The sequence below is a fragment of the Gordionus sp. m RMFG-2023 genome, chromosome 5, assembly GCF_954871325.1.
Source record: "Gordionus sp. m RMFG-2023 chromosome 5, tfGorSpeb1-WG-v2, whole genome shotgun sequence".
NCBI lineage: Eukaryota > Metazoa > Nematomorpha > Gordioida > Chordodea > Parachordodidae > Gordionus > Gordionus sp. m RMFG-2023.
Window position 1 is genome coordinate 20,610,719 of NC_088779.1, and position 125,632 is coordinate 20,736,350.

General features: G+C 25.6%; 4 protein-coding genes across 9 annotated transcripts; 2 read left to right on the forward strand and 2 right to left on the reverse strand.

Moving 5' to 3' along the window:
• Positions 1 to 4,573: 4,573 nt before the first annotated feature.
• Positions 4,574 to 5,166, reverse strand: LOC135929275 (ubiquitin). Of its 2 annotated transcripts, none has more exons than XM_065465786.1 (4): positions 5,025 to 5,166; positions 4,898 to 4,984; positions 4,754 to 4,856; positions 4,574 to 4,699 (listed from the first exon to the last, which is right to left on the reverse strand). In XM_065465786.1, the coding sequence occupies exons 1-4, from the start codon at positions 5,125 to 5,127 to the stop codon at positions 4,618 to 4,620; spliced, it is 375 nt and encodes a 124-aa protein (XP_065321858.1). In that variant the 5' UTR covers positions 5,128 to 5,166; the 3' UTR covers positions 4,574 to 4,617. The 2 variants fall into 2 exon arrangements, with proteins under 2 accessions (XP_065321858.1, XP_065321857.1); XM_065465785.1 differs by having other exon boundaries at positions 4,574 to 4,711.
• A 5,648-nt stretch (positions 5,167 to 10,814) lies between these two features.
• On the reverse strand, positions 10,815 to 26,822 carry LOC135930238 (uncharacterized). Its single transcript, XM_065467020.1, has 11 exons — positions 26,782 to 26,822; positions 26,593 to 26,739; positions 26,478 to 26,554; positions 26,350 to 26,436; positions 21,527 to 21,654; positions 21,333 to 21,461; positions 20,869 to 20,976; positions 19,245 to 19,337; positions 16,998 to 17,358; positions 11,377 to 11,598; positions 10,815 to 11,059 (listed from the first exon to the last, which is right to left on the reverse strand). Exons 1-11 carry the CDS (start codon positions 26,820 to 26,822, stop codon positions 10,962 to 10,964), a joined length of 1,491 nt encoding a protein of 496 aa, XP_065323092.1. The 3' UTR covers positions 10,815 to 10,961.
• Positions 26,823 to 50,837: 24,015 nt separating this feature from the next.
• On the forward strand, positions 50,838 to 77,533 carry LOC135930498 (LIM/homeobox protein Lhx5-like). 5 transcript variants are annotated; one of them, XM_065467302.1, is made up of 4 exons: positions 50,838 to 50,853; positions 62,499 to 62,899; positions 68,430 to 68,555; positions 76,809 to 77,533. In XM_065467302.1, the coding sequence occupies exons 2-4, from the start codon at positions 62,595 to 62,597 to the stop codon at positions 77,350 to 77,352; spliced, it is 975 nt and encodes a 324-aa protein (XP_065323374.1). In that variant the 5' UTR covers positions 50,838 to 50,853; positions 62,499 to 62,594; the 3' UTR covers positions 77,353 to 77,533. The 5 variants fall into 5 exon arrangements, with proteins under 5 accessions (XP_065323374.1, XP_065323373.1, XP_065323372.1 ...); XM_065467301.1 differs by lacking the exon at positions 50,838 to 50,853 and adding an exon at positions 52,359 to 52,374; XM_065467300.1 differs by lacking the exon at positions 50,838 to 50,853 and adding an exon at positions 52,950 to 52,964.
• An 18,333-nt stretch (positions 77,534 to 95,866) lies between these two features.
• On the forward strand, positions 95,867 to 109,129 carry LOC135930410 (V-type proton ATPase catalytic subunit A-like). Its single transcript, XM_065467202.1, has 14 exons — positions 95,867 to 96,074; positions 96,117 to 96,245; positions 98,478 to 98,692; positions 99,539 to 99,676; positions 100,608 to 100,759; positions 100,996 to 101,158; positions 101,370 to 101,478; positions 103,424 to 103,546; positions 104,341 to 104,455; positions 104,877 to 104,940; positions 105,178 to 105,321; positions 105,858 to 105,917; positions 105,975 to 106,244; positions 108,513 to 109,129. Exons 1-14 carry the CDS (start codon positions 95,996 to 95,998, stop codon positions 108,603 to 108,605), a joined length of 1,854 nt encoding a protein of 617 aa, XP_065323274.1. The 5' UTR covers positions 95,867 to 95,995; the 3' UTR covers positions 108,606 to 109,129.
• Positions 109,130 to 125,632: the final 16,503 nt, after the last annotated feature.

Consider the following 125,632-nt stretch of genomic DNA (forward strand, 5'->3'; position numbering starts at 1 on the left):
TTTTTACGACTCTGAACTCAAATTGGAGTCGCAAAACTCATTTCAAATTGAGGGGCTCAATGAGGCATATGAGTTAGTTCGATGAGAGGGCTAAAGTTTATTTAGAATTGGCCTGCTATTATATTTACTCCACGATGAAAATATTAAAAATTTTTAACCACTTTGGTTAGGAAATTTAAATATTTTAAAATTCGAAATGACCTATGTGTATTATTTTAAGAATATGGCCATGCTATTATTAATATTACTTAAACCTCGACATTTCGCTGATAGTCCAAACTTTTGTGCCATCTATGAAATAGCTTTCCGGATAAAATTTTGAATTAGCCGTTTTTAAAAATTGGTTCAAATCGAGCCGTTTAACAATAATACCTTTTAATATACAATTATTAAGAATATTAAATATAAAAAAAGGATTTATTTTTTTAAAATAAATTTCAGGTCTGGGTAGGAATTTTTTAAATATATATTTATTTTAATATTTCTAACCAATAATGACATAAAATATTAAGTTTAAAAATATGGCCCGGCCCAGGTATTTAAAAAAAAAATTTAGACTCTGCCCTGGTTTATCAAAAAACGGCCCTGTCCGGGATTGATATATAGTAATAGAAATTATTTTTTAGTCATAATTCAGAAAGTGATTCCAACGCATCTATTGAAATCGATAGGAAAATTTCTAACTCGGCCCGTAAACTTTTGCACGGCCGGATATAATATTTTTTAATTGGGCGCGGCACATCAAAACTTTATGAAAGGTCTGCCTAGGTCAGTTTAGCATTTTTTTATTCAGTTTTCTGCCATCACAATTTTTATTAATATCTTTAAAATTATTTTTTCAGATAAAAAATTATATTTTTAATTACCCCTTTCTTCTTTTTTTCCAAAAATTAGATTATTTTATTACTATGGAAATTTAATAATTAAATAATAAATGGTGTCTTTTCATCATCCCCCATTGTAAAAATTTTAAAAGAAAATAGAAGATTATTTTTAATTGCATTAAAAAAGTTTGATTTTGTAGACTCTGATTTAAATCTTTATTCCAACTCGCAGGCTTATGATTTTGGCGAGGTAAATTTCTATTTATTGATTAAATATACTACATTGAAATGCTATTAATTTTTTTTAAATGTCTGTACGCAAATCTGGTGAAACAACTTTTCGATTAGATAGTTGTTAAATAAGTCAATAAAGTCGATTTAAAATTTTATTTTATTTAACACATTTCGGCGAAATTATTTTTAGTTTATATTAACGTTTTATTTTATCGTATTAACATTATTTTAAAATCAATTTATTATTGATATCAAGTTAAATTCAATTTTAAACAAACATTTTCTTTTATATAATTGATTATTTCATGATTTATTTATTGTTTAAAAAAGATATAAATGAAAATGTTCGATTAAAATTCAATAAAATTGAATTTAACAATTGAATTTAAAATAATGTTAATACGATAAAATACGTGATACGTGATAAAAGCGTTTTCGCCCTCTGGTTGTGGGTACAACAGAGCTACGCTAGGTTTTCCTCAAAATCCATCAAACTGGATAGTTAATTAGGGGAATAAAAATGAGGAGCCCTTCACACGTTTGTGGGCAAGCCGCACGTACTTGTAGGCGCAACATTTCGAAAAAAGTTGCTTAAACCTCTATAAGCTTAGTAAAAAGGAGTGGGGCAAAAAAAGAGCATATACCCGATAACTACACTATAATTTAATTACTTTAAAGGTGGGTGATGGCTGATTTTAAGTTTAAATTCTTTAGTGTAAGTTTTGATGATTACTATCACTATTGAGATTTAATGTTCAGAGAATCTGTAAATAAATATGATTTAAATAAAAAAATTTGCCTGAACAGTAGATAGTGTTATTTTTTTATTAATGATTCAACCCATACAATATAGTAATCATAGTCTATGTTCAATTTAATGTAACCATTTCAGCTTCAAAGGGAATTATGTGGAATAAAAATATTTAATATAAAAATGGATGATCTTTTGCTCCTTATTCTATATATCTAATTGTGTAAACTTATAAATTGCAAAAGGATATAGATATATACATTCAAGAGTGGAATGAAATGTTCAATAACCTAATTGTGTGATCTTTTGGTTCTTATATTTACAAGAAAAGGAATACAATATATCTAATTGTGTGACCCTTCTCTTAACTTTGGATCTGATATACTCAACAAATTAAAATAGATCAGATGTAACCATTCCAGTTTAGAAGGTATATGTGTAAGTAAACTTATTATTGCAAAAGGAAGTGTAGAATATTATAATAAATCTAATTGTATGGTTATTTTATACTTACTGAGTGGAATAAAAATATTCAATATAAAATTGCATGTCTTTTAATCCTTATATAGAATAAAGATATTCTATATATAATCAAGAGTGGAATGAAATGTTCAATAACAAAATTATGTGGTCTTTTAGATCTGTCTGATGTACACAATAAATTTAAAATAGAATCAAATGTAACCATTCCAGTTTAAAGTTAATAATTTCGCCGAAAGGTGTTAAATAAAATTTTAAATCAACTTTATTGACTATTTAACGAAGGTCGTGAGTTCGAGACTAGTCTTGGCCACCATGAAGAATTGTCATAAAATAACATCTTAATTCTTTATATAGTTAGATAAATCATGCAGAATTATGATACAACTTTTTTATTATTATGAATTACATTTTCTTTTTTTAAAAAAATGTTCCTTTTATATCTTTTTTAAACAATAAATATGAAATAACCAATTATATAAAATGAAAATGTTCGTTTAAAATTGAATTTAACTTGATAACAAAAAATATCAATAATAAATTGATTTTAAAATAATGTTAATACGATAAAATAAAACGTTAATATAAACTAAAAATAATTTCGCCAAAAGGTGTAAAATAAAATTTTAAATAACTTTATTGACTTATAAGTCCTTCAATTACTAAATCCAACTTTACAGATATGCCAAAAATACTTGGCGAAAATACAAACGTTACGATGTACATTATAAGTTAGTACTGCAACAAGTATAATATGCCTCAACAGATTTTTAATTTAAAAAACCACACGAAAAAGTGTATCCCAACATATTAGAAATGAAAATCCAAAGAAAACTGATAAATATTGAAAATGCTATTTCAATAAGCTAATTCTTAGATATTTCATAAATAACATCGATATTCAAGTGAATCCTTTGGAGATATATTTAAATGTTAACAAAAACATTAAGATTTGGTGTCAACAGACATCTTGTAAACACTTATCTAATATTTATAATTTGGTTAAAGAACAAATTATCTTAAATGTGAAAAGCCAATTGTCGATTACCACCGAATCTGCATTGGGTTAAATTTATCATCTTACCTCACAATAACTCTTCATTACATAGATAACTGGGTCATAAGTTTTTATTGGATCTGATTGAATTCCTTTAATGAAATTTTAATAACTTATATATTAGTCTAACATAAATGAAAGGGTTAAATAAAAATTATTTGAATTCATGTTTAATATAGCCTAATAAGAAACCATTTTAAATATTAAACAAGATTAATTTGGGCTTTAAAATACATAATTTGGAGTAACACCCAGCACGTGATGAACTAAAAATGTCATTTAAGCCTTATTACTCATTAGAAATAGGCAAAGCCTTATTAGAATCAGCTAACCTAATTTAGGTTTAGCCTAAAATACGGCTAAAACAAAATAGTCACCCACTAATTGTTTTAATAGAAATAATTTTTATAATATATAAATTTAAGGGTAGTATTTTATCATATACAATGTTGACAGATTGCAAAGCTTTTTAACCAATGTCTAATTATTTTAAGCCAATTTTCAGGCTTAGCATAATTAGGTTTAATTGATTTTGAGTATGCTAAAATTAGTAAATTATGCAACACTTCAGCAACAACAAAATTTGATATAAGTGTTATCAGTATGAAATATGAAGAGAAGCAAAAAGTTTCCATCTTGATTGCTTTTAAAAACTATTAAGTTTCTAGACATGGTGTTGCATGAATGCTAAAGTCCTAGAATGTATTTTCTTTATAAACAATACCATAATTATTTTAAATAATAATATCCCCAATAAATACTAATCCCATCAATTTATTTATTAGATTGGCCACCATTTTCTTTATATCCCATTCTTATTGAAACATTTGCAATGTAATCCAACAAGAGCTATGAAAGATATTTGGAGAATAAATTTAAGTTTATATGAAAATTGATATATCATAAATTCAATGCTAAAGAATAGACATATAAAAGCAAATGGAAATTTAACAAAAATTTTAAATACTTAGCAAATAATTAATGTTAATTTGTTTATTATGTGTTAATAAAATTTTTAAAATAGAATTTTAGTGCTATTAATTATATTAAAATTTATGAGCTTAAAAATAAAGTTTAGTGAATATCATTACAAAAAAGTAAGTAGAAATTATTATAAACAATCTCATTAGTGTCAAGTGTCAGTAAACAAAAGTTTTCAGATAATGTATTTTACCATATAAAATGTGCCAAACAATTTCTGTAAAAATCTCTATATATAGATTAGTCTAAATCGAAAATATTTATTGTTAGTATTATAGGTTTAATTAAGTTTATTTAAGTTTCTTCTTAGGCCTCAAATTGCTGCAATGACCACATTTTGTTTTCCTGCAATTAGTTGCTCTGGGTGGAAGCCTGGCATAACACCTAATTAATATATTTAAAAGATAAATAAAGTTAATTAAATACTTCCTGCATATCATTTTGTCGCAATTATATTTTTGAGCCAGCATTCTTAAACTTGGTTCAATAATACCACCTCTTAAACGCAGTACCAGATGCAAAGTTGATTCTAAAATTAATACTAGAAAAACTTGGTGTATTTTAATTAACCTTTTTGTATGTTATAATCAGATAAAGTTCGCCCATCTTCTAACTGTTTACCAGCAAAAATTAAACGTTGTTGATCAGGTGGGATTCCTTTTATATATATATAAATAATTAATAAATCATAAATTACCTTCTTTATCTTGAATTTTAGCCTTGATATTTTCTATACTATCAGACGGCTCAACCTCTAACGTTATGGTTTTTCCTGTTAAAGTTTTTACAAATATTTGCATTTTCCTTTTCAGATGGGAGGAAAAGAAATACTATAGCACAAGAAAAATATAAAAATATTTATACAAAATTCTTGGCTCACGATTTTTCTATACGATAGTATAAATATATTATACAATAAAAACCCACTATTGTAAATCTATGATTTATTAAAATCAAATTGGGATGTCTCCGTTTCCCAAGATATATGGAATTATCCTTAATTATAGAAGATTTCATAATATATATATTTTTTTCCAAAAAATTTTCCTACATTTATGCGCTTTACTCAAATTACGCCGAAACTCGCGACTCTCGAGTTAGAGACTTGTCTTGGCCTCCATAATGTTTTTGGGTGTTAGAGTATGTTTTTCATCTTCGAGTTAGAATTGATTTATCAAGCATATTTCTTTAAATTTTTATAGTATATTTTTTTTATTTAGGTTTATCAAAAACTATGCTACAATCTTAAAAATGTGTTTATTTGTATCAAATATTAATATTACAACATAAAATAGAAATTCGTAGGTTGCGAAATATAAAAGAAATAATTAAAAAAAGTAATTTTAGGTTATGCTGATATATATAAAAGGATGAAAATAATAAAAGTTAATTTAAGGAAAAATAACAGTTTACTTTAATTACGCCGTTAGATAAAATATGTTAAAAAAATATTAATATATAGCCAAAAAATAAATAAATCTATATAATCAAAAATGCTTAAACATTTAAGTTGTTCTTGTCTATTTGCCTTCAAAAATGAAAGGAATAATTAAGTATTCGTATTTGATTCTTAAATTTAAAATCAAGTAATTTTGTATTTGTCTTTGGGCTAATCGAATAAATGTATTTTTTATATTCGCAGCATTCGCAGGAATCAATAATTGTACTATTTGTATTCGTAATAGGAAACGATTAATGCATTATTCGTATTCTTAATACAGTAAATGATTCGATTTTTTAAAAAGTAACTTTGGATATTTATATATTTGTTTTGTTATAAATGGATATTATGGAAGTATTGTCATTCTCAGACTATCTGTTATTATATCAGTCTAATTATTTGTCTTTTTTTAAATTTATAATATTATTTAATAATAACTTAAATTTTGTAATTAATAACACTTTTGTTTTTATTACTTATTTTATATTGAGATTACGGCGTAACCTGAAATTTTATTATTCAATAAATCATATAATTTTGTTATATAAAATAAAGTATTTTGGAAATAATATAATTAAACAATTTTGGATAGAGTGCTTATAGAAATATAAAGGACCGTAGTCAAGAATTTTTAACAGAGGGGGGGGGGGGGGAATATTTTTTGAAATAAAACAAATAGCTAGGAACTTAGTTTCTGCTTGCTATTTTTATTTTCTTAACATAAATGAATTATAAGCTAAATTCTGTATTATTTATTTTCCATAAGCCATTTATACTAATTCATGTTTACGTCGATTTTTTATAGATTCTCTAGTGCTCGATAGAACATTCTTTAGTGTAGAGAATGAGCCTCACAAAAAGCCGTTATTACATGATTGATGGCTGTGGAGTAGCATGTATACAATTCTTTAAATGCAAGATGATAATTTTTTAATACATATTATTTAAGTTATTTTCAAAATTATCTTTCTTTAATACTGCAGCTAATAATCCTTTTGCTATATTTCATTTCATTTTGTTTAAGTTTGATAATGATTCTAATGGAGTCATTTTTTCTGATATAAAATAATTAGGGTCGGGGGGGGGGGCAATGTATTAAAACATGATATAAAATTATAATCATCTGTGTAAATCTATCCAAAAATTATCTTCAAAAATTTTATAAAAGATTTTTTAAAGAACTCCAATTGAAGTCCTTTTCACAATCAAATTGCAATTTGGTATCGACTAAGAAAATTTTGATTTATAGGGGTATTATATACCCATGGGGGGAGATTTAATTTTGAAGATTCTTAGCCTTAATTCTTCTCAGAAAGAATTATCCCTTCTTTTATTTTTTAATATATTAATTGTGGATTTAACAATTCTTGGCATCAGTTATATTACTACTGACTCTAGATACTTATTTAGTGGATCTATTGTTATAAATTAAAATGGCCAATATAATGTAATATATATTTACGCATTGAGGTAAAAGACCAGAGGCTTCTACTGAATCATGAGTGGAAACCTTTGAGTAAGAATTCTATTAGAAAAATAAATACCTCACCAATAGCCTTAAAATTCTTATCAATAATACGAGATGTTTCTAAATAACCGGTCCACCTCTAGAGGTCTCAGTGTTGCTTGGGATACGTTAAAGATCCATTAATTATGCAATGTATTAGATAAATTATATCAATTTTTAACCACAAGATGCAACTTGTGTTTGTATCAATGTAAATAAAGCACATTTTTACTAATTTTTTTTGAGGCAGGGATACTCCTCTATTTTGGCCAGATATGATATTTGCACATCATAACCTGGCTTATTATATGATAACTTAATATTTAATTCATTAAGTTGCTTTAAAATAAAATTAGTAATGCTTTCGTAGAAAGACATTGTAAATTAATGATTCCTATTAAATTTTCTTGGATATCTCTATAAAAAATATATTTCTGCTGTTTTTATAACTTGTTTATTAATTTGTATAAATTAAATAATATTTTTTTAAAATTTTATTGCATTTTTATTTAGATTTAATAGATAATGGTGGATTAAAATTTAATAACTAAATATTTCTTTTAAATTTGGGTTCCAAAAATTAGAAATGAAAGGTCGAGCCCATATACCATCAGGATAGTGTTTTTATATATTTTTCAATAACTTTAGAAAATTTTAAACTTTTAATTCTATATAATTTTATTTTGTAATTTTTTATTGCTTTAATTTTATGATTTTACTTTCAATTGAAGTAGTGAAGCAGAGGACAGTTAGATTTTATTTAATTTTTATTTTATTTCAAAATGTTATTTTAAGTAATAATTTTCAATATTTGGTTATAAGATAATTGAATAAGGTAGGTAAATTTTAGAAAAAAAAGTTAAAAAGCGAAGGTTAGGTTAAAAAAAAATAATTCTAATTCAATATGAATAACAAATTTAAAAAAAGGTATATTTAACAGTGTTATATGATATACTCTGGCTATGAATGGCTTGATTCCTACCCCAGTATCTTAAATAATAATACACTAGCAACAAATGTATTCAAATCACAGACTGTTTTGGATGCCATGCGCTCAATTGTAAATTCTTATCAAAAATTAATCGACATAACAAAGTAAGAAAACTTATTTTTACATTTCTCAATAAGCAGATCCCCCGTGCATTCATGAACTCCCATTCTCCATATATAAATGATCCCTATGACAAAACTAGTTTCCTTTGGTCTGGGATTTTAATTGCATGGCCCCTTGCCTCATCAAATAATATGACTCTCTTCTCAGGGCTGAGATATTAAAATGTTCCTACCTGATGGGTGATAACCACTTCGTCCCCTTCGTAGTTACATCCTCCTGCTCCTTTGTGCAAACTGCTTTCAATCTTTTTAAAAACGTTTTGAAATCTATAAAGAAAAAAAAACATATATCTCCCGATTTTATAAACTTAAACAAAATATGTCTTACAATTAGTGATCTTCATCGGGCCTAATTTCTCAAGGCCGACCCGGAATTTTTTTAAAAAAATTTACTTGCCAGGCCCGAATTTATTTAAATATAGTAATTATTTTATAATTACTCAAAATATGATATATATTATATGGCGTCTAATCAAATATTTTTATCATAAAACTGATAAATTAGATGTAATAAAATTTTTTTACAAAGCCCGACCTGGCCCGAATTTTAAAAAAATATTAGGCCCGGCCCAGCCCGATTTCTTTTTAAAAAAATAGGCCTAAACTTGGCCCGAAGCCTGTTTGGGCTGGGCCTACTTTTGCAGATCTCTAATTACAATAATTCGTTATCTAATGTTTAAAAATTCTTGGCCGCATTCACTTAGCTTTCTCCTTATCTTTTTATCATTATAACTTTTGATATTATTGTATACTTTATTTGTAAATTCTTTATACATAGTTTAATATTATCATGTTATGTCATATATTACTTTTTTTATAAATATAAATTCAAAAAAAAAACAATGTTACTGGATTGGGTAATAGCGACAACTTAAGAAATAAGCTCAAAAATGTTCCAATTCCAAATAAAATTATCGGTAACAAAAAGAGCAAGAAATCTATTTGCCTTCCGAACATCAAGTCCAGGTTGAAACTGACGCTGGCATTTTGGAAACGCAAAGAAGCTAGAATTTTCTAATTTAGCAATATTTGCTAGGAAAATACTTTCCACCCTAACCACCAGCACCCCGAGTGAATTATTTTCTCTGTTGCTGGTTTGATTTTAATTTTAAAAAGATCTTCATTATTTCCAGATAACTTGTATAAACTTATATATAGATAAAAACTACATCTATATATCTTCAAAAATTTTTTAATTATTTATGTATCCATTTTACTATTCCCTTTTTATAAATAATGTGTCTTCTCATGTAAAAATATTTTTTTAACATATAAATTTTTATAAAATTTTTTATTTTGTTTGGCCTATAATAAAGATGTACTCGTATTCTGATTTTTATGATTAATTTTGAAGTCAATAATATACAAGCAAATTTACATGTTTATCATAGTTGTTTTATAGGCGCGACGATTTTAAAATTTTTATTGGCGGCTGGTGCACCGCTGATATAAAAATGCAAAAGCCCCCCCCCTTCCTCCGAATAATATATCGGTGCAGAGGTCTATCTATAACTAGGCCTGTAACGTAGGGGAAATTTCCCCGGGAAGCTTCGAAATTTTCTCTATAGTATCCCCAATTTTTATTTTATGTTTTTTTTTGATCAAATAAATCAGGATTTCATATTTAAGAAAAATATCTTTTCCTCTTGGTTCATATATCATAACTATGTTATATTTTTGTATTCATTTTCGATAATATAATAGCTCAACTCTAGTAATATTCATCGGATGAAATTTTTTTTGACTGAAATATATTTAAAATTTTTAATAATAACTGAAATAAGGAGTATGATTAAAGATTGAAGAGATATAGGATAAGTCCAACGTCCTCTTCTAATTTAATTCAACTAATAATTTAATGAAATATATTTATAATTTCGCGCTAAATTCATTTTCTATAATGCAAAGTATTTGGAATATTTCAATCTTTAAAAACAGCCTTTAAAATGCTAACAAGATATTTACTCAGTAAAAATTTGTTAACCAGTGAATATGAGATTAAAAATAACCGAAAAATAAGATTACAAATCTGACCCTTATTAATGGAGTATTTATACAATTTTATAAAATTATTTCTACACAAATTGAGAAAGTCGAAGTGGAAATCAAACTTATTTGACGTTCCTCAAGCATTAATCAGAAAATTTATTACATATTACTCTGCTCATATACTTGACACAAAGTATTGCAGATTTTACAGACAATGAAGCTGTCGATAAAAGATTAGATATTATAAATCGATTTTCTGCATATATAGATTTAGATGTTGCCAGACAAATTGTTCGATTTTAAAGATCTGGAATCGTTTCAAACGAAGATTAAATAATTGAAATCATATTACACATACTAATATTCTATATGTTCTTTACAAAATATGAAAAAAAATTTAATATTGACCTGTAAATTTTTAAAAAAAATTCCCGTTGTTTCCCTATTTTCCCCAAATTCCCTCACATGACAATTATAAACATTTTATTTATCAAATAATTATATATACAATAAATATGTTACTATTTTACAATATACATAATAATTCCTTGATTAATCTTTTGCCAGTTATTCCGATGGTCATCTCATATTAAAGGTGAATTATTGTGTTTAAAATTACTGAGATTATCTTCGATGATGCTTTGCAATAATTTTTGATTTTTGTAGTTGAGTTTTAGATTTTCTAGATATATAAAATAAATTAATTGTTTTACAAGTAAGCAACTTAGACAAGGTTATATGAGCAAAATATTTCTTAAAAATTAAAGAATTTCAAGGTTATTTTCATATTAGAGGCCGCCCTAACTAGCTTTTCCCAGCAGATTTTTAGTCCTTTTACATAGGATTTTCAAAATTTTCCTTTTTTGAATCAAGCTGATATAAAAAATAGAGTTTTACTGCAACGTTAACAGCAATTTAAAAAATCTGCAATTAAAAACGGAGCTGGGATGCCCTTATAGAAAAAATATTAATATAAATTTATAATTAATTCTAAAAAACCAATTTCTTGCTGCAATTGTGTAGAACAATGATCTATATAACAAGATGTAATATTCGAGCCATTCTTCAATATCCATATTATGTAAAATTGGAGCTTTTTAATGCTTTTTTGAAAAGATAGGTAATCTAGACTATCCAATGCGAGAGAACCTTTGGCGTCAAATATTTTGGTGTGCGATTCGCTGAATTCAACTACTTTATGACATCGAGCTCTTAAGGAGTCTGTTTAAATACAAGTTTGGATTAAATGGTGTATATATAAGTAAATTAAATTCAAAATTTCTATTTAGTTATATTAAAGGCCTCTACTTGAAATCATCTAATAATCTTTTCATTTTCTCCTGTCTAGCATAAAATTTCATAAATATTTAACAAATTATTTTATCTTAGATATTTTTTTTATAATATATAAAATAAATCTAGTGTATATGTTAGCGGGAATGTGTTTTTCTGGCAATGTGTTATTTTTTCAATTTTAATCATTTTTTGAGTATGTTTTTTTAAATTTAAAAATATAATTTTACCGGAAATGTATTTCAGCATGTTTAGAATACCCATCTTATGAATTGTACATTCTTTTACCATTAACTTTTAAATAATTTATAATTTATATTAAGTTCAAATGTTATTGGCAAAATTATCTGAAATTCATAGGGTGATATTTTAAACATGATAAAATATTTCATGTAAAATCAGATTTTCTTTAAAAAAACGGGCTCAAAATGTAAAGTTGGAAACATAACACATTGCCGCTAACATATATATAATGAATTCCATGAGTAATCATTAAAAAAAAACACGATTTTTCAACCCAACCTCCTCACATTCTTCTAAAATTTTTAAGAGTTAATATCCCTTTCGCGCCCAGCGAGATCATTTGTCATAAAACTTTTAATCAATTAATTTTTATATTTAAAAAACTAATGGTTGCTACTTAGACACATGAATTTACAAAACAATATTTATTATTTCGTATTTTATCATTAACCTGTAAAAATCATTATTTTATTATATCAAAATACAAGTTCAAAGTTAGGTATTTTACGCGCCTAAATTTTTACACTTTTACATCGATAACCATTCTATATAAATATATATAAATCAAAGGTATATAATGTTTTTATAATATATTATTACTAGTATTTCATATTTAGTAAAAAATTTTTAACAATAACTATTATTTATATGATTTTTTGAAGGGAATCCAAATTGGTAACATTGGGATTTTATAATGTAATTTTTTACAATTAAATATTGGAAATATGATATAGTAAGAATTGAATATAGGTTATTTTCCACTTATAAAGCCACTATAATATTTGCAAAAAGTTAAGAAAGTGGAAATTTTTTTATAACACTTTTTTTAAAATTATTATAAATATTTTTTAGATGACCTCAATATATATTATACCAGAGGGAGATAAATTTACACAATATATTAGCCCAAAACCGCATAAATGGGGAATTAAAATTTTCGCTTTATGTGGATCATTTGGAATGCTATATGATTTAGAAATATATTTAGGAAAATCCACAAATATAAAAAAAACTTTGATGGGAATTAGCGGAGATATTGTTATACAACTATTAGAAACTGTTCCCCCACATAAAATTCATAAAATTTACATGGATAACTTTTTTTCTTCATATAATTTAGCAGCTGCGCTCAAAGATAATGGTTTATCATGTCGGGGACCCTTAAATCTAATCGATTATCGAAATGCCATCTGGTTGATGATAAAATCTTAAAGGAAAAAGAAAGAGGGTCTCATGATTATAAAGTGGATTCTAATAATATTATAATTTGCAAATGGTTTGATAACAAATCGGTTATCACCATATCATTATTTATGGTATACATCCCATATCACGAACGAGAAGATGGTCAAAATCTTTTATCAATGTCAAAATTCCGGCCATAATTCAAGACTATAACGGTGGTATGGGCGTGGTGGATTTCCATATGTTAATTGAACTCTACAGAACCGACATAAAATGGAAGCGTTTTTACATGCATGTTTCCTTTCATTTATTAGATTCCTGTGTAGTGAATTCATGGTTGCTCTATAGACGCCACATGAAACAGAAAAATAGTAAACATATATCCCTTTTAGTATTTAAAGCTCAGATAGCTAAAGGATTGATGATGGTTGGAAAGGAAAATGATGGAAAAGAAGGTAGACCTATGTTGAAGATTGAAGGAAGTTGAATAGTTTTCATCCAATCCCAGATATCAGATAATAAAACAGGGCATTGGCCATCAGCGGTTAGTAGACACAGATGCACAAGTACTGCCAAAATGGTTATTCAAGATTTGAATGTATAAAATGTAAAATATCTTTATGTTTAAATAAAAATCGCAATTGTTTTACTTCTTATCATTCAAAATAAATTGTATATTTTTTTATATATGAATATCCCAATGATGACAATTGGTAACATTTCATATTCTATATATATATACACTTTTTTTAAATAAAAAACGTTGAAAATGTGTTATTTGTGTCTTGTTTAACTCAGTTTTAGAAGAAAAAATTTTTTATGTTCACGGGAAATATTTCGGGCGCGAAAGGGGTATATATTATAACTAAGAAAAAAATAAAATTTTAACCTTCCAAACAGTGGCTGAGATATGGGGCTCCAAATGTCAAAAAGTGGGGCATTTTGGGGAAAATACTCTATCTTTAATTTTAAATATCATTGGATATAATTAAGCTAGAAGTGTCTTTGAAATTTATTTATATAGCCTAATGGTTGACCTTTTAAGTTATATAATGTTAAATTTTTTTATATAAATGTCAAAAAACGGAAATAGAAAATCGGAAATGATCATATTATCAAATCGATATTTATTTTTATGAATGGCTATAGGATTAATTAGTGTGGTTAGGTTGGATCGAATTAGCATAACTTTTGGTGGGGTTTTTAGTTGAAAAATGAACCAGAGCCATCCCTACAAAATGGGTAGATCTGGTAGAACAAATCCATAGATCCGAGCACCAACTTATTATATTTATAATATATTTTTATGCATAGAGTACGAGTATTACAATATTAGCATAGAAATAATTATCTTTAAGATTACTTTTTTTAAAATTGTTCTCTTCTTAAGCTGAAAATATTTGATAAATTTTTACACTAGAAACTCGAGTTTTCATAGATAAAAAAATTAGAGGACGAGTAGTTCAACTCAATATTTAGCATCGAATTCGAAATAATTATCTTTTAGGACCGGGCTAATTATTACAGGAATTTATCAGTTATTAAATATTTATAATTCATATATCATTAAAAAAATGCGGGTAATATATTGTTTAATTAATCAATAATTTTCGGGGTCTGACCTAAAGTCATAAAAATTGGCTTAGGCTTAAGCCGACTAGATGAGTTAGCTTTGGCTAGTGTTGGCTCAGGAGTTGGATTAATTGCCCTAATAATTGGCTGGCGTTTAATTTTGAGCCAAAATGTATTTATTTGTTATTTAACTCTAATTCGCTAATGGATATTACGACAAAAATTAATTGCTTAATATATAGCCAAAAATTGCCTTCCCATCAAAAATTTTATAATATTGGCTATCCAAAAAATTTCAAGTTGTATTATATAACCTCTAGCGAGTAGTTCAAGCTGATCCTTGCTCGCACGTATCGATGGAAAGATCCTTCAGTGGACTAATTAAGTAACCACATTAAGAACTAGATTGGACAAATGTACTTTAGAGATATTTTAATCATCAAACTTAATAAAAATTTGTTAAACAACTTTATCTTTTGAGTTTTGATATTTATTTTTATTTATACAGGATTTTGAATTGAATCCGTTATTATTTGAATAATTATATATTGTCTTAGATTAAATAAAATAATTTTTATGAAATTGTTACAAAGTTAAAGGATACTAATTTTGAGATGACATCTATAAAATATGGAATAGACATTTTTCGAACTCCTTAATTTAAATAATTTGTTTTTAATCAAATGAACTCGGATTTAGGTAATAATTATATTTTTTTCTTAAAACTAATAATATAGAGAACTAAAGAATGTCCATAATAATAAAATTTCAGAAATTATCGTACTTTTTAACACTCTAAAGAAATTTTTTAGGAATAGATCTATAAAAAAAACTTCTTTGACCCTGTAAAACGAAATATAAATTTTAAAAAATATTTTATATATAAAAATATAAAATTTATTATTAGTTATAACATTGTTATCCTATCCATATAAGAACACTAAACCTTTCCAAAATATTATAATTCTTGAGAATTTTGATGGAAGAGTAAATTAAAAATAAATAATTGATCTTATTACTTGACAAACCACGATATTTTTTTTAGCAAAACAATTATATATTTTTATAAAGATAATTTGAGATATTTATAAAATTTAAGCAGATTTATGTACCAAATACTAGTTCGATTTTCTGAAATTTATTTAATTCTTCTAAATTTATAATTAATTGTTTCAATTTAAATTATATATATTAAATTGTTCACCATGACTAGTAGAGTATTATCTTAAAAAATGGAGATTGGTCTTAAATAAGCTATTTAGTAAAACTCACTTTTATATCTCAATGTGTTTCTTTAAAATCAGTATATAACTACTTAAGAATGCATAAAATGAGTCATTTCTGCAATTGACACTCTCTCCTTTAACCTTTATTAATATAAAATGGTTTTTACCAGGGAATTATAATTTTTTTAATATATCTTTAATATTGTATTGAAAAACACTCCCGGAAGTACAGTACATTTCTTAGACCTTCACAAAGGATATGTTTATCTAAATTGTGCAAATTTTAGGAAAGAAGCAAATATATTACAAAAATTACCAATAGCCCCCATTTTTTCAAATCTTTTAAATACAATAAATAATAAAATATTTGAAAGCTTTAGATTTAACTATATTACAATAAATGATTTAGCAAATATTTATTAAGAAATTTCACAATTGGTTGATAATTAAAATTCTATACTCAGCCCAACTTGTAAATTTGCATATTTATTCTCCTATATTCATAAAAAAAATTAAGAAAAATAATACCGATTTGATTTTATGACCCTTTCCGGTTTTTGACATTTAAATTTTTTATATTTATCATTATATAACTTTAAAGGCCTATTGTTAGGCTATATAATGAAATTTAAATAACACTTCTAGCTCAATTATATCTAAAGATATTTAAAATTAAAGGGAAAGCATTTTACCCAAAATGCCCCATCTTTTTGATATTTAGAGCCCCATATCTCAGCCGTTGATTGGAGTTGGAAGCTAAAATTTTATTTTTTTCTTAGTTATGACATATGCAACAACATCTAGCAAAAAATTTAGAAAAATATGAGGGGGTCGAGTTGATACTCATGAATTGTCATGGAATTCACCATTATATATATATATATATATGAGAAAAACAATTCGTTAATATGGGAGCAAAAATTACAGGAGTAAAAACATAGAGAACGACACAAATTTATGGGCCATAAGAAACATTAATGAATGAATGATTTCAACATAAAAAACTTTATAAACACAATTAGTACTATATTTTAATATTTAAAACTAACATGTGTAAAATGCACAATTTGGGACTAATTCCCAAAAATAATATAAAAAAACCTTTAACATCATCAGATGCAGTATGGCGTAACAACTTCTTTCCATTTTTAAACAAATTTATAAGATCGGATAAAGCGGCTTCAAGATATAAAGTCACGGCATGTTTAGTTATATTTGATTCAGAATTAATTTCGGTAATTTTCCCAAATTTTTTCTTAAATGGTCCATTAATGATTGTTATGGTATCGGGTAGATACAGGGAAACAAAATTTTCGATAACATTATTATGGTTCGTGTTAGATTCATTTTTGCGTGGGGTGTCATCGGATTTAATTATCTTGAAGGAATCAGCGGAAGAATTTTTCGTTTGAATATGATCGAGCTGTTTTGATAGGTTTTTGTCAATTTCAAGTGATTCCGCCTTTATTAATTAATAGGAAGATAAAAAACTTTGTTAGATTATATTTTATGTAGTAAAGGTCATTTGTAACCGATCAAAATTAATCGGTCCAATTGAGTTTCTGAATTTGATCTTCACCTGGCTTATAGCTTTTTTAAAATAGGTCTGATCAAATTTACAAGGGGCAGACCTTTGCTATTTTAGCGTTTTTACAATTTGATCAATTTAATAGGAAAAACTGCAAAAAACATACTATTAAATTAATTTGAAGGTTTTTGTGTAAGAGGATGAGAGAAACCTCATATGGATAAGGTATTGACTTTTTAACATTCTTTCATTGATTGTGATTATTATATAGAAAGTATGTTGAAAAATTAAATAATGATATATGCTGTAATTTGATATATGCTGTAATTTGATATTTTTATCCAATAAAGAGCCGATCAATGCAATTAATATGACAAAAATGAGGGAAGTTTGAAAAGAAATAATGAAATTATATAATAACCTTAGATGTAGTGCTAATTTTTAAATCTACTATCAAAAGATTTGGAAAATAACAGTATCCTAGAACAAATAATTGAGGTGGTAAAGTATTTTAAAAATAATCAGTTTGCTAATTTCAATGTAACAAGAGGGAGGGATATCTTTTGTTATTTCACAAGATATTCGTTGGAACTCAGTTGTAGATAGTTTCTAAATAACTGAATGGGCAAAATTATTTAAAATAAAATAAAATTGACATTGCAATTAGAAAAAAGATTGAAAATATTACACTCAAAGAGCTGCTAAAGATATGATTGAAATCCTAAAACCAATTGCGAAATGTTTAAAATTTTAGAAAGAAATAAATCAAATATTCGGACACAGTATATTGTAGGAAGAATTCGCAAAAGTGTTTTTTTTACCACCTTACATGCTAATAAAAAAACAAGTAGTGATATCCTTTGCTAAAAGATACAATCAAGCTTTAACTCCTGCACACTTCTTTAAACCCGAAATATCATTCAAATTTAACAATCAATGAAATGGAAATAGAATGTGTGAGGTTTCTGATCCAAACACTGGCATTTTATTTATCTTGGTTCAAGATCAGAGCCATTTACAAAAAATAGATTTTCGGAATATATAATAAAGCTAACCCAATTGAATGAGTGGCCCAAGGAAATTTGATAAAGGATGTATAAATAAAACAACTATTTACTGCATCTTTATCATCCACTTTAGTCGAGAGTATTCTCATCGCTTGGAGTTGTTCACTTGAAGCTTAGGGAATTGATTAGGAACAGAAATGGCAGGAAAATTATTTTTTTTTATTTGCAATTATGTTCTAATACCAATGTCGACGATATAAATATTATCTGTGATTTTTAATATATGTTATTTCTTAGTCTACAAACTAATTATTATTTTTTTTATAAAGAAATATAAATTTTTTAAAAATATATGTGGATTTTTTATATTAGTTTCGTTTTATATTTAAAATATTTAATTTTTCATTATTGCGATTAGGATTAGCAGTTATTTTTCTACTATGTCGAAAATTGAAATAGAAAATAAACTTTTTTGTCTAACAAGTGGTGATTACCGGTGAAATTTGGTTAATCTAGACTTTGCTTATCTAAGTCCTTATCTTTCAGTATTTAAATTTTGATTTTTTATATATTTAAATTGGGAATCGTGATTTAAATCAAATTGATTTCAACAGACCAACCCTAATAAAAAGCTCGCATTTCATCCATTAGAATTTAAGCTCTGCTCTTATATTCTTATTTTTATTCATATTATATATCATTATCTGACTAAAGTTTGAACTCAGGATCTGATTTAAGCGCGATTATTAGTAAGTATAACTTAATTCTTAACAAATATAATAAAAATAAAAATTATATTTAAAAAAAATATACTTGTATTATTTGATCTAGTGAAAGATAAACAGATTCTGAAATGGACTGACAATTAATGTTGGCACATAATATTGGGCAAATGCTCAAAAAAGTCTAAAATATTTTTAAAAAATATATTAAAATCATTATAATTAATTATTATCCTTAATCTTTAAGTAAATTTAGCAAGAAATGTTAGATAATTCGGTAACTCACTGAATCACTGGGAAATTTTTAACATTATTTTTATTTATTTGTTTTAAATTAAAAAAAATTTTTTTTTAATGTTTGGTCTGGTAGAATGAAGTCATATTTTAATTTTAACAATTTATATTTAGCTATAAATTGTCTAATTTTGTATTTTAATAATTCGAGCGATACAATTTTATATAAAATAATAATAACTGAAAACAATATTATATATAAGAGTATCAATTAAATTATATTTAATTTTATGGGTCATTCAATTTCAACGATTTAAAACCCAACGATGCCCAAATTAAACAAGTGTTTACTTATAAATCTAAAAATAACTATTTCTTTTTTGATACTAACCTTTTTCCACAAAATTTTTTTTATTCTAATAAGTTGATTAATAATTTAATATTTGATTTAATAGTCCTAACTATTTTATTGTTTGTAATTTATGTGATACAATTTTAATAAAATTATAATAACTGAAAACAATATTATATAGATGAGTATCAATTAAATTATATTTAATTTTATGGGTCATTCAATTTCGTTTCAAACCCAACAATGCCCTAAATTAAACAAGTGCTTACTTTTAATTTATAAATCTAAAAATAACTATTTCCTCTCTGAAATATCAACCTTACTCACAAAAATTTTTTTATTAATAATTTAGTATTTGATTTAATAGTCCTAACTTAATAGCTTCATAGAACACGTCTTGTTTTTATTGTGAAATTAAAGAATTATGAAAATTTTCACAAGTTATTTTAAATTTTTAAATATACTCCGTTTTATTGTAAAATTAATGAATTATGATAAAAATTTCCACCAAAATGCAGATGATCATTTATTTATCATTTTATAAAAAAAATAATATTAAAAAAAAATAATATCAAAAATTTCTCCGTGATTTAGTGAGTAACCGATAATTCTTATCCAGGTCCGTGCTTAGGCTTTTAAGTAATGGCGACCCAGAACAAAAATATTTTATTAAAATTTAAAGCCTCGTTAACAATATATTATGACTTTTTTAAAGGTTATTTAAATAATATTAGTAAAATCAACAAAAATAGAAATGCACCAAATCAATATCTCAATTTTAGCCTAGCAAAATTAATACACTGATACCAAAAAATTATATGTAGTATTTATTGAAAAAGGCAAATGTAAATAATTATTAAAAGGTTAAAAAATAAGGAGAGGGGGAATAACAGCATCTCCTTTCTTTCTATCGTTTTAAAAGGTTGTAATAATTATTTTTTATAAATTCATATATAGAATCTAAAAAAATTAAAATTTGGGTTAATTATCATTTTTGAATATCGGTCACTAGTATTGGGTATTAAAAATTTCGGCCGAAACCAATACAGACCGATACCGTGGACATCTACAACTCCGAACATTTATATATATTTTAAAATTATCATTTTTTAAGTTTAAAAGTATTTACTTGAATAGCTTGCAAAGGGCATTCTGAATGGCAACCATTATATAAACGAGTCATGTAAGAATAATTGATAATAAGATTGACCATATTATTTATGATTAGAGGAGATGCCTTAAAATAAACATAATTGCTATTTATAAATAGTCTAGACAGATTTTCGCATATCAATCTTGAATCGGTATTTGATAAAATATAATTTACTTAAGTATAAAATATTACATCATTTTATTTAATATAATTTGCCAAAATTTAGAAAAAGTTTATACTTTTTTAAGTAAATTGATTGAAGAAGGAAGACAAACTAATAAGTTATCGAAATATCTCGAAAATAAAAAAAAACATTTTTTTTATTGATGAATAAACTACATAATAATAATAATTTTTCTAACACGATCCGTTAATTAATAACCCAATAATAATAATTATATTAAATAAAGCTAACAGATATCTAACTTTAAGAAAATTACTTTATTAATATTGGTCTCCATACGTTTTATAAATTGTAAAGTTGGCGACCATAAAAATGGAATGCTATAGGGTGCATCAAACAGATTATTTATATTCTCTTCCATATTTTTTACGAATTTTGGAGAAATCTTATGATTAAATAAAGATTGTTACGAAATGTAAAATTTATATATAATAATTGAGGTCTCTTTACCTTTTTATGCCACCAAGGTTGCCACATTGGTATTAAGGAAGTTAACCATGGTTCATTATTGATCAGGATCTTTTCAAAGTGTTGCTTTTCTTTCGTTGTTAAACAATTCCAAATTTGATCATAATTATCTTTTTAATAATAATATAATATTACATTGAATTAAAATGTCTGTGTAAGTTGCATCAATTTAAAGTATTGATATCAGAAGGGAGGGGCAAGGAGATGTTTAGCACCCTTAAAATATTTTATTTTTGATAAAAAGGTTGCCAAAACATTTAGGACTTATGCTTATGATAACAAATAAAATGCCAATTTTATTTTTTAAATCATTTTGCTCCAAAATAACAAAAATTACCCCTAAAAGCTAGCAACACCAGATTTAAACTAGTAGTATTATCAACGTGGTTAAAGATTGTGTAATGAATGGTATCGATGATACTTTTGAAATTTCAATGTATTGTTGTCCTACCTCGATAAATTTTGTTATTGACAAATTTTTTATTTTAAAATGATAGTTATCATCTATTAATATGAATAAATAAAAAAATGTATAGTGTTTATTTGATTAAAATTAAATTGATTATTCTAAATTATTTTAAATTTTATCTTATATTTTAGTTTATTCTCTATTTTAATCCAAATTTATTATAAATATTTATTAGATTTAAATTAAATTAGTTCTAAGTTATTTTACATTTTTTCTTAAATAAATATTAAATTAAAAATTATTTGATAAAAATAATCTATAAAAAAACCCTGATAATTTTTTTTAGTATAAAGTGTAAAGATTTAACCATTTTTAATAATTTCCCTAATATTAAACAATTATTTATTAAATACATCATTCCTTGCACACCTGTTGAATGCTTATTCAATACTCCTAAAAATGTTTTTACTGATAAAATTTTGAAAATATTTTTTTTATTAATATCAAATAATAATATTTAGTATTGATGTTTTTAGATATATTTGTTAGTTATTAATAAATTATTTCCCAAAATGTATTGAAAAAGAATAACTTATTTTATATATTGTATCAAATATATTTGATAAAAATCTATTATCAATATTATTGGACCAGTTTAGAATCTGTATAGGTATCAGTATGATTCATTTTAAAAGTATCATTAATAAGCCTATATATTTTCTAAAACTCAATGTTGGTTGTTTGCAGGGCAAATAGAAGTTTAAGGATCAGATTGTAAAATTCTACTTCAAAATAGCAAAAGTGGTATTAGATGTTTTGAGAAAAGGGGTAATTAAGGAAGGAATGGGGTGACTATTTTTATTAATTATTTTATCGGCTTGTCAAAAACGAATATGAATCAAATAATGAAATTATTCATACATATTCAATTTGTTTAAGAATTAATGTAATTATATGGATCATAGATATAAAGAGTAAACATTAATATTCATATTAATCTTTAAATAGGCCTTATCTAATTTAATTTTGTTATCTGTGCCAAATTTGGGTAGAATTAAGCTAAACTAAAAATTACATTAAATTTAAAGCTATTTTGTAAAATTTTTTACTTAGTTTGATGTAAGTCTTAAATTAAAAGATTTAAATATGGGCAAATGTAACTAGTCACAGTTATTTTTTTTATAAAAACTAATTAATTAGTCTAACAACACCAGTAAATATATATGAGATGGCTAGGATTAATGTTATATTTAATAAAAATTGTTTTAAAAAATTCAAATTAGAAGGTTTAATTTTTTGAACAGGCCAATTTTTACCAAAAAATTGTTTTAAAAAGATGAGGAAGTGGAAATAAAAAAAAAGTTATTTTTTTTATACATTACAAATAAAATGAGTTGAGCCTAGTGCTGTTAATTGGTTGGTTGTATAAAACCAGACCCGAGGTTTGGGTCTAAAAAATCGACCAAACCAGCTCTGAGCACAGACCTGGGGTCCAGATTCGGGATCGTGTCATGTAACGATTTAATAAACAAGTTAATAATTAAATATTTTTTTATTGCAATAATAATAATTAAATATTTTTTTATTGCAATAATAATAATTAAATATTTTTTTATTGCAATAATAATAATGATTGATAGAGGGCAGGGCGGGTCTAGGTCTTGGGGGGTCAGGAATAATTTATCAAAACAAAATATCGATATATGGGTAAAATATAATCTAAACTAAATATCTTTAGATTGAAAGTATTCATTTTTTATCTTGATGGGTATGACTTGGTTTTGGAGGTGGATGGGGTAGGGGGTGAAAGTGGGGGGAGGGGGTGAAAGTGGGGGGGGGGGGTGAAAAATAATATTTTTTGATATGGAAATAAAAATATTTTTTTGTAATAATAATAATAATAATGATCACTCATACAGGGCGGGTATAGGTCTTGGGGGGGGGGGGGTCAGGTATATTTTTATTAACACAAAATATCGATATGGGTGTTGTTTAATTGGTTGGTTGTGTAAATCCCAAACCCGAGGTGGGTCTAATAAAATCACTGCGATCTACATTAGCAATATTTATATAAGAAATAAGCCAGCATTAACTCGAACCCCATAAATAATGTTGTTTCAAATATTTTAATTAAAAATAATTTATCAATAATATCGAACTTAAATAGGAAAATCCTGCAAGCAACTCAGCTTATGACTAAAAAATTTTTAATCGGGGACACTTAGGGCTTGGAAATAATTAAAATGAATTATTATGTAAGTTTGCTTATAGATTATTTCTATACCATCCTGATCATAGTTCAGAATTAGATACGAACTTTCTGACCGGATTTATTTAATTTCATAAACTATGTAGCTAATTTTTTTAATAAAATCCCCTATTTTCTTATGTGATAAAAAAAGTAAATTATATATTTCTACATGATTTTAAAATCTAAAATAAAGATGTGATTGATATTAACGAGTGGCTGCGTCTCTAGTTTCTATACATTCTCGATGGAAACAGTTATAATTATAAATTTAATGAAAATTAATTTCCATTTTTTTAGATTTCGGAAGAAAAGGAAGTTTTTCAAAAAAATTTCTAAAACACATTTGTTTTCAATTATAATTTTATTCGTATTCGTAAATATTATCATCATCGTCATAGCTTTTCTTATTATGTATAATATAATTATAATAAGCATATTAAAACTGAAACAGAAAATAAAATATAAAAATAAAATCACATAATTAGTAATCACTATTTTCAAACTTCAAAGATATGTATTATATAGATCGAATTTCCTTTTTGATATATCATATCGTATGTGAGTTAAAGAGGCTGTGAAATATATTAAATCAAAATGAATCTTGTTTTGTTATTTGGTTTGAAAAACCATTTGAAAAATAATTATTTAAGTTAAATTACAGGAAGTTTTTAAAAAATAACAAAAATTTTCTCAACAATTTCTTTTAAGTTTTTAATAGTCATTTATTTTTATAAATAAAATCGAAATCTATATTTTTTTAATATTAATTAATTAATCATTCTGCTATATTGTTATTTTTTTGCACATTCTGTTTATAAAAGTGTGCGATAATCTCTTCAGAATCTGTTTTTAGTGAATTTGGTGATATTAACTTGACAGTTAACATCGCCGTAAACGTAAACTGATTTCTAATAAATAAGTAAATTTTGGTATTTCTAATAAGAAATCTTCGATTTATTAATGTTAAATATTGTTTAAAATATTTATTCAAATTTCATAATATATTTGTTTATTATTTATTATATATAGATTAATGTTACTTATTTATATAAAAGTTATTTAACAATAAAAATATATTATATACTTTTAGAATTTCAATAGAATTGAATATAAACTATAACTGATCATTATAATATATTTAAATAAATGACATAAAAATTAGATATGATATCGGATCGGTAATCGGTCGATATCAATTTAATATCGGGAATATCGGATCGGATAGGCCTCCAAAAAGTGATATCGGTATACATCTACTTAAAACCCAAATTTATTAATTATACCTTTAAAACCCGTGGTGATCCTGGATAGTTGACATCCCTTTAAAAATTATGACATATATAATATTGGGAATATAACTTTAATATAATAAAGAAAAACTTTTTATTGGCCATTATTTTATCACAAATTATAAATTTACATTTCTTTTTATTATTTATACATGCATGAATGACGTTGAATTTTTATATTGGTCTTCCACATTTAATTACAATATCAATATGTGTCAAAATAAAATTTTACTTTTTTATTTTTTTTCCGTCATGTGAATATTTATTACATATATTTTTATTTTACCATAAAATATTTTTATCAAAAGAAAGAAAATGGTAAGAAAATGAGAATAAAAAAAAAGCTTTATTAATTTAGAATGAATAAGATTTAATTTAAGATTAGAAAATGAAATTTTTTTTTTACTTTTCATTTATCCGAGCCCCAGGTGTAGGTCTGAACCCCGGGTTGGCCTGAGCACAAAATTTGGTCATAAATTTTATGACTAAGCAAATTAACAACACTTGAGCCATCCTTAAATTTTATTTTTCTCTTATCTGGGAAACAAAGCTATTTGGTATGCTTATCAAAAAAATAGGGTCTTAGCATAATTCGTGAGATCCAAATGGGGTGGGCCTAAAGCCAACATACTAAGAAGGTTAAATATTTACCTCATTCTTTCCTTAATCACTGAAAAATGAGTCTTAAAATATGATTCTCAGGCATGAAAAAAGGAATTATAGATGGGCAAATGTTTTACCAAAACAAAAAAAACTAAATTAGTTAGATTATTTAACAACTATGAAAATACTATAATCATTTATTCAATATAATAAAAATATAAGCTTAAAAAGTAATTATTATATCTATAAATACCTAAATTAATATTCTTCATTCTTTCTTCTAAATCAGGATCTTCAGGTGATACATTATCAACTTGTTCTTCAAGATCCCTATAATTTCCTATAAATGTTTTTTTTATTATTTAGTTACAGATTATTAACCTTCATCCCCTATTTCTGCAAACATTTCTTTAGAAAACAATTTATAATAATCCCATAAAACTTTTTCTTCTATTTCACTACAATAAATTTATTATACAAATATGTATAAAGTGACCTTTTATCATCAATAGAACACTCATCTAATACACATTTTTTGTAAAAACTCTCAGTACAATTTTGGTGACTAGAATGTTGATAGCATTTTATACTACAATAATCTATTTTGCATTTGGGGCAAACATATTTAGATTTCTCTCTACAACTATATATAAGATTATACCAAATTATTTTAAATATATCTTACATGAAACAATATTGGAGAGGATTTCTAAAATATTCGTCCATAAATTATTTAAAAATATACCGTGCTAATAAGAGTTCAAGCAATTTTTGGTAGGGAAGTATTAATTCCTGGTCGATATGATAATAAAGCGTATATATTGGAAAATTAATATCACATAAAAGATTTAAAAAATTTAATAATTATTATTTTGCATCTTACTGACATGGGTTTGAGTCAATGATGGTTTGAGTACCAACTACCAATTCTATTTTTTGCTAAAAGGAATTTAATGTGATTTGCTGGATTCCCTGTGATATATTAGGGTATACGGGCTTACTAGATTATGAGAAGATACAAGCCTCCTTGAAGTTTGTTTAAACATGATTTTCTTTGGGTAATTTTAGAAGATATTTGTTAATTTCGGAAATAAGAATTCTTCTTGGAAATAAGAATTCTTCTTGAAAAGTGAGAACCCATATCCCCAAGTTGAAGGATCTAACAATAGAGACGCTATTGTTGCTAAATAGATAAGATTGATTTCTAAAATATCAAAGACTTGGAACGTTTAATATAGAATGAAAATCAAGCAAAAACATTATTTGAAAATTATTGGCCATTTTTGAAACTTAGTCAGAATGAAAGTATATTTAATTTTTATGAAACTTTGATTGCTTAGGAAATGCACCTACCTGAGCAGATATTATATAAGAGATACATTACCACTCTACCCCCCCCCCCCCCCGTCTCACCACCAATTTATTTAACTCCCTACTTTTTATAATCCCTGAAAGATATTTGTAAGACATGTATTTTTATTTATACACTCTCATGAGCCAATTATGATATTACCTACCCCATACTACCAGCGTCTGCATAAGAGGGATGGGGTATGGGGGGGGGGGGGGGTAGGAGCATTTTGCCTTCAATATTTTGTAAGAAGGCAGAGAAAAGATATAGGGATGTAGACTAGAGTGATAAGGCAAATTTATTGGGTTGTTGTCAATTAAATTTTAGAATTGGTATAAAATTTATTTGATCCTTTTATTATAGATCTATTATTAATTAGTTATCGAATTACCCGTTTCAAAAATGAGAGATGTTTGACACATTTCAGAGATGTGGCAAGTGACACTTTTGCAAGTTTTTTTATTTTTTGGTATACAGTCATAATCGGATAATAGAGAAGCGTTGGGGCCGAAAAATTTATTCTTTCGCACTTATCCAATTTTTCGCATTTCTTGCTATTTGTGTCTAAGCTATGCAAAAAGGCCATATGAAGAATTTAAAAATTAAATAATGCTATAGTAATTGAACAACATAGTAAACATATCGTCGTTCGCTTGGAAGCAAAGCATAATCTCTCTAAACGCAGGGTACCTTAATAATAATATGTTTAGTCGGGTAAGGATAAACTAGTGGAGGATCCTATATTAGTAAGGAATTCTGAGAATAATATTTTAAATTAAAGAAATTCCTAAGAAGTAACTTTAACATGTCAGCTAAAATAATTCTTTAAATTATGTGAGTAAGCCCTGTAAAATAAATTAAAATCAATCAGTGATAAATAAATCCAACGAGTGAATAAAAGATAATCCAATACTTTGATTTACTCATTCCAAAATTAAAATATTTTTCTGAGGATTATGCTCTATATTGTATACACACATGACATTTTATTTTTCTCTTATTGGTTTGAATATATGATCAGATAAATAATTTTTTATAAAATTAATATTTGAAAATATTTGTAAATAATCATTAGACCTCATCATACCTAAATAATTGCTTTTCCACAATGGCTTCTAGCCTTCTTGGTCCTTCGAGTTTGCATATGCATACTGGTTAAGATTTTATATCCATTCATTTCATTGCTTTGCTTTGTTAGATAAATAACCAGGATCAGGTATCTCTTTATAACATTATTCACTAAACTATCTGCATTATATCCTTTTAGAAAATAAGATAAATTAAATTATTTGCAAAAAATGAGCAAAACTTTTTAAGTTATGATCTGTACTCCCTCTTTCATTGCAGATTGTGTGAAATTAATCTTTTATTTTTTCCTAAATCTCTGCAGCCAACTGGAATTTTAAAAATTGCAGATTAATTTAGAGATACCTTCATAATATGTTTTTTTGTAAATTCTAGTCTCATCTAAGTCATCATTTTTTGAATAAATATTGTTTCTGGACAATTTTCTCATATATTCTTAAATTTAAAAAGATAAATATTTCTCAGCAAGCTCATATTCATGCCAAACAATACTAATAACGCATTAATCGTAAATGAGAGGAATTAATTTAATCATATTCTAAAAAATAATGCTTTTTCACGCACCGTTTTTTTATATTTTATAGTAGAGTATTGATAATTTAAATTATTTTTTTTAAATAAATGAAAGGATACAATTAAAAATTTGTAATCAAAACGTAGATTTTTTTAGGAGGAGGGGGGAGGGTAGAGGTTTTTAAAGTTTGCTTCCAGTTAATATTTTGCCATATAGATGCTGTTTACACTCTTGCAAATAAAGGAATCAATATTAAAATTAGCATAAAAGATTGTCATAACAAAATTAGATTAACAAATAAATTGAAATTATAAATCCAAATCATATCTTCCCACTCCTACCCTCTAAATTTTTATGTAATTTTGCGGACATAGCTGATCCCTTATACAAAGTAGTTAATGAAGATAAATGGTTGTGGGATAGTACACATCAAGAAAGTTTCGGTGACCTAAAAAAACTGATAATTACTCCGCCTACGTTAAATTTTTATAACTCGGATCTACCAGTCGGCATTGCAACTGATGCGTCAAAGAAAGGTCTAGGCACAGTCTTTTTTCATATTGAGGGTGATGATAAAGAAAAACCCATTGCTTTCGCGTCAAGAGCATTATTAAAATCAGAGTTAAATTATACAAAGCTTTATCTGTTATATACGCGGTAAAAAAATTTCAAGAATATTTAATTGGTACGAAATTTACAATAATCACAGATCACAAGCCACTCGTTTATATATTTACGATGGAACTCAGGGACAGTTCTTCCATATCAATGCGACTCCAAAAGTGGAGTTTGGCTATGGGTGCTTATGACTTTACGATAATTCATAGACCCGGGGAACGAAATATAGTACCGGATTGTTTGTCAAGATTACCCCAAATCAACACAGAAGAGATGGTACAAAAGATAGATGGTGAAATAATTGATGACAAATTTTGGGACTTACCAATAAATTTTAAAAGAATAGTTGAAGAAACTAATATTGATATAGAATTAATGGAAGTAAATAACAATATAAAGAATCATGTACAGATAAAGAATAAAACATATAAAAATATGGAAATCGAACTGAGCTTAATTAAAGATTGTCTTTTTAAAGAAAATAGGATCATAATACCGAAAAATATGAGAAAGTATTGCAAGAATTACATAAAGGGCAAAGGGTGCTATGAAAATGAAATCTTGCGAGAGATTATTTGTGGTGGTCTGGTTTATATGCACAAATAGATCGGGAGGTTAAAAATTGTGATGCATGTAATAAATATGCAGACTATCCTCATAATATACAAAACCCTTGGGAAACAACAACAAAAGTATTCGAACGCGTGCACATCGACTTTGCGCAATTTGAAGATAGCAATTTTATGGTATGTGTTGACGCATTTAGCAAATTCCCTATTATTAGAAGAATGAGAAACATAACCTCTGAGTCAACAATTAAAGAATTGATGAATAATCAGCTTATTTGGTATATCTGAAAAAATCAGTGATAATGGAACTAACTTTACTAGTAACTTATTTAAGAAATTTTGCGAAGATTATGGAATTGAACACATACTCACCGCGCCTCACCACCAACAGTCCAATGGTCTGTGTGAGCGAATGATAAGGTCAATGAAAATAAGCATGAAAAGTAATATAGAAAGTAATAATAAAATAGATTTAGATATAGCTTTAGAAAAGTTCTTATTTAATTATCGTAACACACCAAACGCAACAACCAACAAGATACCAAATGAAGTGATGTTTAATAGAACTATAAGAACCAGATGGGATTTAATTAAACAACAAGAAGATAAAGTGAATGAATTTAATCGTAATATATCGTCAAATAGAAATATCGTGATGGGTGACAAAGTTTGGTATAAAACTTTCAAGAAAAGCAGACAAAGGTACGGTAACATGTAAAGATGGGAATTTATAATATGAAATAGATATTGGAAATAAAATTATAAAAAGACATTTGGACCAGATTAAAAAAAGGTCAACGAACATTATACCCCTTAATAATAGTAAAACAGATTTAAAAACAAATGTTAATAATACAATACCTTATACTAATTTTAGAAGGGGAAGAAGTGATGATGAACTAGTACGGAATCAAAGTATACAAGTACAAGATCAGAGTCTTAACAGTCAAGGACCATTCAGAAATATAATATTGCCTAAAAAATTCGAAAATTTCATTATGAATATAAAAAAAGGGTAAATATAAAATATTTTTCTTTTAAATAAACTTTCAATAGCTTATACTATATAAACAAGATTTTTTTTTGTAGATCAAAACTAATGAAATATACTAGTGATGACTAACGATAACTATCAAGATCGACAAAGGATAAACGGACAATAAATGATGAAGAAACCGGTAAGCAAGACAAACGATAAGATGTTAGACAGAGGGCGAAAACTTAAAAAAAAGAGTGAAATGTTAAGTAGTTGTAATTTATAATTCTCCTTTAAACTACTTGTTTTGTTTTGATAATAACATTAAAAATTTAAATTGTTTTATTTTTTACTTGTTTTGTTTTGGTAATGACATTCAAAATTTAAATTGTGAATGACATTAATTATATTAGTTATAAATTTTATTATAAATAGATGAAATTCGATTTTATATTTTTTTAGTATAAATTAAATCAAAAATAAAACACAAAAAAAATAATTCTCGCTATTTCGCAATTTTCAGAAGCACCAATTCTCTCAGAAGTCAACAGCATTCTATTAGGTTTTCTTTTATTTTGGTGTGTGGGATCATCTAATAAAATAATGATTTATAAAATGTTAATAAATAATTATAAATATATTTCATAACCTTTTTCGGGTAATGAATTGCTAAATAACAGCTAAAATAGGACTAATTTATATTTTAATTTATATTAATGGAATCAAAGGGTCACCTTCGGTATTCTATATATCATACCTCGTAGCTTAGAATCATCTAGTCTAGTTGGCTTCAGAAAAATCCATTTCTGGATTCGAACCCAACTGAACGATAGATAATATGCGCTCAACGACTAGGCCACCTACGCCACACGAGAAAATCAATTTTATTTGAACATAAGTAAAAATTAAGACGCTATCTTATTTTATAACATAAAAAATTATTAACGTTCAACGCTATCATCACCACCTTTTTTCATACATAATATATTTTAATTAATCATTTTGTTTTTAAGGTAATAGGAGAAAGTAAAATAATTATAATAAAATGATTTAATGTCACCAGAGATATAATTTATTTAAAATAAGTCCTAAAATTTCGTAGGATAGCTTTATAAAATATATTTTCAAAAGGGTGCTGATTATTTAAAAATTGGATGTTAATTTTTTAAAAATAAGGTGCTAATTGGTGCTCTAAAGTATCTAGCTAATGACGTCCCTGATAAATACCCCTTCTTTATTTACTTTTATTGTATAACAAAATCAAATGATCAGTAAATTTTGACTAATATTAAATCGAAAGCTATCTTTGTAATTGGCGACCTAAGGTTAACGCTAATAAGTCTAGGCTAATATTTAAAAAAAAAATTAAATTTGCATTTTTGTCACATCTTAATATTATTTATTATTAAAATTATCAATCAGTTATAGGATTATTGATGTAAACTTAAATTTTTTTTGTAAGAACATAGACCTTCTATATTATATATCAATTAGTTACTAAACAAAACTGAAAAATCACTAAAAATAAATATTTTATTTTTTTAAATATACCTAGGCTGGGCCTAAAAATATGTTTTTAAAACCGGGCTGGGTTGGGCCGATTATTTTAAATAGCTATTATTATATATAAAAATTAAAAATAAATATAATATATTTTAAAAATGCAGATCGTGCCGAAAACTTTTTTTTTAAAAAAATCCTGGCTGGGCCTAAAAATATATAACCCATGCCTGGAAAGGACAAAATAGCACTAAACCTACCCTCCTAACTCCCACCACAAATAGGTATAATTTGTCATTATAAATAATATTTCTTAAAAAATAAGTATAGGGGTAAAAAAATTTTTTTTTAAAAAGAAGTTAATACCAATTCGGCCAAAAGCCTTCAAAAGACTGACATTTAACCAGCCGACAAAATTTCCTTCGAAAATAGATACCCAAAGTTTGCCTCTTACAATATTTTGAATGCGATTATGAAGTGGCCTAAACACTTTCTGAACGATAAAAGCAGAATACTCCAGAAATTTACATCTGAAAATTTTTTTTTTAAATGGGGGAAGAGAAAGCGTAAGAATATATATATTCGTCAATATTTAATAATTTAAATAAATTTTGTTCCATGGGTAAAATGGTTAAATAATTTAGAAAAAGTTTGTTCATAGTATTACGAAGTATTCTTTTAATTAGTTTAATTTTACTCACTAACCTTTCGGTAGTATATGAGATATAGGTAATAAATATATATGGAAAATTGATTAAAAATTAGAAAGTAAACGAATAGTTTTTCTAGTCTGAATCATAAGTGTCAGAATTATTAGAAGAAGCTATGTATAAATATAAATATTTTAATAGAATAAATTTACAATCCTCAGAATCTAACAAATCTTTAGATTCTTTAACCTGCATGTCATGTGTGATAATTAAATCCCACTTTTAGGCATCATATAAATATTTCGAAATCTATACATTACTTCAAAAAACTTGATCGAATTGAAATAGTAAAATTAACAAATATCCTCGATATCATCTTAACAAATATCTTTCAGCATTCGCTTTGATGTAAAAAATGATATTTGATTTAAAAATTTCATTGATTCGTCATTAAATCTTAAATAAAATTTTATAATATTTAATAATGAACCTTTCCCTTATGAATTATAATGTTTGAAGCCTAGAACTTTCAAAATCAAAAGATAGATTTCTCCCTTTCATGAAACCTTGTGCCTCTGAAAAAACACTCCAAAAATTAGTGGCAATATCTAATAAGATTAACAATGATTTAAAATACTTTTCTATATCTTTGAAATACAAATATCATCTAAGATCCCTAACACTAGTTTTAACAATGATTTAATCGATGACAATAACCCCAAATAAAAGTTGGAGCTTCAACTCCAATTAAAGCCTTTACTTCATTGATCTTCCCCTTTAGGTTTGAAACACCATCATAGCTTTTCCCAACTAAAAATTCTAGGGGTAGATTCATGAATCTAAGTTTGCATATTATATATTTTTTTAAATCGAAACCAGTAGTGTTACCCTTACAATATATATCGATTAATCTTTCACCCGGCTAAGGCATTTTACCATTTTCAATATATTTTACAAACAAAGTTATTGCTTCTAGAATCATTATATGAACCTTCATAATTGAAAAGCATTAGTAGATTCTGTTTCTTTTTGATTTTTTTTCAAGCCACATTTTTCTTGGTTTCAAGAAGAGTATTTATATTATTATCCAACAATAGATTAGAATAAAATTTGGATTTTAATCTCTTTTATTTATTTTTTTCAAAAATGAAAAATTTTCAAAAAAGTATCTATTTTCATTTAAGAAGCAGTTACTTCGTACCAACGCCGTTGTAGAAGGCCACTGATTGTAAGAATAATTTGACAATAATTTACAATGTTTTAAAATCATAAATATAACGTAAAATTTAACTCTCTATGTCAAGATTTTCCATAATAATAAAATCTCAACTTTTTACAAGACGATTTAGACTATAAATAAATGAATTTCAATAATTTTTAGTATTCGTTTTAAAAAAATTTACTTCCTGATTAATAAATTATTTAACTAATCATAATATGTTATGTAGCCATAAACATTATATTTACATATAATACCAAATAAGATTATACAAAAAGGAATGAATGTGCTTTAAATTTTAACAAATTATAAATATTACCGTACAAAAACCAGTATCACCACACTAAGTATATACTTATAAAATTGTAATTAAATTGGAATTGGACTCAGTAACAAATACGTGTGATGAATTAAAAAAATATATATTTCTATATGTTCAGACAATTTCATATTTAAATTTATTAAAAAAATTAAATTAAATTTATTAATGATTTTTTTTAATGTATATATATATATATATGATATATTTAAAATTGATCTTATAATCATAATATTCATTATTTTGATATATATTCGATTTTTTTTGAAAAGACAATTTAATTAGTTTTTATTTTTGAGCTAGAAATTTTTTATAAAAGAATTTTTTAATATAATTAATAATTAAATTTTAATGAATTTTTTTCCCCCATTACATTAAAATAATAATTGTATAGTGAGTATATCAGAGATTTACAAACCCGTGCAAAAATCAAATCTATCTTTACTATGTCGTGAAAATGTTTGACCAGTTTAAAAATCTCACGATAGATCGTATAAATATTTATTGGCATCTCATATATCAAATTTTGTTAAAAATAATTTATAAAAATAAATATATTATTTAAAATGACCAAATTTTAAAAACCCGAAATAGAATATAAAAAACATTCCATTTAATAGAGTAAATGGAAATTGTATTAAAAAGAATCCAAACCAGCCCTGAAATATTTTGAAATATCACAGAAACGATACTTTGTAATATATAGTATATTTATCTTGTTACATTTTATATATCGGCATTGGATACATTTTTATAACTTTTATTTTAAATTATTTTCTATCTTTTATACAAATTAAAAATATAAAATAATATTTTTCGTCTACAGGTGTAATAAATTGCGATCTTTCCAGATTTATGCTATATATATTGATATCCACCATAAAATATACAATCTTTATAATGTTTAGTTTTCTTAAAAATATAAATTAATATATGTGAATTAAATAATATATACTTTAATTTCTAAATTTATAAGCTTTGATATTTGTTGTGATTTCTCTCTAACTTCTTGAATCTTCATAGTTACTTGAATTAACTAACAATATTTTTGGGAATCAATATTAAAATAATTTACAATATATTTAAAAATCTATAAAATTAACTAAATATATTTAAAATATTAAATAAACTTGTAATATATTTAAAAATTTTTAAAATTAACTTACTTAGAAATTTTGGGAATCAATATTAAAATAACTTTTATATTTAAAACATAAAATTAACTATAATTATATTTTAAATATAAAATTAACTATAAATATATTTAAAATATTAAATAAACTTATAATATATTTAAAAAATTTTAAAATTAACTTATTTAGAAATTTTGGGAATCAATATTTAAATAACCTATATTATATTTAAAATAAAAAATTAACTATAATTATATTTAAAATATAAAATTAACTATAAATATATTTAAAATATTAAATAAACTTATAATATATTTAAAAATTTATAATTAACTTACTTAGGAATTTTGGGAATCAATGGAAAAATTTAAGTTTTAGCAAAACGACAAAACACCTAATTAAAAAAAATAATACGAACTAGAGGGACGATACCAAATTTTGCACTAATATTTTCGAAAATTAATAAAATAATGGAAATTTTAAAAGTTTAGCAAATTCTAAGAATTAATACTTAATGTTATATAGTGTATAAAATAAAGTAATAATATATATTTGTTAAATTAATTTATATTTACATTTATTTTAATTTTACATTTGATAAAATGGAAAAGTCATGATGAAGTTTATATAAATAAAGTTGAAGTCTACCAACAATCCTCGGCATCGCTTACAATAATGAGAGTGGCGCCTTTGGACATGACAGTTAAACCTGAGACCGACAGCCGACAGATAATGTAATTCAACTGGTCAAGATTTCTACATTAAAAGGCTTTGAGAAATTTGCAACCGTTCCCTGCAAAGATGGAAAAGATTAGAGAATGGTCCTCGGTTCGCCTCGATTTAAAATATGCAACAGGTTGCCAACTATATGTTATTAACATGAAATAAAATTTTAAAATCTCTATATTTTTAGGATGCATTGAAACCGTATTGGTAAAAGATGTTTTATAATAATTATTTTTTAATAAGCTAAAGAGTTAACTAAATTTATATATATTTTTTGTTGAATTCTCGTTAAATATATTATTTTACACTTAATTGATCATACTATTATTGCTTATTAAGCCAACCCATTAAAATTTTAACGTTTTTTTTGAATTTCAAGCTAATATTTTGATTAATATTATTTGAAATTAAAGTACAATATGGTTATTTTTTTGTAGTATAAGAGCTGTCTAACTAAAATATGAAACTATAAATAATATAGTAAATTCACAAAAAAATTAAAAAGTTATTAATGATATAATTAAATTACAAACGACATATTTGATTTATAAAACGGTTATTTTAGGTATAGATACTCATACAGAGATATAAGCGCTCTTGTCATTGTGAAAAAAGTGAAAAAATTAGATATAGATAATGTAATGAAAATGTGAAGGCCGGAAAATTCGTATAAAAATTTTTTATCGGTGGGGTAGACCTGTAAAATTTTAGCGGGCCAGGAAACTTGTTCATAAATCTTAACAGGGGGCTGTAATTGCAGATCTCCAATTCTTACACATAAACCATTCGTTTTTAACAATTGAAAAATAGTGCTTTTTTTCGGCAGGGTTACACACTCTTTAATAATATAGGCTACTTTAACTTTCGGTGTATTGCTAAAAGCCTGAAAGAATCTCTTTACTTATGATAAAGACTTCTTACCGTAATTATTCGCTCTAACTATCTTAACTTTATATCTTCCAGCGTATAATCTATCATATTTCTTCCAAAATTACCAACCTCTCTTTCATAGATTCCCTTTGCTACTTTCATGATATTTTCATAAATTTAATTTTTTTTATTCTAAACATTGTTTACGTTCGACGCTTCTATTAATTTTATATTTAAAAAAAATATATGTTCTTCCTTTATAATGCTATAACATATAATACTCACAGCTTTATTTAATTCAAAAACGTCTATTAAAACCTCATGATTATCTATCTATATATATAGGGGTTGGGAGAAATTTAAAAAAAAACATATTCGAATATAAATACAAATATACCTCAAATAAAGTATACGATTTATAAAATAGACATATTCACGTAAATAAAGATGAATTGCGAGGAAAAAAAAATAAATATTAGTTTTACACTATAATAATTTCAAAAATAATCCTTAAGAAAAAATAAATATTAGTTTTACACTATAATATTTATTTCAAAAATATTCCTCAAGCAAATTTTTTAACTTATTTTTCTTCATTCCCCAAACACACACTTCAACTCCTAAATTTTAGAATTTTCTCATCATTCCTCTCGCACAAACTCCAGCCTCAGATGTAACTTTGATTCTCCCTTCTTCGATTACAAAAGCAGGGGTTTGATAAAAAGAAGGAAAAGGCTCTAATAGAGAAACCACCTTAGGGGTCGAACATCCCTCCAGAAAAATAGTAAGTCCCCTACCACGAGGCCTTTATCGCCTGATCCGACATCGTCTCAACTATTATCATACGAAGAAGTGAGATTGTCATTATCTTTATACTAAATACGACTGGATTATTATTTAAATCAGGCGGTTTCGGACAAAGATTCCCTCGGTGGTCAAACCCGGACATGCTATGAAATTTTTTTATTCAGACATCAGATTCTGACCTTCATAAATTTTAGGATCGGGTTGACAAAATTTAACAGGGCCGAATCTAAAAAAAATAGGCACAAAGCTATAGTTTCAATTTCAACTATATCACCTTCATCTCTTTATTCAATCCCTCATCTTTGTTATTTGCTATCTATTTTTCTTCCTTGCTATCATTATAATCTCAGAATGTTCAAAAAATTATTTTTTTTAAATTACCTGATTTAGTGGATTTAGGAAAATGACCTATTTTTATCTAATAATTTTTAAAATTACCTTTTTTAGTTAATTATATCATGATTTTTAGGTATTTTATAATAAAAATTCAAAATTTCAGGGGACTCTTCAAATTTTTTAGGGGGTTCAAGCCCCTATATTCCCCATACTGCTATAACCATGGGTTTATTGTTTTAGGAATAACTACAAGCAAAACAACATTTGAATATTTTTTTAAAACAATATTTTATAAATAAGATCATTTATTGTATTGAATATTGTATCTTCTTTCTATAAAAATATTTTCCTAAATAAAATATTGTTACGTAATAATAAAGTAAAATATTATAATATAATATTTATATAAATATAAACAACAAATAATAATTTCAATTATATTATAAATCTGGCTTTATTTATTTAAAATTGATTTATACAAATCAGAGTTGTTAAAGAAGCGCGCTATCTTTTTTGGTAGCTATAGCTAATAGTCGCTACTTTTTTTAAAATTATTTAATTTTTTAGCGCGCTACTTTTTTTAAAAGTAGCTAAAAAAATATAATGAATGTAAGTATAAACATGAAAATTTAAATATAATATCATAATTAATTATAATTTTTATAATTTAAATATATTTTCAATTTTTAATTTATATTTTCAATCTGTGTTAATAATCTAAAATGGCATCGCCCATGGATATCCAAATCCTTGAAAGTGATTCAGACATGGAAGATTCAATGGAAGAAAATGTACTTAATAGCTCTAATAACGATTTCCCATTCCCTAGATTTGAAAAATTTTTTAAAATAAATATTAAAACAAAATCTCGATTCAAATTCCTGTGAAAATGTAAAAAAAAATATATCATCAAATCAATCGAGTAGCTATAACCTGAAGAAACACCTAAAGGTAAATTGTTATTTTTACATTATAATATTATTTATTTTATTAGACTGTTCACGCCAATTGCTATAAGGAAATAGTGAAACATATAAAAAATTTTGGTATAGGAGAATCTTCATTCAAAAAGACAAATACTATCCAAACCAAATTAACTGATAATTAACATGCCAATATTTCACAAAAATTGGCTGATAAAGTAATTGTTGATTTTATTATTGACACAGTTCAGCCGTTGTCCTTGGTTGATAATCCATCATTTACTATGATGATTAAAACTTTATTCCCTGGCACAACAGTTTTATGTCGCCAGACACTTATGAATAAAATAGCCGACAACTTCAAAGTGATGAAAGATGCTCTAATAGTAGAGTTATCAGATGTATCTTATGTATGTACCACGGCAGATAGTTGGACACATAACAGAAGTTAAAAACTTATTTATATTTATAAATTGATCTGATTAAATATTTTTAGAGCCTATTTGGGAAGAAGAGGAAATAGGTGTTGATGCCAATGATATTAATGAGATCTTAGAAGAAGGTTTAAATTATTTTATAATACATGTTAATCTAATCAATATTCTATAGGATCTTCAAAACTCCACAATGTTACCCAGCCATCAGAGATGCTCCTGTCATAATTTAAATTTGATAGCAACAGTAGATGCTGAAGGAGCTTTAAATGATGAAGATTTTAAAAGGGTGTCAAGATCGACATTTTATAAATATCAAACTTTATGGAATAAGCAGAACAAATCTCCTAAAAGTTCTGACATGTTTAAAAAAAAATTAGGGAGGTAATTATTAACCCCTAATCGTACAAGATGGAATTCTGTATACCAAGCAATAAAACTAATCGCTTTTTTTCTGGAGGAAAGAAGATTAGAGATTAATTATCTCTGTGATCTTGTTGAAATTGAATATATTAACGATGAAGAGCATACTTTTATAAAAGAGTATACAGAAGTAATTCTAATTAATAATGATTCATTTCCATATCATTTTAATTTTTTAGGTTATGCAATATGTTGCTGTTTCCCTTGAAATTTTGGAAGGATAATATGGAGATGGGGTATTATGTTCCCACTTTAAGTATCCTAAATACCAAATTAAAGAGATTGAATAATCTAATCTTATGCCAGCCCCTAGTAGACTCTCTGTTAAAAGGCATTTAGAGAAGGTAAATAAAATTTATATTGATTTGATTTTGACTGAAGATTTATTCTAACTTAATGTTTAAAAGATATATTTAAATACTCTATTTTTGTAACTTTTAGATTCCCAAACTTATACAATGATGACAATGTCTTAGCGGCAATGGTTCATCCAAAGTTTAAATTAAACTGGCCATATATAAATTCCGATGATGCCAAACATCAACGCGATAGGCTAATGGCGAAGCTGAATAATCTTACTCCAACAAACATAGATTGCCGAGTATCTACCACGAAGACATCCTCAAATAATTTTTTTGAAATTAAAGATGATTTAATAGAAAATCTAATTGATCTTTTTTTTCAATCAAAAAATATTGAAATGAATATTTTTGATAATTTTTCATATATTAAAAATTTATATATAAAATTAAATACCCCCTTGCCCTCAAGTGCTAGTGTCGAGAGATTATTTGGTAAAGCAAAGCTTATACTTTCTGATCGTCGCTCTAGACATGGGGATGATAATATTGAAATGATATTATTAAAATGCAACAAATTAAAATAAATATTTATTTATATTGCTTATTTTTTTATAATATAAACTAACTATATTTTTATATTTATAAATGTTGATTTTTATATATTATTTATTATACATTTACATTATAAGCAAAAAAAAATAAAATCTAATTTTTTTTTTATAAAAAGTAGCTTAAAAGTAGCGCGCTACTTTTTTTGACAAATAGCTATAGCGGTAGCGCGCTACTTTGAAAATAGCGTTTAACAACTCTGATACAAATTATTGATAAAATAACACTTAAACATTTTTAAATATTATAAAAAGGTGGGTTGTTTCTTTTAAAAAGAAAGTTTTAATTAGTGATCTGCATCGGGCCTAATTTTTCAAGCCCTGCCCAGTCCGAATTTTTTTTTAAAAAACTTTTGCCGGCCCGGCCCGAACCCGTAATTTTTTAAAAATGTTTGCCGGCCCGGCCCGAACCCGTAATTTTTTTAAAAAATTTACCGACCCGGCCCGGCCCGAATTTATTTAAATATAGAAATTCATTTTTATAATTACTCAAAATAAAAGACATATGTTATATATCTTTTAGTTTCAATAAATAAAATCAAATATTATTATTTTACATAAAAAATTCAATATAAAATTAATAAATTTAGATATGTCTAAAAAAAGGTCCGACCAGACCCGGCCCGAATTTTTTTTAAAAATATTAGGCCCGGCCTGACCCGAACCCGATTATTTTAAATAGAATTAGCCCCGAGCCCGGTTCGAAGTCCGTTCGGGCCGGGCCGGACTCGGGCCGGGTACTGGCCTAACTTTGCAGATCTCTAGTTTTAATAAATGAATGAATATGTAAAGTATACTTTAGAGACCAGCAATCTCGATCCGGAATATGGCTCTCTCATAAACCAGTTCCGAAGCGAGCCATAAAAGGTTATAATTTAGAAAATCTAAGATGGGCTCCAAGTAAAAAATTTAAAAATCTGGCCTTATGCGTAAATATAAAAGTACAGTCAGGAAATAGCTCTGCGAATATACATCGATCTGTTGATCTTAATATATTCTTTTTATAGCAAAACTCTCGAGGGTAGCCTGAGATGGAGGTTTGTGGCCTAAAGTTTTAAATAAAAATAAAGTTTTTGAATTAAATCCACTACACCAACACACACTATAGTAATTAATGTAATGTTTATCGAAATTAAATATTTAGTGATTTTCGGCTTGGCCATGGAGGTAGAGATAACCAAAGGCGCAAAGCGATTAATACGCGTATAGTCCCAGGCTAGATGGATTACATTCTGATAAAATTTTAATTAAAAAATTATTAACTTATCATTTATGATTTATTACTTTTGCAATTTTTTGTTGTTAATTAACAAAAAAATCCTTATTAATTAATTAAATTGTTGGAATTGTTTTAGGGAAAGGAAAAGGTAACTATATCTTATTTTCTTAAACCTTGTACAGTTTTCAGATCGTTTCACTTTTTATGCGTTGTTATTAAAACTCGTTTGACAGATGCCAAACTTTTAGGATATCTTTATTTTTAAAAGATTTTAATTTGGTTTTTTTTTTAAAAAAAAAAATTTCCATCGGAGCGGATCATAAAATAAAAATAAGAAAGTTAAGGAAGATATAAAATATAATATAAATCAATTATAATATAAATTTGCTAGAAAAACTTTGTTATCCTTTTAATTAAATTTTATATATATTTTTTTAATAATATATTTTTTAATTATTTCATGTTATAATTGAATTTATATTGAGTATTAAATGTTACATTATATAATAAAAAGTAATACTATATAAAATGAATGAAAATCTTGAAAATAGTAAAAGGGAGGGAGGGGGGCAAGGATAAAATTATTAATAAGAATGATAATGTTTATTTTAAAGAAAATTATTTTTTATTTTAAATAATTATAAATTTTTGAATGTTTTTTATTCGCAAAGCTTTTATTTTTTAAAAATAGGTGATATTCTATTAAGTAAAATAGATATAATTTTATTTCATAGATGACGTTAAAGTTTTTAAATATATATTTAATAAATTAGGGCGATTTTTTTTTTACAAATTTTATTTTGCCTTTTAAAAAATGACATTTAATATTGCTACAATCTTGGTATTATTATTTTTTAAAAAGATAGATTGTATATTCTATTGAATAACTCTAATTTACCAGAATTGACAGGAATCAACACATAACTTTTTTGGTTATATTTTTGGGGGTTTATTTTAATTTTTTAGAAATGACACTTTTAAGAAATTCTTATCTCTTGCTTCTAGTTATTGATGTTTGTGCTGATTTTTTTTTATCCAAAATGGTTTATTTTCCAATGAATTCAATTTTAATTTTTTTTAAAATTTTATTTTACTAAAAGAATACTAAACCAATGAAAAAGAATTAAAAAGAAAATCGGAAGGATTAATTATTAATTAATATTTTTGAATAATATTTTAAATATTTATTTAACTAAGCTTTTTATAAAAGTAAAAAATTCAATCGAATCAAAAAATTACCAAACCAAAAGTCATTTTTTGAAGTTGCATGCCGAAAGATGGTTATGCTTTTATCGTGGTTAGATTTGGATTATAATATAATAAGCAATAAATACAACGATGCTGCAGCCATAACTAAAAAGTTAATTATCATAAATCAAAAACTTGCATTTTTATGTTATTTAATTTATTATTAAAAAAATAAAAAAATTTAAACTTATTTTTACATTTATATTTTTTAATGTGTTTTTATTTTTATATAATCTTTTCTTTATGAAATTGCTAAGCTAAATAATATTATATTTAAAAAAAATTAATTTAAAAAATATATAGTTATTTTTTATTATAATAAATCTAATTTAAAAAATTTTAATTTAAAATCTATGGATAAATTAAATTAAATACAACAAAAAAAATTTTTTTGATGTTATTAATATAATAACAAAAAAATTCAATTAAACCATTTATTCTTTTACTCATTTTGATATAAAATGTTAAAGTTCACAAAATTATGTTTTAATTAGTGTTGAGAAGTTGTAACGTTGCTTATTGATTTAGTAGTATTGTATTTATTCATTTTTAGATTCAACAGGTAGGCATATTACTGCTTCTGAAGAGGGTTCAAAGCGTTATTAGCATCAAAAATGACTGTAAAACCTGGTAGATTTTTATCGGGTCTAGGACCTTGATTTAAGCAAACATTAGAATTGAGAGCACCTAAATACAAAAAATATTTGGCCCCTAGGTCCTAAAATATTATAACTTTTTAACTATATTCCACTTTCCCTTAATTAATTTATAATAATATATTCCTATAAAATATTTATGATGAATATGATATGTAATCAAATTTATGTTACTTTTTTTTAGCTATATAATTATTAAACTACTTTTATGTATTATTGTAATTAGATGGTATAAAGTTACATCGCCAAATGATATTAAAATATCAAAGTTAAAAAGTACTATATATATTTATTTCCTAATTAAATTACACTATAATGTTTGTAACCATTTTAGATCAAATTTCAATTTTGTTATGGTCGATTTATAATTAATAAAATCTAAAAATAAAAATTGTATATTTTTATAAAAAAATTTTATAGTGGTTTTTTTACAAATATAAAGAAAGTATAAAAGAATTTTATCTCTGTACTATAAAAGATTTAACTATAGTAGAGGAGACCATCTATTACATTGCAGATACTCAAAATGCAGACATTCTAGTAATCGCACTGCCCTCGTTTCAATAATACTAGCACCGAGGACACCAAATTTTAGACAAACGCCCAGATGCAACAATAACCATTCATTGGGTTAGAGAACAACCTTTAGCTTGCGACTATACTTGTAAAGATTTGTCCGCTAGGTCAAATTAACATGTCTTTTCAATCACTATTTTGAATCGTTTTAAATATTTTTTCTAAAAATGTCATATTTTACACCAGGGACTTCGGAAATGAAACATCACTTTTCCTAAAAATTCTCTACTAACTCTAGTGACCAGAAAACTATTATCTCTGATAGAAAAGGTTCTAGATATATCAGATCTAATTGCATATCCATTTACATATTTATACCCTTATAATATTAGTTTTATTTTAAAATTGTAAATTTTTTGCATTAAGTTTTTTAGTATCATGTAAATTTTAATTAATATCAGGAAAAAAATGAAATAATATGTTAATTACATATAATTTCACATAAAAACCTGCCTATATAGAGCGATACCCATTAAATTAAATATTATTCCGTTTATCCATCAGAGTTCATTAATTATCGCCCGTTGCTATTAAGTTCAAGGCTCATATATTTTCTACCAATATTGAGCAAACAACCCATTAAACATGCTATTATTCCGTTTATGCATCATTATTCCTTAATTATAGCGCGATTTAATTTTCTAATATTCCTTCTAATCAATTAATTAAGTGTCGCAAAAACTTTGCTTAATTGTTTCATGCAAAATCAATATATTTTAAATCATCGCACTATTATACATTTTCTTATCTATTTGGCTTATCGTATGTAGGAAAATATGCCAATATTTAGCTTTATCTCGTTAAATTTGGAGTTATTCCGTTTTTGTATCAGAGTTCATATTATATTTCCTTATATAAAAACCGTTAATTATAAAAACCCAAAATAATTATATTATAAATCATGGCTCTATTATTCATTTTCTTATACATTCGTTTATCGTATGTATTAAAACTTGCCAATATTTAGCTTCATTCTTTAAATTTCGAGTTATTCCGTTTTGTATCAGAGTTCATTATTATTTTAAAATAAAAACGTTAGTTTTAAACGCCAATTTTTTTTATCGCCCCCGCGATTTAATATTTTTTTAAAATATATCCCATCTTTCCTTTTGGTATAAGTGATGCACATATTTAATATAATTACTTCTTGCAAAATTAAAAATTCTTTAGGCGCTTATTAATAATTCGCTTCGCACCTCTTTATCTCAATTTAATTCGCTCGCTTTGCTTCGGATTTTAATATATTTTTATATCGCATCATTTTTCGAATTATTCATTATCGTGCCTTCACATATTTTGATTCATTCGCGCTATACAATAAAACCTATTTAATGATTGTAAGCCCAGTTCACGTCTTTAATTTTGCCGACCAATAACATGACATTATTTCCTTTGTTATTTCACGTTATCCATTGGTTTTTCTTTTTATCAATTTTTATTTTTGCATCTGGATATAGCTTTAAATTCATACATTACCGTATTTCATTATCCTTACACGTAGTCGTGCCATAGACTCAAGTTATTTGTTTTACATTATAATATTTGGCAATAGCTTTTGCTTTATTCATGACCTCTTTATGATATTATAACAATGGCCACCCCCTTGAACTCAAAATCTGACCTTCCTGCCTGAAACTTATACATTTAACAAATGTTGGTGTATTTTATGTTCATGGGCCAATAATTAACAGGTGCCCATTCAATGCTTTCACCTCTTTTCCGGAACGCTTCTCCCATTTCCAGCCCTTTCATAGAACCCCCTTTAAATCACGCTTCTAATACATTTTTCTCAGACCTATTTCTCATACCAGAAAATATCATATCAAGAATTCCCAAAGGTGTGAGGTTACAAGTGGCTAAGTCTCTCTCTGATTGCATCTCCTCTCTATTGCAAAACTTTTTTGTGCAACCGAATCTTATATAATAATGTTTCCAGTTTTGTCTCTCTCATTCTTTGCGGAGTCAGACTTATAGCCTTACAGAAACTTAACATAGATATCAACCTAATAGCCATTGGTTCATCTTTCCACTGCCTTGTCGCTAAAATGATTACATCCAGGATAAAATATGAGACTTAATTTCAATTAGGGGTAGGAGTCATTGGCGGATGTGAGGCCGCTGTACATTTTACTCATCTTTATTTGGAAATCAATCACACAAATAAAACACTTATCAAAATTGATTTTGCTAATGCACACCCTCTCCCTTAACTTATTCTTGCAATCAGTGAGCACATTATTTCCATTCTACATCAAATTTCTCTATTCTTGATACCACTTTCCATCAATTTTGCAATTCAACTCTTAAAAAATTTTCTAAGCCGAGGTTATACAACAAGGAGATCCACTAAGTTCCATTTTATTTTGTCTTGCAATTAATAATATAATTCAAACCATTTGCTCGCCTTTACTCCACGTCTGGTATATAGACTACGGAATCATTAGTGGATCTCATTTGGAAACCAATAAGTCATATACTAGAGATCTGCAAAGTTAGGCCCGACCCGTACCCGGCCCGAGTCCAATCCGAAGGGCTTAATTCTATTTAAAATAGTCGGATTCAGGCTGGGCCTATTATTTTTATAAAAAATTTGGACCGGGTCAGGTCGGACCTTGGAAATTTTTTAAAATATATCTAAATTTATCAATTTTATATTGATTTTTTTATGTAAAATAAAAATATTTGATTTTATTTATTGAAACTAAACGACATATAACATATGTCTTTTATTTTGAGCAATTATAAAAATTAATTTCTATATTTAAATAAATTCGGGCAGGGCCGGGTCGGTAAATTTTTTTAAAAAAAATATCAGGTTCGGGCCGGGCTGGCAAAACTTTTTTAAAAAAATTTCGGGTTCGGGCCGGACCAAGGCCGGCAAAACTTATTTTAAAAAATTTCGGGCCGGCCCGGGCTTGAAAAATTAGGCCCGATGCAGATCACTAGCATACACATTATCAAGAAAATGGGATGCGCTGTTGGTCTCATTCTCAACCCCACAAAATCTGAATTTGTGAAAGTAAACTCCTCCGATCAAAATCCTCACAATTTCAAAATTACCTCTAAGAAGGAACTAACACATCTAGGTTCCCCAGTAGGCGGATTAACTGCAATCAGTGTCTTCCTCTACTCTACTCTTATATCCTTCTTAAGCTCGGTGACCTCCTTGACTTGCTACCCTAGCATAAAATCATACTTCCTCCTTAGAAACTTCTTTAAAATTCCACGCATACTTTATGCTCTTCGCTCAACGCCTATTTTCAAATATTCTATCCCTCTCAGTATTTATGAAAATGGAAAGAAAGATCTAACCGAAAATATTTTGTATCTAAAATTCAATGAAACAGCATGGACTCAAGCTTCTTTACCACCAAAAGTGGTGGTTTAGGGATTAGATCTCCCACCCATCTTTCTCTCACTACCTTTATTTTGAGCAGTCTACTGTCCTACACATTACAAAATGACTTTTCCTTAGATGATGCTATCCTACTATGGAGGACACGCGTTAGTAATGTCCCATCGCCTTACCAATATATAGAAGGATTGGGACAGGCAAGTTATAGCATGCTGCGTTGAATCCCTTTTATTTAGCAAGCTCCCAACAGACCGTTCTCTCTTCACTTCTTTACTTAATGGATCTAGACATAATTTTTTGGAAGTCATTCCTTCCAAAAATCTTTAATACCAGTTAACCAATAATGAGATAACCCACACGCACCTAAATTGTATAATAACCTTTCCTCATTTCTACTATAGCTGCAAAATCCCCTAGACAGCAAAGGAAGACACAGCTTACATTGCAGATCGTGTAAAGGACGAATCCACAAGCACACAATGCAATTCCTTGATTCAGCGAGCACTGAAATCCGCCCAAACACCCTCTATACTTAGACTACCAGGACTTTTTAGATCTGATAGAAACGGCCTGACGGAATCACCCCGTTCCCATTGCGGGGCCATTTTCTCGTTGGGACTTTTCCTGTGTAGAACCATTAGCTTTATCGAACCAAACTCCAAACCTATCTGAGCAAAAAGAACATGAAATTTCCAAATATTCGGAAATATCAGAAGATCCCATCTTTGTCAAATAATATCCCCTACTTTAACCTCCTTTGGTAAGTTTGCATTATCCTTCTTCAAGAATTTAGGATCTCATATCCGCAAGCATATTAGAGATCTGCGAGAAGGATTCTTCCTCGCAAGAGACTGGTTATAGCTATCCTTAAAGCGAATTATCAATCATTGGCAGCCTTCTCTCACAGATCTTAGCTAGACTCACTTTTTCTTTATTATTATTATCATTTTACACAAATTTCACCTTTATATTATTTAATTTAGAATTTTTTTTCGTATATAAATTTTGTGTTTACTTATATTAATATGAATAATAAAAATAATATATCATAAAAAAAATATAAATTAATTTTAATGTATTTATTATTATTATATCTTATATAATGAAAGAATTTTAAAAATATTTAATTAAATAAAATAAAAAATTATATTTTTAAAATTTTAAATTTTTTTAAAAATTATTATTAAAAATAATATAAAATGTATCGAAAATAAATTTACGTATATAAATAAATTAAACTTGTGAATAAATTTTATCCGGATATAATTTTTATATTCATTTGAGTATTACTTACTATTCAATTCAAAAAGGTAAAATATAACCATGAATTGTAATTTGATTTTACAAAAATATGAAAATCATTTTTTTTTCGTTAAAATAAACAATTTCTTATGAATGCTTTTACATTTTTAAGACTAATAATACACTGTACTGTACTCACTCTTAACCCCAATTTTTTCCCCTCTCATCTCATTTGCCGGTTCTCTTGAACTTCATTCTTCTCGCTTTACTCCACTAAGAAAGTAAATGAATTAGTATAATGTTTTTATAGTATGATAATACTTTTCTAATAAAAAGTATATCATTTGAAACCAAAAAAAAACGATTGCCTCCCTTAAAAAAATTTGAGCACCTATTTAAAAAAAATCTTTTCGCTATCAAGCGGCCCCTAAATTCCTTAATTAAAAAGAATAATTTATAGTTGTGGCTTGGAAATTTGTTATTTATAATATTTCTTTCAAAGGAATGAAATAAAAAAACATTATTTAATGCCAGCAAAGAGATTTATTGTAAAGAAGAAATAAAGGGGAAATTTTTTTATATTAAACGATTACATTTTAAAATAAATTTTATATCTATCAATTAACTTAAACTATGATTTTTTTTGAGAAGAAAAATTATGTATTATGTATACAGGAGGAATACAAAGATTTTTCTATTTAAAAATAGAATTAATTTAAATAATATAAAGAATTTTGGTTATCAAGAAAAAAAAGTAATAAAAAAAATGGCAAAAATTGAGGAGTTAAATGAAACACATATGTTGGCTTTTTTTTTATCGTTTAGATTTATGAAGGCTTTTTAAAAATGTAATAATTCCTCAGCTTTTGTCTTATTTTTTAGATTATAATAATTTGTAAAAAAAAATATTTTTTATAAGTTTAAAATAATAATTTTTTTGCAAATACTTTTATTTTAACGAACTGTTAATGAAAAATTTACGATTTTTTTTTATTTTAATTAAAAAAAACACAATAAACTAAGATTAACATAATTTTAAAATTAATATTTTCTTGTTTTTAAAAAAGCAAATATTTTTATATATTCTTCAAAAAAATGTAAGCGCTTTTATTTTAAATTTTATTTGTAAAGTGATATATAAAATATAAATATGTTATTGATAAATCTTAGTAGCTTGAACTGGGTGGTTTACTTTAATTTTAACCACGATTTATCACGTATCCAATCTGAACCTAAATTGAATTTTTAAACCAATATTTATTCTTATTATTTATAGAACCGACCCCGATCCGTTAAAATTTTCGGCACCTCCTGAACCGAGGCCCTGAGATGTTCTAAGAACTGTGTTGACCTTTTGATATTCTAAGTGCTTAAAATAATGCTATTTTGAACCTGCAAGGTATTCAAGTTAAGTTAGCATATAAAAAAAAATTTCAACCATGGAATTTATTCTTTTACTTTGTAAATATAATTGGAGAGATGAGGAGTTGCTTTTCTTTGCATAATTCTAATAGGCTTGTAGAGAAAAAGTAACGGTTTTAAAGGATCAAACCGTATCGATAACATTTACGGTTCGAATCCTTGCAATAACTATTGAAGGGTTAGTTATATCATATTTTATAGGATTATGGTTTTTTATCCATAATTACAATTGGTTATCTTTTATTTATATATCTGTCATATTATTGGTTGAATTTTTTTTATTTCTTTATTTTTAAATATTTTTTCGTTGAATGATATTTATATTATCGGAAACCAATGTTTGTTAATTTTTACACATTTTTTTCAAATATTTTTTTGTTGAATGATATTTTTATAATAGAAAATTCTTAGTCATTTTTGTAAAAAGCTAAATTTAAATTAGATGAATAGGATAAAATGTCAATAAAGGGCAGGGCAAATTGAGTGAAAAATCTAGATTTGTAATTTAGATACCTTTTCCAGTGGTTTTTTTACTTGCATACTTTTATGTTTAATTTTTTTAACATTTTTTCTCAATGGTTCTTATATCATTACCTATAAGCTTTTTCTAATTAGATATTATCTGAGCATACAATTAAATTATTGACTCTTCATTTAAAATATTTATTTTTCAAATTTAAAATAAAAAAATTATAATTAAAGTATTCTATTAACTGAGTCCACAAATATATATTTTAAGTATTTATTCTCACCAGTGAAAAAATATGTGTAAATATTAACAACCAATAGTTTTCGATAATAAAAATTTCATTCAACAAAAAATTATTAAAAAAAATAATAAATAAATAAAATTCAAATAATCATATGACAACAGATAAATAAATAAAAGATAACCAATGGTAATTATGGCTCACAAACTATAATCTTACCTTTTATTGTTGCATATTTCTTAATTTATATTAAAATAATAATTTAATTATTAATATTTAAATTCAATTGCCAGAAATTAGTCAGAAATTTTTTTTGAATTGTATAACTTAATTAAAATTATTATGAGATTATCTAAATTCAAAATAAATTTAAATAAATTTAAGGTGTTTACAATTTTTCAGAATCAAAATATTAACGCAATAATTTAATAACCTTTATAGTTATAATATAATACATTTCATTGCCAACTTTTATACACAATACAGGTAAATATTTGTTTAATCTCTTTTTTTGCAATTAATATTTTTATATTGATTACTTCAATATAAATATAATTCATAATTTAAAGGGGTGTGACTTAAAATCTCATTGAAATTGGATAGGGGCATGAGGTAGTTTTGATTTCTATTTTTTGGGTTAATTTTACTTTGGGATTTTTTTTTTCGCTAAACAACTATTGAAATTTTAAAAATAAACAATTTTTTTGACTCATGGAGATATAACCGGAAACACCATTTTTCTTACCCTTATTTCTCTAAAATTGATTCCAAGATTCTCTCTTCACTTTTCTGATATTCCTTTTGCAATTTTTAAAAAAAGTTATATAAATTTTAAAAAATTTATAGCTTATATCTAAATTCCTCTTATTTGTTTAAATATTTTATAGTTTTCGCTAGAGACCATGGTGTTTTTTAATAAACAAAAAATTGATCTGATTGGTGGTAGAACCCTATGTTATGCAGTGATTTATTAAAATATCTTTTTTATGAAATGATAAGAATTTGATATTAGTTGCAAAGTCACTTTCTAAAATCATCCAGCACCCAAGTAACTGCCTGATGTTAACAAAACCCAAGTATATTCTAATGAATATGTTTTTTTTTAAATGGGCACATTATATCACCATTATTTTATTTGAACTAAATTTAAATTTACTAAATCACAAATTGAAATATTTAGGTACAAATTTATGGTTCCCGTTCTAAATCGCTAAAACAAAAATCGCTAAAAATTGGGAACATGGCTTATATCTCCTAGAAAAATTTTAAAGTATAATATTAATAGATACTAGGGGACTAAACACTTGTATTTAAATTGAAAATTTAAAAAAAATCGCTAAAATGGAAGAAATATCATCCAAAATCCCAGATAAGTCATGTTCCCAATTTTTAACGATTTTTGTTTTAGCGATTTAGAACCTATCCCAAATTTATAAGAAAACTATAATAAGAATTTTTATAATTGTAATAAAAGTTTTAAAAATAAATTTTTAAACGCCTCTTTTCTTCTAATCAAATAAAATAATTCCCCGGGAAAAAAAATTTACAATAATGCCCCACCCCCATCCTTAGGGAAAAAATGAGGGGTTTCTTCCGTTCACTCTTTTCTTCAAATATTTTAAGTCGGCCACACCGAAACTTATAAATATACAAATAGTTGAAAATATCTTGACCAAAAACCTGCCCACTCTCTTATGAGGGTTTAACTTATATACTAAAACTGAAATATATTTATTCTATAAAAGATTTTAAATGAAATAGTTGCACTAAAAAAATAAATAATTGTTTTATTCTACTATTATATTTCTATATTATTAAAAATTTAAATTGAATCCTTTGACAATATAACGTAATTTATGGCGCTTCTGATATTATAAATATATATTTTTTCAGCCCTTTTAATTTTTAATACGCATATCGGTAAGAGTAAGAAAGATTTTATTTTATATTGAACATAGAACTATCTATTCTATACACTCATAATACAAAAAAAAGATTATATATATATAATGGATGATGATTTATTTTAAAAATTTTCATAGAAAGAACCGAATGATGTTTTATTAACAATATATCAAAATTTATATAAAAAAACCACTAAGATAATTGAAAACTTTTATAAAAAATACAGCGAAGATTAAAAGAGCTATAACATAATATATTGATAATAAAATAAATTAATAAAAAAAAGCAAAGAATTAAATATATTATATTATTATATTATATTATACGTATTTTAATATCATTATTTGTATATATATATTTTTTAAAGACCATTAAATTCAATTATTAGATAGAGCTTCTTCTTTTTTAGAACCACAGATGAAAAATATTATTCTCTTTTTTTTAGTTTTGTTTGAGTATCATATTCATTCACCATCGCAAGTATATTTAATATATTCATAATGTAAGATATATTATTGAAATTTAAAAAATATATATTTATAATCATTAGAAAATTGTTACAAGCGCTTTCCTACACAAAACAAAATGTAATAAAAAAAAGAAGAGAATATTTCAAATATGTAAATTAAACTAGTATCATTTTCAACCAATGATGATAATAATAATCAATCTTATTTTACATTTTAATAACTTATCCAGGATGCATTCAGATTTGTTATTATTATTTTGGTGACAGCAAAAACGAATATTCTTGCATGAATAACTATGGTTAACACAGAGGCCCGCATCATTATGTTTAAGGTAGGGGAAACCAGGACCATTAGGGAAGCCGGGTAAAAAGGAAAACGCTTAATTGTTATAATTAAATACCTAAAATTTAATTAAAAGATCCATTTTTATTCAACTTTAGAATTGTAGTCTCTGAGTTCAAGCAATATTGGCCCAAAATAGGTTTTTCATAATCATCCACTAAAAATTTTTTTTTATATATTTCTTGGAGAAAAATTACTCCAAGAGTTATTTTTATATAAATTTAGTATGATAGACTAACTATTATGGACATCTAGACTACAGGTTAAATTTTGTCTCAGGTTTTTAGCTTATTTAAAAGCATTGAGAGCTCTTTTAATTTTCCTAGGGGTAAAATGGCAAAAAAGATGGTTAGTTGCAAATTTATCCAAATAATTGCTGGATTGCAATTGTATAAAAGAAAGGATGGATGACAATAATTCCAGTGAAAATATTTCCAAGCGAATTCGATAAGAGTTGATAATTCATCTAAAATAACCTAAGTAAACGATAACAATGGCTTCCCAATCCTAATGGTATTCCTAAGTAACAATCTTTAACATTTGCTTTAAGCCACACCGTTTCTCTAATTTATCAGACTCGGCATTTAGTGTTGTTAAAACGACGCGATTTATAAAAACGGCTAACCCAATATTTTAGTCAAAAAATATTACACAAGTCTGAAGATTTTGCTCATAAATGATAAATCTGTAAAATCGAGCTGTTTAACAACATTATCAGCATCAAATATTTTATACCAAAACACATATATATAGGCTAGGGTTGATTTTTTATTATATCTTTAATAAATTTTACTGTTACTATCAGTTAAGGTTTCAGGAATAAAAAATTATAAAGGTTTAGGTTTCGTTCAGGATCAAAATTTTATAAAGGTTCAGGTCATAGGCGTATACATGGTTTTGCTAAGGGGGGTGCGCTATTAGATGAATTATTCCCACATAAATTTTATTGGTGATATATAGGCTTATTTATTGTAGGCCTTTGGCTATTTGATTTTTATAAAAATAATTTAGGGTTTTTACTTTTTTTAAATTAAAATCATTTTTTTTGAAAAAAAATTAAATTTTAAAAAGTTATTAATTTTTACTAATTTTTCTTTCCATATGCTTCCTTATAATGATATATTGTATAAATTCTTTGGGGAGAGAGGGTGGGGGATGTGTAGGAGGAAATTTATGCAAATTTGCGATAGGAGGGGGGGAGGCTAAAATTTCTTTCTCCCCCCATTGGTTACTCGCCCGGTTCAGGTTCAAAAATCCTTAAAAAAGGGTCAACAAACTTTTGAAAAAACATTGTATTCTAAAAATAATTTGTCCTCTGTTATTATAGTTAAATTTTTTTTGACTGAAACTTGTGTAGAAAGGACATATATTGCTGAAAATGAAATTCATTGTCACTTAGGTTTGTTGCAATTATTAACAATAGTCAAGAGATCAAAACTCTTTAGGGTTTATGGTCTAAAAAAGGATCAAGATTTTTACGAATACCAAAAAATTTCCCAGAATTTTAATTTCAAGAACCCGTTTGCAGCTATTAAACCAATATGGTATAAATTCTAGAACCCAAAGAAACTATTCTATAAAACTAATCATCAATATCAGAAATTCTTACCCTACTCTATTAATAAGATCAAGATTCTAACAATGAAAAAGATGAATAATACGAGATTTTATCTTTTTTATATAAAATAATTTCAAAAACATGATTTTTAAGAAGAAAAATTAAAATATGAGAGATATTGTAATAGATTTTGAGAATTTTTAAAATATGTGGTCGAGGTAGCTGGGTTGAATGTGGTGGCAACTTTTAAAAAAATTGTAATAGTCTACTATTAGCCAATGTTGTAGACCTGGCAACCCTAATTGTATGTAGTACGATTATGAATGATGCAATAAAATGCTTTTAATTTTTTTTAGTTATGTACTAAATAAAATATCTAAAATAAAATTATTTTTTAAAAATAATAATCCATTTGTAAGATTAGGAAATTATTTGATTCGAAATTTACTAATCGAATATCTCTACTATTCCATATTCTGGAGGCTTACGGATAGCCATCATATTAAAAATTATATAGTAATTTTTTGGATTTATATGGATATTTTTTAAATTTATAAACATGGCGCATATATATTTAAAGTTTTATAACACAATATTCATCTAATAGTGGGCATTCACCTCAAAACACTACGTATTCGTTATGAAATGAATATCTTATAAAATGAATATTGTATTCATAAAATAGCAATATCTAAATGATAAATAACCCAAAAATGTATTGATATGATATTTTAAAGGCTAAAAAAATGAAATATAACTTTTTATATATAATAAAATATATGAATATAAGAGAAAAGTCTTTTTTTCTGATCAGCTTAGAACCACGTTAAATCATATAACTAGAAGCCACAATCTCCCTTTTCCAATTTTTTAACTGGAATTGAAACTAGTAATCTGCATCGGGCCTAATTTTGAATTTTTAAAAGTTTTGCAGGACCGGCCCGAACCCGAATTTTTAAAAAAAAAGTTTTTCAAGCCATCGACCCTGCCCGATTTATTTAAATATAGAAATTAATTTTTATAATTACTCAAAATAAAAGATATGTTATATGGCGTCTAGTTTCTATAAATAAAATCAAATTCATTTTATATAAAAAATTCAAAATAAAATTGATAAATTTAGATACATTTAAAAAAATTTCCAAGGCCTTACCTGGTCCGGCTTAAACTTTTTCAAAAAATGTTTTAATCCCGACTCAGCCCGAACCCGATTTTTAAAAAATATAGGACCGGCTCGTAAAATAATATTCAGCGATCAACAAACTGTTATTAATATCAAATCCAATTTTCCATATGTTTTTTTCTTCCTTATTTTGAAGAACTTTCAAGTCTTCGCATTTGTTTGAACGCCAAAATTATGGAATTCTTAAAAAAACAATTACTTTTTTTTGCATTAATAAGGGGAATGATAATGAATATTATGCGTGTGATGGAAATCAATTAGACTTAATTCATTTTTTTAGAGTAAAACATAAATAACCAAAATTTCATTTAAAATATAAAATTGAACTCATAATTTCTTTTTTTTATCCATTAAAAATAAATGATTGTTTTTGTCTGAGGAAACTCTTTTTCAAAATATTACATAACATATAAATAATAATAAAATTAACAGAGTTGTTAAAGTATCTAGATACAAAATAGATACATTGATATAAAAAGTATCGGTATCTTATACTTTTTCAGATACATTCTTATTTAACGCTTTTTATCTAAAAAATAAAAAAAAATTTGAATATAAAATTTATTTTTCTCATATTATCATATAATTTAAATAAAATAATATAAAGATTATTTTTTTCCCATTTATATCTTATTATCTATAGATATCAGTCCAAGATTGTGAAGGATATTTTTAACATGTAAAGAAATATATAAATCCTTGCTTAGCTATGACGCTTATTACAAAATTATTTTAAGCAAATAAATTTATTTAGAATTTTTAAAATAATTTTATAGATATTCCGCTAACTTTTAAAGAATAAATTATAAGTTTAATGTAAAATATTTTTTTTAAATATATGCTCGTTTTAAATGAGAATTGCTCGAAAGCACGATGAAATAAGGGTGATGACATTTTTTTATATGGTGTTCGATTTGAATGAGAACAAAATATTAAAATCTTGTTCACGTATTTTGTACTCGAGAACAACGGCGAACCCTGTATAAGCATAATAAAAATGGTATCTTTATCTAAATACATTTTAAAAATGGTGTCTGTGTCTAGAGCCAATATAAGTATCTTTTAACAAAACTGAAAATTTACCATGTTTTTCCCTTTTAAAAAAAATTAAAGGGAAAGGAAAAGTATACAAGGGATTTCGTCCCGCAGTTTGGTAATTTGAGTGAATACCTTGTATTTATATTAATTGAATATTTTTTTACGCTAAAATATTAATATAATATTTTTTTATGAAAATAAACATACATTCCAACCAATATAAATTATTACCTTTTAAAAATAATTTATTAATATAATATCCTTAGATGGTGTAAAAAAACACCAATTTTATTTTAGTTTTTTTTTATAAAATTATTTTTTTTAAAAAAATTAATAAAGTTTTTCCATAATTTGACAATAAAAAAAATTAAAAGAGAAAATTATAAATGTAAAGAAGCTATGATTTAAACCATATGTAAAATCTAATATATGAAATAATACGTTTCATATAGTTAATGGATAATTGACCAATTATCCTAATAATATTTGCGAAATTTATATTTTGAATAATTTTATGAAGAAAAATTTAAAATTGCTTAATAAAAACCTTTTACCAACGAGCCTAAAACAAAACAGGTTTAAGTAAATTTATTAATATGCTAGAGTAACCCTCATTTTTCTTTCGGGGAAGCAAAATTCAATAACATTTAATTTATTAGTAGAAAACAGACTAGGCTTTGCTCATGTAATAGAAGAAAATAATTAATTTTTTGATTGAGTTTTAATAAATATTATGATTAACCCAATATAAATCACCTCATCATAAAAATTATATGTTCCAATATCAAATACAATTATAATTTGATGAATGTTTGTTTTAATAAAAAGTTCTAGACATAATGTTTTCAAGGTAATATGCTATAATAATTTCCAGGTGGAAAATATTGAACTAGTTACAGAAAGTTAACTTATATATGACTTAGCGTTTTAAACTTTTTTTATTATACCATTAATCATTTTGGGATTTACAAATTTTCAGGTTTAAAATGAAGTAAAATTTAAATAAAGATATAATTGCATTGATATTTATTTGCCCCAAAAAAATATATAAATAACTAGAGTTGTTAAAAGATACATTTCAAATGGATTTGGATACAGATACTTCGTCTGAAAGTTGATCTAGATACAGATACAAAAAAAGAAAGAAAATACATTTTACATAATAAAGAATTGAATAATTTTAAGGCTTAGGAAATTTTCATAATAAAAATAATGATTTAACACATTTTAAAAAGCTTAGATATTGCCATTACACAAAATTTTAACTAGTTAATCATATTTGCAACTAATATATTATCCATTTTATATAATATTATTGACAGACATACTTATTAGAGATCAGCAATCCGACGGGCAGGGCCTCTTTTTTTAAAAAAAATTTTTTTATACAGATTCGGGCAGACCGAGTAAGGCCTAAATCTTATACAATTCAATTTTGTGAAATAAATTGATACATTTTAAAATTCTTGCAAGAAACAAAGGCGTCAATACTTTTATTTGTAGAATATTCTTTGCAATTTAAAAATATTAATTTTTTCTTATTTAAATCAATTGGGGCCGGGCCAGGCGGATCGGGTTATACTTTTAGAGACAAAAAAAATAGCTTGGGATCGGGTCGGACAAATATTTTTAAAAAAATTTCGGGCCGGGATCATTAATACTTATAAAAGATAGAAAAATGTGAGCTACATTAAAAAAAATTGATTATTATGAAATTATGATTAATATATTTTTTTAAAAATTAAATTTTTTTTTTATTAGTATAATAATTAGTCATAAAAATTATAAAAATGCATTCTTGAAACGATTTTTCATTTAATTTCTTTTTTGAATTACAATTTTTTATGCCAATCTTATCTAAAATGTTATCCTCGGTCAAATTTAATAATAGATTTTTATTTTTGTTGATATAAAAAAAATAAATTAAAAAAAAATTCTAATTATATTTAATACAATTAAAATTTTCTTAAAAAAATCTAATTATTATTCATATCAAAAACTTTTCCCTTCAATTATAATTACGATTAAAAGGAAAAAAACGAAGATGAAGATAAGTTTTTTGAAAAGTGAAATTAAATTATGATATTATTTTAAAATATTCTTTAACTTTATATTTTCATTTTGTTTTTTATGATCTTTTTTTCTTCTTTTAATTCATACATTATTTATTTAAAAAATATAAATAAAATAAAAAAATTTTAATAATTTTTAATTTTATAATGTTTTGATTATCTCTGAAAATATAATTTTATTAATTAAATTAATTAGAAAAACTGCAAAGGTAAAGAATTTATTCTATTGAAGTTAAAATTTCTTTATGCATAATACTATCTAGATTGATGATCCAATGTCTTAATACATAGCTAAGGACACTGGCATATTATTTTGGTTTCACATGTAAACATTAATAACTAAAATTTTATGAAAACTTTTTTTAAAAAAATCAGAGTTTCATTTATTTAATAAAAATTATTATATAAGAAATAAAAAGCATGTTATCAACTATTATATGTCAATGGACCACATCTATGATTATCAGTGTTCACTTTATAAAAGTTAATTCTTTTAAAAAAAATATCTTCCCGTAATTATTTTTAAATTAATATTATTCACGAATTTATTTATTTTGAAAATTTAATTACTTTTTATTATATCCTTTTAAATATGATATTTTAATGAATTTTTTATTATTATCGAAATATGTATTTATTTTAATTAATTAATATTAATAGAAAAAGAAATTGAAAAAAAATATTATAATCAAAGGTTTTCTAAATTCTACAATAAATTTTTTTTTAAAGATTATATTATGTAATACAGTGTAATATATTTATATAGCGTTTTACGCACGGCTAAAATTTTATACCAAAATGCGCCCATAAAATTTATAAAGGAGAGGGAAGTATTTAAGAAGTTCCTTTAGAAATAAATTCGTTTTTTAGAGTAGTTAAACCACTTTTTTAATTAAAAATTTTGATAAATAAATTTGTATAAATAATTCAAATGCACAATAATAATTGTATAATAAATAATAATTTTAGATAATAGTATTATTAGATTTATTAAATAAATAAAATAATTAAATCATACATAGTTAGCTAATGGTAGTATCTGTTTTTTTTTAATTGTCAATTATTTTTAAATTATCTGTAAATTTTTTTTAAATTATAGAAGATGCTCTTTTTTTACACATTGATACAAAAAATATATTTTATATTAATTCCTTCCAATTATTATATTTAGTTTTACGGGAAATAAGCCTACAGAATTTTATTATAAGATTTTTGTTTGAACTTTTAAAAATCAGATGCTATCCCAATAGCCAAGGAAACCTTTTAGGTTATCAGGAACAAATTTATTTATATTTTCATAAAGCTAAAAAGTAGTTTCCGGTAATTAGGCCAAATTTAAATTGAGCCTTGGGACTCTTTTATATCGCTCAAATTATAATGAGCTGTGTATTTTTATATTATTTAAAAAATGCATATTAATTTAATTAAATTATATTTCAAAAAAAATAAAAATTTTATTATTTATAAATAACAAATAACACTATTTACTAATTATAAATTTAATTAAAAAAAGGAACATACAATTTTATGAATATGCTATTACATTCTTAATGTAAAAGAATAAATTTTAAGCAAATTAAAATTTAATTAATCCAAATTTTATTTATTGCAACGCAACCATTCTTAATTATAATATTATTTTCGAATGATATTATTTTTCTGTAATTGTTTTTATTTTAATTTTTATTAAAAAATATTTAAATCTATATTTATTTATAAAGCATCATATCAATTAAATAATTATTTTCATTTATTATTTGTTTTTTTATTTTTTTTTTGCCATAAAGTGTGTCTCTTTAAAAAAAAATCTTTTTTGTAATTTTAATTTAATAAAATGTTATAATTAAAAAATAAAAGTTAATGCATAAATATATTTTATAAAGTTTCTTTTATGGCTAATAAAACAATGATCTAAAGAGAAAAAAGAATATAAATTTCTTTAACCTTTAATTAGAAACATTATGTTACATAAATGAGTTCAAAATTATCGGTAAAAATTATATGTTATCTATTGAAACTTATCTTATATTTTTTTTTATTAGGACCATTTAGCAAAAACAAGGATTCCACCACCAAATTAATGAAATAAAGTTAGGCAAAAATTAATTTTAAAAAAAATTCCATAAAGAGCTACTACTATGGACAATGACAATCTTTTAGATAATAATAATAACGACGATACAATTTTAGTCAATCCCGAACATTCTAACGTCACCACGAATCTTTCAAAAGTTCCGAAATCTCCTCCCATTCATTCGGCATTGTATCAGGAGTGCGCGGGGTGCAAAAAATGCATCCAAGACAAATATTTGCTCAAAGCCGAAAACAAATTCTGGCACGAGGATTGCTTAAAATGTTCTTGCTGCGAATGTAGATTGGGAGAAGTTGGTTCCTCCTTTTTTCTCAAAGCTAACCTCTTCTTGTGCAAAAGGGATTATCTAAGGTTAGCAAGCCAAGATTATTTATAATACTTAAATTTATTTTGAATTGAATAGTTATTACATATTACAATATATGCAGCGGCATTCTAGAATTTTATATAGGAAAAAGTTAAAGGTTATAAAATATATATATTTTGTTCTTTCTCACCGTTTTTTTTTAAACTTTTGTTTCTCACCGTTTTTTAAAAACTTTATGGTTTATGGTTCAGATTCAGCCAACATGTTAACTCTCAATTATAAATAAAAAATATTATTGGGGGAGGAAGATCAAATGCCTCATTAACCCCTCCCCCCTTTAAATATGCCAATGATTACATGAATTATTATTTTCTACCCTAGTGAGAAATTGTTTTTTTTGTTTAAATAATATAAATTTTAATGATAAAGTTAGGAAAATCGGAGAGACAAGTATTAGAATTTCATTAACTTTTCCCCTCTTGAAGATTATAATTATCACTTGTTACACTTAATTAGTGTTTTTAAATGGCTCGAGTTTTTGAAACGATTAACCCGATATTTTAGCCAAAAAATTTAAACCAAACCTGGAGATTTTTCTCGTAGATGGCAGAAAGGATGGGCATCTTTTAACGAAATCTCGAAGCTTGCGTAATATTATTTTGGCTAAAATTTTAATTAAAAATTGGCATAGTTTTGATTTTGTCTCTTGAAATTGAAAACTTTAATTAGTTTTTACCTTTATTACCTGATCAAAACTAACTTAAATAAAGCTTAGATTCTATGTTTATTATCCATATTTGTTTATAGTAAACCTAAACAATTTATAAGTTTTCATTTACAAATTATTTTTTTTTACGTGATATTATAAGGACCTATCCCTTCCCCGTATCATACTAAATTACCCTAAGTATAGTTATTATAACCATTGTTGCCAGATTCATACTAACAAAAATCAGGATTAACCATAATTCAAAAAAAAATAATTGTTTTATAACAAATAATATTAATTTTTTCCCTATGATTATTTCTTTATTTAAATTAATATATCTAATATGCAACAGTAAAATAAAGGGAAAGATTCCTATATTATTTTTTAAAGTAAAATTAATAGATATTCAGTAAATATTTTTATTCATAATTATCATAAGATTTTGTCATTAATTAAATTTTTATTCTTTGTTACATATTCTTTAAAATCTTTACAAATATAATTAAATTATGTTTGATCATTAATTCCGCTTCGAAAGCTGATAAAGATGACCGATTACTATCTTTCCCCCAGAATTTTTTTTTATTAAACTGTATATGCGCTCTGATTAACCGTTTGAATGCGGTAACGAGAATATAATATTGCATATTTTTTAAAAAAATTTGCGCTATGTTATGTGAGAAGAAAGTACCCATTTGTTTTCTTGAGCCAAATTCGATATATTATTATTTTGTTCTATAAATACATTTTATGCAACGAATTCCTGAAATAATCCATATAATTTGATATCTTTAAATTGATCATAATTAATTCAAATTTCGAATTTATTATCGAGCTTTATAATATTAAGATTTTCCATTTATGTGATTTTATCATAACCATCACATTTTATAATATTCTTAAAATCTGAGCATTAATTGGTAAGGACATCTCCGAATTGAATATTCGGATTGCAATTTTTTAACCACGTTGTTTAAAGTCGTTCATACATACTAAGCATAAACAAGCCTTGCTCTCTACAATATATTTTCAAAAAATAATTTTAATGTATTTTTTCTGGTATAAAAAAATAAGATATAACAGCTGAATAATTTTTATTAAGTTTTTCGAGAGCCGGTATTAAGTAACCCTCTTGTTGGAAAAATTCGTAGAAGTTCGGACCATTCTATTGAGATCCATAATTTCATAACAATTATTTCTATGGGTATTGTTGATGAATCATGCCCCTTACTGTATTGTGATATATATGGCACAGGAAACCAATAGGGATTATATTTTCATTCAAAACTAATTATTCCGTTATTACACTTTCCCTTTCACCGAAATGCGTTATCGGCACAAAGAACTGTCACATTTTATTGAAGGTTATAATTTTCCTTAAAATCCTATAAGATTTGTTTCTTAGTTTCAGAACCTAGGATATTTAACATTATTTTTAAGGCTTTTATTTTCTACATTTTATACTTTTGGTTATTTTTGAATTAGGAAACAGTATAGGCAATAAGTTTGTAGCGCAATCATTAGATAAATAACTAAGAATATGTTTTACCGCATGATAGACCAATGTCGTTTCGGCTATAGCAGTATTATAACATAAATTATTGTTTTTGAAGTATGGTTGGATAATATTTGATGATTCCTTATTTTTTAAATTGGAAATATGTTTTTGCCTTGTTGAATGTTTTTTTACAATGGAATCCTCTGTGCTGATATTAAATTTTATACTTCATATTAATTGTATTTAAATCTTCTCTGACCCACGAATAGAGAGAATTCCAGTAATTTTGATATTGCAATATACATTTTTTTTTGGATATTTAACTTACTGTTATTTTTATATAATTTAAATTAATGGAATAAAATTGAAAAAGAAATGAAATATCATGAGAAAACTTTAATTAGAAAACGTTAAAATTTTAAAAAATAAGTTTCCTACCTTTAAAATATCATTTTATATAGTTAGTTTTTCTAAAACTTATATAAAATACTTCACATTTTAAGAATCATTTTCATATCAGAATCAGAGTAAATAATTATTATATGATTTATCACAACAATTTATTTTAAAAATATATTATTATTATTACATTTTAAATTGTAAAGTTTTGGAGATCGAAAAAATTCCATTCTCAAAATATGGATAAAAAAATAAACAAAAATAAGAAGGCTTTTTATATACATATGTGATTGAATTAAATAAAATGATTGCGTTAGTTTCTGGTTAAGCTATTTTTAATTATTTTATATTTTAAAAAATTTATTTAATAAATCGGGAGAATTTTTTTTAGAAACATGGATAAAAAAATAAGAAGAATTAAATCCTTGCAAATTAGATTCCACCTTAAATACTAATCAAATAAAATTGGTAAAACAATATATTAGGCTCAAGTGATAAATCTATTAATACACGTTGGTCCAGTATTAATAACGCTATATTTTAATCAAATAATTTTTATTCACCTGTGCATTTTGCATAAATTTACTAAAAAGATTAAATTTCCTATTTTAGCCTGATTATTAATTTTCTAGATGAATGTTTGGTAGCCAATGACTTAATATTTGAAAATATATACATAATCTATGGCAAAAAGATTATTAGAAATTCTGATCTTTTCTCTTTTCTGTTTATCAAAGGCTAAGACCAGATCTTTTTCAGTTTATTTTAAAATCTTAGATGACGTGTTCTACCGTAACCAAAGTAAAAATCGGGAAATTACTCCAAAAATGGGAGATCTGGAAACCCTTATAATAACAGAGCAGCGCGTGGTTCTCTCTCAAAAACATTTTATTAAATAAATTTATATGAATTTGTGCCAAATTATATTATAAAAAAATAATTATTATAATTAAGCTGAAAAATAAAAATAAATACAAAACAAGAACCTGTATAAAAAAGAAGATATAAAATAGCTTTATTTACATAAAATAAAAGTAGTAATATGAAAATAATAAAAATTGATATAAAATTATATGAAATACTTAAATCTAGGACGAATATAATTTTTATTTTTCGGTATAATTTATAATTAATTGCTGATTTGCGTTTACCTTTTCTCATTTTTTACCTGCTTTAGGTAAAGTAAAATAAATAAATATATAAATTTATATCATTATTATTCTTATTAAAATTTTAATTTTAAATGGTCATATATTTACTTGTAAATTAAAAATATAATTTTTTTAGATGATTAAAAGAAGGAATTTTTTTTTTCAAATAAAATACATTATATATTTTTTCCTTTTGTTTAAAAAAATATTATATATCATAATTTGTTTTATCTTTATTAAACCCAAAAATAAAAATTGAACTCTTGTGTATTGTAATCTACAGGGGCCCGGAGTTAACTGTTATACCAGATCGCTAAAAGAAACGAACCGAACCTACATAATTTTTATCAGTCGGTATAAAACCTCCTACATAATTTTTATCAGTCGGTATAAAACCTTTTAATTTTTTATATAACAATTTAAAGACTATATTTGATAAAGCTAACAATTGTGTCCTCCCTCCCTATCACCTCCCCCCCTCCCTTCCCCTCAAATTTTTGCCATACCTTACCTCCTAGCTTCCGATCATCCTATCTCCTCCTCTCTCTTCCACTTTTAATATATTTCAATGATGATCTTGAGTTAAATCCTGATAGCCTATATTAGAATTGCTTACTGTGATTAGATAGTGCGTCGGGTATAGACATAGACTCATCAGATGTTCCGAGATATATATCGGCGTTTTGGTTTTCACTAGGAATTATGACATCCAATAGGTTACATCTCTAGAACGATCCTAATAAAATCAGTAAATATATTAAGGTGAAAATATTTTGTGGAGTCGTTGCCCTGGAAAATTCTTGCTTTATAAATTTGCCGATTTCCTTGCTTTATAGCACCAGAGGTAGTGAATTAACTTAAATGGTTTTAGCAATTATTTTAGATAAACTAGAAACCCCGCCCATGTTATTTATTAGATTAGACATTGACGAATATACCATAATTTCATTAAATTCAAATGAATACTTTTGCGTCTAAGCAAAATATACCAAATAAAAAATTTGGTGAAAAGTGCTAAAAATTGTTTTTGATCAATATATATTGAATACAGAGCTATTGAAAGAAATACATCCTTTGGCCATTTTGAAACAATCAGCTAAAGAAAGTTATTGACCTTTAACCCCGCCTATAAAACCCCGGTCTCTCTCATTTTTTATGGTTTATATTGAATATTTTCTCAATAAAATTAATTCACCTTTTTACATGTCTTTTTTTAATTTTTTTCTAAAGATAAAATTGATATAAAGAATACTTAATCAAACCGTAATCTTTTAAAATTTAGGTAGCTGGACCGTAACCGAACCTACACTTTGTTATCTTTTATCTCCGAATAGTTAACGAACCCGATCCTTTATTGGAGTACCTAGTATTTTGTATGAATATCTTTCTCATCTATTCAAAACTATATAATTAAATTTAATACAATAAAACTGGGGCTAGGGTAAATTATTTGATCCCTATTTTTCAATTTAAGCTTGATTGATAACACAAGTAGAACTTAATTTTTTGATCAATAAAGTTTGCGAATTAGATAGCTGCTTTTACTTCCTTATTGTTACATATGCGACGTCTATCGAAAAATTGCCACAATTAATTTTTTTATAATATAAAAGTAGCCTTACCTCGAACCGTTATTTTTTGAGATTAGATTCAGATCAATTTTTTGTGGTTGTTAATTAAACGCTGCAATTTCTTTCAAACTGTTAGTCAAAAAAAAATTATCAGAAAAAAAAGCCTGGCTGGGAACATCTGTGGTTGGATTATAGGACACATATAATTATCATAATTTTAATATTTCGATTAACCTTGCACTATAGGTTATTTGGAAATACCGGTTATTGTACGGCTTGTGAAAAGGTAATTCCAGCTTTTGAAATGGTCATGAAAGCTAAATCCAACGTATACCATCTCGAATGCTTCGCTTGCCAAGAATGTAATCATAGGTTTTTAATAAATTTATATTAAAATATATATAGATATCTTAAAAATAATTATATTTTTTTAAAAGAGTGCCATTAAAGTAAAAGACTACTATTTCCAATTAACGTCAATGTATAAAATTTAGAATAAATTAATTATTTTCATATAAGTTTTAATTATTCGTTATTATGGCTAAACGTTAAATCTTGCACATTTTATGCTGCCACTTTTAGGTTCGGTTCCATAAAAAACTTTACATATTTATCTAATTTATTCGACCCTGTATTTTTTCAAAGGATACGGCCTAAATTATAATTTTTGAGTATAAGTTCTATCCGAAAATAAATAACTAAGTATGCTATTTATGAAAAACTTTACCATTTGATTATTTTTTTTTCAATTAAAGGAAAATTTTGAGAAACGAATTCATCCAGAAATAGAATAAGAAAATGTTTTAAATTTTTATGTGCGATCTATCCCAATACACAAATTGACGATTCATAATGTAAATTATAGCTTTTGGCATGCCATTTGCTATATTGAAAATTTTTATTTGGGGAACCAAAATTGCGTGTCAGCAGCTGATTTATTTTCAACGACGGTTCAGAATAAATTTTATGATTGTGGTCTGAGTCAGATTCGATATTTATGAAAAAGCAAAATAAAATGCAAGTCCAACTCCACCGAATCTAAGGAGAATGTTTATCCAATTGATCCGAACCGGTTTTTATCTGGCTCGCACCATTCCCATTAACCATTTTATGCAAAGTACTATTTGAAATGTAGAGTATTTTTATAGATTTGAAAACGATACACTTAAATTAATGTGATTAAATGACTTGATTTGAGTTTAAAATGGCTAACTCAATATTTTCGCCAGAAAAATATTGCCTAAGCCTCTAGATTTCGCGAATAGATGTCCAAACCTTTGTGTCATCAATATGCAAAATTTTTAGGGCTCAATATTTTTCTGGATAAAATATTTAGTTATCCGTTTTTAAAACCGGATAAAATCGAGCCGTTTTCGTTTGAAATGATACCATACTCACGATATATGTTATAATAAAAATGCAAAACTTTTTAGTATGCTATTAAAAAATATGCAAAACTTTTTATAGTTAATTTTTATTTGCTTTATATAATATTATTTATTTTGAAAAAATAATTGACAATTTTAGGCAGTGGCATTAAAATAAATTTTTTAGAAAAATATTATCTGTGCGCTAATTTGTTTTACGTTGTTTTCGTCAAAAACAACTTCTTTTTTTTTATTTTTTACTCTCTAATTTAAAAAAAAAATAGTTGATAAAAGCGACATCCCTGGCATAAATATTGCTTTTATAGTTTTTGTCATATTTAATTAGTTAATTAATGGATTTAGTTTTTTATATTTAATATTTAAAAAAAGGTATATTTTGATATAAAAAATATACATTGAAACATTTAGGCTATCACTTAAGAATTGTTAATTATGGTCACGATATATGTAATACTATTGCTATGCGAGAGGCGGAAGAGTTCACGATTAAGTGGCCATCCTCTTCAAGGTTTTGCCTAAGTTAATCTGAAATGAGGATTAATTGAATCTTCCCGCGTCTATTCAAAACCTCATTTTTAAACCATTTATTGAGGGCGATTTTTAGATATGAAAAATCTGATTTAACCGAAAATGAATTTCAATATGTATGAAAATTTTGACTTATAAACTTTATAATTTTTCATTTAAAGATTTTTTATATAAATTTAAAAATATGTCTAAATTTTCTGAAATTAATATGGATAGTACTCCATAGCTCATCCAGGCTGGAATTTATTTCTAGTAAATTCATTCGAAATATCATTGAATAATTTATCCAAATCACTATGGGAGGATTTTGGATTCGTCCTTATTCTAGATTAATTTACCAATTTTATAATAAATAATTAAATCAAAAGTCATTAAATATACAATGACAACAGAAATATAATGTTAAACAGAAAAAGTTTTCCTCTAAAAAACATGTATCAATTAATTCATGATATAGCCAAATTGTATAAAAAAAAATGTTTTTGATAATAATCAACAAAAATTGAGGGGAAAATATGGAAGATAAATTTGGATATAATAGATATAGGATAGTTGGACTAAAAACCAATAAAACATATTAAATTATAAATTAATGAATATATAAATTATCCATTAACTTTATTAAAAAAGATATATTTATATTATATATAGTACATTTTTTTTTGTCAAAAAACTAATAATTTGATAAATTGATATTAAATAGATATAATATAATACAATAATAGTAAAACATATAAACAACTAATTTTTATGTAATAGAAATTAATGATATTTGCTTTAACAGAATATGAATGGTAACCATTTTTTGACAGCAGCATTACATAATTGGAAAAATAAAATAAAACATGGGTTAAAAAATTAGTGTTTTTCAATTAATATATTTTATTTTTAATTGTATAAGGGTAAAATTGTAAATTTTTATTTATTTTAGCGGTTATTAAATAAGATTCGCATATACCATGATATGGTATAGCATAATCATCTTCTTATATTTCTTATAATTTAACTTTCTATTTCTGAACAATTTGTCTAATAAAATTATTAGTAAACAAATAAATTGAAAGTTTTAAATTTTTTTTGTATTCAATTCCTTGATTTTGAATGTAATTTTTGGTTTTGAAATTATTTAAAATATAACTTGTTTTCTCTTTTTGTTTTGAATTTTTAAATATTATATAAAAAATTGAATTAAAAGAAACTTGACAGAAAAATTGAAATATGATGACCAATTTTCAATTTAATCGTTTAAAAAATCAAATTATAGATCATTTAAACATTAATTGGTTTCTCATATTTTCAATTTCATATCGAAAACATTTAGAAATCCAAAATTATTTACAATACAAATTTTAAAAAAAATAGTATCGGGCAAAAAATAATCGTTTATTTTTTTAAAAAAAATAAGGCCATTAAAAATGTTTTAGAAGTTCATGACCATATTGTCTGAAATTTATAGGATAGGTATTCTAAACATAATGGAATGCATTTTCGATAACACTCTACAAATGATTGTATTAAATTAATTAAAATCATACTCATGCTTTAAAGTCGAAAATATTTAAAATATCAGGTTAATATCGTATTATTAATTCAAAAAACAAGTTTTTTTTAGCTAACTAAAATTTTTGGAACCTGTTGCTTTTGTTTTGAAAATACAAAAAATTCCTTTTTTATATTTGATTTGAAATTCCATACTTTTTTGTTTTGCAGCCTTGCCTTAATAGAGTGGCCTCAACACTACCTGAGCTAATGAAGCAGAATACCCCCATCCAAAAGAAGCAGCAAATTTCAAAAATAATTTTTATTACATTAATCTTTAATATATAATAACTATAAAAATATAAAAAAAGTTATATAAACTTTAAAATTGGAGCAAAGAAATTAAAATATTTTTTAAATGAATAATTTAGACAAATTAGAGGAAGATAAAGCGAAATTAGTTAAAATTTCATTAATATTTAATTGTTTAAATAAATTTTGTTCCATTGATAAAATGATTAAATTATTAAGAAAAGAATCCTTCATAATGCCTTCGTAATCTTTATTAATTAACTTAATTTTACTTATGACCACAATACATGATGTTGTAGGAAAGGTTATAAATTATATAAAATTGATAAATCATGGAAAGCAGAAAAATTTGAAAGTAAACGATACCTTTAAGCTATCATATATATATATTTCGAAAGTTAGGCATTTCATCGAAAACTTGACTCGAATTTAATTGATAAAATTCACAGATATCCTCAATATCATCTTTAGTTATTCCCTTTGGTGTAAAATAAGGTTTGCTTTAAAATTTTCTTGGATTGGTCATTAGAAGTTTATTAAACTGCATTATTATCAAATCAAGTACAGCAAAAAAAACATTGGTTTTAAAGCTTAAATAAACTATTATAATGAAAGTATTAATACCTTTTCTTTTTAATTGAAATGCTTGCACCCTAAAACTTTCAAAATTATAAGGCGGATTTCTCACTTCATAATCTTGAGCCTTTGAAAAAACATTCAAAAATTCAATGTAATTATCTAATAAGATATAAAATAATGGTACAAGACAATATCTTAAATTAACTTCTCAGCTGAATCAGACAATCTTTTGCCAATTGAATTTTATTCATATATCCTGACATGGTTTGCAATTTTATAATAGCCGAGCTTTTTATCAATAATATTTTATCCAAAACATAAGTGATAAAATCAAATTTTTCTGTTCTAAAAACTATAGTACTAGCAATGGTAGAAGTAGCAAGATCTTCAGAATTCTTTAAATTTGTCAAAGCTGCCCTCAAGGTATCTTAAAGTAGGAAAAAAAATTCAATTGCTTTATACGATGATACTAGCTTCTATAAATATAAATATATACATTTTAAAACTAAATAAATAAGATAATATTACCGAGGGGTATTTTTGTGTAAAAATCGTTGCAATTTTGTCAATACATCATTCTGACATGCTTTGCCTGCATATCTCTTAACATGTTGAAATACACATGAATCTTGTGTAAGATCTCTAAAACATTTTTTAGTTCCCTTATGAATTGGCTTGACAATAGCACCAAATAAGCGCCGCTTTTGGGGCCTCAGCTCTAATCAAAGCCTGTACTCCGTTGGTCTTTCCATTAATGACTTTGCCCAACTAAGAAATCCAGGGATAAATTCATTGAATTAAATTTGTATATTATATATTTATTTAATATCAACATCATTCATGTTATTCATACAATATATATGTATATATCAATAAATCTTTCAGCTACCTTTCGTGTTTCACCATTTTCAATATATCTTACTTTCAACGCATTTGCTTCTGATTTAGAATCCTCATAGGTACCATCGCATATAAATGAGAAGCACTATTAGATTCGATTTCTTTTTGATTTTGTTATAACCAAATTTTTTAATATTTCAAGAAGTAAATTTATATTGTTATATGAAAAAAGATTGGAATATATTTGGGATTTTAATTCCTTTTGTTTTTGATCACATCTTTTTTCTTCATTTTTTGTATATATATTTTGAAATCAGGTTCAGAAGCTGTAATAATATTGCCTTTTTGTTGTGTTTACCCAAAAAGCTTGATTACGAGAAATCAAATAACCAAAACATCTTATTATCATTCTTATAATTGAGCAATTATCATTCGTTTCTAAGATTTTATCTGGTCCCTGAAGAATATTTTTTATTCGTATTCGATTCATAATTTCCATATAAGAAAATTGATTTTAATTTTGAAATGAATACAAATAATAAAAAATTTGACGAATAATATAAACAATCATTCAAATATTTTTTGTAAATATTTTTCTTTTTCATTATTTTTTTTTATTTAAATGAGTTTTTTTTAAAGAATATATGTCCAGAAGATTACATTTTTTTCTAAAAAATAGTTTTGACTGTGGAGTATTTCATTATATTATGGTTACGAATTTCAATGGGATCATTGAATCTCATCAATACTTTCAGATAGTTGGTAGATTTTTTTTATTAACTAAATATGAATCGCCTGAAATCATAATACAGACAAACACAATATATATTCTTAAATTTAGTTAATTTTTTTTATATAGGGAAATTCAAACATTTTCTAAATTTGACAAAGTATTAATTTAAAAGATAACATATATACGATAAGAATATATAATAGGGACAAATCCGAAATTCTTTCGTGGGGATTCTGAATATCACAATTTTAAACTTTTATTGAGAGCGATTTTTAAATTTGAAATATCTCATTTTATCGGAATTGATTTCCGACATATATAAATTACCCACCCAATAAATTCAGAAAATTTTGCAATGAGCACTTTTTTATCTTAATTTTCAAATTATAGATTTTAGTTATAAATTAGAATATACAAAAAAATGTGTTGCCAAATTATGAAATTTAGGAAAAGTTATCTATACATGCTGGACATGATCAGATTTTTTTTAAAGTTAAAAAATCAGTAATTGGTTTAAAATTGAGAGAATTCAAATCACCACGGAAGGATTCCGAATTAGTTCCATTCCATATTTACTTGGCTAAATTTTGTCATGTTCCATTCAGGGCATTCAGAATCCAGTTGCGTCCAGATTCATTACTTTTTATTAGTATATTAATTTCAAAAATTAATCATTTTGATGTTAATTTTAGTATAATGAATCATGGGAATGGGTCCCATAAGATTTTTTTGTTTTTTTTTCTACAGAGCCCCAAGATTCTTGCGGTATGTGTATAATAGTGTCATAAGTATGTTGTATTTTTGTTCAATAGATATTAATTTTTTAAAATGATTTAATTATCACCTGGGAGAGGCTAGTTAGGAATTAAAAGGTTATTCAGATTTGAATTAGAGTATAAATCAAAAATATTGATTTAATAGACTATTCGGTCTCTTAAAGATTAAATCTGATTTGCGCTCCTAAAGAGCTGTATAACAATATAATTATTCGATATGGGATATGGTTAATATATATTTAAAAGGGTAAAACAATATAACTATTCGATATGGGGTATGGTTAATATATACTTTAAAAATGGCTTGGAAAATATTTAATATTAATACAAATTTAATTTATAATGAATTATATATTATTATTTTTTCTATTCTGCTTATAATACTTTAATATATATTTTTTATATAAAGCTAAATATAATAATAATATTAATTTATAACATAAAATAAATTATACAATTTATATGTATGTGCAGAAATAAAATATTAAATATAATTTTAATTAAAATCATTTATATATTCTATAATATCTTCTTTTTTTACAGTTTGAATATGATACTATACGTTTTGCTATACTAAATAGTAATACTATATAAAATAAATCTATTCTTATATTTTATTGAAATTCAACAAATGATACAAACATATTAAATTAAAATGATTAGGCACACACAACACATAAAATATAGTTGGTTTCAATTATAGTTTATATATTATGTAATGTGATACATTTAGAGCAATATTCGGGAATTTATATTGAAATTTATTATTAAAATACTTTTGGCGGCTTTTTGAAAATTAATATTATTAAATTTTATTTTAATTAAAAGCATAAAATAAAAAGTTTAATGTGGGTAGATGGTAATTGCTAGTTTGGCAGAGTTTCTGATGATCTAAACATTTCTGATGTCTATTTGAATGACAATATAATTTATACACGAATAATTAACTTAATTTTTTTTAAGTATTTGTTAAAAAATTTTTAAATTAATTTTTAGAATTAGAAATATATTTAAAATCACACTATGAAGAGAAAATATCAATCAAAAGTTAGTATTATTTATCTATAAATATTATTTAACCCACCCGCCTAATGTTTAAAAATTATTTTAAGGCTTGTTTGGCTCTTTAATTTATTTAATGTATTTTTAATTAAACAGATATAATATGCAATATTAAGAAATACAACTATATTTTAATAAATTGAAGTCTGTTCTCATTTCCCCTGAAAAAAAAATTTACCCGCCCACGCCCGTCCATTACGTGAAAATTTTTTAACAGGGCCACCACCCACCCAATGTTAAAAATATTTTAAAAAACCCTACCACTCCCGTCCTAAGTGTGGGCGGACAGTTTAAAAATTCACCCAAGGCAGAGACCTCTAGTCTAGAGGATATTGGTAAAACTTCTAAGGCCGTTTTAGACTTTCAAATATAGCAGAGTGATGTAATTAGCTTTGAAAAAGTTTATTTTCGAAAATTAAAAAAAAAATAGCGTTATACATTTTTTTTGTTCAGTGAAAATTACCTATTTACACAAAAAAAATAGAATTTACAAATCTTATTTTATTATAAATATAGAGACATATATTACTTAGGTATATTATATGAACAGGTTGGACATAAAATATTATTGTTGAATTTATTATATAATAATGATAAACACACTTTAAATTAAGATTCCAATTTATAAAATATTAAGACTAAATTTAGATAATACAGAGTATATGATGTTAAAACATGCCAAGTATTGACTACCTAGAAAAAAACTATAAAATAAACTCACTTAGCACAAGAAATATTATATAAAGCTTTGATTCTAATTTGATTTTATAGGTTAAGGATTATGCTATACATTGATAATAAATTTGTTATACAAGCCCAATTCTTAATCCTTTTCTGAAAACTAACAATCATCGCTATTCATGTCACTCTATCATTATAATTAATTCGATATAAGTTTATACATAAAAAATATTTTCGGTATTTTTAGATTTTGCGTAGGCGACAAATTTTACCTTTGGCAAAATAAGATCCTTTGTGAAAAGGATTATCGCTCCGTTTGCTTATTTCAAAATTTTCATCAAAATCCAGCCTTCACAAACAATACCAATCAACAGTCTTCCCCTTCTTCAATGAATAATTACGAAGAAAATAACTCGCAGCTCTCTCTGTTAAGCCGTAAAAATTCTAACAATAACAACATTTTCCTCCATCAAAATACCAAAATATCGCATAATCTAACATCACCCAATTCCAATCACGTTTCAAATGATGGAAATTTTAACGAACTCGATGACTACACGCAACAGGAAATAAATGGCAATTGTGATTCCTACAAAACCCGTTCCCAACAAATCAATTCTAGTCTTGACAATCCCGCCAAACATTATTTAGACCGACATTCGTTCGATTCGACACTTTCCGACTTTTTACCTCTTCACCATCGCAATGGGGACAATTATTACGAAAACCTGAACCTGATGCACCAAATGACCGGAGGTGCCAATAATGAGATAGAAAACGCTTCCATATGAAATTACTACAAAAAACTTATATACGTTATATATAAATCTCAGATAAATTGCCAAGAAAATAAAAATTTAGTATATATATATATATATATAAACAGCATATATCCATATTATATTATACACATCACATACCATTTATTTATAAATGTGTAATTAATAGATTCATTATGTATAAAAATACAACAACCAAAGATTATAGTTATGATGTTTGCTGCAATTTTCTAGTGACTAAATGGTGTGTATAAATTTTCTTAGTTAAAATAGTATATTGAGGTGTGCTCTCTTCAAATTTAGCAGTTTTAAGATAAATTTAATGTTTTAAAATAATTTAAGTAATAATAATTATCAAAATTAGATTATGCAACGATAACACTTTTTTTTAAAGTTGATAGTACCGATTCTCTGCACAGATATTTAAAACAGAAGTATGTCTTGAATCCAACTTTCATTGCGGTTTAGATGATATGCAAAAAAATCTTAGAACTACCCCAGGTTGGACTTAACTTTTTTTCTGATTCTCCACCCCGGCTCAGATTTTCTATTTTTTTCATATTTTACATCCCGGTCCAAATTTTCTTTTTAGTCTCAGCTGTTTTTTATAGGATTTATAACCATTTATTTGCCTCGACCCTGCTTTGTAATTTTTTTCATATTAGACCCTGTGTGGTCAATGACAATACGATATTGAAATCGATGCATCTTTCACCAAATGCCCCCTCCCCCCGTGGATCTTTTTATTTGACTTTTGAAATAGTGCTTAGAGAATTTCAATCCCCAATAAGGTTGCGAAAATAGTAAACTACATCCACAATTCTGTCCACTTATATTTTTAATTGCACCAATTCTAATTTAAGTATGAATCAATATTTAATTAAGCTAATATAAATGGATATATCTATTTAATTTTCTATTTTTACCAACAAATTCAAGAAAGGGATTTAAAAAAAGAGGAATTTCTTATTCCAGATAATTTTTTTTCTATATTTTATTTATCATAATTAACGATTGAAATTTTATAAACAAGAATTAAGATGACATATATAAGGTATTTATTTAATTACTATTTTAATAATAATTTCCTTTTTAATATATATAAAATATTGAATTTCTTTCGATTAAAAAAAATCCCACTTCAAGAGATTTTTAAAAAAACAATAAAATATTAAATCGTTAATAGATATATTATTAATACATATTAATCTTTCTAAATACGTTGCATTATTATTTTATCCAACTATCATAAGCGCAAATCATTATAATTTAAAATTATTAATGCAAAATGAATTAATAATTTTCATATTGAAAAAAAAGAAGATTTAAGTTAATTTTTTTCCTTCTTTTTTTTTCATGGAAGAGAAAGATTAATAGATATTTTTAGATTAGATTATATAAAATATAATGATTATAAGAATGACAAATATATGATTGATAATTTTCACTTATAATTTTATAATCTTTAGAAAGGATGTAAAATTTCTATGATTATATATATACAATTTTAAGCAGCCTAAAATTGCCAAAAAAATCTTAAACATGTTGTGTGCAATTTTTTGTTTTATAGCTATCGATATTATTTAGATAATATTAATAATAAGTGTATATTATAAACATTTTTTATTTTGATTTAAACGAGAATTTCTATAATATTGAATTATTTTTATAGAAAAGAAATTGAATTAGCATTTTATATAAGCTTAAAATATTTAATTTTCTGAAAAACTCGTAGGCTTACATAAACCCATTATAATTTCTTGTGACAAACACAAATTGAAATAATTATTAAATAAATTATAAGGAACATCATCTAATTCAGGAGAAAAAAATTTCACAAACTTATTCATTTATAGATTTTTTTTAAAATATAATTTTACTTCTAAGGATTATAAATACTATTTCTACACAGTATAACATAACAATCGCTATGAATAATTCACTAATTTTTATGATTCGACGACATATTATTTATCAATTACTAAAAATTAGGTAAAATTAAATAGGCATTCCCACAAATATTATCAGAGAAGAAAAAGAACCTGATTTTATTTTTTGATTAAAAATTAATTGTTGGCCTAAGAAATGTCGCTTTAAATTTACCACTTTATTAAAATAAAATAAAAATCTTCCGATAAGGTAAAAGTTATTTCAAATTGCTGGAATTTAAAAAAACAAACTTCAAACATGCCCAGTCCGGTTTTTACTTAGACTGAATCGTGACAGGTTTGTTCTCTAGAATCGGTTACGTGCTTTTGTCCGGGTTTTTAACCGATCTTCGATTCCATTTTGATCGATGGAAAAATTTATATTTTCCTTTTATAATTACCAAACAATCAATACCTATTCCTTGTGAGATGCGAACTGTTATTTCGCAAGAGTATCAAGTAAGATAATAGGTAGGATTGTTTATCTATTGGGCGAAATAACTAGGATCAGGTTTAGGTAACATTTATTTTTGGATAAAATTTAGATAAAAAAAATTATCTAATTCGAGCTGATTCTTAAAATGGTATATCCGATGAAAAATTTTAAATATAATCTTTTCTCTTATTATTCTATTTTATAATATATATTTATTGTCGCTGTTTTTGGGAAACTATAATTAAGGGAGATTTCTCGGAAAATTTGAAGAAAAAAACGGGAAATTTCCCTTAAAAATTATTTTATGTCAATATTTTTTTTTATGAAATATGTTATTTTAACAAGTATGATATAATTTCAATTATGATTCCAGATCTTTAATCAGAAAATTTGTTATTTGTCTCGCAATATCTAAATCTAGGTATCCAGAAAATCGGTTTATATTATTTAATCCTTTATCAACAACTTCATTATTTTTAAAATTAAATTTACAATATTTTGTCAAGTATATGAGCAGGATAATATACGTCCCGGCAACAAAATATTTTCCGATTTTTTTTTGTTTTGTAAATGATTTCCGATTTTCCAGATATGAATAAATACTTGAGGAATGTCAGATAAGTTTGATTTGTCCGCTTCAACTTCCCCTATTTGTGTATAAATAAATTTATAATTTAAAAAACTTCATTATCAAGAAAATTAAATCTCTTATCTCAAAAAAATTTGGAGTATTCCCACAAATATCTATATTTTTTAGCAGACTATTAATTATCATAACTATGCTAACCAAAGAGTTATTATAATCTTAATTTCTTGTGTTTCCTATTTCTACAATTACTTTAATAAATTCACTTGATATATATATACTATTGATCCCTGTTTCAATTAATTAATAAAAAATTAAACTTGCGATTGCTATAATAAAATTTATATTACATTCGACTTTTTTTTGTATAACCAACATTAATAAGGGTCAAATTTATATATTATCTATCGGTTATCACATTTTTTTATCCTCTCGTATTCACTGTTTAACAAATTTTTACTGAGTAAATATCTTGTGACAATTTTAAATGCTGTTTTCAAAATTGAAATAATTACATAAAAATGGTGCAAAATTATCAATATATTTCATTAAATTATTCTTTCAGAAATTTATATTATTAGTTAAATTAACTTATAAGGAAGTTGGCCTTATCCTATATCTCTTTAACCTTTAATCCAACTTCTTATTTCAGTTATTATTAAAAATTTTAAATATATTTCAGTCAATAAAAAAAATTCCTTCCAATGAACATTACTAGAGTTGAACTATTATTATATTATCGAAAGTGAACGTACATGCAAAAACAAAACATAATTATGTATGATATATATATATCAAGAGGAGAAAATATTTTTCTAAAAAATTTCCCCTACGTTATATCCCGAGTTGCTGTTGAGTTAGTTTCCATTTTATTATTTTTATGTTGTATAAATAAAATCAGTTTTAACCAGGGTTGTGAATTAGACCGGTTAAATACGATTAGGTCAATTGACCAGTTAAATCAAATAAATGTTTTTAGTAAGTCATTATTTACTTTATTTTGTATATAATAGTAAAATAAATCATTAATTTAATTTTATAATCTATTTTTAAATTCATTGTCATTCAATAACTAATGTTTCGCTTTCCGTGGCAGAGTCTTTTTCTGATTCATATTCAATATTATCATCTTCTTTAATATTTTTTAATCAAATTTCCTGTTGTTGAGTCTTCAATCGATTTGTTTTATTAAGAATATTACCCAAATCAAATCGACCAATTTCTTTCTGAAGAAGAATTAGAACTAAGAATTGTTAGTAAAATGCCATTTCTCATAATGGCCATGGTTGGCGAAGCTCCTTCCATTGATTTGAGGTGGGATCTGATATGATATCATTTAAAATATTTTGATCAACACCACATTGTAAAATGCCTAATTATTGTATTATAATATACTTATAAATTCACTACTACTGGGATACTTCCCTTGGTATTGGGGGCCAAATAAATAAGTAAAATTGTGATCACATGTATTTATATCGTTTTTTATTTCTTCAAACATATTTTTAATTCTTTTTCAGATTTTTTAAAGTATTTGACCGTATTTGGCCAGATCAAACATTCTTACAGTTCATTTGACAGGTCAATTTACTTTACTTGCCAACCCTAGTTTTAACTGATATTTTGTTTTATATAGGTAAACACAAGCCAAATAGCCCAGTTTTGTTTTTAGATTGTTATTTACGGTTAGGTGTCGGTCTTTAAAAATTGGCTCTAGAGCAAACCATGACGTTCACTAAATTTACTCAAATTTGTCATATATTTTAAAATATTATTTAAACATAATTATTTTTATATTATTAAGTAATAAATGATTATTCCTTAATTTCCACCACATTGTAAGTCCTTTTAATATGGTTTATTATTTCTAAAATCTTTCTGTGAGTTTTATAGCTGCAATATCATAAATTTGGTAGTGTATCAGATTGTTTTGGATATTCAAATCTCCTTCTGTGCAATATTTTAATCCTATATCTTCAATCTGCTTAAATTAAAAGTTAATAAATCTATCAAACTCAAACGATTAAAAAAACAATTCAATGTTTTTATTTGAAAAAAAAATCTAATTGAGAAAAATTTATCAAAAAATAAAATTGGGACCTTGTCTTTTTAAGAGAACTTATACGTTTTAAATTGGTTTTTTCTTTATAAAGAACAAAAAATAAATTAAAATTTTTTCAATTTGAATAAAAAAAGTGTATAATTAAAATAATACAATTTTTATTTAAATTTAAAAAAAATTTAAAACAACACTTTTCGCATTATACAGTTATTATTCCTATTTATATTATTATATTCAATTCTCATATTTAAATTTGAAATAGGATTATATTACATCTTCTATTTTCTTAGTTATTAAAAAAAAAAGAATAAAAAATATTATGCAAAAAAATAATTGAATATTAAACTATATATCTCGGTCCAGAATTTTTTTTAATTGGTTTTTTTAATATTTTTATTTGTTGATAAAAAAAAGATATAATGACTTATCAATAATAATATAATATGATTTAAATAGAAAATCCTATAACACTGTAGAAACAAAAAAGACCTTAAGCCTTATCTAATTTCATATCAGAAAACAAACATAGAAACAGCAAAAAATAATAAAATTTTCGTTTTAAAGTAATTAAATATAAAAATAAAAAAATTCAACTGATAGAGATCTTAATTAAATAAGCCCCTGATAATAATTAGATTTTAGATGAAAAATCCTGGTTTTGTTTTTAAATTGTAGAAATTAAATAGATTTTAATTTATGCTATTTAAATTTGAAAAAAAACAACCATAATAATTAATAAATTTAATTCATCGAAATCCACAAATTTTAATTAGATTAAAACTGTAAATATACATTTTCTGATATACAATTTTACCAGGAGCATTAAAAAAATTCATATAATTATTAATGTATAGAGACCTGCAGGCTTGGACAAAATCTGGCCCCGAGTTTATGAGCCGAATTAATTTTATTTCGAAAAAACTCCAATCTCGGCCTAAAAATAAATAAAAAAATTTTATGGGTCCATTGAATAAATTTAAATTATATCCATTAATTAGTTGAAAAATGTTAGAAAATCAGATAATCGATTGATTGTTCATTGTTCCATTACTGCTCATATTATTAATCTCCTTCCTTTGAAACATTTCATAAAATATCGCCAAAATTATTCAAAATACAGAAATATTCCGGGCAATAAATAACCAAAAAAATTCGGGTCAGGTCTAAAATTTTGACCTATATTCGGTCATGGATTTAAATTAAAAGTTCAAAATTTCATGGCAAACTTGTCTGAAATTTACAGTATAGAATATTCTATACATGCTGGAAATTCCATTTCCGGTCAAATTAGATTCTTAAATTTATACCAAAAATGATTGTCGAAATATTAGTCTACTAACTTGTCCCAGGAAATAAGACCCCCCCTAGAAAACTAGATTCCCGAAAATTGTCTTAAAATTTATTTTTTTTATTTCCCCTGCTCAAGCTGCTAAGAGTATCATAGTTTACCTGTTATTTCGTTTAATTGCATAAAGAAACAACTATAAAAATTATTATTGGATGAATATTATTCAGGAAAACTATAAAACTTGATTCTTACAAAAACATTATTTAGGGTAGCGTTGCCACCAACCCCTATTTGGATCGATTTTTGAAAATGGGCAGATTAAGATCTTAGCTAAAATAAAAATTTAAGCCTCGAGATTTGCAAATAAAGGTTCAAACCTTTCTGCTCTAAAATCTTGATCGGGCTATTATTGAAGAGCTTGAAGAAATAATTTTAATATTCATATTTATCTATTTAATTAACTAATTTATAAAGTAAAAAATAATTAAGTCTAAACTCAGTAAAAAAAATTTTAGACTCAGACTCGACCCAATAATATCGACATTATTAATTTTTCCCAGCCTGCCAAACAACATATTCAACAGGCCACTTAAATCATCATCCGGACCGGGCTTGGGCCGCTACCGTTCACTTTTGAAAAGATTTTGGAATCTAGTTTTAGTTCTTAATTTTGACTTGATTTCGAAAGTTCCTGGTTGAGGTACCGGTTCTAAACTCGCAATCAAAAAAAACAAAAAATTCAATAAGCTAGAAACCCCGTTCCTAGAAAATTCGAAATTATTTCTGGTTTAGGTTCTTCATATCAATTTTAAAAGAGGGTTTCAGGTAGTGTTGCATAGGCGGCTAATTTTAGTCGACTCCAAAACTGCTTAGACGAGTTTCTGGGTAAAAAATCTGTTAAATCTAATTTGGTAGAAAAAAATTATTAGATATAGATAATTAAAGCTATGCTTGTCTTACACAACACTGACGAACTATTAGTCGAGCTCCATAGATTATGCATAATTTTTGACTAAGTAGTTTTCCACGATTTTTAGGTTAAGCCTAATTAGACTTAGGCTAGAATTTTAGCCGATTATGCAAAACTAGTTCCGGGCTCTGATTTTGGTCCATAGATAGAGTCCCAAGTTTTCGGGTCCAAACTCTGGTTTTATCAGGACGACATTGGTTCACTCAGAGATAAGAAATCTTTAGAAAGAAATAGTAGAAATGTGAAAGTGACAATAATTAAAAAATACATGAGTTCATCTAGAATTTAATTTTTAATTATAAAAAATGTAGTAGGGGAGGACGGGGTGGGGGCGATATTTTTTTAAAAAACTTAATGTTTTGAAATCTAATGATGAAGATTGCCGCGTTATCAGATTAATGAACAAAGAACTATAGTATTATTTTATACATAACACTACCTAGGAAAGAATGACACACCTTTCCTTTATTTTGGCATTTCTTACACCATAGATTCATTCGAATGACGAATCATTTATAAAGTTATTGGGTGGGAATCGTATTGTAATAAATGATTTGGCATCTTTAAAAACTGAGGAAAAATAAGGTTTAATATAAACATTAATGACATATAATTGAATTGACTCTAAATGTGATATACCAATTGAATAGGTATTAATAAATAAAAACCTCATTTAGGTCTCAATTTGAATAAGTTGTTTAATTCTTAACAAGACATAGTAATTTATAATTAAAATAAGTTCAAATTAAAAAATTTTCGGTGATAACCAACATGCACAGATCGAAAAAACTAATTATAGAGTATATTTTATAAATTATAAAAGAATTTGTCTAATTTGTATTTTATACTATATTTTTTTAAAAAAAATAAGTAAAATTTGCAATAATTAAGCACTAATTTGCATTCTATTCATATAGCAGTATCAGGGATATAATTAGTTAATTATAATATATAAAACATAATTAAATATTAAAAAAAATTCGAAAGAAGTTTAATTGTAACTTATAATTATAATTAACCAAAATTTTTATTATTATTATTTAAGAAAATAATTGAAATATAATTTTTTTTATTTCTTATTTTTATTTTTTGTTATTTCCCAATTTTTCCACTACGAATAATAAACTATAAATTTAAATTAAACAGCATCATTACATTAATTACTTTACCATAATAATACATACAACATTTTTTTAGGTTATTATTAAAAGAAAGAAAGGAATATTTTTATATCAATATTTTTCGCTAATTAAAATAAATGATATTTATTATATTAATAGATTAAACCAGCCTAATTTGAGCATCGAGGGAGGAACAGAAAATTTGTAAAAACAAACAAAATCTTGGGCAGTTATTCTAACATTTATCATGAATACCTTTCCTGCTTATGCCATCTGCCTCAATATAATATTAGTCATTTTTAATTTCTCATGATACATTTTTTTATTAGCATGGGGAATGGAATTTTTTATAAGCGCTTTTTGGACCAGGGTTTAAAATTTCTTTATCTTATGCCATCCTTTTCTTAATCTGTTGATTTTTAAAAAAATTTTGATGCTATTTTATACTATATCTGTAAATCGGCTTTTGTACAAGGACAATACATTCTAACTTCTTCTATAACTCCATATATTTCCAATATGGTTAAGATCGAGGTTTTACGAAGATCATTATAATACATTTATTCAAGTATCTAATAATAATTTTAGATTATAGTATAGAATGGGGCTCTGTCCTTTTGAAGCAGGGGCTCTTGCGAAAATTTATATCTTTTTAATTAGATAGCTCCTAAGAGAATATTTCTTAATAGTTTTAACATTTTATTTAAAAGATTACATTTTGGAAATTTCGAAGCCATTTTTTTAATATTTAACTTCATTTTCCTTTCTCATAACAAAATTATTATTATTAATTGTATTTTCTCTTAAACCAGCGTTTCTTACTGCATTTTAAATAATTTTTTAAAAATTGCAAAAAATATATTTAAAAATGTTCTAAAGTTAAATCCAAGCATAATCTGGAAATGCGATTAAATCTCTTTTTAGAGCTAACGTGCATCGTATAACAAATAACCTTCTACTCACTAAACTCATAATAATTTCGCCTTCTTTGCAGAGGCCTTTCCTGACCTCAATGACGCCAGAGGATAACCTTGAGCCTGCCCGCCTCATAAGACACAGTATAACTGAAATTTGTGAGTAATACCCTCTCCCCCATCAGATGCTAGATGGTCCTGATATAACCAGATTGACGTAGACGGACATAGATATGTAATGGTCCCATTCCCATTGAATGAGTTAGAGGAATTTGGTATAATTTTAAAGGTTCGATATTGTGAGATGATTTTAGTAAAAACAATATTAAAGAGATTTAGGAGGTAGATATTGCAAAAATTTACTGCATGTTTAGATTTTCGAAAGTTTTTTACGGTATAATTACATAGAATATTTTACTAAAAAATTTTTTTTTTTATTTAATATCAATTTTATTTGAAAATAAGGCCTATAAAAATAAAATAACTATATTAAAAACCCATTGAGTGTTCAATTTATAAAAGTTTTACATTTTTTTTTGTGGAGATATAAATAATGCCTCCCCGACCCTCCTGCAAAAAACAATTAAATTGCATTATATAATCCTAATTGGATTTTTGTTTGGGGATTATTAACACAAAAAAAAACTAAAAATTTTATTTGATTGAAAAATCTGTTACGAGTTAATTAAATAATTAAACCAGTTAGTAGTTTCGTTTATTAAAGTCAGAATATTAAATTATTTTTTTGGGATAAATTTTCTTCTTGTTTTCCATGTTTTTACAAAAGCAAAATTACTCAGGGGAATGATTAAATTTAAGAGTTCATTATATAAAACAACTAGGATATTAATTTTCTACAATCAAAAATATTACAAAATGTCAAAGATGTTTTTAATTTACAATTTTTTTTTATCTAACTTAAATATATTATCTTAATAAGTTTGACTTGACGATATTTATAAAATTATTAAAATATACGTCTAATTTCTAAGCTGAAGTGTTTAGGAAAAATTAGATTATTTGATAAAGTAAAACAATCATAAAATTATATATTCCAAAAAAATAAGTTGATTATAAAGATATATAAAATATTCTTCCAACTCTGAGCATGGAATATACCCATGGAATGAGGGGAACTCGAAGCTCAAATATCACCCTTATTTTTTTTTGGCATAGATAAAAATATTAATCATGACCTTCTATTAGTAGGGTCAAATTCTTTCCTAATTCTTTTAAAGGAGTAAGGAATATTTTTTACCGAAGTTTCCTATAATGAGTATTTGTCTTTTTTAAATATTATTTTGAGTCAATGAGTGTGAGTTTTCGTGTAAATTGAATTTTAATATAACTAATGCAGGTAAAATCCTTCCCTAAAAGCCCTCCCCCCTTTTCTCAAAAGACATATGCCTAGGAGCCTTTCGTCATTTTAATTCGATTGCCAAGAATAGGGGGGAGTTGATCGATTTTAAACAGTAATTATGTTGTTTACACCATTACAACGTGAATAATGATATCTGAAAAATTTGTAATGTAAAAGATGGTGACCTTCATTAAGAATACAAGGCAAATTGAAAAGTAGATATTATTTCACATCATAAACGGAGGCTTATATCAGGAGCTATTTCTAATATGGGTGGATTCCTAAATTATGATTGGGAATTTCTAGACATTCATACATGCTTTCATGCTTGCATATTTGAAGTGGAAATTTTGCTGAGATTGCGGATAAAGAGGCCCCCTATCTATGGTATGTTGATTTAGTAGATTAAGAAATTTTAATTTGAAAAATTTTAGCGTCAGAGCAGGACTATTAATTTGTCCTACTCGTTATATATAAATTTTTGGCCAGTTCCCAGATAAAAACGTCTTAAATTTTCTTCACATGATATGCTTCGGTTGTGTTTGAGCCCTATTTTTGCTTTGTAATAAATTAAATATTATTTAATCCAATAATAAAATATTACAATGACAATATGCTTATATTTAAAATTAATTAATAAATAAATATTGCAAATAATGTGTCATAGCCACTTTTTTTATTAATTCCTTTTAACATTTTTTATAAAATTTTATAAGTCTGATTGCACGATGTCTTACATACAAATGATTCATTAATTTTTAAATAATCACTTGTCAACTAATCTCCTAATCTAATCAGATTTTTTTCAAATTTGAATAATTTAAGTTCTACATCTTTAATAGAAAATAAATAGAGGGCGCTAATTATTATAATATATACTTAAAACTAATAAGTAATGAGGTACATTTTTTACCATGTTTTTTTTATATTTTATTATATTTGGAACTTGCAATTTATAGTAGATATTATTTTTGAAAAACTTAATTGAGGTTTTTTCCCATTAGTTTAATAAATAAGTGGTAAAATTATATAAAGATTGGTCATATATTTGTTTTAGCGGCAATGTGTAATTCTTTCAATTTCAAATCATTCTTTGAGTGCGTTTTTTAAAAATAAATATCTGATTTTACCGGAAATATATTACAGCAGATTAAAAATACCTATCCTATTAATTGTAGACAATTTTTTCCTATAACTTTGAGTAATATTCAATTTATATAAAAGAGATATGGAAAAATCAATGTGATAATTTTAAATGATAGGTATAGTATATCTATATATTAAACTACGATTTAAATGTTTTAACTTTAATTTAGAAACCAAATTATAATTAAATCTTATTTATTATCTGAACTCCTTGACACAACAAAATAAAAATTTAAAAATGATATGGCGTATCTTTGAGGGTCGATTCTTTAAAATATTTTCCCAACCCAAAGTTTGTGATCTAACAAGAGACCACCCGCCAAATTTTTAAAAAAATTTATAATACGCTCTCCCGCCCGATAATTTTTTTTTTTAAAAAAATCATCCTCTCATTTATCTAATTGTTTAATTCACCTTCCCTTTAAACTTTTTAAAATTAGACTGGTTGGTTTGGCTTTTTATTTATTTTATTATTTAGTGTATATATCCTATTTTAAAATAAATAAAATGATTTGAAAATAATAATAAAAAAAACTTATAAAATAAGCAATAATATGAAATAAAAAGTAGCTCTTAATAAATATAAGCTTATTTTGTTTGTCCAACCTTCATGGCCGGGCTAGGTAAAGGCCTAATATTATATTCCCTGGCAGCCATGTCTCGGGTGCTTATTTTTTACAAAATATTAGAGTTTAATCAATTTATACTTTAAGTTTCAATTTATTCTATCGGGTAGAGTTAGATTTCAAATATCCAAAATTCGTAACATCATTAATAAACTAAGAGAAGAGAGAAAATTCTGGCAGAAATATACAAACCATTAGCCATAAGTCAATTCACTAGCAGAGAAATATTACGTAAATATAAAAACTCTGGGATTTTTGAGGCTACTCAAAATAAAGAACGTCTAAAGATAAATTTAAAAAAGGAGAGGATTCTAAAAATTATTTTTTAAAAATTGGCATGCTTCTTCTTCAAATATATGATATGATGAAAGTTGAGAAGAGCCAAGTTTTTAAATCAATTTGTCATCGAAGATACCAAGAGAAAAAAAATAATTTGAAATTTTGGTTCTTATAGTCTAAAAAGAAATCATTTTCAACATTATTGCAAAAGAAGAAAAATTTAATTGGTTTAAAATTGGTATATTAGACAAAAGAGCGATGATAGAACATGGAACATCAAAATTTGATAAATTTTGGGCTTGTATGAATTAGGATTATAAGTCTCAGCAGGCAGAAAGTTTTTATCCTGATTGCTTAAGAATTGTTTAGCATACAGAGAGTATATGGGCATGAAGTTGAATGAATGCAAAAGGTCTATGAATTTATTTTCTTTAAAAATATAATCTGATCTCATCGATTCAATTTAGATAGAACATGAAACAAATTATATCTTCCAGCAAGTAAAACCACTTGACAACCGCTTAATCTAAAAACTTTGAATGGTTCATATCTTGCTGCTATTCTCTATATTTCAATCTTAATGAAAACATATATATTTTTTTAAAAGAGAGCTTAGAAAGCAGCGATATAAAACAAAGGATAGAATTAATTAGAGTTTACATGTAATCAATATCCCTTAATAGGTGCCAAAATCTTATTAATTTAATATCACAAAGAATAACTGTAGTCATTAAATTTATGTGAGATCACAATTTAAAAATAGTCGGGCGAAAATTTTGATATTTTAGCCATGTAGAGCAATAATTTGGGATCGAAAAAAAAATTGAGTAATGATTATTTTTTAATAATTATAAGCTAAAAAATTAGGAGGAATTAAACGTCATAGGAATCCATAAATGCTTTACCCTTTGCCCCTTTATATAAATTTCCAATATATTTTTTTTGATTATATCTTTTTATCTTAGCCAAGACATTATCATAAAAATAATCATTAAGTAAAAAGTAATTTTATTCCACTTACCTTCTTTCAAAAATCACTCTCTTTAACTATAACAAGTAAGATCGATCCAAACAGTTTAAAATTAGAAGATTCGGCGATTAGCTAAAAAATAAATTTATTATCTTAAAACTCTTCTTACAATTATATTTATCTTAAATGATATATTTGAAATATAAATTCCAAGAAAATACTCTGAAATTTGGAAGCGATTTTTAAGGATTCTGTTTAAAACATTTAAAAAAAAATAGTTGAATAGGAATCCCTAGAAGGTTGGAATTCGAAATTATATATTAGCATATCTACCATACTTCCTCTTTATGGGTGTGAAAACTTATATGAAAGATTATCATATATATCAACCTACACTACACATCTTCGATGCTAAACTGCCTTTTAATAATTAAATATTTATGAATTTGATACTTTTTTATTAGCTCTTTATCCAATTATCAAAAAAGAAGAAAAAAAATGAGAGTGTCATTTTTTTTAAACATATTATATACCATAAAGTATTGCTTTTTAAAAAAAATATAAATTGATTATAGAGCCATTATATATAATAATCTCCCAAAATTTATTTCCAAAAATAAAATTGTCAAATCCAGCAATTTTTAAAAACAAAAACAAAAATATCCGAATTAATTGATTATATATAAAAAAATAAAGTTTATAAAACATTTTATTAATATTTTTTTTAAAAAAGAATAGTAAATTTTTATTTTAGATACGTAATTTAGGTAAGGAGATTATAAAAGCTATTTGAAACAAAAAAAACTTTTCTGCTATTATATCTCTAAAATGTCTAATCCATTTCATTTCAAGTTTTTTTTTTGGTTTTTGTTATTTTACTTGTAGATATAAATTTTTTTTTCAAAAAATTTTTTTTGCAAATAAATGATATTTTAGAAATTTCTGCGAGAAACATTTAAAAAAACAAACTTTTATATAATCCTTTTATGATGCATTATTAGCGGTAATTAGTATTACGACAATTTGTTTCAAATTTAAAAAATATATATATTTAATATTTGGTATATTTATATTATATTAGTTTAATTAAATTTAAATAATTATTAATGACAATCAGCTGAGTTTATTTCTCTATAATTATGTAATTGTTATATTTTTAACAACTCTTGCCAATTAAAAGCCAGCCAAAAAACGGTGTATCCTAATTTTAGCCTAAATCTATCACCTTCGTCTTGAGAAAAGAGAAATATATTAGTTCTCACCTCAGTATTTAAAATACTAAATACAAATACTTTTTTTGTATTTTTGTTTATATTTATTTGAATATTTTAGGAAGTATTTAGTATTTATAACGACCTTTTAATTTCATACGAATTACAAATACAAATAATTTTTCTATTTTCTATTTATAAATTAAATTTTTATTAAAAATCAACAATTTATTAATTTAAATATTAAATTTTTGACCTGTGTTAGCAAAAAATAATATTAGGTTTTGAGCTATTTTTGAAAATAAAATTTAGGTAATTTCCACAATTTAACCAATTCGGTAGAAACTTGAACAATTCTACGATGCGTTAATAGATATCAAGGAAGATGTGAATCAAAAATTGATGCGGCTTTCTAGCCAAAGCTAATTGACGCTCTTTGAGAAAATTAATTATTTATAGTCATCCAATGCGTTTTCATTCTGGATAGATCTTTTATGATAAAAATGACTGCCTATAAAATTTTCTCTAAAACGGCAGATTCGTAAACGTACTAAACAATCGTTTGAGACTAAAAAAGTAAAGATCTTCCTTTCTCCTCCCAAAAAAAGAATTAGGGAAATAAGACAGATAGATAATTTTAATGCAATATAGTATACGCAACCATATTCATTACTTAAAATGATCTAACTTATGCGGAGAAGTGGGGGTATGACAACTTTTAAATGTTAAATATTGGTATCAAGCGAGAATTATTGAATTGTTTGTTAAAAATCACCCTAGGTTCCGACGCAGATTAGTATAGGAGTGTGGTAAGGGACTTCTACTTACTTAAGCTAAGCCAATGATGATATTACTCCATTAAAAATATTCTCATATCCCATCAAAAAATTTACGCCCTCTAAATTTTACTTTACAAAAAAAGGAAATCCAAATCAAGACTACTGTTCAACCACCCCTGCCCTCCACACCCCTTTAGTTTTATTCAATAACAATAGTCATAACTACATACCTCCTTATTACAATTGCATTTTTCATCACAGCCCCCCCCCCTATAGTAGGTTGTTTCTGGGGGGGGGGGGTGTTATAATATAATATCTTGATATGAAAGTTTAATTAAATTTACTAATATAATTATAAATATAATAAAAAAAGTCAGTAAAAAAAATCTTGATTTTGAATTTTTTTATCTTTTATATGAATGGGACTTTATATAATTAATAATGGGAACTAAAGAGAAATTTGAATAGATTTAGTTTAATATTGTTTATATTTTTTTTAAATGTTGGCACTCGCACATTTTATGGTAAATTTAACCAAAACAGAATATAAGAATATTTTACTAAAATATTTTTATTACAAATAGGTTTTCCGTAGTTACAATACTTAAAATGTTTAACCATTTCCCAATTTTATCTAACCATTACCATATTTATAAAATAAATAATTCGAAAATAGGTCTTTGTAACCAGTTATCTTTGTTCACAGGGAACCAGAAGGGGCCAAAATAAATTTTGAAAAATTATAATATGCATATTCTTAAAATAATGGTGCTAAGAAAAAATATTTCTTAGCAATTAAATTTTACTAGTTCTAAGCGATTTATTTTTTTAATCTGTACGTTTTATTTTTATATCTGAGCAATTATTATTTTTACCGAGGAATTCAGTTTTTATCTGAGCTTTAAGAATTAATTTTGAGCATTCAATATTTTTTCTGAGCGTTAAATATTTATTCTGAGAGTTTAAAAAATTTTTCTGAGCATTTAAATTAAATTCTAACCGATTAAATAGGAGTCATATAGAAACAGCGGGTCTAACAAGGCTACAATCAAATATATTCTAAATAAAACAAATATATAAAAGGTAAAACAAAATTATAATGAATACTGTTAATAATACTAATTTTTTTTAAAGCGTTTCATGTAAACGTCATCTTTTTGATTTGTTATAATTACACGTGCAATAGAAAAACTCCCTTCAAAAGAGCTAATGATAGCAGGATCTTATTAAAGAAGAATTATATCTTATTGATTTCTGAATATTTACATTGGGAAGGATCCCATAAATATTTCAGCACTTTCAATTTAATTTTATTCTTTTTACCAATATTTGTTTGCAAATGGTTAAAGGATAAATAGTTTTTATCATTTGTCTAACTATATATCATTGTTGGGAATAAATTAGTCGGGTTTTTTTCTTACGGTTACTGCTTTATTAACAGATTTTGCAACCTAACCTTTGAATTTAGTTGGAACTTCCCATCTTAATTTATTATATAGATGTGAGTTTGTCTCCAAAAATGTGGGATTTTCCGAATTAAATGAACTTTATCATATACTTTTCAGCATTTAAAATGTGTGAGCATCTTTTAGATTGGAAGTTTATAAACTTTAAAATTGTTACCTCAAAAAGATAGAAACCCCATATTTGTTTTGTAATTTATCTATAGCGAATAATAGAGGTCATCTATAAAATATATGGGAAATTAAAACTCACCCAAATTGTTCTATATAATATCATGTTTAATATTGCATCGAATAGCATGGCAGTCCCAACTGCTGTCCTAGAATTTTGTGTAATAATTCAAAAAATTTGGGTTTGCCTAAACAGTTCCATAGAACAAAACATGTTTCCATTGTTGTAAGGGGTTTGTTTCCCAGAGGAACCATCCCAAATTATTTAAAATTGTTTAGAAATATCTTTAAATTATCAAAAAAACTAGCAAAAATAATATTTCGACACCTATAATAAAATATTCTTACGATATATTTATACAAATATAATCAAAACCCAAAAGAGACATAATTATATATTTTCTTTTAAATACAATTAAAATATCAAGAATATCTAAATATTATTATTTTTACACTAACATAATGTATCAAACAAAAAAGAAGATTAAAAGTAGATATTGTTTTTTTAAACAAAGATATAAAAAAAATATCCATATGTCTCCTGTTAAAAAAAATGAAAAAGATAAAAAATCTTTTGAAATTAAGGTATCATAGATATAGTATAATTATCTTATTAATATGTCAAATGATAAACAAGATATAAAAGTCTTGTCATAAGATTATCCAGGATTTTGCTATGAGGGGGGGGGGGGGCTATAGATCAGTTTTCCTCTTAAATTTTATTGAAGAAGTACTTATTGTAAGCCTTTAGCTATATTAGATTCTTATAAAATAATTCTTAGTTTTCACCTTTTTTTATAAAAATGTTTTTTAATTATCGCCGTAATTTAAAAAGTTATTAACTTTTACTAGTTTCTCTTTCAAATTCTTCTCTATGGTAACTTCGAGGTAGGGAGGGGGATAGGGTTTTTATTGCCTTAAAGTGATAGTTATAAAAACCGGCAAATATGTAAGGGGTCGCCTCTGCCCTTGATTAGGCTCCTGATCTTGTATCCAAGTTAGATACAAGTATTTGCTATAATGCCCAGCTCTGCTAAACGATTTCTATGAAGGTTAAATTTTTATACACAAGATATAAATTTTTAAATAATGTATATATTTGAATCAATTTCAATTGCTGATCTGTGTAAATCAAATTAAAATAATTTATCCATTGTATTTGCCGACTAGGCAACGTTTAGTATTACTTTAAATTATAGGGATTATAAAATAACATATCCATTAACCATCTGATTTTTTTTGAAATATATTTATAGCTCCTAGCCATTTTTGATATAACCTTTGAAAAATATGGGTTCTTAAATATATAAGCCTTACTATAGAATTAATATAAATTAATTTTAAAATGTTTAAAAATCTTCCAAAAGTGCGAGATGAGGAGAAAGAACAAGAATTTGGAAAGGTTTATGGGGTATCTGGTCCAGGTATATTAAAATCAATCCATATTTAATATTATATAAATTTAGTTGTTATCGCTGAGAAAATGTTAGGAGCTTCTATGTACGAACTAGTTAGAGTTGGACATTCAGAACTAGTTGGTGAAATTATAAGGCTTGAAAATGATTTAGCAACAATTCAAGTATATGAGGAAACATGTAATAATGATTTTAGTCAAATTTTAAATTTGTAAACTATGATTTACATGCTTAAAATATTTTAATCTGGCCTATACACCTCAAAACTGCTCCCTCAAATGAAATTTATTGTATAGGAAATATTCGATATGGGAAAAGCTTTTCATTAAAAATATTTTATTATTGGTAATGCAAAGCTTTTAGTGCAGAATTTCTATAGTTTTGCATTCTTTATATCGGCTGATTTTATTGCAGGGTCATTCCTTAACAAGTCGATAATAAAATATGATTCTTTTATAACCCCTTGTGAAATTAAAAAGAAATTTTGTACAAACTAAGATATACATAATCAATTCCATCACAAAATGCCTGTTTTCATAAATATATTTAGCAGCAAAATAGTTTCTATCTAAACACCTCATACCCCCCCCCCCACCCTCCCCTAAAAATTTATCATTATACAGAAGAATTTGAAAAGATAATCGCAAAAGTTTATACCTTTTAAATTAACAATTATAATACAAAATTATAAGAAAAATTTAACATAGCCAAAGGCCTACATACACCATATGATGTGTAATGGTATAGCTTTATTCCGAACCCAGTTTTGGTAAAAATTAAGAAAAACATTTATATTAACTAATGAACTACATCATTACCTTCTAGATACCTAGTTTCTATGATATTAAGCAAAATATTATAATAAGTAAACATTTAATTATAATGGCTCAGGGTTTTTTATTTTTTAAAATGATCTATGATCAATCTAGATTTTTAAAATCATACCATGTTAATTAAACCTAAACCTGTAATTTGTTTTTTTAAAATTCATCAAGTAATAAAGAAAATTTTATTTGTTTTTCTTTTAATATTTCTTTTTACAATTTTATAAATTTTTAGAACCTTATTTTTTTTAATTTAAAATTATTAATCATTTTGAAGAAATTTTTAAAAACATATTAGAAAATATAATATCAAATTAGGAGATTTTGACTAAGGATTTTCACAATTTCCTTCAAAAAAGGTTAGCCATGCACATTTCTTGTAAACTAATTACATATGCTATATAATGAACAAAAATCCTCGTTTTTTATTATTTTTATTAATTTTTATTAATTTTTCAAAGCGAATCTTGGTTTTCCAATTTTTTTACACAGATATAGCTTAGTCATAGTGACATTTTCATAAAATTTTATAAAAATTGGAGAACGCATTATTTTTTATAAAATTTTAAACTGGTGAAATGCAATTATTTGATTCTTTAATCACTTATGGACAATGCTCAGAATAACTATACAAACCAATAATATATTTTTGTTTACCCCCCTTTGTATTGTCCCTGAACCTCAACCTAAGGACAATACTACAGTATCCCTGTCATTAGTGAAGGTCAATGGTCTGGTCCTATTGATCTTTTATTTTTTACAGTCCAGACTATGGTCCGGACCGGCCTTTTATTATTATTGCTTTACTATTCAATTAATATAATTTTTTTGCATATTTTATTTTATGATATTTTTCTAGAGGAGTTATTTTAGATTTTGTTAATTTTTATTTTACAATATGAAAACCATAAGTTTGTCCAAGAAACATTTTACTTATAGTCCCAATAAAAAACAGAGTATGTGTTCACTGCAGTACCAAATTTAATGTATCGTCAGCAATAAGTTACAAAATAATTGTTTATAATTTTTTAAACAATAAATTAATCAAAATAAGCAGTATTATAATTAAAATATTTTGGTTATTATTTATGTAGTTCTATTTCTTATGAAACTGTCTGAATAATTCATTGTCAAAATAACTTAACCCTATTCTTAATAAAATAATTAGGTGCAGACATCTGATAAAATATATAATTCTAATGATGAAAATAGCTAGAGACCAGACTGTGACTTTCACTACCTGTCATTAAACTTTGGATCCTTATCAATCCTGACATTGCGGGTTCTGGAATGAACTAATGAAGCAATAGGGGTTGGGGCGGCCATATGGCTGCTAGCAGCCAGCCTCTAAATTAGTTCATTCTCAATTGGTTTGTCTCAAGATAAATATGAATAATGCACCAAATATTTGATTCACATTTTTGTAGGTATATTTATATTTGTTTAAAATTTCACCAAATCCCAAGGAGTCTGGTGAATCGTGATAGATTTGACATGGAATGAACAGCACATTTATTGATTATTTATATATAATTTACATATAATCCAAATTTATTTAAATTGTTTTTTAAAAATAATGTAATTTAAGCTGGTGTTACAGTAGGAGACCCTGTATTGAGGACAGGTAAACCATTATCAGTTGAGCTAGGTCCAGGGATATTGAGTAACATTTTTGATGGAATTCAAAGGCCTCTTCAATATATACATGATATGAGTCAAAGTATATACATTCCTCGAGGAATTAATATACATGCCTTGAGTAGGGACACAAAATGGGACTTCAATCCTCTATCCAATATTAAAGTAAATACAATTCTTATTCTTAAATAATTTTTTGTATCATACTAATTAATAGTTGAATATAAATTTTCTGCTTTTATTAATTTGTTACTATAAATATGTTTAATTAATTTTATTATAATTAAACAAAATGATTTTATATCTTCTATAGTCATTCATTGTTATGTTTAAACAGATTTAGCAATAATTTGTAAAACCTAGTGGACTCCAATTTCCACTTGTATTATTACTTGTACTTTCTTTTGCTAAAAACCAGGTTTTATGTAATTTCTAAAAACTGACTAAATCAGTAAGCTCTACAAATGTTACCTAGCACTTTCGCCAAAACATGGCAGAGTGGTTTGGCCCTCATTTAGTAATTTCAAGACTTTGTCATATTTGGTTGTCTAGAATTTTGATTTAGGTGTTTTTAAAATTAGTTGAATCGAGGTTTTTAATAATTCTACGTGTACTGACGATTTTTTTCCCCATACATTTAGACTAGCTTTCTACATAGTTGCCACATTTGATTTTAGTCCAACTCAAGGAAATTTTAAATCACATGATTTGTCAGATTAAATTTTATTAAAAACCATTTTTAATATATTTTAACCCTGACCCATATCTTTCAAATCTTTAATCCTACTTACTTGTTTAACTTTAAATATATTTCATTCAATGAAAAAATTTAATTGAGTTGCAAATTCCTTAAGTTGAATTATATTATCACCACATCTCTAATATACCCACCCACCCCTCCCCCCCCCATCATGATTAATTTGTGCTGGCCTTACTGTAATCATATTCTGCTTTGTAAAACCATTTTTTATACCTTTGTATATAAAAATATAATTATTTACAAAAAACAAGGTAGGAAGCCATATAACTGGTGGCGATATATATGCCATGGTTCACGAAAATTCTCTTCTAAAGCACCATATCATGTTGCCCCCAAAATACCAAGGCAAAGTTACTTTTGTAGCACCTCAGGGAAATTATGACATTAGCGTAAGTTGAAATAAATGTAACCTGACTATAAAATGGAAAGGTGTAACTATACCCTTTCAGAAGTCGATCCGATATCAAATTGAAATCCAATGACTGATTTTAATATCTATAACCAGCGTCTACATGACTAGCTACCCCCTCCCCCTAAAAAAATTCCCCGCCTTTGGCAGCTATATTTCTACATTATTAATTATACCTTTTTAATTATAATAGTAGTCCCTTCATAAATTTTAAAAAGAATAATTTAAATTATTAATGTTCTACTAACAAATATCAAAATATTGTGAACGTAAAAGAGTTGTTTTTTAGAACATGAATTTGAATTCAATTAAAAAAACTCACATTTACAATGAATGCATTATTATAGTATATTGTTTGGCATGAATACAAGTTTACTGATAGAATCGCTCACACTTTTAAATTACTTTTAAAAGGATATCAGAAACTGATCCAGAAATTATTATTTGAAAAATAATGTCTATTATGCAATATAGATTTGGTCGATGTTTAGCAATATTATTGTATTATAATAGGTCTATAATAAAAATATTAATTTTTACAGAAATATATTTTGCCCTATTTCATCTAAATATTTAATAATGTTCCTACCCCACCGCTTATGTAGACGCTGTAAGTAACCAATAACGTCGCTAGTTTTAAAATTTAAAAACTAATATTTTTGCTTCAAGATTATCTTTGAGGGGCAAATTTTGATGACGCCCAAGCGAGCCTCTAATAGTCCTTCATAATTACGTCATAGCTATTAACTAAATGTATATTTTTATAAGTCATTTTGATATATCGAATCAAAGATCCTTACATCCTTATTAAAAATTTTAAATTACAATTTTATAATCATTTGATTTTCCCTCTAAAATATTTATCTTAAATCAACTATTTTGATCTGAATAATTAAACAAATATTTATAAGGACGTGGTGTTAGAGACAGAATTTCAGGGTGAAAAGTCTAAATTCACAATGCTTCAAGTGTGGCCAGTAAGGCAATTGAGACCAGTTACCGAAAAATTGGGAGCTAATTTTCCTCTACTCACTGGTCAAAGAGTATTGGATGCTTTATTTCCGTAAAAATATTTATTTATGGCTGATTTTTTTTATCTCGAAAATATTTAAAATGTGATTCATTTCATATAGTATAATTTTACTTTATAGAGAAATGATAAATCATGCTAAGTATACGCATGATTTATCATTAAGAGGTAAAGCAGATTTCCCATCTTTTACTCTTTAATTTTTGTATGTGATGCAATTTTGCGATTGAAAATAAAATGCATGCCAATAGTATAATTTTTATAAAAAGTTGTGTTCAGGGTGGAACCACGGCAATTCCAGGCGCCTTTGGTTGCGGTAAAACTGTTATATCTCAAGCCCTTAGCAAATATTCTAACTCGGATGTCATAGTATACGTAGGTTGTGGGGAAAGAGGAAACGAGATGGCCGAAGTTTTGAGGGATTTCCCTACGGTTCTATATTTATTTTCCTTTTCAATTTTTTCTACCTTCTTTAGTTTATTTTAATTTCTCTACGCCGATTGTTAAAAAAGGAATTAACTATTTCTATCGAGAAATATAAATAATAACATTACCTTTTCCAATCTAATTTATCCATCTTTTCGTTCAAACAATCTTTTGCACATTTAACAATATTTTTAAAAAAATTAATACTAATTCACAGCTAACGGTAGAAATTGAAGGCAAGTCCGAGAGTATTATGAAACGTACTACCCTAGTGGCCAATACATCTAACATGCCAGTCGCTGCCAGGGAGGCTTCTATATACACTGGTTATTGCTACATTTTTCCTCATACTCATTTACAATAAAAAAAATCATGTCTGTTTTTCATAAAAAAAATATGAATCATTTTAGCCCTGCCCCTCCCCAAGTTGCCTTTTTACTCATACTTTTCTTTTTAATATAATTTTGATGCAATTATCTTAAGTTATTTGTTAATGAATGATAGATAATGAAAAGTAAAAATTTTAAAAAAAGCAGCAAAGACTTCCTATTAAACAATAAATATAGCAATAGAGAAAACTAAAAAAAAAGATTTCGTTTTTATTAATATATGTATATCTTAGGTTTTGGTAAATGATATATTTTATTGAAATTTTGTTTTGAAATAAAATATATCAAATTCTTAAAAATTATTACGCGATAAACACAAAATGATTTGTATTTTGAAAATCGCTGCGATTCGCTTTTGCAACTTAAGTCGCGCTCGGTAACTATAAACGCGATATGTTATTTATTGTATTTTGTATTTATCATGGCTAAATCGCGCCACTATGAATTCAAGGGCGATTTGAATTGTTTATTTATTACGGCTACTATCAAAAGGTAGCTTTCTCTCTTTATACTTTGTAAAAAAAATTATACAAAATATTATTTATTAAAAAAATTAATAGTATGAAATTTAAGCATTTTTTTGACATTTTTAAAACAAAAAATAATATTTAAATAAACCGGTTTTCATTTTTTATAATGTTATCAAATGTATAATTTCCAAGATACCTTACTGAAAATTAGTAACCAATAAATTAATTTCAAAATCATATTATTTTATTCAATTAATACGTTAGGAAATAAATGTGATTCGAATTTTATAAAATATTTGTTCCACTTGTAACATAAATTTTATTTTTTTAAAAAAAACTATTTTATGGGATGTTAAACAAACAAATTAATTAGTTCGCTCAATTCCTAACGAAATTAGTCAAGTTAGAACGAGGTATTAGTACATAATACTTCACAAATTCTTTAAAACAAACATCCAAATTATAAATACCAAGATAATCTTGTTAAAATTCTTTATCGTCACTCTTATTAGTCTGATTCATTTATTTTCTATCATAAGGTCGATTTGTATTAATACAAAAAATAATAAAGGTTGAAAATTTCTAATACATAAATAATATGAATGCACAAAAATTATATTACAAAATATTAAATTTATATAACCACGAAAAAATGAATTGTATATGAGCTATGAATATGTAACTAACACCTCAGCCTTCATAGTTCTAAAAATTTCCCACCTTCAGGCTTGTTAGCATTGTTTTACACATGCCTAAAGATTGAATTGGATTAGCCTATTTTTTAATTTATAAAATTGAGTTCATGGAAAATAGAAATGAATGACAGATAAATGAATAAATGCTCATATATATTTGATCATCTTTCATAATTGGAATTTAATTTTCTTTGCAATTGAGCCAATTTTTGGACAAATCGTTTTGAGAAGTAAGATATCTATGTATATTTGAATCCTAATCTCATACTTCTAAAGATATATTTTGTTCTTTTTAGTAGTAAAAAACTTCTCTCATTTCTGCATGTGCTTATGAATTTTATGACCAAAATATGCTATAATTTTATTATATATATTGGGGGGGGGGGGTAAATATATTTTAAAAGTATATAAAACTTTAATAGATTTTTTTATAAGATAATCAATGTACCAGCGTTGATATTTTTATAACCTAATTTAAATTCAATATATACACATTAATTTTTTTCTTCTATGAATAAAACAATAGGAGTATTTTATTTTAATGATCGATTAAGGAAAAAGAGGTAATCTATCTAACCACTAAAATAATACCGGAAACCGGATCATGCTAAACACGCTACTAAAACCTAGGATATTCACTATATAATATTGTTTCCCTAAGAAAGAAAAAGCAATATAGCATTTCTCATGATTTATTTTAAAACTTCATACAAATAGGTATTACACTTGCCGAATATTTCCGTGATATGGGTTACAATGTAGCTATGATGGCTGACTCAACATCTAGGTGGGCTGAAGCTTTGAGAGAAATATCTGGAAGGTTGGCCGAAATGCCTGCAGGTTATATTTATAGAATTATAAATTTCATTATGATAAAGTTAATGATAATATAGAACAGCATTTGACAGACTAAGAACCAGGGATCCAAACCCAACCGTTAAACCGGTATTTTTTATCTAATCTGAACCGCTAAAATATATTCTAACCGAACCTGAACTGAGCTGCTAAAATGCCCGAGAACCGGTTCGAACCTCATGATTTCGTGCTTATAAAATTTTATGAAAGTTTTTACTAGTATATTGCTAAAATTATATTTAGTATCAATCAATTTTGATCGATAAGTGTCAGTCACAATTTTTATAAGATTACTATATTACCATTTTAAAAACATTTATATTATTTTTAAGCTTATAATACCTAGAAAATTAAATCCAATATATAAATTATTTACATATAGTATTATATATTACACATCTAATATTACTGATTGTGACACAACTATGAATAGGCACAACGGAGCAAATCTTGATCACTAGAAAGGAAACCACCCTCTAGAGCTCAATGAATAATATCACAAATAAAACATATAATTTGAATGTAGATTTATATATAAAAATGTTCAAACTGGTTTCGGATCCCTGCCAAAAACTCAATTACATAAATATAATCACATTTTTCTTTAATTTTTTTGGGGGATGGGGGCAATTGTAATTAATTATTAAATTTAAAAATCTATTTACCTAGAATATCTTTTAATTATGAGCTACGATTAATGATTACATTAACGATAATCATATAATTAAATATTTTATTTAAGCACTATTAATTATTGTAAAAAATGCAATAAACGATAGATTCTGGATACCCAGCTTATTTGGGGGCTAGGTTGGCTTCTTTTTACGAAAGAGCCGGTCGTGTTAAATGTTTGGGAAATCCGGAAAGGGAAGGAAGTGTTAGCATAGTTGGAGCGTAAGTCATAATGTTTTATTTGTATATATTATTTTTTGATGCATTCATACTATAAAAGCGAATACATTTGATGCAACAAAATTCATTCGTAATTAATTAACATTTAAATAATTCACTTAAATCTATTCATATTTTACTTTTTTGACTATGGATCATTTATTAAAGGTGGCGCTTTTAAATAATCAGGCCCCTGATATATTATAATTTATCTCTGTTTTTTTATTGTAACTTTTCCTGATTTTGATGTTTAAGATTTGTAAAAAACACTTAGCGATTATAATCTATCGGCTTATACTCGACTAAGCATTGATTTTTTTTAGTAAGTATATTTTATTATATTTTTCAAGCAATTTACAAACGTTACGCGACTTTGAAATAATGTTTCTTTTTTGATTAATTCAGAAATAATTAAATTTTTTAGAGTTTCTCCTCCTGGTGGCGATTTCTCTGATCCAGTCACTTCCGCTACTTTGGGGATAGTTCAAGTTAACCATTCCTTATTATATCAATCTTAATATTAATTGTAATTGTAGTATATAGCTCTCATAAGAATGTTCATATTAGATACGAATAATCGATTATTTTAGATTAAATAATTTTTTAAAATTATTATTCGATACCATTACTAATATTATTCGAATAAATTAAATATTCGATTCGTAAAATCGGAGCACTAGCACTATGTATTCTTATTATATATTGAAAAAAAATATATATTTTAGGTATTTTGGGGTTTGGACAAGAAGTTAGCTCAGAGGAAACATTTTCCCTCTGTCAATTGGTTGATAAGTTACAGCAAGTATTTGAGAGTGTTAGATGATTATTACGATAAAAATTACCCCGAATTTATACCACTCAGAACTAAAGTTTATAATAATATTAATCTTATTATTTGCAGCTTTTTAAATTTATGATCCCTTGAGAAATAAGGATTGCTATTGATGTTTAAAAAACGAATTAATTGATGCTCAAAATTTTTAAAATATTTATTTTTTTTACGCTAAAAATTTTTTACAACCATAAGGGTTTCTGATAGAGCCTTACATTGAGGTTTGAACCAATCTAATCTTAGGATTTTTTTGTTCTGAAAATTTATTTTAGATACAGTCCGATCTGATATTTATTGGATCGTTGACAAGTAACAATATTTTAACGAAGGCAGAAAAATTATCAACAAAAGTATTTGTAATTAGAAGAATTTTTTTTAAAAATCCGAATTGAAAATTATAAATCAAGTCTAATCTAACTGAATTACTCTAGTTTTTGATTATTCACTAGAGTGAATAATAATTTTTTAAGGTACTTGAGATGATTTGCATCTAATTACATATTTTTTTAAAATCATTTAGATATTTTAATGAAATAGCTTACGACAAAGAATATATTACTTTAAATTTATTAGTGCAAAGAAATTTTACAAGAAGATGAAGATCTCTCTGAAATAGTTCAATTGGTTGGAAAGGTTTAAAATTTTTATATTTAAAAAAATATTAGCTCACTTTTTTAATATTATATAAAGGGGTCCCTAGCAGAAGCTGACAAGATAACCCTGGAAATAGCAAAAATAATAAAAGACGATTTCTTGCAACAAAACTCTTACAGCTCATACGACAGATTCTGTCCTTACTACAAAACGGTGGGTATGCTCCAAAACATCATAATGTTTTACGATCTGGCTAGGCACTCAGTCGAAACCACGGCCCAGAGCGAAAATAGACGCATCACTTGGGCTATCATAAAGGATTCTTTGGCCGAAAATCTTCACGCTCTTAGCAATATGAAGTTTAAGGTAAAGAAATAGCTAAATATTTTATAATTTTTTTTGATAGATTCTGATAATATTGATCTCTGAAAGGAGTATTATCAACTCTAAATATTAGAGCTGCACCATTGGTTGATACCAAGTAATCGAAAATTACAGACAGCACTTATAAAATTTTTGTATACCATCGATGTTTTTTCTTGTTAGTCTCTGCCGTTATAATATAACATGGTCGCAGTTGATGTAATAAAATAGTATCCGTCCATCTTTCTAAACCACTGTAATGCCATTTTAAGAGATTGTTTCTGATTTCATGTCTATCCAAAGTGTTTTGTTCCCATCTCTATCAAAGAAGACTAGACAAAGATATTTAAACACTACCACTTACATTCCAAATCTTTCTTATTAGCCTCTCTTACATTGAAACATAACATTTAGAGCGGTGTATTTGATACATATTAGGAAGAGAACATTGAAAAAAGGGACTAAAGATTTCCAATTGATGTAAAATTTCCGAGAATTTAAGTCTTGGGGAAATTCCCTGGAAAATTGAAAGTTAAACACTCAACATAATTTATTTATATATATTTATCATCGCCTGAAAATTAGATTATTTCATCTTCACTTTTTGTATTTATACAGGGGGGCAACATTAAAAATTAGGTTTATATTGTTTTCAATAGGATGGCTAACCGTATATTGGCTCTAATTTAACATATTTTATAAATATATCAGATTTTTTAATGTAAATAGAATAGTATAATTATAAAAATTTGATTTAAGTAAAAAGGCATTTTTGACAAAAAGGTGGATATGATAACCTAATTATTAGGCGACGATATATATAATACAATTAATATAAACAATATAAGTCCAAATAGAAATGAATTTATATTATTAAAGTAGTATTAAGATTAAATAGTAAAATCATCCCCAGAATCAGAAATACATCCTAGAAGAAATATATAACTCTTCATTGGTTGTTCCCATTTTTGAGTGAGAATTTCATCATGTAGATGTTGATTATACCGGATTGAACCAATTTTCTCACTCTTTCATGGTGTAGTCGATTTCTTATCTGCGATTGTTTTTCCAAAAGCAGATCATATTTGCACTGGATGGTGGATTGAGAATAATTTTGCATCTAATATACAGTGTTTGATTTGTATACAAACCCCTTTCCACCAGATTAATGGCGAAATATTTGCAATCATATAGTACAACATTGCCAAAAATCCTTTTTGCACCGATCAGCTGGATTTACCATTCCCTAAATTTAGATTTAAACGATTGCTTAACCTATATAGTGTTGTTGAAAATTCATGGGTAGGCGAGGTTTTGCCAAGATAACATCGGTCTAATAGATTTGCTGCTAAATAAAAATCTAGATAGCAAATATTTTCCTTTTTTTAATATAAGCTTAATGTTTTCAAAGTTATTTTCCGAATTGTATTTGAGTAAAGTTGTAAATTATGTTTTATATCTGTAAAAAACGAAATAAAGAATATTCTCAATTGAAAATAAATCATTTTCTCGGGTATTTATATGCTTACAAGTTGCTTTAAATATGCATCACCATCTCTACCGAAATTCTTAAAAGGGTGCTCTACAATACATTATCTATAGTAAGCAAATCTGGCAGGCCCAAACAAAGGCTTACCTACCCTCCCATACAATAACATAATCATATTTTTGACTGATTTTTTCACAAATTTTGAAATATTGGTAATGTAAAAGCATATTAGATAAATTTTTAAAACTCATCTTAATTTTTTTTTAAAAAAGGTAAATTATACGTAGTAATATTTTCAATACTTATAAGAGAGCCAAATAGTAATAAAAGTTCTGAATAAACACAAATGCACGAGGAGCTTTTAGTATTAATCTTAAATAAAAATTGTTTATAAAAACATAAAAGTTTTTACTATAAAAAATATAAAATATATTTTGCAAGGTTTTCGCGCAAAATTACGTCGAAAAGTTATTCAACTAAAACCTTTAGAGAGCTGAATAATTTAATATTAACCCATCAATATAAACAGGTCAGGCTCGATACTTGATACCTGCCCATCATAATTATAATTGGCTTAAAGGAGTGGGCTTAGAGGGCTCTGGGTTATATGTAAAAGGGTTAAAATTTTATTAACTTTTGTAATCTCTTTATTTGTTTTTTATACATTGCCTGTCTCATCATTCATGCATGATCTATTTTAAAGTATAAGAATGACAATTTTTAAAAATTCCTTTTTTAAACTATATTTTTAAGAATACATATTTATCGACCAAAATTTATAGGACCCATTTAAAGAAGGAGAAGCCAAGCTTAAACAAGAATTCAACGATCAACAAGAAAATATGCAACAGGCCTTTAGAAATTTGGAAGATTAAAAATTGAACGAACTATTTTTATATTTTATCTGCAAAAATATTATTTTTACAATAATATTCTCCTAATAGATAAATCTCATTATTTAAATAATTATATGGAAAACATGTAATTAATATATTTGTAAAACATTAGTTATTTAATGCTATAATCTATCAGGCTTGCTTTCATATATATATTTTTTTCTATTTTAATTAATATTAAATTCGTTGGACCTTAATGTTAAAACATTTTTCCCCCAAACATTCCTATTTTTATAGTTAAATATAATAGTTTTATAAATCTGGTCAATTCAAAATATGAAAAATATGTATTGCATTCATATAAAGCAGGTTTTTTTTACGCTACGGGAACTATATAAAATGTATGTTATAAACAATACTACTCACATTGTCATCCATAATTTATTGTGAATCTGTTGTAAATTAATTTTGTGCTATATGATAACTAATTACAATGTTTAATCTTCAATTAAAAAAGCAATAAAAACGAATGATCAAAAATTATGCAATGTTAAAATTAATAACTCGTTTTATTTGAATCTTCTCAATTCACCTAATTCAATTCCGATTAAAATTTGTAAAATAGTTTGTAGAAGTCGGTTCGAACTCGGTAAAAAGATTTTAAGTTTAAACCCTAAAATTTGCAAATTCTTTTAACCCTTTCGGTCGCGGTAGTGCAAATATAAAACCACCTTTTAACCTTTATATCTTCTAAAGGAGTTGATCATATAAAATGAAACCACCACGAATATATATTAAAAGATATTCTTTTTCATATGTTTGTGGAGGAGTTACTTTTTAATTTTTTTTTTCGCACCTTTATTTCAAAATACGTTTTTTACGGTGATTTTTCTTAAAATTCCAATTTTAATTATAAGTAAGTATATTTATCAAATATTTTTAAATATATATATTCCTCACTATTTTATCTATCTTTCTAATATTTATTTTTGCTCAAATAAATAATATTTATATATTATTTTGATCTTTTTAATGTGGTATATTAAACTAACCACTGCCACTTAACAACAATATTTTTAATATTTATTTTTTTAAATAATTGATAAATTTTGCCAACTCATTTCGCAATAATTTTAGCTTGTTATATATATGGATGATTATCTGGACATTCCATCTGAAGGTTCTTCGTTAGACAACTCATCCACTGATTCCGAAGATGATTATGAATCGGATACACGTTACCAAATTGATAGTGATGATTATGAATCGGATACACCTTATCAAATTGAAATTGATCGATTTAAAAAAGAAAGGTATATATGCTACCGGAACACTAAACAAAAATAGGAGATACTTGCCCATAAAGAATATGGAAACAAAATTAAAAAGAGGTGAGTTTGACTGGAGAAGTGACAAAAATAATATAAGTATAATTAAATGGCGAGATAATCGTGACGTATTTATAATGTCCAATTATATTGATCCGAGATCAGTGGATACTGTGAAGAGAAAAAATAAAAAAGGGGAAGTATTTGACGTAAAATGTCCAATAATGATAAAGATGTATAATAAATATATGGGGTCTGTTGACCATTTCGACCATTTAAAGTCTTTATATGAAATTTCGCGAAAGTGGCGAAAATGGTGGCTACCAATATTCTTTTGGCTGATAGATGCGGCGATTATCAATTCATTCATAATATACAATATTCTTACAGATAATAAACTCTCATCGAAAGAATTCCGAAGACAAATAATTGCTAGCGAATTGGCATACTGTAAAAATGTTAATAGGGATGATAATATTCATAATGATAATAATTATATATCAATGCAAAGAAAAAATAATAAACCTTATATCCTTCCAGAAATTAGACTAAAAAACTCAGCTCATCAACCTCAGGCAGGAACCTCACGAAGGTGTACCTTCTGTAGTACAAAGTTAAATCCCAGAAGAACAAGGTGGTCGTGCAAATCATGCAACGTACCACTATGTCTAAATAAAAATAGAAACTGTTTCGAAAGTTTCCGTAAGGTGTCAATGATATGAATTTAAAACCACCAGGGAGAGCCGCCATTTTGAATTAAAAAACTTTTTTGGTGTGTTTTATATTATATTATACTAGAATCAATAAAAAAATTACTAAATATCGTGTTGCAACATATTAATTTTATGAGGGAACCTAAAGGGTTAAAGCTTAGAATTAGGCAAATTTAAGTTTTTTCCTTTAAAAAAATTATTAGAGGTAGGACTGGTTGTACAAAATTATTTGAATATTTCTATTGAGTCAAATACTTCTATATTTTTTTACCTTTATAAAGAATTCATAGAGGTCATTTTTATATATAATTAATTCTATTTTTGTAGGTTCATCTTATATTATAAAGTTAATTGTGTTTTTATATGTTTACTTTCTACGTTTTAAGAAATATATATAGAGAACTTTCAAAAATAAAAAAATATTTTTCTTCAAGAAATTAAATAAAACAATTTCCAACGCACAAGCGAGTCCACTTCGACAATAGTTAGAACAAAAACGAAATTTTTGCTAGTTATAATTTTAGGCGAGATATAGGGCCGTAGTTACGGGTGGAGGCGGGGGGCATCATATATTTTTAGCCTTCAAATTCTTAAAAAAGAATATTAATTAAGAAATTTCATTCGCTCATAAATTGTTAAATGAAAAAAGAGAAAGATATCTACAGTTTTATTTCCACATCATAAAGACACTCATGCTGGCGAATTCGTCAGTTTCTGTGATTTTTCTCAACCTCTTTTTGAATATGGTTAGTTCAGTGTCAAATGATTCAAATCCTAAATAACCTTACCCAGGATGTACCAAAATAAATCAAACTAACCAAATATAAAGTGTAATACAGGTAATAAATTCACAAAAATGTGGATTTAGCAATTCAGCAAAGGTTATCAGTGTCTATATGGCAGAAAATTTGCTGGAGGCAGACCTCCCTAAAAAAATTCCGCTGCCTTCGGTAGCGATATTCGCCCACCCGCTCTGGTGATATTAATAAAAAGAATCTTATAATAAGCTACCATTTACAATCTCGCAACAAAATTTTATTTATAATCTTTCAGGCCTATTTAGTCTAGAAAAAGCAATTATTTATTGTTGTTAAAGTAGTGTAGCGCGTTTCTTCAGTAGCTTTAGCGCGCTACTTTTAAAAAAATATAGCAAGAGCGGTAGCTCGCTACTAATACGAAAGTAGCGAATACACATAAAATTAATTCTAAAATCATAATCTTTTTACTTAATTTAATTTTGAAATTATATATTTAAAAATCTGCATTATAAATTCAGTTTTCAAAATATTTTGCATATCGACAATAGAGATTAATATTGAAGATAATTTTGCTACAGATCATATCGGCAAAGTAATTTCTGGTGCTAATATGGAATTTCCTTTTCCTGAATTGGCAAAATATTTTAATCTCAATAAAAAATTAATAAAGGATATAAATTTCATTGTAAGATGTGCCAGAAGGTTTTATCATCTAACAACGCTAGTAGCTTCAACGAGGATTTAAAAGTAATATCAAACAAATTAACTATCAATGTGTAGTAGCACAATCCTTAATCTTTAAAATAAAATTTGAATTATCTATTAGAGCTAGGTGAGTTTATTTGAAAGTTGATTTTCTGGAGCACTTCCATGATACGTTTCAACTGGCCATAATACATTATTCAAGAATTATTAGTACAATTAAAAAATACAATAAATAATTCATATTAAATTTTCATTTTATCATCAGACTCAATATTTTATAAATTATAATCTGGATGATCTATTTCTATATATTTATAAGTTTTATCAAGACATGCTAAAAAAATACTTATTTCATCCTATCACATTTTAACCAATTTTGAGAGAAATTGGTTCAATAGATGAAGTTAAAGAGGTGGTCTGGCCAGTCAGCAATCATGGCCATTTAGGCTACTTATCCCCTACATAATTTATAATCTTAGATTGACCATAGCCAGATAAAAAAAGCCACCTTAATTTTTTTCTAATAACACTATTGAAAATCTTTAGACGCATTTTTTTTAAATCTAAAATTAATCAAGTGAATATTTTTGATGATTTTTCTTATATAAAAAATATGTATATTTGACTTCAAGCGCTAGTGTTGAACGATATTTAGTCATAGCTTATCTTATACATTCTGATCGTCTTTCTAGATGAGATAACAGTATGGGAATGTTATTGTTATTGAGATGCAATAAAATAACTTATATTATAAGGTAATGCAATCTTTTCATAATTTGGTTGATAATCACTTTATTTTTATAAAAATAAATATAATTGTTTCATCCCAATCATATCAATCACTCTTGGCACCTTCGGCAAACTCGCCTTAGTATTTTTCAAAAACTTAGGATCACAAATCAGCAAACTCTCAGAAGAACCTCGAGAGGATTTTTTTCTTCGTCAACGATTATCCATAGCGATTCTCAAAGCTAATTATATCAGTTTCAATGGTAGTCTTCTAGCCAAAGAACTATCCTAGACAACATTTACGTCCCTTTTTCATTTTTGTTTCCCTGCGTCACACCATCTCCGTTCTTTTTTTTTAATAGTATTATTATATATTTTTCAAACATTTTTAAATATATTAAAACATAAAATATTATATTTTCGTTTTTTTTAATACTTTATATGATATTCGACTTTTTTATTATTTTTAAAAAAAACATTATAAAATAATTTATATAATTTACAGAGGATTAAAAAATATATATTAAAATGGATACTATAAAAAAAATATATATATTTAAAAAAAAGGTGGGTATATATCATCCAAGAGAAGAGTGAATGCTTAAAAAATTAGACCGGCAAATTTCCAGGGAAATCTGCATTTATTATTTGAAAATTGAAAATAAAGGATTTTAGTTTTTTTTAAATTGTATTAAATGATTATATATTTCTATTTCTATGAAGAATGATCTAAGGGTTTATCCAAAGTCAAAATTTTATTTTTTAAAATATTTATTTTTAAATTTATGAAATCGAACTTGGACTTAAGGCTGTGTTTAATTTCTAATTTTGAAGAAAAAAAACATAAGCTATTTTTAATGTAAAATAAAATAGTTTTAAATCACTTTTTGTCATTTACAAAAATTTATTTAAAAAAAATAATAATAGAAATTAATAAATTTGAATATTTTTAATATAAAAAAAATGGTATTATTATAAAAACAAATAATGAATATATGAGCGCATAATTATAATCTATATTAAAATGGGACAAAAGAGATATGCACGAAAAATTAAATAATAATAAAGACCGGGGATGGTATCGAGGAAAAAAATAAGAAGTAGAAAGAGTCTAGGATAGCTCTTTGGATAGTAGACTACCATTGAAGATGATGTAACTCGCTTTTAGGATAGCTATGGTCAACCTTTGTCGAAGAAAAAATTCCACTCGAGGTTCTTCTGAGGTTTGCAGATTTGTGATCCTAAATTTTTGAAGAATGCTAGGGCAAGTTTGCTGAAGGTGGCAAGTGTGGATGAAATGATAGGAATGAAACAATCGTCATTAGAAATTTCTGTGTGTTTTAAGATTTTAAGTTGTTCCTTCTGGTCAATGATAATCAGAGGGTCAATACATGAATAGTCCCTAACCAATAATTTGTCTCTCCTCCACGGAATTTGAGTGATCCTGTCGGGACCTTTACCGCCTGATCTAAAAAGACTCCAGGGTTTTAATATGGATGACATTTGAGCTGATTATAAGGCATGCTGGATGATTGAATTACAATGCGTATGTCTGATGAATCGACCATTGCAGGAGCGACAATGTAAATGTCTTCCATTCATGTCAATGGGCGAGTTACAACCTGAAAAGATGTGAAGGTGGGTAATGGAGTAGTTTAGACGAATACCGATGGGGTGGGTGAGATCGTTGTTGGAAAGTTGAAGATTGACAGAAGGAATGACCTCGAGAAACTCATGCCCAGTACCATTGAGCAGGGAAGAGAATAGGGTACGGTCAGTAGATTACATATGATAGATAAAAGTTCAACGCAGCGAGTAACTACCGGAGCGTTCCAGTCCTTCTGTCTATGGATTGTGGGGAGTCCACCGAATTTGGTTGGGAGAGAAGCTTGTATCCACGCGGTTTCATTGAATCTGAGATTTACTATTTTTTCGAATTTATTCAAAATTTATTTATTTGGGTAATTTTTATGAAAAAACTAGTAAGTATGTATGTTATTCTTTGTATCTTATTTTATTTTCATTTCTTTCTTTTGTTATTTTTGCAAAAAAAATTATGGAAGATTTCGAACATGTTTCATAATTTTATTAATTTGCGAAAATTTATAAATTTTGAGGTTATTTTAAAACATTTTGGACACAGCCTAATGTATATATGCAAGAATCATTTATTATTTATGAAAAATTCTTTGACTTTGGAGCACTATAATTATTAAAAAATGTACGACGAGTAATTATAATTTTAAAGAGGTATATTTGCTCGATTCTAGAAATCTATAATATTACATTTTAATTAATGAAAAACATTTGTTGTAGAATTACTATATAATATTAGAATAAAATTAATACTGTATATTTTGCACTTGAATAATAAAAATTAATTATGTTAAATTATAATGAAATTAAATTTACATTTATGAGCTGCGAAAAAGATCATTGTTTATTATTAATAATTTGTAGTATTGTTAAACGGCTCTTTTTGAGCCGATTTTTAAAAACGGGTAAATCAATATTTCAACCAGAAAAATATTACGCAAGCCGGAAGATTTTGCTCATAGAAGGAAGAAAGGTCTAGACATATATAATCGAAATCTCCAGGCTTAGGCAATATTTTTCTGGTTAAAATATTGATATAGCCGTTTTAAAAAATCGGCTCAAAATGAGCCATTTAACAACACTAATAATTTGGATAACCTTTTGGATGTCAAAGCAAAGTGTGTTATAATATCATCAATCGTAAATTTTTCAAAAAGATCAATTTTGCTAGATAATAATAAATTTTCTAATAAAAAAAGGTGCGAAATTTTATTCAACATTCGAGTTTGAGTTATTTTCACTATGCTCATAGCTTTTTCGACTGAACAGGAAGAGGGAAAAATATTTCTATTTTGTATCTATTAAGCTAAATATTATCTTATAAAACATTCACTCAATTTGCTTTATTTTGTTCGAATTCTATTTTATCTAATTTGAATATTGATTTCATATTATACAAATCAGCTATAACATTATTCTTTTTTAAATAACTATTAGATATGTAATGTAATTTTAAAATATATTGTACTTATTAGCTACATTTTAAAATTATTTATAGAAACAGTAACTAATATTAACCTCTTAGTCTTTGTAATAAATAATATAGTTAAAATCTGTTTACTTGTAAACTTATTTTTAATAAAATTTTAGGCAAATGGTTTATTTTATTCTTAACTGCAATATATAAATAGGTTAGGATGGGATTGAAATTTATTATTGAATAATCATATATGTTAACCTTTTTACTTTTAGAAAATTATCAAATAAATAATGTTGAAATTGCAAAATATTAATTTGATGTAAAAAAATAAATAAAAAAAATCTTAAAATTCAAAAATATACCTCGGTTTTTATATAATATTTTATTTTATTTATTTTATTTTATATTATTTTAATTTAGTATGATATATATGTAGTTATTATTGATATAATGGAAATATATTTATGAAAATAAAAGTAATATCTTGATTTAAAAAAAAAAAAAAAAAAATAATAAAAAAATAAAAAAATAAAAAAATAAAAAAATAAATGGCTTTGTTAGTTGACAGATCTTTTTTCTTTAATTGTCAGAATAAATCAACGATATACATCATAATCGTAACAATTATTGGATTTAAAAAGATTATAATTCAAGTTAAAAACTACCCCCACCCTCACCCCAAATCAATATTTTGGAGGCATTTGCCCCCCTCTCCCAGTCATGTAGACATTGCAGGGTTGTTAAATCATGAATCCTCAAAAGCAGTGGCATAGCCAGGATTGATCCATGGGGGTGGGGGAGGGGGGGTTAAAAATATTTTGGGGGGCTTCGCCCCTAAAATTCTATTTTAAAAATTTGCCAATATTATGTGCTTTATTAGTGTCTAACCACTATAGTAGCCAGCATAAATGAAAAAAATATTAGTAATAAAATTTTATCAATGTTTAGTTAATTGTAAATTAATTCAATCCATTCGGGGTAGAAAGAAGAAAAAAAATCATCCCCCAAACCTCCCATTTTTTATGATCATTCAATATATCTTATTCTATGTTAAAAATAATTATTTTAATTAAATTTTTACATATAACAAAATTTTGCAGAGAATTTCATTATAAATAATACCCCTTTATTTAACTATGTATTTATTTTACTAATAATATACAATAAAATAAATTTCAAAATGTAGAAATTTTATAGATTATATTAAAAATTTATTATAAATAACTATATTTAAAAAAAAATAAAATTACAATAGAATATGAGTAATTCTTGTACGGTATTTAAAAAAATCGAATTTAACAATTATCATTAATACAAATGAGTATATTAACAAAACATAAACAATTCTTATTAGAGATCTTCAAAAGTAGGAAAATCGGGTTCGGGCTGAGTCAATATTTTTTAAAAATTCTCTGGCCGGGTTGGGTCGGACCTTGGAAATATTTTTAAAAATATTTGATTTTATTTATAAAAACTAGACGCCATATAACATATTTTTTTTATTTTGAGTAATTTTAAAAATAAATTTCTATATTTAAATAAATTCGGGCCGGGCCGACAAAATTTTTTAAAAATATTTCGCGTTCAGGCTGGCCTGCAAAACTTTTTTAAAATAATTTCTAGATGAGCCGGGCTTGTAAAATTAGGTCCGATGCAGATCACTAATTTTTATTGCAAATGCAATATTTTTAATAAAAATAGTATAATATATAAGTATTATAACCAAGAATTTATTATAATTACGTTTTGAATATAAACATTTCATGACTAAGAACATATTATAATCATATAGAAATTTTATGATTTGAATTTATAAAGAGAGATCTACTTTTTTCTGAACTTAACCAATTCATCTAGAATCAAATTTTTGTCTAGAATAATCTCTATATAAATATTTAATATTGCGAATCCATTTAAATGGCTTTCACCGGTGCTATTTCTTAAATAGGTTTTTAATCTTTTCAAAGTTGAAAAAGAGCTTTCATTAGTGCAGGTGATCGGTAAGGTAGCTAAAATAAAAGGCAATGTTATAATATTAGGCAGTGAATCTAAAGCGCAATTACACATGGAAAGGGCCTGAAAAGCATTTTTTGACCTCAAAGAGTACTCTATTCTGTCAAGATTTTTATACCAAAATTCGATATAACAAAGTAACTTATACGATCCTGATAATTTATCATAAAAGTCTAGGATTTTCTTAATATCCTCTCATTTCAAGTGTATTCAGACTCAACCTGTAAAAGAAAATAAAAGCTGTTTAAAATAAAATTGTGACTAATAAATCTTTTCTTTAATTCAAATATAGCTGTATCAATGGGGAATAAAAATATTTATTTTGAAAATCCTTAATCGTAGATACATCAATATTTAAGCGATTGGACTATCTAGAAACTACTCTAGAAAATCTTTAATCCCAAACATACATATTAGATCACCTTTACTTTCTCGTTATATTTACCAAATTAAATGATTTCTCTTTTATTTAAAAATTATAAAAATTTAATTAAAATTTTTAAAACTATCTAATTAGTTTAACAATATAAATTTTATTATTAAATTTATAAATATCTAATTTAACTATGAAAGAAAAAATTTACAATATATTTTTATTGTTATTTAATATTTTACATATAATTTTTAATATATATTTTTAAACCATGTATCATTTAAAATTAAAAATTTTTATTTGCTTTTTTAAATATATTTCATTTTGATATCGTATACATTATTCTATTTATAAATTGAAACCGTTTTTAAATAAAATTATTGGCAATAAGAAAAAAATTTTAAATTTTTTTTTTATAATAAAAAATATTTTTTCGGAGGTTATAAGAAGCCCCCCCCCCCTCCCCCCTTGTCTACGCCATTGCTCAAAAGGTAATTTAAATTCAATGGCAATGTGGCGATAGAAATTGTAATATAGAGGAGCACGGAAATATCTACAATTCTGGTAAACAAATAAGATGAGTTTAATCGATATTTGATTCAATACAATTTCTCACCATACAAGAGCTCCCTTTGATAGAAATATAATTTATTCTTCAGGACTTTTATTTGCTATGTTTTAATACACCTGCCATAAATATGAAAAATTAATAAAAAAATAATATCAAAAAATGAACCATAATACACATCACTCCAAGATTCAAAATGAAGTCATTGGCAGAAATGAGGTTGGAATTTGTGATCTGCATCGGGCCTAATTTTTCAAGCCCGGCCCGAAATTTTTTTAAAAAAGTTTTGCAGGCCCGGCCCGAACCCGAAATTTTTTTAATAAAAAATTTACCGGCCTGGCTCGGCCTGAATTTATTTAAATATAGAAATAAATTTTTATAATTACTCAAAATAAAAGACATATGTTATATGTCGTAATAAATAAAATCAAATATTTTTATTTCAATATAAAATTGATAAATTTTAGTGCTGTGAAGTAACGTCAAAAAAGGAACGTCATTCGTTACCTCCTACTTGAGGTAACAAGTAACGGTAACACGTTTCTTTTTTTTGAGTAACAGTAACGCAAAACGTTACTCGTTACTTTATATTTTTTCTTAAATAATATCAACAAAAGAAAAACATATTTTATTGTATTATAAAATTACTTTTATTTATTTTTTAATTCTTAATATAAATAATTTAAGCCGAGTTTTAATTCATATCAACCACTTCCTTCATTTTTATTTTAAATTCTCGTTCTTAAATTTTCTGTTGAAATTAATATTCAATCAAAAAAGTAAATGTTAATAATGATATTATTTCTTATAATTTATTTTAAGAATATTATGTCCATAGTACTTACTTCTTCAGGTGAAGATGATTTAACCTCTGACCCCAATTTGAAATATATTTTAAACCAATAAAGAAAATTAATGGTACCAAGTCTACACTATGTAAATGTAAATTATATCCCAACACCAACCTCAATGTCCAGCAGTTCAAACTTAAAAAAGCATTTGAAGGTAAAAAGATGTATCCTTTCATAAAATTTTGAAAAGCTAAATCGTGGAATTAAAATATAGTAGGGTTGTGCCGATATTAAATATAGGATCGGCACCGATATTTAGCGTTTTCCAAAAATATCGGATAGGGCCGATACCTGTAAAACTTTATCCGATCTTTTTACTTTTCTTTTTTTTGTTATTTTATTTTATGTTATGTATATTTATTTTACATATAATATTTTCTAAATAATTTTTTTTTAAACAATGCAAATGCACAACACCCTCTAAATTTTATTCTTTTTTAAAATAGATTTATAGTATTTTAAAAGTTTTTTTTAGAAAAATAGAAGGAACACTCAAAGTTTTAAATATTTTAAATCTTTTTAAATAATAACGCCAATTTTATTATTTTTACTTATAATAAAATTATTTTAAATATGGTATCTGAATAATGGAAATATTTTACAAAAGACAAAGATAATTTTACAAAATGCGTCTGCGGAATCATCTGAGTTATCCTTCAGTACAGCAGGGGATAATACTCCATATCGTAGAAGCTTATTGTCAGAAAATCTAGAGGCTTATTTAGTTTAAAAAAATATATTATAATTTTATATATTAAATACAATATTATAATTCATATCAACATAAAATGGATATATTATCAAATATATGTTTTTTAAGTATAGTCTTAATTGTAGAAATAAAAAAAATTAAATTAAATGCATAATTTGATTTTTTGCATAAAAAATATTGATTTGTTAATTGCATTTGGTTCAAAGGGGGGTGATGAAAAATCAATATAAATATTGAATCGGTATCAGTATCGGTTTGGTTTTGAAGCAATATCGGATCGGATCGGTGAAAAATATGTGGATCGATAAAACCCTAAATATAAGCAATTTTATACTACAGTATTGGGCTGGGAACCAACATTAAAAACCCAAGATTAACAATATATTGGTATTGGTTCAAAGTATTATATTGAGTTTTTTATATCTTCTATTTCTTGTTTTAGTATTCCTATTGGTTTAACTATAATTGTTAATTAATTTAAAGAATAAAAAATAGTGATTTTAAAAAGCTTTGTTTAAATAATATATATATATATGAAATAGTGGCCTAGCCAGGATTTATCCAAAAACAAAATTTTACAGAGAATTTCATTATAGATTTTATTTATTATTAAAATACTATATAAAACTCCCATTATTTAACCAACTGTGTTGAGCACTAAGCGCTCTTGTTTGTCTGATTAAAATTTGAAATCAATTGCTGCTAAAAATAAATAAAAATTATTACATAAAGATATCTTAATAATATATTATTTTTGAATAATTTTAATATTATAATTAAATTAATATTTTTTTTATAAAACGATCTTATATATTCTTTTTGTATAGTTTTATTTTACTATATATTGCCGGAAAAAAATAAATGTTATTTTTGTATATATTTAATTTTCTTAAGTAACGAGTAGCCCGTTACTTTTTTAAAAAGTCGGTAACGCGCGTTCCTTTTTTGAAAAGGTAACGAGTAAAGGTAACGCGTTCCTTTTTTCAGATATAACGAGTAACGGTAATGCGTTTCTTTTTTGTAGTAACGTTTATAGCACTAATAAATTTAGATATATTTTAAAAAAATTCCAAGATAAAATCCGACCCGGCCTAAATTATTTTAAAAAATATTAGGCCCGGCCCTAACCCGATTATCGGGCCGGGCCTAACTTTGCAGATCTCTAGTTGGAATCTATCTAAACAAATTATAACATTGTGAAAATTTTAATTTAATTATTTGGTATATTTGGGTGGAAAAATCCATGAGAATTTAATAGAAATAATTGATTTAGAAAATATTTCTGCTGAAAGTATTATATATTGGATTTCAAAACAACCTAATAATTTAAAGATTAATTCATCAAATATAATAAAATAGATGCATGATGGCACAAGAGAAAAAACTTTGCTCCAAAAATAATAATAGAAAGGTATATGGGGGAGGGGGGGGGTTCAAAAAAAACGCCGTACCTGCAATTTCAGAATTGGATGATATTGGCATTTGACAAAATATTTATGACACTATCAAAATTGGCGGAAAATAATCAAGTACCTCTATCAGATCTGCAGAGGTACCATTATCACGGCCTGGCCCCGATTTTTTCTTAAAAATATTTTTTGGCCTGGCTCATATTTTTTTAAAATATATTATATTTATTTTTAATTTTTATAGCTAATAAGGGCGATTTGATATTTAAAAAAAAAATTTAAACCTGGTAATGAGCCTGCCTTATAGCTGGGAGGTCTCTGATCTCTATATAACAAGGAAGGAGATTGTGCTATGAAATTTTCCAATAGTCATTTTTTTTATATAAAACTGTATTCTAGTTTATCTTATATTTTTTTATATAAAACTGCCTTCTAGTTTATCTTGATGTTCCTAATATTCTGAATTTATCTTCTCCGTTTAATGGCGATTTCCAGGTTGATCCAGTTTCCCTTGATTTTTCTTTTCCATTTTTGACAGTTCTGAGAATCAATATGTTTAAGATTATTTTTCTCATACCCGACACTCTCAACTTTATCTATGTCATCTTAGACCTTCCCCGAGGTCTTGATCCTCCACACATCCATCTAATCATTCTCATCTGTTTTTTCCAATTTGGCTTTGAAGGTCACTTTCATTGCTCATGTTTCACTGCCATAAACTAAAAACTCCTGACACAGCTTATGTAAACTTCCACTTTAACTTCAAGGAGACGTTTTTATTTGTTAGAATAAATGACATCTCTTTGAATTTCTTCCATGCTTGTCTGACCCTTGCAACAGCAGAATCTACACCACCATCTGTGTTTAGCAGATCACCCAAATAGCAAAGCTTTTCCACTTTTCCCAGGTTTAACCCATTGCCAACATCCAAACCACCATTTTCTATATAATCAATATTATGTACCCCTTTTATGCATGTCATTTGCTAACATAAGACTTCACTTTTCCTGCTACATCTTTTATTCACCCATTTCTGGCACCTGGTGCATTGGATTAAATTTCTAGCAACTCCTTTCTGGCATTAACCAAAAGGCCATTTGCAGGATATCTCCATCTTCAGATTATCCCTACCAATCCTAACCTTTGTCTTTAGTGCATTCATTCTCAGAGCCTTTGTTCCATAGCCATCTACTAATTTCATCCTTCTATTCTTCCTCACTGTTTGCCATTAATACAAGGTCATCTCCATATAATTGCTCACATGAAAATCCTTCACGCATCTCTCTAGCAACCACATCTTACTAAAATAAATAATAATGGACTCAGCACTGATCCTTGATGAAGTCCTATAGAGAATTATATTCTTAAAAGCAGCCAAGACTTGAGATCTGTAAAATTTGACACATGGAATACTGAAACAAGGGTTGAGTTAGGAAGATTATTATTTTGGGGATAAATTAGGAGAGATTTTTTAAAAAGGGCTAGTAAAGAAATATTTTTCTTCTATAATTTAATCATAATTAGTGATATCAATATATGGAAATATTTTATGTTCAGATAGGGCTAGGTATTTTTTTAAAAAACATTTTCTCCTATAAATCAGGCTGAAATAATTGGTGCCTAGCAAGTCCCTAGCTCATCCTTTTTTTTTTATTTTTTAGATTTTAATATAAGGTGACAATATCTATAAAATATATAAGAGGTACATATTCTATTTATTTCAATTCAGTCAGCTATTTAGAATTCTAAACAGGAAAAAAAAGGAACATAGCTGAATAGATTTTCAATTTAGAACATTCAAGAAATTATTTTATATATCTCATACATAACAAGGATCTATTAATGGGTATTAAGGCCATTTTTAAATAAAAGCATTCTTAGAAGATTTGAGCATATTACATGTAAAGGGATGATTAACTATACATTGTTTTTAAGTTGAATTTTCATAAAACATGTTTTATAAAGGCTTCTTTTATTAAAATATAAATTACACATACAAAATATCATTTTTTATAAATTTTGCTTAACAAATTTTGATGAAACCACAAAGGTCGAGGTTTATCAATTTCCACAACCCTTAACATTTTTCCATTAACAAATTTAAATTCTTTATTTTGATTTTCATAAACATCATCATTGTTATATTTTATATGAACATCCTGTTCAATGGGTTTATATTCATTCAATGGATTAATGTGTTTTAAAACATTGTGAGTTTCATATTTAACTTTTTGATAGCAATTTTCTAAAAAATAGATAATATAAAATTTTAAATAAAATTATTTACCACATAAACAGCCCTTAAGATGAAAATGACCACAATCAAGACAGGTTAATATATCTTCTCTTGGAGAACATTTATATCTAGGATGAGGTCCATGCTTTTTTTTCCATCTCATATGAATAGATTTTCTATGCTTTGGGACACCCCATAAAAAACCATCTAATTTTTTATCATAATCGTAATTTTTGTCAACGATTTCTAAAGCACCAATAATATCTAAAAAATTTTTAGCAACAAACATATATTGTACAGTTTACTAAAGTTTTTGTGAGGAAAAAAGATACTTTCCAATAAATAATCCAATTTAACCAAAATATTTCTAAAAACAGTCATGAGAAAAATAATAACCTAACCTTATAATAGTGATGTAAGGTAACGTCGATAAAAGTAACATAGTTAATAACGATGTTATATTTTTTTAAGGAAGGGGAATGCCGTACGTTGCTTGTTTCAGAAGCAGAGTGGTCAGGGAAAAATTTTAGAAATTAAAATATATAAATTTTATAAGGAAAAACTAACGATCTTTACTTTCCAATGTAAAAAATAGATTATATTATGCTAATAATTAAGGTATAAAATATAAAAAAAATATGCTAATATTTTTTAGTTATAATATTAATTATATTTTATTTATGATTTAAATATTAACTAAATATTTACCGCCTTTATTAGATATTTATAGGCAGTCCTCATCAGGCTAAAAATAGGTTCTGATGAGGCATTTAAATGAGGTAAAGATAATACAAGATCACATATTTTTTCCAAACATGGGAATTGTGAAAAATTTCTACCCATTTCTCTTCTGCTTTTAGGCCATCTAAATCATAAAATATTGAGAGCAATAAAATCTCCTCAAACGAGTCATCAATTTGAAGATTCATCAATGTTTTAAATTATATTTAAAGATTTTTATCATCGCAACATATGTTTTTCAAATTTGATCTCATCGCTCAGTTATTTAGTTATATATCTACCAATTTTTTTTATTTTCTAATTTACGCAATGATATATTATGCGTCGCTTGAAAGAATCACGTTTACTACAAAAGGCCTTAATAAATCCCATAACGCTTATCATGTAAAAGTTTATATATATAGTACGATAAAAGTAGGAAAGAATTCGAATAAATTTATATGATATCTTTTAACCTTATAATTAAAAGAACAATTAATTGTCCATTTATATTATGATTGAACAGTAAATTCATAATAACTCTAAATTTAAATAAAGCTTCTAATTTCATGATTTAATAGTAATCGAGTCCTTCTTATATTTCTTTTAAAGTTAAATATATTTCCATTTATTAGCTGTATACTGTGTTAACCAGCCCTGCAACTAACTAAACTAAACTCGTGTATTCTATTTTTAAAGTCCAATGTGACCTGATAATTTTTTTTAATTGGCTGTCGACTATAGTACTGTTTTTCTCCTTTCATAGTCTGAATCAGCTAGAATAACTAGCTTTAAATATATATATCACGGGCCACGGAATGGCTATCTTAAAAAAAATTAGTGAAAATTTTTACGAAATCTATTGGATATTTACAGGTTATTTACTATGATTCGGGAAATCGCAATTTCGCGAAAAAGTATTAAGGCTTAAGTTA

Excerpts from the sequence above, each read along its gene's own strand:
- LOC135930498 (XM_065467302.1), top strand. The coding sequence starts at position 62,595 with ATGGACAATGACAATCTTTTAGATAATAATAATAACGACGATACAATT. Across the intron at positions 62,900-68,429 it reads TGCAAAAGGGATTATCTAAG|GTTATTTGGAAATACCGGTT; the intron begins GTTAGCAAGCCA and ends CTTGCACTATAG. Across the intron at positions 68,556-76,808 it reads TGCCAAGAATGTAATCATAG|ATTTTGCGTAGGCGACAAAT; the intron begins GTTTTTAATAAA and ends CGGTATTTTTAG.
- LOC135929275 (XM_065465785.1), bottom strand. The coding sequence starts at position 5,127 with ATGCAAATATTTGTAAAAACTTTAACAGGAAAAACCATAACGTTAGAG. Across the intron at positions 4,985-5,024 it reads TAAAATTCAAGATAAAGAAG|GAATCCCACCTGATCAACAA; the intron begins GTAATTTATGAT and ends TATATATAAAAG. Across the intron at positions 4,857-4,897 it reads TGATTATAACATACAAAAAG|AATCAACTTTGCATCTGGTA; the intron begins GTTAATTAAAAT and ends TATTAATTTTAG.
- LOC135930410 (XM_065467202.1), top strand. The coding sequence starts at position 95,996 with ATGTTTAAAAATCTTCCAAAAGTGCGAGATGAGGAGAAAGAACAAGAA. Across the intron at positions 101,159-101,369 it reads TTTTGAGGGATTTCCCTACG|CTAACGGTAGAAATTGAAGG; the intron begins GTTCTATATTTA and ends ACTAATTCACAG. Across the intron at positions 106,245-108,512 it reads TTAGCAATATGAAGTTTAAG|GACCCATTTAAAGAAGGAGA; the intron begins GTAAAGAAATAG and ends CAAAATTTATAG.
- LOC135930238 (XM_065467020.1), bottom strand. The coding sequence starts at position 26,822 with ATGGACGAATATTTTAGAAATCCTCTCCAATATTGTTTCAT. Across the intron at positions 20,977-21,332 it reads TGGAGACCAATATTAATAAA|GCATCTCCTCTAATCATAAA; the intron begins GTAATTTTCTTA and ends GTTTATTTTAAG. Across the intron at positions 11,599-16,997 it reads TGCATCTGATGATGTTAAAG|ACTCCTTAAGAGCTCGATGT; the intron begins GTTTTTTTATAT and ends GTATTTAAACAG.